The sequence below is a fragment of the Lolium rigidum genome, chromosome 4 (genome assembly GCF_022539505.1).
Source record: "Lolium rigidum isolate FL_2022 chromosome 4, APGP_CSIRO_Lrig_0.1, whole genome shotgun sequence".
Lineage (NCBI taxonomy): Eukaryota > Viridiplantae > Streptophyta > Magnoliopsida > Poales > Poaceae > Lolium > Lolium rigidum.
In genome coordinates this window covers 268,279,892-268,419,746 of record NC_061511.1, presented here as the reverse complement: position 1 = coordinate 268,419,746, position 139,855 = coordinate 268,279,892, and the positions used below count along the sequence as shown (strand labels likewise).

General features: G+C 45.8%; 13 protein-coding genes across 19 annotated transcripts; all 13 read left to right on the top strand.

Moving 5' to 3' along the window:
• Positions 1-1,245: 1,245 nt before the first annotated feature.
• LOC124707712 (SNF1-related protein kinase regulatory subunit beta-1-like) lies at positions 1,246-4,776 on the top strand. The gene is made up of 4 exons (XM_047239387.1): positions 1,246-1,701; positions 3,610-3,794; positions 3,880-4,042; positions 4,190-4,776. Exons 1-4 carry the CDS (start codon positions 1,543-1,545, stop codon positions 4,514-4,516), a joined length of 834 nt encoding a protein of 277 aa, XP_047095343.1. The 5' UTR covers positions 1,246-1,542; the 3' UTR covers positions 4,517-4,776.
• Positions 4,777-17,631: 12,855 nt separating this feature from the next.
• Positions 17,632-20,233, top strand: LOC124707714 (calmodulin-2). The gene is made up of 2 exons (XM_047239389.1): positions 17,632-17,811; positions 19,598-20,233. The coding sequence occupies exons 1-2, from the start codon at positions 17,736-17,738 to the stop codon at positions 19,969-19,971; spliced, it is 450 nt and encodes a 149-aa protein (XP_047095345.1). The 5' UTR covers positions 17,632-17,735; the 3' UTR covers positions 19,972-20,233.
• Positions 20,234-20,977: 744 nt separating this feature from the next.
• Positions 20,978-21,765, top strand: LOC124707713 (probable calcium-binding protein CML9). Its single transcript, XM_047239388.1, has one exon. It carries the CDS (start codon positions 21,035-21,037, stop codon positions 21,488-21,490), a length of 456 nt encoding a protein of 151 aa, XP_047095344.1. The 5' UTR covers positions 20,978-21,034; the 3' UTR covers positions 21,491-21,765.
• Positions 21,766-24,581: 2,816 nt separating this feature from the next.
• On the top strand, positions 24,582-25,809 carry LOC124707711. The gene is made up of 3 exons (XM_047239386.1): positions 24,582-25,006; positions 25,085-25,201; positions 25,276-25,809. The coding sequence occupies exons 1-3, from the start codon at positions 24,683-24,685 to the stop codon at positions 25,351-25,353; spliced, it is 519 nt and encodes a 172-aa protein (XP_047095342.1). The 5' UTR covers positions 24,582-24,682; the 3' UTR covers positions 25,354-25,809.
• A 1,766-nt stretch (positions 25,810-27,575) lies between these two features.
• LOC124707710 (proteasome subunit alpha type-3) lies at positions 27,576-31,696 on the top strand. Its single transcript, XM_047239385.1, has 11 exons — positions 27,576-27,671; positions 28,418-28,563; positions 28,648-28,687; positions 28,780-28,863; positions 29,072-29,145; positions 29,220-29,306; positions 29,402-29,486; positions 29,719-29,765; positions 30,630-30,695; positions 31,148-31,238; positions 31,350-31,696. Exons 2-11 carry the CDS (start codon positions 28,460-28,462, stop codon positions 31,419-31,421), a joined length of 750 nt encoding a protein of 249 aa, XP_047095341.1. The 5' UTR covers positions 27,576-27,671; positions 28,418-28,459; the 3' UTR covers positions 31,422-31,696.
• A 567-nt stretch (positions 31,697-32,263) lies between these two features.
• On the top strand, positions 32,264-40,026 carry LOC124707709 (histone-lysine N-methyltransferase, H3 lysine-9 specific SUVH1-like). Of its 2 annotated transcripts, none has more exons than XM_047239383.1 (3): positions 32,264-32,368; positions 36,981-38,996; positions 39,513-40,026. In XM_047239383.1, exon 2 carries the CDS (start codon positions 37,001-37,003, stop codon positions 38,951-38,953), a length of 1,953 nt encoding a protein of 650 aa, XP_047095339.1. In that variant the 5' UTR covers positions 32,264-32,368; positions 36,981-37,000; the 3' UTR covers positions 38,954-38,996; positions 39,513-40,026. The 2 variants fall into 2 exon arrangements, with proteins under 2 accessions (XP_047095339.1, XP_047095340.1); XM_047239384.1 differs by lacking the exon at positions 32,264-32,368 and adding an exon at positions 33,693-33,708.
• A 38,651-nt stretch (positions 40,027-78,677) lies between these two features.
• On the top strand, positions 78,678-84,795 carry LOC124707708 (RNA-binding protein 48-like). Of its 2 annotated transcripts, none has more exons than XM_047239381.1 (8): positions 78,678-78,740; positions 78,821-78,904; positions 78,989-79,069; positions 79,656-79,795; positions 82,282-82,378; positions 82,909-82,978; positions 83,593-83,655; positions 84,615-84,795. In XM_047239381.1, the coding sequence occupies exons 1-8, from the start codon at positions 78,679-78,681 to the stop codon at positions 84,690-84,692; spliced, it is 675 nt and encodes a 224-aa protein (XP_047095337.1). In that variant the 5' UTR covers position 78,678; the 3' UTR covers positions 84,693-84,795. The 2 variants fall into 2 exon arrangements, with proteins under 2 accessions (XP_047095337.1, XP_047095336.1); XM_047239380.1 differs by lacking the exon at positions 84,615-84,795 and adding an exon at positions 83,736-84,048.
• Positions 84,796-88,221: 3,426 nt separating this feature from the next.
• Positions 88,222-94,448, top strand: LOC124707707 (histone-lysine N-methyltransferase, H3 lysine-9 specific SUVH1-like). Of its 2 annotated transcripts, none has more exons than XM_047239379.1 (3): positions 88,222-88,340; positions 91,501-93,570; positions 94,084-94,448. In XM_047239379.1, exon 2 carries the CDS (start codon positions 91,521-91,523, stop codon positions 93,531-93,533), a length of 2,013 nt encoding a protein of 670 aa, XP_047095335.1. In that variant the 5' UTR covers positions 88,222-88,340; positions 91,501-91,520; the 3' UTR covers positions 93,534-93,570; positions 94,084-94,448. The 2 variants fall into 2 exon arrangements, with proteins under 2 accessions (XP_047095335.1, XP_047095334.1); XM_047239378.1 differs by having other exon boundaries at positions 91,501-93,580.
• Positions 94,449-96,515: 2,067 nt separating this feature from the next.
• On the top strand, positions 96,516-100,711 carry LOC124707705 (transcription factor GAMYB-like). Its single transcript, XM_047239377.1, has 5 exons — positions 96,516-96,610; positions 97,600-97,975; positions 99,187-100,159; positions 100,244-100,394; positions 100,485-100,711. The coding sequence occupies exons 2-4, from the start codon at positions 97,616-97,618 to the stop codon at positions 100,375-100,377; spliced, it is 1,467 nt and encodes a 488-aa protein (XP_047095333.1). The 5' UTR covers positions 96,516-96,610; positions 97,600-97,615; the 3' UTR covers positions 100,378-100,394; positions 100,485-100,711.
• Positions 100,712-102,795: 2,084 nt separating this feature from the next.
• Positions 102,796-106,643, top strand: LOC124648752. The gene is made up of 8 exons (XM_047188461.1): positions 102,796-102,939; positions 103,024-103,230; positions 103,317-103,464; positions 103,638-103,843; positions 104,208-104,441; positions 104,542-105,392; positions 105,764-106,005; positions 106,106-106,643. The coding sequence occupies exons 1-6, from the start codon at positions 102,796-102,798 to the stop codon at positions 104,653-104,655; spliced, it is 1,053 nt and encodes a 350-aa protein (XP_047044417.1). The 3' UTR covers positions 104,656-105,392; positions 105,764-106,005; positions 106,106-106,643.
• Positions 106,644-111,090: 4,447 nt separating this feature from the next.
• On the top strand, positions 111,091-114,421 carry LOC124707704. Its single transcript, XM_047239376.1, has 2 exons — positions 111,091-111,350; positions 111,660-114,421. The coding sequence occupies exon 2, from the start codon at positions 111,689-111,691 to the stop codon at positions 114,230-114,232; it is 2,544 nt and encodes an 847-aa protein (XP_047095332.1). The 5' UTR covers positions 111,091-111,350; positions 111,660-111,688; the 3' UTR covers positions 114,233-114,421.
• Positions 114,422-119,784: 5,363 nt separating this feature from the next.
• Positions 119,785-122,417, top strand: LOC124707702 (probable splicing factor 3A subunit 1). The gene is made up of 3 exons (XM_047239371.1): positions 119,785-121,842; positions 121,935-122,279; positions 122,358-122,417. The coding sequence occupies exons 1-2, from the start codon at positions 119,785-119,787 to the stop codon at positions 122,202-122,204; spliced, it is 2,328 nt and encodes a 775-aa protein (XP_047095327.1). The 3' UTR covers positions 122,205-122,279; positions 122,358-122,417.
• Positions 122,286-126,739, top strand: LOC124707703 (pre-mRNA-splicing factor SPF27 homolog). 4 transcript variants are annotated; one of them, XM_047239374.1, is made up of 9 exons: positions 122,286-122,455; positions 122,574-122,597; positions 122,710-122,746; positions 124,299-124,474; positions 125,344-125,427; positions 125,738-125,807; positions 125,893-126,026; positions 126,100-126,158; positions 126,264-126,739. In XM_047239374.1, the coding sequence occupies exons 4-8, from the start codon at positions 124,308-124,310 to the stop codon at positions 126,155-126,157; spliced, it is 513 nt and encodes a 170-aa protein (XP_047095330.1). In that variant the 5' UTR covers positions 122,286-122,455; positions 122,574-122,597; positions 122,710-122,746; positions 124,299-124,307; the 3' UTR covers position 126,158; positions 126,264-126,739. The 4 variants fall into 4 exon arrangements, with proteins under 4 accessions (XP_047095330.1, XP_047095328.1, XP_047095329.1 ...); XM_047239372.1 differs by having other exon boundaries at positions 122,574-122,627; XM_047239373.1 differs by having other exon boundaries at positions 122,574-122,627; positions 122,710-122,787.
• Positions 126,740-139,855: the final 13,116 nt, after the last annotated feature.

The following is a 139,855-nucleotide window of genomic DNA, read 5'->3' as shown; positions in this document are numbered from 1 at the left end:
AACATTTGTCTATGCTTCAACAAGTTTCTGGGTTGATCTGTCACTAAATTACACTATACATAGCAGCTTGTTGAATTACTTGATTGTGTTATAGTAGTGTTATTTTTTGTATTATTCAACCCAACTAAGGTTATCTTTAGGCATGCTTGGTTGTGGTTGATGCGGGGAATCAATGGAAGCGTGGTTGATGGAGCAAGTATTTCAAGCCTTGTGTTGGATTTCTTTGTGTATACTAGCTTGGGCACATTCGTTAGGCCACTACATGATAATTTGTTTTATTAATAGTTCGATAGGTTGAGGAAATTCTAGATTTTAAGTTGAGCAATGGACTTTGTGGAATCATCTTGTTCGGGAGACCACGGGGACAATAACTTCTTGTATTGCAATAATGTTTGTTTGTACCAATAAACAATGTAAGAAAGGTTTCCAAATTCTAGATACCACTGTGTGATCCTTTGATTCTATTGCTATTGATAGATCTCTAAGGTAACATACGGTTGTGACAATTACAATACTATGATTCGTGATCTTACTATGGTGTTTCAATCTGATTTAGGGATTATGACAAGCTTAGATGTAAAGTTAAGAACAACACAACGGTTAGGAACAACATAACATACACTAAAATCAATTAATATATCTAGAAACTTAATTTTATGCATAAGTAGGGGTAACTTCCACGTGTCCATTCCCTTTCGGTTGTACCACTCTTACGTAACTCATTTTATCAATGCACACTAAAGGCTACCCACACATTACATCTAAACTTCTTTAACTCTTAGGATATGTACAATGTTGATGCCTTATGTGTGACACGTAGGATAAAAGCTAAGGTGGAAGAAAGAGAAATATAAAAGATGAAAAGACAACATGTTAGCAACTATCTCTCTGACCACACATCTAGAAATATATGTACAATAAGCTAAGAAATTTTATTGTCATCATATTACTTACTTTGCTAAACTAAGATAAAACGATCTTATCAACCATTATGCACACCCTTATCCATTTAGCACATTCCTAATCGTCGTCGCTATCCAAACACAGAACCCCACAAAGCATTACCAAAGCCAAAGACATTGACTTCTCAGACCGCCCTTTATCCAAACCCATTGCAAATGCGCCGTCAGAGTCGTAGTTATCCAGGCACCATCCTACGGTCGTTGTTTACCCTGCGTCATCCAACGGCGGAGATAATTCGAGGAACAATTGCCAGGACAAGCGGGGAGACGGCGTGCGGTCATGTGCCTCTCCCCCATCCTATATGTCCTCCCCTGCCGCCGGCGAAGCGGCCGGTGGCTGCCTGAGATGAACGCGCGCGCGCGATTTTCTAGCAGCAGCTTCTTGCCACGCCGGCGTAGATAAGCTCGAGCTGCCGTGGCATTCTCGTAGTCATAGAGGCCCTACCCTTCCGCCGCTTTTCCTGCTTCCACAGCTGGATTTCGCTTTCGACTCTTGCTTACAGCGGCGTTTAAGCGGCGGCGGCGGTGGTGCTTTTCTAGTTGGTAGTGGCGCCTAGCTGCCGGCGGTGGTGATCTGGGAATGGGGAACGCGAGCGCCAGGGAAGTGGGGAACGGCTATGCGGCGTCGTCGCTGGAGCAGGTGCCCCCCGGCCGCGGGAGCTCGGCGGAGGCCGCCGCCCCGCCGGACGCCGTGATGCGGGAGCTTCCTCCTCCGGTTCCCTACGTCTTCGCGCCTCAGGTGACGATTTCTTGCCTGAAATGGCAAAAAAGGAAACCCTCATCTCGTGTTCTTGATGTACTTTCTTTTTGTTGACAAAAAGAAGAAATTGCTCTTCTGTCTTTGGTTAGTGTGATTCTCCTAGGCGTGCAGTTCTTGTTAACAGTTTGTGCTTGATTGTTTCTTTCTCCTTGGTGATCAAAAGGTGTTGCTCGCAACGGAGTTGCTTGTTCATGTTGGGTTCTCTTCTTGATTGGTTTAGCAATTGTTGGTTGCGATGTGAGTTCAGGTGAAACCTGCAAATTCTCCTGTGAAGTCTCATCTGTTGCATCAGTCGTTATAGATTAGTTCCATCCGGTGTTAAAAACTTGAAATAGCAACTTCTTTTGCCTTCAACTTTAGGAGTTAGGCCATAGCAGATAACTCGATCTGCAGCTGAACTACAGCTACAGCTTGTAGATATTTCTAATATGATCAAAGGATGGGTTCTTGTTTAGGACATAGCTACAGCTTGCCTATATGAAAGGAAAAAAGCTTTGGTAAAGACGAGTTGGTAGATTTGGTTGACCAGCTGGTTTCTGCCAACGGGTTTAGCAGTTCCGTGTCTGGGATCTGGTTCGGTTCTGTGGGCAAGTTGCTGCTGCTTTATCAAATGGAGCATAAAATTTAATTTCTAGATAAATATCTTTAATTTCCCCTCGGTGATTACGCGGCATCTTGACAAAACGTGAGTACCTGATCTTATTTTGTGGGCAGTTGGTCTTGCTGTGTAAAATATACCATGTGCTAAGCGGTTGGCACAACATCCTAGAACAAATTCTTTACTCCCACTACTAGGGTAGTCCCCATCCAAGATAAGTATGTGGGGCATCATGATCAAATGTGGTACACAATTGCAACTTTATTCATTACTATCCTCCATTCCAAAATAATTGAAGTTCTAGGTTATAGTATATTTTATGGTAAATCTAATGGAACTAAATTGATGTTTAAGATGTAGATATTTTTTATAAACTAGTTTAAGCTTAAATTAGTTTGACTTAGGACAATCCTAGAACTTCAATCATTTTGGAACGGAGTGAGTAGTATTCAAATGTAATGAGTCGTGCAGCAGTACATAGTATTTTGAACTGAAATCTGCAGCATGTGCTAGGGGCACATAACTCACATGGCTTGTATGTCATTGTTGTGTTATGATGATTTACGGTGATACTTCTGTTTTTCATTCACTTCAAGATCTACTAAATGTTCTTTGATCTAGCAATGGTACATACTCCTGAAAAACTTAGCATCTGGCTATAGCAAGCTGTTGTATAGTACTGTAATCCTTTTGCTTATGATCGCCTTGCTTTTGGCTTGATCAGACTTTTATCTGTATATGATAGTAAGTACAGGTAAAATTTCGATTACCCTGTAGTTCATTGCCGAGATTGATGGTGAGCAACGGATTTCCTACTGGTGCGTTAAACTTGGTTATCTGCTTTCAGCTCCCTTTCTCTCTGTAATACAATGTTATTTTCATTCAAGTAATTGAAACAGAAGACCCCGGTTCGAAGGAAAAAAGCCTCAAGTTAATGTGTATATAAGTGGCAGCTAGTGTTGTTTCTTTTCCTTTTAGAATGCACATACCAAAGCATCTGGTCTCGACATGTTTAAGTTTATTCTTGCTGAATTCATTTTGACCTATGAAAAACCATGTGTGTTATTGACCTTTTAGTTCCTGTAAATCTGTAATACTGCAAGGTATCTGCATGGGGCTTGTGCTTCAGGTTACTCTATAGTCCGTGTGCCGTGACATGTTGGAATTACCTTTGGACATCTTTTATAATAGGATGTTGTTAACTCATATTTGCTTGGTTCAAGAAACATGTAAACATTATTGTTAGTCATGCAGTCCTGCTTGCACTGAAAGTTAAGTGCACCTTGCAGGTCCCAGTAGCTCCACTTCAGATACCAACTGAATTTTCTCCTGTTTTTAGCCATTCATGGGTTAATGGCTCAGATCAATCCACCAACAGTAACCCCCCAGAGAAGGGAATTCCAACTTTGATTACATGGAGTCAAGGAGGAAATGAGGTGTTTGTGGAAGGATCATGGGATAACTGGACTTCAAGGTTTACTTTTTACCCAATCTATTTTTCCAATGTCTTATCTGTAAATGATATGTTAAAATACCAAAATCCATATGACCACTTTCAGGAGGGTGTTAGAGAGGTCTGGGAAAGATCACGCTGTATTGTTGGTTCTGCCATCTGGAATATATCATTACAGGATCATTGTTGACGGGGAGCCAAGATATGTCTCTGAACAACCTCATGTGACTGACGAGAGAGGGCAGGTGGCCAACCTCCTCGATGTCCATGTCAGTAAGGATTACATATGTCTACTTCGGCAATTAAACCCGTGAACACCCTCTGAAGCTAATGTGTCATTTTGCTCTGACCTTCTCTAAACGAAATTCCAGAATTCAGGATCCTGATATTATCTGCAAAATTTCTATTTTCAATAGGAGTATGTTCCAGAGAGCCTTGATAGTGTGGCGGAGTTCGACGCGCCTCCATCGCCTGAACATAGCTACGACCTGCAGTTCCCAGCTGACGAGGAGTTTGCCAAGGAGCCACCGACCCTTCCGCCTCAGCTTCTCATGTCAGTCCTTGGCGGCACCGACAGCTCTGACGAACACGCTCTGAAGCTGAAGCCTCAGCATGTGGTCCTCAACCACCTGTTCATCGAGAAAGGATGGGGGTCGCAGTCCCTGCTCGCCCTCGGGGTCACCCACCGGTTCCAATCGAAGTACGTGAACTTCGTGCTCTACAAGCCGCTGCCGAGGAGGTGACAACGCGGCCGATGGAGCATGAGTAAAGCAGTGGCGGCTGACGGGCTGAGTAGGACTGATGGGAGTGAATAAGTGAGTGTTAGCTGGCAGTGTACATAAGGGGAATGCAGGAGCCCTTGTTCTTTGATGCTGCTCCTGCACCTCTATCTAGGTTGTGCCTCTTATTTCATTTCTTTCTTTCTTCAATAAAATGTTCTTGTAGGATGAGGTTTGAACAGACTGAACTCTTAAAAAAATGAAACAAGGGAGTGTTTGGAAAATGTCTTGTCTTGTTTTGTGATCTGTGATCTGAGTAAACGGAACCGGCAATTGCCAGAATGTAATTGTTGCATGTGTTGGGATACACCGCTTGTTTTCCCTTTTAATCTCTAATAACTTCTGAATGAACTGGTAGATGCAAGTAGGGAAATTTTGTCAAAAAGGACCACCTGCCTCAATTTAATGTCAAAAAGGACCACCTGTGAACGGAAATGCCAAAAATGCCGTGGCGGCAGCACGGCCAGGCGACGCGTGGCGCCTGCCGCCGGAGCCGGTGGCGGCAGGACCTGCCGCCGTCAGCCGTGGCGGCATGTCCGCCTCCGTGAGCCGGCCGTCGACGGACGGACGCCGACGTCGCCCTGCCGCCGTAGCTGCCGGCGGCACGCTGAGCTGGCAGCCTGCCGCCGCGACCGGTGGCGGCATGTGCTGCTCCCGACAGCTCTGCACAGCGCGTTGACGGCGCGGATTCCGACGTTGATGGCTCTGATTCCCACGCAAACTTTGTCACATTCGAGTTGTCTCTGATTCTGAGGCTGTTTGCTCCGGTTTGAGTCTATTTGGCACTAGTTTTTGCACTTTCAGCTCTATTAGGGTGTGTTCAGTTTGGGAATTAGGTGGAATGGAATGGAACCATTCCATTCCACTGTCACGGAACCGTTCCATCCCTGTGTTCGGTTTGGACAAAAAAATTGTCACGGAACGGTTCCATCCTCGTGTTCGGTTTTGGAATGGGATGAGAATGGAATGGAATGGGTGAGATTAGTCACCCGATTAATTATTCTAAACTCGATTAATTATTTACTAAACTTGATTAGTACTTGCTAAACTTGATTAATTATTGCTAAACTTGGTTAATTAGCACGCAGATCGAGACATTCCACCTCGTCCGGCCGATTTGCCCGGACGGGTGCGTTCCGCATCTGGACAGAATATTCCCTTTCGAGGAACGGTTCCATTCCATCTTATCCCTGAACCGAACGCGAGAATGGCTCCGAGGAATGGAACATTCAACGTAATTCCCAAACCGAACACACCCTTAGAGACTGTAGTTGTACAGAAAATTGATTGCTGATACAGAAACGTGACCACCGAAAGTATGCAGCGCCGCATGCTTTATAACCAGCCGCTGCTTGCATTGTCGCGAACACGCGCAGCTGCTCTCCTCTGTCTTCCCGTATGAGCTGAAAGAACACACTTAGTTAGTCTCCTCTCTTGCTGAGAACACAACCATAGTTCGTTGATTAAGTGCAATGATTAAGTGCATGATGCAATAGAAGGGAAAACAACAAGGTTAGTTCATTTGGATATTTGATTTTATTCGTACATGCATAATTTTTATGTTTCCATTTCTAGTAAGTAGACACGCATCATTATATTAGCATAGCATGTAAGGCACTGTAATATTTTTAGAAGCACGTAATTATAGTTAGAAATGCAACATGATGGTGTGTGATGTAGACATATTGTATATGTATGAGTGAAATTGAAATGCAGCATGACTATATGTAGTGTAGTATTATTATAGTGTAGTATTATTGGACGTAACTACACGATGTATATGAGAAAATGGTCTAATTTTTCGAAGTAATGTGTGCGTATGTTAGATTGATTTTATTCGTTGATGACCCTGTGTATTCTTCTTGGATTATCGCAAAACAAAAGAAACATGCACATGTTATAACTATATACCTTGTATTAGCATATTATGTACAGCGAGTGAGATTTTATGAAGGATGTAATTTAATTTGAAATAGAACAACACATACTGCAGCGTACTATTATTGCATGTATGACTGAAAATTAAAGAGATGGATAATTTGTTGAACTAATAACCGTATGTTAGGAACATGCTTTAACTCGCAAATTTGAATGTGTATTTTAGGTGGATTGAAGTATGCACATACTCTCTCACAGTTATTACTTGGATTATTGTGGCGCGTAAATTATTATTTGGAAGAATATCTATCTGCAAATTAAGGTATATATATGATGTCTTTTAATATTTTGTCTTGTGTATTTTTTTGCCGTATTATTTAGAAAAGGAAGGATTAATTATTTTCGTAAAGTCTTACCGCCATGTTAGAATAAGTGTTGTAATGAAATTATTAAACCAGTAATATGATTTAAGGTAGGATGTTACTAATATTATTTTAAAAATCTGGTTGTGCGGTAGGTACGATGGAAAATTTGGTAGTGTACTATGGGGACGTCGTACGTGACGAATTCGGTGGGGTGGATTTCTCGAACTGCGATACGATGGAAGTTGCAGTGATAGATATGGTCAATAGAGCATTTGCGGATGTAAGAAAATTCATCCGAGCCCCATTTGGTCAGGGGATGCGTGGACAGAGGATGACGGTTGAGGCTCTTATCGTCGTAGAAGGGAATGGACCTCCCCGTTGGGGTTTGCGGGATGTAAAAAATGATACAAATTGGCGTACGTACATGAGGTTTGCAAGCACACCTGGTGCTGCTATGTACGGACGGCCGATGGTGTATGTGAAGTTTATTTCAGCTACCGATGATGCTCGGAAGCGATGAGGAGCGCTGCAGAAGAGCGAGATGTCCATCACCGCGAGGCCCTAGCACCGGCCCGTCGGATCAGCTTGCCATGACCGATGCTCGTAGCATCGACCCATCGGAGCGGATGCCTAGCCACCATAATGTTGACCCGAGGATATTGGTCCGCGGTCGTCGACATCGACGAACATGTGGAGGGATTGCCCGAGGCGTTGGATGATGATGCTCGTTCATCTTCGTCCGAATCCTCGTCGGATGAAGAAGGAGTAGGTCCTCCCCGGAGGGCGGTCCCAGGTCCAATGGACCCCGACTTCCTGCAGACCATGACCATAAGCAATGAATTTCGGTCCTGTTCCGGGCCTAGGAGAGGATAGTCTACTAGTTGGGCAAAGTTTCCACGACAAGGACTCCGCCGACCGGGCAATAAAGAGGTATGCATTGAGCATATCTCGGGAGCACGGAGTGAAGCGGTCTGATCGAAGTCGGCTAAAAGTGATATGTGTCAAATTGAATGAGGGGTGCATGGGGAGAGTGATCGCTCGAAAGAGCTCGGGGTATGTCAGCCCCGGCATATCTCAAAAATAGAACCACATAGTTGCGAGCAGGTGGGGGCTATGGCTAAGCACCGCAATGTCACCGCAAAATATTTGTCACATATCTTGCAAGTGGCGGTGGAAAAAGACATCAATGTTAGTGTGAAGACGCTGCAAGAGACCGCGGAAGATCGGATTGGCTTCTCTGTCGGCTTCGGAAAGGCAAGGCGTGCCAAGGAGGACATTTTCCGGAGGCTATATGGCACATATGAGCAAGCATATGACCTAGCCCCCGGACTGCTCCATCGGATATCATCAAGTAACCCGGGGACTCATGTATTCGGAGAGAACGTCCACACCCCGGGGAGCAAAATGAAGAAATACTTGACCGTTTATTCGGGAATTCCCGCGAGGCTATACGAGCATTTCAACACCGTCGTCCAGTGTTGTCAATAGATGGTACCTTCCTCACTCGGAAAGTACAAGGGCACACTCCTGTTGGCGATCGCAGCGGATGCAAACAATCAGCTCCTTCCTATTGCATATGCATTGGTGGAGAGCGAGAACAAAGATAGCCGGTTCCGGTTCTTATGCTGCTTGAAGATTTCAGTTGTCGGAAATCGCCCCAATGTTTGCATCATCTCTGATCGCAACACGGGGCTATTGAGTGTGCTCGAATTTATGAAGGTGGCACAAGATCCAGATTGGGGGTGGCCCGATCTAGAGACAAGGTGGTGCATGCGGCATTTGGCAGCCAATTTTTACTCAAAGTTCAAGAACAAGGATTGGTTCAAGTCTGTTCAAGAGAATGTGCATGCAGAAGACGAAGAGAAGATGAATGCAATTTGGAGTGGAATCAATGCCGAAATTGAGAAAGCTGCGTTGCCACGGAGAACGGATCGGAGGGGCAATACCGGGACGGTTAATTTGTCTACGTGGATTTCCGAGAGTTGCCCCGATTTAAGCAAGTGGGCGCTTTCTCACGACTACGGGGCACGGTACGGCATAATGACCACCAACATGTCGAGGTGTACAATGGTGTGCTGAAAGATGTGCGCGCCCTCCCTATCACGGCGTTGATTACTGAAACTTGGAACCGGACTTTGTCGTACTTTGCGTGACGAGTCCAGGTAGCCAACGCTCGGGACGCACCGAACAAGCCATGGTCCGAAAAGATGCAGCGACATCTCGACGAGAAAGCAAAAAAATCACAAAGCCATGGTTTCCGTCAAATTGACGCACTTAGGAATAAGTGGGAAATACATGTACGCGCCAAGTTTGTGAGAGGCCACCACGGAGGCTCAAGAAAGCATGCTTGTCACCCTCGGAACTAGCTCGTGTGAGTGCAGTTGTAACAAGCCAAAACTTTTGGGATACCCTTGTAGTCATGTCCTCAAGGCTGCTTCAGCACAGAACATCAGCGTGCAGTCCTACATATCTCCGTACTTCAACACATACAACCAACTGCACACATGTAATGGTGGGTTCTGGACATGGGGCATTGGGCAGCACTATAGTGATGTATGGCCGGATAAATCCACCATATGGGTTCCGGACCCGACGTTGAAGAGGACCGCGAAGGGTCGACGTCAATCTCGCCGTCATAGAAATGACATGGACCATAGTCAGTCGGGAGAACCACGCCGTTGTCGCGTTTGCAGATGTCCCGGTCATGCGCGAAGGGAATGCCCGTACCGTAGCAACAACAACCCAGCTTGATGTTAATTATAATAAGTTGTAGTCATGATTTGTTGTAATAAATTTATGATTATTTCTATTCATAATGTGATGTAATATATTTATAATAATTTGTGCGCATGATTTGTTGTAATAAAATTATGATTATTTCTATTCATAGTGTGATGTAATATATTTATAATAATTTGGGCGCATGATTTGCTGTAATAAATTTATAATTATTTCTATTCATAATGTGTTGCAATATATTTATAATAATTTCTATTCATATTTCTAACATATTTATAATTGTTATGTGTACAGGTGATGACGTCGCACTTACCAGACCTTTTAGAGGCGTCGTTTGATGCCGATCACCGTTGTCACCAATGGTTGGACCCGAACGCCCACTTCGACCCCCCTCAGCCCTTCAGGCTACGCGGCATCAAAAATAGGCTCATGTTCACGATCGTTATATGGATCACTTGCGCGCTCACGGACTTCTTTCATATTCCAAGCTTACATCAAGCAACGAGAGGTTTCTGTTGGACCCATCTCTTATGTCAGCCCTAGTTGATCGTTGGAGACCTGAGACCCACACTTTTCAGTTACGTTGTGGAGAGTTGACACCGACCCTAAAAGATGTGTCCATGATTACTGCTCTTCCTATCATTGGTAATCCAGTGGTCCCCCAAGCATATTCTAGTAATTGGCCGCTACGAGGTTGAAGCACGGCTTGGTGTTCCATTTCCTGTTAACACCCGCGAGTGGGAACCGTCCTAGAGGTGTGCCTCGAACTGGATAGTTACACATTTTGCTAACTTACCTGCCAATGCGGATAATGTCACGCCGGCACGACATCTATTTGCATATGTGTTGTATCTCTTAGGTATAATGTTCCCTTCGTCACACGGTGACGTTGTTCTCCCAGTTTGATTAAAATTGCCGAAGAGATAGTAGATGGCCCCTTACCTCCCAGTGCCCATATACAGCTTTGGTTCAGCCATGCTTGCTCATACATACAGGGGGTTATGTCATGCCACCCAGAAAAAATCTAAAGGCCACATACTTGCCGCCAGCTATGAGTTTCTTCAGCTATGGTCATGGGAGTACCTGCCTGTTGGACGTCCCCACCTATCCAACATAATCCACCCATATGATTTTGGGCAGGCTATACATGGCCCTCTGACATTTGGATCTCGTTGGGTACATGCTAAAAAAATGGTCAACAACCGTGGTGCACGGTTGTTACCCGGAATACCACCAGGAGTTTGAGGGGCTAGAGGATCACATGATCAGATGGAACCCATGGACGGATGATGTCGCTGTGTGGGGTGCTCAGCCACCTACAGCTGATATGTATACAGGCTCCGACTTATGGTTAACACGCTGCCACCTCCTCTTTCTTTGGATGGTTGAGACATATTACCCAGAGCGTGTTATGCGGCAGTTTGGGCTCTATCAGGTTGTTCCACCACCATTACCGAGGCGACTTGACGATCTAGTTCACACGTTAGTGCGCTCATTTCAATATAAAATGTATTGCATTTTATTTATGACTTACATCTTCCTAATTAAATATATCATTTGATTTCAGGCAAGATAATAAAGGTTTGAATTGTGTCGATCTGGAGCAGATCGTAATAGACAGTGGATAGAGCTGTGGATTAATAATGCGGCATCCGATGTAGTGCAAGAGCATAGGTACGTTTTGTATTAAATTATTTCGATTATTTTTATACATGTGCTAACGACAATTATTTCTTATATTGGTAGACCATATAGTGACACCACATACGACCACTACAATCATTGGTATCGCAATAGCACAAGGATTTTGCTCACCGGTCCTCCACCAGAGAGGACGAGAGATTCACTGGTTGTAGGGACTGAACGAACAGCAGCATACCATCGCGATACCTCGGTACTTGCAATTCTTTAAAAATATGAGTTTATTGCAATTGAAATAAATATCCACACCATTTTCTCATACTTTGAATTTTCTATTTTCAGATACAAGAATATAGGGAGATCGCTCGGTCTGCGTCGGATGCTTTGCGGCTGCGAAACGTGAATACTCCTAAAGGAAAGTCCCTGATTAGGCGTATTTTTAATACGGCCATGAACGGGCTTAAAAGATTTGGTTATGCTCGAGATGACGATGTTGTTACGCGAGAGTACGACATGCCAGATGCACCGTCGTCTAGACCCAGTATGGCGCGTACGAGCACTATGACGCGTACGAGCAGTATGGCACGTACGAGCCAACCTCCTACGCGGAATCCATCATATGCACGCGTCGACTCATCTCTACTTGACCGCTCACAATCAGCTCGCATGTCTCCGCCCCATGCCGCCACACAGGTATTATCAGATACATCTAAAATTATAAATGCGCGTACGTTCTTCTACAAGATTTTACAAAAAATATTATCTTATGCGCATTAAAAATAGGAGGAGAATATTTTCTCTACTAATCCGTTCGGGGAACGATTTTCATACACCCAAGGGGAGCCTTCAAACATCGACAACACCACTCGCGTATGTTCATATTTTATAAATAATCACTCATACAACATAAAATTATGCCTATTATTTACGAATATTTTCCATCCGCAGCAATCTTTTGAACTCGACTGGTCAGAGACGGAAGCTGGACTCGGCTACAATATGCCTCCTCCACAGGTTCCTTCAATTTTAATATATAATTTCTCCTATAAAAATATTCATGTCTATTACTTACAACTAATTTTTTTACGCAGCAATCTTTTGATCCTGCTTGGCCCAACATGATAGCTGGTTTCGGCCACAATATGGCCCCGCCACTGAGTACTGAGCATATGCAGGAAGAATACTATCCCGGAACTTCTAGTCAACCTGAGAATCAAGGGATATTTAATGAATTCTTTGGAGCTGACATTATAAGCACACAAGGCAGTTTAATTCCTCCGGCGACACAATCTCAACATGTATTACAAACTCCACCACAGAACTATGAGGAACACACGGATGAGGAGAACGAACAAGTACGGTCGAGGTTTGCGCCAACATCGTATACGAGATCCTTGGTCGCCTTACGGTGCTAGCAGAGACCACCACGCCGTCGTCGACAAGGGTGATATGTTGACGACTCTGCCATATTACTATTATTTCTATCTATGTATGACCTATGTATGAGACATATTTCTATAATTTGGAATAATAATTCAACAGGTACTTCAAAATAAGATACATCAACATGCAAAAAATTCAACATAAAATTAAGTTACTACCAAAATGAAGATACATCGGCAATGCCAACACCACAACTTAAAATAAACGCTACGAGTAACATTATAAGCTTCACTTTTTTCCCTTCTTCTTGCTCTTCGATGATGAACTAGCATTTCCCTTCTTACTCGGTGGCATAAAATCATCGTCCGAGTCAACGCAAGCGGATGCAGCGCTTTTTCCCTTGAAATATTCATTGCTCTTAGCCAGACTCCTCGGCGTGAAGACTTCTTCGTCATCCTCCGTCGAGGAAGCCCATGTATATGGATACCTTGGAAATTCTTCTTGTTCCTTCTCATCCTTCGGTTTCTTCTTCTCAAACCTTGCTTGCAACCTAAGAATCTCTTGTCGTAATTCCACCGGAGTTCGGCCAGGCATACCTGCGTGCTTAGAAAAAAGCTTGTCTACCTCAACGAGAAGATTCACATTCGTGACCAGATCTTCGACATTTTCTATGTTATTGGCACTCATAACTGAAGTAGCGAGAGGAGATAAGAGGAGCAGCCATACGTGCGGTAAAACTACGATCTCCCCGAGGAGCCATCTTCGGCGACTTCGATTGTGTACAACAAATGAATGCCCGGGGAGGGGTTTTATAGCACGCGGCTCAGAGAAAAGGCGGGAAATCTTGGCGGGAATTCATGGCGCGAAATTTTGGCGGGAAAAAATAAGGCGGGAACTTTAGGCGGGAAAATTTACGCGCGAACTTTTTCCGGGAAACCAACATTTATTATTAATACATCTTCCGAAATAAAGTTGGAAATATAACTTAAATTAAAATACGGCTAATCACTACAACGGAATTTAAGATACAACGCGAAAGTAAAACAGAATTTAAAATACGTAGTTACTACAACAGATCACTCTATTTGCCCTGCGTCCAGCGTGGCCATTTTCCAGTCTTGTCGCCGCGTTCTTCTGCTGCCTGCGCCTCAGCAGCCCTTTCTCTTAATCTCTTTCTTTCCGCTTCACGGGCCTCCCTGCGCACCTCTTCCTCTCGCATACCTACGTGCAGCCTCATCATCCATCCGCTTCGATTTACCTCGCGATTTCGAGCTTGCTCTGCCCTTAATTTTTGTATCTGTCTCTCTCTTTCTGCTTTATCATTAGCAATAGCCTTTTCGAAACGCTCCTCCTCATGGAACCTTTCCCACGCACGCCTCTGTTTTTCCTCCACCTCACGGCGAGCCCAATCCGGCTGCTCCTGGTCTATCCAGTGAAACCAGTTGCAAAGGGGCGGCGGAGGCGCAACAAAAACAAGACGATTAATAAATAAAAATTAATGACATACAAATATGATTTTTAATCATGTTGTTACAACATACCGCAGGTCTCGAGGACGATGAACTTGTATGTGCGGGTGGATCATGATCGTAGTATGCGCACATGAAATATTTCATGCCGAACTTATCCGAAAAATCCACCACTTCCTTCACCTTCGCAAGGCGGCCGCACCAACACCTCTCTGCTCTAACCCCCGGCGGCAAAGTTGCATTCTTTCCCTTCATCGGTCTAAAATCCTGGTCTGAGCAAGGCACACTCATGCTGGCTAAGGTATGAGCACTTGTGTACCAAATAATATCAGCGAACTGAGCGAGAGAATTAGGCACACTCGACGCTGGCTTTTATAGCGAACTGAGCGAGAGAATTAGGCGGGAAAATTTAGCAGAACATGCCTCAATCAGTGCAATCAGCCAAAAAGCTGTACAATAATTCGAAAAAGTACATGGAAATCAGCGCCGTCAGCGCGCTGTGCAGGCCTGTCGGGGCAGCAGCACTTGCCTCCACCGGTGGTGGCGGCAGGGCATGCCACGTCGGCGTGCCGCCACCGGCAAGGGCGGCAGGCTGCGAGACGTCGACGGCCGGCTCACGGAGGCGGACATGCCGCCACGGCTGACGGCGGCAGGCCCTGCCGCCACCGGCTCCGGCGGCAGGCGCCACGCGTCGCCTGGCCGTGCTGCCGCCACGACATTTTTGGCATTTTCGTTTATAGGTGGTCCTTTTTGACATTAAACTGGGGCAGGTGGTCCTTTTTAACAAAGTTTCGCAAGTAGGATGGATAAGATTGAGACGCTAATACATGTGAGACTTAGGTAACTAAGACATTGGAAGAAAAGAATCCATTCGTACACGTGATGTGGATGTTGACCATACAAAAAGAGACCGCCATGGAAGGCAAACACAACCTTAGCCGCATTTGTCAAAAGGCTAACAGCGACTATGATGGAACTTTAATTCTAGATGATCTTCTGAGACCTAGACAAGAGGGCCGCCTAGAAAGAGATGTAAGTTTGCGTGATGCACCCAGCCAAATGAAATCAACCACCGCTTTGCTGTATCCTGTAGTTTGCTTATATACTTGTTGTGAGGATGGGAGCACTTTGGCCGAAAGAGAAAATTTATGTCTCTTTTTCGAAATTGAGTATGGAGAATTTGAAGTTCAGTAGCGCACTAAATTGTGAAAAAAACCCGACATTTTTCTTAGACAGAGAGAAGGAAAGGCAAAAAAGAAATACTAGTAGATCGGATGTTACAGCTTAAGAAGATACTTTGCTGTTCTAACAAGAAACCAGCTGCTTTGAATAAAAGCTCTGATTCACTGAGCAAAAAAAAGCTTTGGTTCACTGAGCAAAAAAAAGCTTTGGTTGGGTGGTTAGGAGGGTGGTTGTACCCCCAGCCCACCAGAGTTCAAACCCCAGGTTTGACATCTGTGTGTCTCATAAAGGCGGAATATTCATTCAGTGGGAGGCGACGTTCCTGTCGACAGCGAGGCGCCTGTGGTGACTTCGTCAATTTCAAGATCCAATCCGCCAGCTCAGTCTTCCGGAGATGCTCATAGGGGTAGGGTGTGCGTGTATGCGTTCATAGGGGTGAGTGTATGCGCGTGTATGTGAGCGTCCGCGTTTGTACTGTGTTTCTCAAAAAAAAAAAAAAAAAAAAAAAACTCTGATTTCTACAGTAATGGAGAACCTTTCCACTGCCTATGGGCCTTTTCTTCAGAAGACGCGAAAGCCCATATACTGGCCCAAGAATGAACTAGTGCAGGGACGAGGCCCAGCCCAGCGATGCATCGCTTTCAGCTGGGAGCTCAACAAGGCGAACAATGCATTAATTGGCACGTCGTGAAGGAAAAAGAGCGGACTAGTCGACGACTTCTCGAGGTCCTTGACCGGGACCTCTTGTCTGTCTGACTCGTGCCTGGTATGACGGTGACGGAGCGGTGACCTGGACCTGGTCCCGTTCCTGCTCCATCGTTTTGACTCGTCAGATCTCTCCTTAATAATCGCAAGGCTGGAGACATCAGATCGGTATAGGCGTCACATCATCGATGCTTGATGGACGATGTGCAACCACATTTGCGCGTGGATTTAATTTCTTTCTCATATATCCCCGTCACGCCATTTTTGTTACTCGTAATACATTACAACTCCCTCTGTTTACTAATATAAGCCATTTTAGATATTTTAAAGTGCACTAGATCCAAACTAAAATAAGTGGATTCATACACTAAAAATAGACTAGATAAAAACTAAAGTGAGTGAATTCACAAAAGAACATCAACATATTTATAAAAGAGAACAGGGGGAGCATGTTATAGTGACAATGACATAAAGTGGAAAAAGGAGTAGCATATTGTGTAGGTTTCAATTCTACAACTTTGTATTCTGCACCAGAACACAATTATTCAGAATAAAATTAAGCCATGACATGACACAATATTATCTTTTTACGATACACTTAACGCCCCAAAATCAAATAAACGATGGATACTAGGTGCTGTGCGACTCGACCCATTCACCAACATGAAAGAAATATGCATACATCAAAGTACTCCCTCCATCTCTATATGTACAAGACCATTTACTACTGTTTTAAGTCAAACATTTTTCAACCAATGTATCTAAATCCACCTTGAAATGTTTCTGCATAATATATTCATTAGATATTATAAGTGCATACATTTTTTTTTTGTAAACCTAGTCAAATTAGAAAGAATAACCTAAGAGAAAAGTAAGTGACCATTTTATATATACCAATTAAGTAATGTTTAATCAGATAAAAATGGGGTGGGGGCAAATTCAAAAATATAGACCGGGGGATCCATTTTATGCAATATTTCGTTTAAAGAGAAGAAAGCGTAATATTATTATTTTGGTGGTGTTTTGTTTCTTAGTACTCCCTCCGGTTCAAAATATGTATCTAGACATTTGAACCCAAGGGGGTGGTTGGTTTTCAATAATAAATGACACCAACAAAAAGAAAAGAAAATTAGCATATTACTATATTTTTTCTATAATTGTCACTAATACAATGTGTAAGTTAACTAGTTTCAAAATCATGAAGGTGCACCCTATCTTCCCACCACTTTCCCTTAACCCGCATCACATACGTACTGACCATATTTTGTCGGATTTGCTCTATTGTCATTCTCGTATTCCCTCCTTTTCGACCGCGCCATGCAACGTAGCGCTTCTACTAGAACACAGTAGATACTTTCCAAAATATTTGCAGTTGCGCTCATCACAGCCAAACTCCCTCCGCGCGGTTCAAGCTATCACACTAAACATACATTGCCATGCCATAAAAAACATCTACCTCAAAATTTAATGCTGCACAAAGTAGAATAAACCTCTCTAATAAACAATACAAGAACAACCTCAACAAAAAGTCACAAAAGCAAAGTATGAAACCCTAGATTTCCTTTTCCTTTTTCGATATATCGAACCTTGGATTGCCAAGGACCAAAGGAAAGCACAAAAATAAAAACGGAAAGGCCAGAGTAAAAGAAGAAGGTGAACAAAAGAAAAGAGAAGAGGTCGGAGCAAAGCTACCCCTAATCATCATCATCGCCGCCTATAAAAATCCCAGCACAGGAGGCACGGACAGGCCATCTGCTACCCGTTTGTTATTCCCCTCCGTGCAGCCGCCCTCGTGTTCTCGCCTTCTCGAAGCACCCACCCATGGCGGACCAGCTCACCGACGAGCAGATCGCCGAGTTCAAGGAGGCCTTCAGCCTCTTCGACAAGGATGGCGACGGTAACCCCTCTTCCCCGCCCCCCTCCCCGCGGCCGGATCGAGCTTGCGCGCCGCCCGATCCGGCCGAATTGGCTTCTGGTTGCGGTTACGGCTCTAGATCCGGTCTACCCTGTGTAGGTGATGGCTTAGTTGTACGAATTTCTAGGCAATTAGTACTGCTTTCGGCTTGCGCGGGTTGCTTGCATCTGCTATTCTGGTGGGATCGTGTGCTTGGACGCTACTTGTTTGTTCTGTGGCCGGCTGCGGGGTGTTTGTCTTGGCAAGGTGGGTTCATGACCCTGTAGGAGAACAATTTGGGGGCAGCGAATGGTTGTATTTGTGGACTAGGGTTTATTATACAGCCGTAAGCTAATGGTAACTGACAAGAGACGCGAATCGGGTTGTTCTCATGCCCTGTGAACAAATGGTTAAGTGATGTAGCACCAGTAACTTGTAGGTTTTCTCACTTGCTGGAGTTAGGTCAAACGATTGGGCCAGATGTAGAGTTTTAGGCGTTGATCTGATTGTGACATCGTAGCAAGCTGTAGATAGCCTCATTATTTACAACGTCTTCACTAAAGGAACGAACTTTTTGGTATGATCCAACTTCTGATAGCCTAGAAGTTGGAGATCAAGTGTTAACTGTGTGTTTGTGTAGTCTGAGACCAATATTTGATTTATGGATTGTTCTTTTCTAGTGTAATAGTTCATTTCTGGAAGTCTCCTGCCGTGTTCTCTAATAGTCATTTCCTTGTTTGGTATTTGGTACTACCTCCGTTCCACAATTTGCTAAAACGGCTTATATTATGAAACACAGTGATACATTATATGAGCATGTTTCAGCACGTCTATAGACGTTTTGGTCTAGTCTTGTGATCTTGTGTCATATCTAGTATGCAATAGTTTCATTGAATTATAAGTGGTCTTTGGATTTCATATGTATATATAGAGAGAGAACAAGGATTGCATTTTATTTAGTTGGCGGGAAACCACCCAATTGACGCTGAACCCAAAGCATTGTCTTCTTAAGGCTTCTGCTTGTAGGCGGTTGATCATGTCTTCACGATAATCATAATTATTCTGTGAAATAGATTGAAAATTGCTTTTTAGTATTCAGTGTGTTGGGTTGAACATCATTGACATTTCAGGAAAGTGTCTGCCAGTTGACCAATCTCATTGTTCTCTTCACGCTACCTAGTTGTCTTCACGCTACCTAGTTGGCCCATATAATATTTATCTAAGTGTTTATGCTGAAATACTGTGGTTCAAGCTGTGTTTGTTTATGGTTTCCTGCTGTTGCAGCTTGCCAACAACTATAGGTGCATGAAACTATGTACAATTCAACATGTTAATTGGTGCTATTATTGTCTATCCTGTGTTGTTAGGGCAATAATAATGATGTAGTTCCAAATTGGATATTTTATGAGCGTGAACCAACCAATTTTAAACCCATATAGTTGTCTGCGTAGGTTCATGAAACTATCAGCAACTCAACATGTTAATTTGTGGTATTATTATGTATCCTGTGTTTTAGGGCAATAATGATGACGTAGTCCCAAATTGGATATTTTGTGAGCGAGAACCAGCCAATCTTTAACCCATAGTTGTCTGCGTAGGTTCAGCAACTCAACATGTTAATTTGTGGTATTATTATGTATCCTGTGTTTTTAGGGCATTAATGGTGACGTAGTCCCAAATTGGATATTTTGTGAGCGAGAACCAACTCTTATTTTGTTTTATAGCGCTGTATAAAGAATGCTTACGAGGAAGTATTATCTTGTGATGACAAGCTTTGAATTTTCTGCAGGTTGCATCACCACCAAGGAGCTCGGAACCGTGATGCGGTCCCTTGGGCAGAACCCCACTGAGGCAGAGCTGCAGGACATGATCAACGAGGTGGACGCTGATGGCAACGGCACCATCGACTTCCCAGAGTTTCTGAACCTGATGGCGAGGAAGATGAAGGACACCGACTCGGAGGAGGAGCTCAAGGAGGCCTTCCGCGTCTTCGACAAGGACCAGAACGGTTTCATCTCGGCCGCCGAGCTGCGCCACGTCATGACCAACCTCGGGGAGAAGCTGACCGACGAGGAGGTCGATGAGATGATCCGCGAGGCTGATGTGGACGGCGACGGCCAGATCAACTATGAGGAGTTTGTCAAGGTCATGATGGCCAAGTGAGGAGCGGGTCCCCTGAAATAAGCTTTTGCTCTCAAGTGGATTGGAAGTTTGGAACACCAGACGTTGCAAGTTGTATTTTGCTATGCGCGCTTTAAAGTACTGTCGAGTCTCGCAAGGCTGTAATGTTCGGTAGTGATCTTGGGTTAGGCGGTCTAGTCGTGTGGAGCAACATTCTGGACACCTGGTTATTATCTTTTGATTGTGGAACTTATCTTGCACCTGTCAGGTTGGTCTCATCATGGATTTTAGAGCTTTGTGCAAATCTTGTCTTTCATCTATGAGCTTGGCAATTGTGGTGTGCATGTGGGAGTAGCATGGTTGGTGTGTTTTGCTCTCGGAAGTGTTTGCTGCAACTGGATGGATGTTTGGTAGAAGTTTCGACAACTTTGGTATGGACTGTGCTTTTCGCCAAGCAAAGAAGTGCTGGTTAACTGCATCGTTCGAGTCTTTGCCCTGGTGAAAAAGGTGTAAGCCAACAGGTATGGTGCCAGGTTGCTGAACCATAAGCAGGATCAGGCCTAGTTGCATCTGTGCTGACTCGATCCTGCTCCTTGGGCAGCGATTCCCCGCTGTTTTTTCCTTTCAATTGCTGATTGGAGTTCCAGCTGGTCAATTATTTTACGGCTAGCTGTTGGATCTCGCACTCTCTGGCGATTTATCATTTATGTATTTGCAACTTGTAGTGCTTAGGCAAGAACAAAATCAAAGGTGGATGGAACGTCGCTTTATCATCAGTTATCATGGCATGCAATTATGGACGTCGTATGATTTGATCGACTGGGTTGGGTTATTCGTTTCCTTTTTTTTTTCCCATTGCTTAGCCTGTCTGTTTTTTTTTTTTTTTTGGAGAAGCTTAGCCTGTCTGTTGTTTCGATCATGGTGCTTGATGTGACAGTGAGAATCGATAAAGATTTCTCTATGATATAAAAAAGGAAAATTTGGACCTGTCAAAACTCAGAAAGAGAATTCTTCGCTTGATAAAGAAGCAACAATGCATTATTACAAGACCCATTAAGCATTCTCTACAAATTCCCTTTCCCTTTAGCTCCCTCTGCTCTCTGCCATGGCGGCCAAGCTGACCCAGGAGCAGGCGGACGAGTGCAAGGAGATCTTCGACCTGTTCGACGGCGACGAGGACGGCCGCATCGCCGCCGGCGAGCTGGTCACCGCGCTCCGCTCCCTGGGCCAGAACATCGACGAGGCGGAGGCGCGGGGCTTCCTCGAGGACGCGGGCGCCGGCGAAGGCGCCACCAGCATCGACCTCGCCACGTTCCTGGCCGTGGCGGCGCGCAAGGCGAACGCGGGCGTGTCGGCGAAGGGCCTGGCCGACTGCCTGGGCGCGTTCGACGACGACGGCAGCGGGGTGATCCCCACGGAGCAGCTGCGGCAGGTGATGGTCTCCCACGGCGACCGGCTGACGGAGGAGGAGGCCGACGAGCTGGTCCGCAAGGCGGACCCCCGCGGCGAGGGCCGCGTCCAGTGCAAGGAGTTCGTCAAGGTGCTCATGAACAAGCCTTGAGCTCTTCTTTTTCGCACTGAATCTGGAGGCCGATGAGGAAATAATTCCTTGTTTTCTGAATTATGTGATGTACTGTAATGAGTTGTGGATGCCTTGTATTAGTTGTATACTTGTATACGAAGAGTTCTAGCTGCAATACATGTAACTCCGGTTGTATACATGAGATTCTAAGTGATCCTGAACACTTTAGCACTACAATGTAATTGGGTAAATTTGCTGCCATGTTTCGTAATGAAGTTCCTTTGGTGGTATGGCATCAATGTCACCTACCAGTATACAACAGCACCTTCAAATGTTCCTTAAACATCCTAAGCAAGACACATGCTTGATTCTAGAAATGTTTCGACCAAGATAAAAGAGAGAGGCCATCGTGGAGGTTCCCTAAAACTCATCTAGTGTTCCATTCACTTCGACGGCGACACCGTTGGTCCACCCCGTCTCTATTGGCCTTAGGGTATCTCCAACCGGGCGACCCATCCATGCCCGCTGCGTCCGGATGCGTCCAGTCGAAAACTCCGGCCAGCGCGCGGACCCATCCCTAAAACGAATGCCCGCGGCGTCCGGATCGACGCAAACCCGGCCCAAATCTTGGCCGGGTTTGCGTGGCCGCGGACGCGAAAGGCTGGTCGCTCGCGTCCGCCCCTTGTCCGCCCTGGCCCGCGTGTCATAGGCACAAACAATATTTTTCATTAAAGAGATTCATTACATTTTTTTGTAGCTACTACTTCTATCCTAAATACGTACGGGGCCGGCGGCTCGCCGGCGACACCTCGCCGGCTCGCCGTCGGGGCCGTGGATTTCACTCGACGCGGGCGGCCTGTACGCGTGAGGATTCCACTCCAGCTTACGGGCCGGGTGGCGCGTCGGCGGCGGCGCGGGCGGCGGCGGCTTGGGCGGAGGCCATCATCCTCCTCCTTCCGTCCGCGCACCTCGGGCGCGCTCGCGCTCCGCCTCCTCGCGGCGGAATCATCCGCTTCCCGCATAGCTCCACCTCCTGCGCGAGCGGCGCGTTCCACGGCGGTGCGCGCCTCCGGGCGGACGCGGGCGGGGGTCCGGGCCTCGTGGTTCTCCTCGCCGCCGGCGCATGCGCTCTTGCCGGTCGCGCTCCGCCGACTCGACGATCCTCCCGGGCGCGCCGCTCGGGCGACGGCATCCGGATGAGGTGACGGGCTGCTCGCATAGCGAGCGGCTCGTTCTTCCGGCCGAGGAGGTCGCCTAGCGGCGGCGGCCGGCCCGCCAGATGCCCTCGTGCTCCTTCGTCACGCGCGTGAGGTCGGCGAGACGCTCCTCGATGGCGGCGTTGATGTTCTCCAGCGCGAGGTCCTCCTCGGCGACGGGCTCCTCCGCGGCGGCCGCCTCCTCCTCCGCGGCCTCGTACCAACCGTCCGCGGTCTCGTGCCAGCCCTCCGCGGCCGCCTCCACCATCTCGGTGTCACCGGCCTTCTTTGCCGCCGCCTCGGCAGCGACGCGGAGCGCCTCGTCATCGGCGACCCACCGCGAGTCCGCGCGCTCCTGCTCCTCCGTCCGCGGGAACCTGGCCCGGCGGCGAGGAGAGCTTGGCCCATGTGGCCTGCGGGGTGCGCGGCATGGCGCCGGAGAAGGTGGAGGGGAGAGAACGGTGATGCGGTATGTGTGAGACCGCCGCCGTCTTTTATAGCCGGCGGTCCGGCGGGAAACTTGGGCGCGAGCGCGCGCCAATGGCGTTTTGCGCGCGGGAACCTTGGTGCGCGCGGGATCTTTCCCGCGCGTTCCACCGCCCACCATGGCTGTCCCGTCGAGGCCTGCCATGGCGCAGCGCCGCGCAACGAAGACGAACCACGTGGCGTCTCTTTGGGTCGCCGCGTTGGGCGCCGCGTGCGACCCAAACGGACACGCGGGGCGCTGTCCGCGTGTCCGGGCGGCCACGCAAACGGCCCAAAACGGACGGCCCAGCGCGTCCGTTTGGGTCGGCCGGTTGGAGATGCCCTTACGGCATTGGAGGTGTGGCGGACCACGACCCTCGTTGATAGAAGGTTTTCCGTTCTTTGTTTAGGTTGTTCAATGGTAGAAGCGGCGGCTACATCTAGAAGCTAGAATAAGGTTATTCTTGTCCTATCCTCGCTCCGGTGGTGGGTCTAGCGCTAGTAGATCTAGCCATGGGCAGCCTGGCCCGGCCCGGCTCGGAATTACCAGGCCTAGGCCCAAAAATGTTGGCCCGACACCCAGTCCGAAAACAACAATTAACAAAGAAGCCCGGCCTGCAGCTGGTAGCTCGACGGGCTTTCCTGGCTTTTGGCCGGCCCGAGCCTAGCCTTAGTTTCTACAGTCGGGCTTTTCCCGGCCCGACTCGGGGTATGGCTAGGTATGAACGCCAACGAGGGACGTGTGGCGTGGTGTGTCCGGCTGATCTCCTGGGATCCGGTCTGTTGTATTGTTCGTTGGTGTGATTTCGGGTCAGTCTCTTCGGATCAACGACTCTCATCATTGGCAATGGTTGCAGCTCTCGTGCGAGTGTCCTTTAGGTTGAAGGACGTCGATTTTCCATCTGTCTACTACAACGGGATCTATTACGCCAAGCTGTGCCTGGCTCCGGTGATGGAGGGCGGGGACATCGACGCTTTTTGTATTGTTGCTGATGATTATTAATAGATTGGCGAACTTTTTGTTAAAAAAACACATGCTTGATTTTTTTATTGAGGAAAAAAACACATGCTTGATGCTTTCTCTCTTGCTCGTTCCTTTTTAAGAATTCCAACTTTCTGCAGAGAATCTTGCTTAACTTTTTTAAGAAGAATGTTGCTGGCTTCTCCAGCCCAGAAAAACGCCCAACGTGCCTTATCACACAAGTAGGCTTAAGATCCAGTTGTTTTGGCGGCTTCTCCGAGAAGCTACCCTCCCTCCAGCTTCCTGGAGAAGCCGGTGACCAAATTTTGTGAGGCTTCCAAATTAGTTTAGCCTTAGCTATTCTAAAAGTCTCGGAAAATTTTAGAACCAGCTTCCCCAGGAAGCTGGGGGAGGGCAGCTTCTCCGAGAAACCGCCAAAAGAACTGGGCCTTAGCCTAGCCCAGCCCAGCCCAAACCACATGACGAATGCAGGTGGGAGACCAGGAACCGTGCACGCCGCCCACGTCCTATCCACACTCCCCGATCGACTTCACAGCTCACACCGCGCTCGAAGCTCCACCACCGCGAGACCTCGCGCTCCGACTACCCATGGCCGCTGCAACCATCTCCCTCTGCGGCTCGCGCTGCCTGAGCACGAGCTCGAAACCCGAACCGCGCCTCACCACTCGAGCAGCCGCCCCGCTGCACTCGCGGCCGTCGTCGGCGCACCGGAGGCTGGTGGTCGTGGCCGCGACGGAGTCGTCCGGCGAGAAGACGGACGAGAAGGTCCCCTCCTGGGCCCGGAAGGGCTCCGACGAGGCGCCTCCGTGGGCGCGCAACGAAGGCGGGGCCTCCGGCCAGGACGCCGGCGGCGCCGTCGAGGTCCCGTTCTACGCGTACCTGCTCGCGTCCGCCGTGACGGCCATCGCCGCAGTACGTTCCCCTCACCCTTCTCCTCCTCCTGCGTTCCGCTGAGCAGAGCCCGGATACGAACCTTCTTTTTCTCTGCAGATCGGGTCGATCTTCGAGTACACGAACGGGCGGCCGGTGTTCGGCGTCGTGGGCACCGACAGCCCCCTCTACGCGCCGATCCTGGGATTCTTCGCCGTCACCGGCATCCCGACATCAGTACGTACACTTAACCCTGTCCATCTGCAAGATTGTAAGTTCATAGTCTGATCGAGTTGTCCTCTGAATTCCAGGGGTATCTGTGGTACAAGGCCGTGCAGACGGCGAACAAGGACGCCGAGGAGCAAGACCGCAGAGACGGCTTCCTCTGATTCGCTTCCGCGGCAGAGCAATGAAAATACTACTGAACCCTGAACATGTGTTATATTCTTGTTTGTAATTGTGGTGCGGTAAACTGCTGATCGAGAAGACGGTTTTTCATGCATTGTAGAGGAGGTCAGGTGAACGATTGCATGTGTTCCATCAGTTTTCCTCCTCTGCCTGACTGCCTCTGCGAATTCTTAGCACTTCGACGTGGATTTGGGTACTCTGGAGGCTTGTTAGAGCATCTCCAACAGCTTACCTATATTTTGGGTAAGCAAAGTGGTTTTGGGTGATGGAGAGAGAAGGTTTTGAGTGTAGCCGGATGATATCTCGCATGTTGCTGCGGGAATTTATGCCAAGGAAATTACCATGACAATGATACAAATGTAAGATAGTAAGTATATAGCTAAGTGCGTGGGAAACATGCATCAACACATTCGTATAGAAGGCATCTTGCCAACTGATCACTTGTGTTCTGTGTGTGCAACTATCTCCTTGTCCTGCCTCTTGCTTTTCAGGTTTCGTACAGTCTTGACACTTGAGCAGCCTTCTTCTGTCTCAGCTTGTTACCTTGACACACATGGACGCGTCTTCCTCTTTTCCTCTCCTCTCAATGTTGTAAGACCGATCAACAAGAAGGAGGTACTAGTTAGTTGCGTATGGATTGAGCATGGCAGTTAATTGGTGATAACATGGGCAAAAATATCCTCCAATTTAAGGAAATATCTATGAGGAAGATGACAATGATGGGGAAACATATTGTCCACCTGTGAGTGACGATTGAATTAATGATGTGTACCACTACCATTGGCCTTGGAAGCCAACTCAACTATTATCAGACCGCCTTGTGCATAGTTGATAGTTCAAGAGCTCGGAGCTGAACAATATTTGGACTCTTGCCTCAAAACAAAATTAGGACAAACATGACTGCATGAATACTGAAAGAGGCTTCACGGGGAAAGAAAAAAAACTAGCACTCCTGCTTTGAAGGTTGAATATAGCGCATCAGAGAAGAGACCAATAAAAGTGCCAAACAAAGAGCGGGTGACAGTAGTACAATCTAATGAAACTTGAAAGAGCAATCTCAATGGTTGTCGCCTGCTTGAGCAACATCTGAACTCCTCATTTGAATGGACGAGGAGGTGCACACTTTCCTTCAGTTCTCCGTGATGGTTATGTAACGTTTTATTCCTCTGCCTCCATGAATTATTCACACTCTTAGGATTTGACTGTCATATCATAGATATCTCGTCCATCACACCACAATTGTCAAGATAATTCAGTGAGTGAATGTTTTTAGGTAGGAAGTACTAAGGAAAAGCCGAGTGGTGCATTTTGACCTAAATATATTACTCAAAATAGGGTCAATATAGACTTAACGAATCAATCACGTAAATAAGAGAGGAAAACCAGTAATAGGTGACTGACTCGACGGGTGAATATTGCACCATGAACACACTTTGTTTCACTTTGTTGCTGACTCTTTAAGGGCCACATTTTGTTCCACATTCTATAGGTTGAATAAACTAGCACAACATTGCATATCCACATGTCACTTGTCCGCCATTCCACGACCTTAGATGCTACCATGCTATCAGCATAGTTTAGCCACAGAAAAGTGAAGAATGATTATGTAAAAAATCTGTACAATGTATCCTTTTGTTAGGAAACACAACGCGCATAAGAATCATCAAAATGAACTTAAATCTTGAAATTATGCTGAGTTGTCATTATTTGAAGACACCCTGATGACTTTTTAGAAGGGAAACTGACATAATGTATTTGCAAAAGGACCCATAATAATTATATAAAACACCTTTTGAGTTCTAAAACAAACAAACACCATTGTGACCTCGTGTGTTTTATTTGGCAGGTTAGACCTTGTAGTTCGACCATAAACACCCTTTTTTCTTTGACCGAGCGTCAATTGATTATACTATTAGTTTGATGCGACATCTGAGTCAGCAAAAACTACATTTGTAAAATAACTAATATTTTTCAAAGATAATTTGAAAAGGAACCATCATAATTGGCAACACAAAACAAAAAAAAACACTGCATCATTTTTAAGATAGAAAAGAACTTGGTAGATTCGGGCCTTACTTGTCTGTGCCAACGGGCCCAACCCAGCCCGGGAGCCCAGCAGTCCGACCCGAGCGAGTCGCCTGTCCTGGTTCGGGTCAGACACGCGAGCCTCCCTGCAAATACAACTCGTCCCCCAGGCTGCCTCCGCCCTCCACAGACCCTCACTCCCCACCTTCTTGCGCCACAAGCCGGAGCCGACGATCCGCCCGCCCGCCCGCGCCGCCGTCGACCGCCGGGATCGGTAAGCGCCCCGTCTCCCCGCCTCCTCGCGCCCCCACAAAGCAGGCCGGACGCGTCGCCGCCACCGCTGCCGTGCTGCTAAACCTAAGCTACCTGATTTAGACGAGATCCCAAATCAGATCGAACGCTTCCGCTGCAACGGCGTCGCCGGATAGTGGGAATCGCCCCTGGCCCTCCTCCTACCGTAGCAGGGTCACCTTGTACTTGGAAGGAATTCTTCTTTTCGTAGTCGTCGGCTCAACTGGACCGGTACTGAGTAGAGATCCCTCATGGCCTGAATCGGTTTTCCGTTGTTGGTTGCCAACCCTAACCTTGCTGGGGTTTTCTGGTATTTTCTATGCCATGAACAATCTAACCTAACAATTGTTTTCACTGGTCGCGGAATTGTTTGCTGTGCGGTGGAGTACTAGTAGACGTGTATTTTCCAGAAACTTTTGGTGTCCAACTGAACCCCTCATGGCCCCCCCTTTGTGGTCAGTGATAATTGTATCGCATCTTGGTGCAATTACCAAGTGTAACAAACCAAGGAAATTCCAGGTTTTCCATGTGGGCAGGTAGCTCTGTTCGCAAATACATGCATGTACCTTCGCACGCCATGCTCCAAGTACTACGATAGAAGTTTCACTAGGATACTTACTGCCCTGCCAAATGCCTAGTACACATGTCTGAATAGTCCTTGCAGTTGCCTGTTCCATGAAGCTTGGTCCTGCTTATTCTCAATGTGATTGCTTCTATTTCTCTTTCCAGGAGACAACTCTACATTGGTTTAGAGGTTGAAGCAACTTAACAATGAGCAGCATCGGAACTGGGTATGATCTGTCCGTCACCACCTTCTCCCCGGACGGCCGCGTCTTCCAGGTCGAGTATGCTGGCAAGGCCGTCGACAACAGCGGGTAGGACTGAGCTCCCTTCACTATTTGCTTGTACTTTTTTTTGTCTATGTGACTTCATGCTGCAATTTGGATGTTTTTCTGTAGGACGATCGTTGGCATCAAATGCAAAGATGGAATCGTCCTTGTAAGTGGTTATTGCTGTATTTATTTCGCCCAGATTTGGTGTTCTTTTCTGCATGTTTTGTGTGATAACTTTCTTATGATGTTGTTCTGTAGGGTGTGGAGAAGCTGATAACATCTAAGATGATACTTGCTGGCTCGAATCGGAGACTTCACTCCGTGCACCACAACTCTGGCTTGGTAATTTGTCTTCCATTGTGTTTTTGACATATAGGGTGGCGACGCTCTAAAATTGACCAGCAATAATTTAGAATATATATTGCATTGCATTATCCTTTGTAGATATGTGATTAGGTCTTGTATTCTCCAGCTGTTCTCTTTGATGTTATTTTTGATCTGGTAATGAATTTTCATTTGTATCTAAGATAATTACTGTTCTCTTTTTCAGGCTGTGGCTGGGCTAGCAGCAGATGGTAGGCAGATAGTCTCAAGAGCAAAGTCAGAGGCAGCTAACTATGAGAAGTGAGAATTAGTGTGACTTTTGATTCCATATGATGTACATTTCTAGAATTGTAACCTAAATCTGTTTCCACCAGGGTTTACGGAGAACCCATGCCTGTGAAGGAGTTAGCTGATCGTGTAGCTAGCTATGTTCATCTGTGTACACTCTACTGGTGGCTCAGGTAAGATAGTTAACACTTTCTTGTTCGAGAAGGCAGTTGCCTTGTTGAACATGTTACTTTATAATTTGATACAATTTAAATTCCCTCTGTCTCAGGCCTTTTGGCTGTGGAGTTATTCTTGGAGGTTATGATAGGGATGGGCCACAGCTCTACATGATCGAACCTTCAGGTCTCTCCTATGTAAGTCCTCACTCCAACACTTGGTAGTTCTTCGTTTTTGCCATTCTTGTTAGGGCTGAGCAAGGGATAAGTTGGGTAGCTAACACATTTATATTTCATAACAGCGGGCAAGTTTAACATTACAGAGTATATAATTTTATTTACAACTTTACATCTATTAAGATATGCAATGTTGCTTTCAAACGAAGTAGATGCATATGGAATTTTTGACTTACCAATTGAATTATGACAGAAATATTTTGGTGCTGCTCTGGGTAAAGGAAGACAAGCTGCAAAAACGTAAGCCAACTTCAATACTTCGTTTATTTGTATGATTTCTGCAGTGTGCCCAATTTCTGTATCCTTGTAAACTACTAGGACTTCTAGCCTACAGCATGGCACATTCACCAAGCATTAGTATAATGTTTCTATACAATACCATCTTAATTGTTCGAAGTAGACCTTGAGGAATAGTGGGATTAAGGCTACTGTTCTTGTTCTCAATGATTTTGATACATCAAATGAACTGTCTACAATTAGCATATATGCAGGTAGTAGTTTTAATGCTGTTCTGTATTTAATGGGTGCAATATGCTCTTATTGCCTATATTCAGATTGCCACTACAATAACACAGCTTAGGTGTTGTTTATTTTTGTGCCACACTTTGCTGCATACTTAGGCAAGTTTCACTTTGCCAAGATTTTCTTTTATTTTTTTGCTAAATTTTGGTTCCACATTTTCTCAAAACTGTACTCCACACACCATATACATTTTTTGAGAAAATTTTCCAACACATGTGATGAACAACTTGCTAGCCACACAAGTTGTGGCTTTCCACACACGTGACACAAAGTTTAATAAAATATCGCAATTAACAGGCCCTCACTTTGGCAGTTTGATAATAATAGCTTCTTTACAGCCATCACAGAAATATTTTACCAGAATTGGCAAGTAGTTGACTCTCTGAATTTACTAGCTTCTACAGTGCAGAACCACAACACAAAAACTGGCTGTTAATGATTATAGATGAGCATAGTTTACATAGTGGAAATGCATCGGCGTTAATATCTTTCTTCTGGTATTTGTCTTTTTGGGGATTTGGTTTTCAGGGAAATAGTTGTTAATTAGCACACTTACTTTCTCCCCTTACTTTCTTCCTACAGGGAGATTGAGAAATTGAAGCTTTCTGAGCTGACCTGCAGGGAAGGCATCGTTGAGGTTGCCAAGATGTATGCTCTAAATCTTTTCCCATAGTACATTATTATTTCAAGCTTCCGCTTAAGATCCATCGCCTAAAATTTTCTGCCATGCTTGTCATAAAAGCTTGTTAGTTATGTGCTATGTGCTGAAGCTTGGCGATGATAGTTAGTACTAGTTAATAACTAAGGATTTTTCTCTCATAGACAGAAAAATACTATAGTTAGTCTAGGAGGCATTCCTGTTCATACACCCCTTTTAATGGTTACGATGATCCTTGGCATCATTATTTTACTTATACAAGCAGTAGTTGTGGTTACCAGTTGGTTTTGCGATAGGCTTGCATAATGCTTATATGTTTTTCTTAGTACAAATACCTTCTTGTCAGTGTGACTGGGAGTTTGACACTGAATGCTAATCAACTACCCTGGTTCTCACAAACCTCCTAAAATAGCCTGACATATCTTTTTTTCTCTATATCCAGAATTTATGGTGTACATGATGAAGCGAAAGACAAATCTTTTGAGCTGGAACTGAGCTGGGTATGCGATGAATCAAACCGTCAGCACGAGAAGGTAATATAATGATCATTTGTGGAGAATATCGTCTCCCTTCCGAATTACACAGCCACCTGGGTCGTCCCCTTTTCCTGAAGTGCCTACTAACTTGCCACACCACACATACAGGTTCCAAGCGATCTTCTGGAGCAGGCCAAGGCAGCTGCTCAGGCAGCGCTTGAGGAGATGGACGCTGACTAAAGACGAGACCACTAATCAATCATGCTCCGAGGGCTTCCCATTTCCTTTCACGCGTGGTGTAATAGATACAGGACCGGTTCATGAATTTCTGTTTCGGAGCTAAAACTACCTCCTCAGGATACTGTCGCTTTGGGTTCCATCTCGGTCGAGGTAGCAAGCAGGGCTCTCGTTGTTTGGGGTTCTAGAGGATTGTACTCTGCTTGCAGTTTGGTCGCACATTGATTCTGAATCTATTGAACTCTGAATGACCTTGAAATCCAATGAGTTCTATCGACAATATCTATATCCATTGCCGTTGCTGTGACTGAAAATATTTGTTGCCGTTTCACGGTTGCATACTTTGGTCGGTCAATGAGACTGACGAATGCACATCACGTATGGAAATACACTGAAATCTGTTACTCCCTCCGGCTCTTTTCATAAAACATATTGGAGATTTGTGTAAATTTAAATGTATCTAGACATTGAATAGTAGTTAGATGCATTTAAATTTTAATAAATTTGAAGACATGATTGAAGGGACGGATGGGTTAACATCGTTGACTCGTGGGCACAAAAGAACCCTTTGAAGAAAAACTCTGACCTTTTGCGGTGGCGGTGGGTCCAGGAGCCTAGCCGCCCCGTGGCTGTCCAAGCCCGTCGGATCAGCAGCCGACGGTCCGGATGCAGCCGACTACATGCCCCACCAACCCCAATAAAGTCGGCCACACCTCACCTGGAGAAGTCCGCTCCACCTCCACATCACGGCCTCCTTCTCCGCGTGGTCGCTTCAGTTTCATTTTGTTTCCACCCAAGGGATAGCTGAGCTGTCTGTCGTAGAGGACAAGGAGAACGCGGCGGCGGCGGCGGAGGCGGAGGCGGAGGCGTTGCGACGCCGTTCTAGCCCGCTCTGCCCACCTCTCTTCGTCCCCACGACCGCATCCCCGGGCGGCAGGCTTCCTGCTCAGGTAGGGTTCCCTTCCCTCGGCTTGGTTGGTCTGTAACTGTCCTTAATCTGCTTCCATTTCGATGGCACTGGACCAGGGATCGTGCTGTTTTTTTTTGGCTTAGATTTGTTTTCTCCGCTACCGTTTAGATGGCCTTGGACCAGCCGGATCGTGCTGTTTCGGATTAGATTTGTTTTCCCCGCTACCGTTTCCGACGGCCTTGGACCAGCCGGATCGTGCTGTTTTTTGCTTAGATTTGTTCGGAATTGTGTTTTGTTACGGCCAGGATATGGAGGCCGGCTTTAATTTGCCCTTTCAGGGTGGGCAGTGTTAGCGCATTAGGCCTTGTTTGGGAGTACTGGACTGTTTTAGTGGAGATTAGTGGGGATAATACTCGGGTGAACCCCTATCGCCACCCAATCCCCGCAAGACCCCATACCCAATCCACACACTAGCTAAGGGTCGAGTATTGGGGATTGAAAAAATTCAACACACTAAGATTTAGGAAGAAGTGGGGATTAAACTCGCTCAATACTCTAAGCACCAAACATGCATTTAGAACAAGTGGGGATTTAGAGTTTGCTGCGATTTATCCCCACTAATTCTCCAGTGCCAAACAAGGCCTAGCAGGGAACTATGGTTCTGACCACTCAGTAGCTAGTACCTGACCAATTCCTGGCACGGCAGGCTGGGCATGACCAGCAGGAATTCGACATGCCAAATCAGTACTCTTTTCTCTATCGATACGTTTGACCAAGGTTTTAGGTCTGCACCGCTACCTGTTTACGCAATGTACCATCAAAAGAATTTCGTTTAGTTTAAATAGCGTCGAAAGCTTACCATCTTACCCTCTTGCCGTTACCGTCGACTTGTACATATCCGCGGTTGAATCGGGCAACTTTGCGGTCTTCTCAATCTCCCGCGCCAAAGTTGGTGTCCTAAAACGTCATGGTTCCTGCCTTGTCACTTTCAGATCTCAGCGTAGTATCCTTATTGTATATTTTTTTTATTGAAACTGCAATATCATTCTATGAATTTGATGGACCGAATGAAATTAATTCTCAGCAAGATTTGGGTATGTGCCATTTAAAAAACACAAAGCAATACACCAACTGTTGTCTGTTATGGTTTATGGTTAACTTATCCGTATCCGCTGTTGAATCGGACAACTTCGCATTCTTCTCAATCTCCTGCAGGCACAATTGATGTCCTAAAATGCCCTAATTCCTGCCTTGTTACTTTCAGATCTTACCATAGTATCCTTGTTATATTTTTGTTGATTTAAACTGCAATATCTTTCTAGGAATTTGATGGAAGGAATGAAGTTTTTATAAACAATTTTTGTTTTCAGCAAGATTTGGGTCTGTACCATTTAAAGAATACCATTTTAGCAATATACCATCAAAAGAATTTCGTTTAGTTTAAATAGCAACAAAAGGTTAGCATCTTACTCCTGTTGTCGTTACCATTACCGTTATGGTTAACTTCTCCGAATCCGATGTTGAATCGGACAACTTCGCCTTCTTCTCCATCTCCCGTGCCACTGGGGCACCTACCTCAATGGCCATAGTTGATGCCCTAACGCCCTAATATCTGCCTTGTTACTTTCAGATCTCAGCTTAGTATCCTTGTTATATTTTTGTTGATTTAAACTGCAATTTCTTTCTAGGAATTTGATGGAATGAAGTTTTTATTAAACAATTTCTATTTTCGTGAACACCATTTTAGCAATATATCATCAAAAAATATTCGTTTAGTTCAAATAGCAACAAAAGGTTAGCATCTTACTCCTGTGGTTGTTAGCGTGACCGTCATGGTGTCATGGTTAACTTTCTCTGTATCCGTTGTTGAATCAGACAACTTCACCTTCTTCTCCATCTCCCGTGCCACTGCGGCACCCACCTCAATGGCCATAGTTGATGCCCTAACGCCCTAATTCCTGCCTTGCTACTTTCAGATCTCAGCGTAGTATCCTTGTTATATTTTTGTTGATCTAAACTGCAATGTCTTTCTAGGAATTTGGCAGACCGAATGAAGATTTTTCATGAATTATCATTTCTAGAAAGATTTGGGTCTGTACCATTAAAATAATACCCTTTTAGCAACATACCATTAAAAGAATTTCATTTAGTTTAATAGCATTAAAAGGTTAGCATCTTACTCCCGTATCGTTACCGTTAAGGTTTATGGTTAATTTCTCCATACCCGCCGATGAATCGGACAACTTCGCGTTCTTCTCCATCTCCCGTCCCACTGCGGCACCCACCTCAATGGCCATAGTTGATGCCCTAACACCCTAATTCCTGCCTTGTTACTTTCAGATCTCAGCGAGTCAGAGTAGTATTCTTGTTATATTTTTGCTGATTTAAACTGCAGTGTCTTCTAGGAATTTGACAGACCAAATGAAGATTTTTTTTTATCAATTTTTATTTCTAGGAACATTTGGGTTTGTACCATTAAAAGAACACCATTTTAGTAATGCACCATCAAAATAATTTCGTTTAGTTTGAATACCATCAAAAGGTTAGCAGGTTACTCATGTTGTTGTTGTTTACATTTAACTTCTCCGTATCTTCTGTTAAATCGGACAACTTTGCATTCTTCTCCATATCCCAGCTGGCCACCTCATCAATTGCCATAGTTGATGCTGCTTTGCCACCGCAGCATTTAACAGTAACAGTGCGCTTTTTTAGCGGCATTACTAAACGGAATCTTTTGACTGCGTTTTGATAAATGCTGATCTTCTAATGATATAGATCCAAACTTTCTTTCTTTCTAACAGTGTTAGTTCTGGACCAAATTGCTCTCTCTTCTAATTATCTTTTGCTGCCAATTGGTAGCGCTCACTCTTGTGATTAGCTGTACCTGCCACAGCTCAATTCTTTGCTGCTGCAACTTCTTGTTCTGGACCACATGCAATCACCTGCTACTGTGCAAGTCAAAACCAAGCTCTTGTCGATGCATACATGATACATTGATACATATCAGAATGCGCATATGCACGCTTATTTAACCAATAAGAGCGCGTGCATACAAATCAATCTCAAGTGATCAAACAAATCGTGCATGCTTGTTGACTACCATAAGCATGTAGGGCTCTAGCAATTGCGTAACTTGTGATACAGAGGGCAAGTGAGTAGATACATTGCTTGCTTTAGTCAAATAGAAGGGTCTGGTGTACTGAGTTAGTCATACATTCCCACTTTTCGTGAATTTTTTTTTTGAACATTTAACCAATAAAAGCGCCTGCACTCAGATCAATCAAAACATGCATGCGTGTTGACCACCGTAGCATGTACTGATCATTAAAATTGTAGGGCTCTAGCAACTGTGTAACTTGTGATACAGAGAGCAAGTGAGTGGAGAATGACTTGCTTTAGTCGACTAGAAGTGTGTTGTGTACTGAGTCAGTCATACATTCCCACTTTATTGAAAAAATGAAACAAAATGAATATTGCCAATGTGACTCTATAAAGTTTTATGGATTGAAACTCTGGGCTCTGTTTGTACTGTAGATAGAAAGTGGGAAGTTTCGCGCTATTTATTTGTAACAAACTGAAATTTTTGCTGTAGATGGAATGATCTCAATGAAATTTTGGTCCTTCTTGAAATGTACTTTGCCAATACTACATGTCCACTTTATATTCTTTTTCATAATGCCTCTCCATAGTCCCTAGTTGGCAGAGCTTCATCCAAACTTCCACAGCATTTGTGCCAGTCTACTACTAATGGCAGAGCACAATCCGTAGCCATTTAATTCCTGTGTAATCCCGTCTTCCAAACTTTTCGTGGTTCATCCTCCATGTCTCGCCTCAGTCGGTAAGTGTAATCAGTAGTGCCGGTGGGCGGTGGCAGAGAAAAGATATAGGTGGGGCAAGAAAATTATGTTATATAAGGAAAACATATTTTTATTGAAAATAAGAAAATTACTGTAAATGTGAATATAACAGTTATATTGTCGAAGCGGTAAAACTCAAAGTGGCTGAATTGAGGTCTGTGTTCGAAAACCATCAAGTCATGGTTTCTTTCTCATTTTCTTCATGTACATCTCCAATAGCTGCAAAACAAGGAAATGCTTAACAGACAAAATGAACAGTGCACTGATCTACATATGCATACATATGTCCAATACATTTCTATCTTGGGAAGACTCAGCTCCTCCTGACCCCGTACCTCCGCCACTGGCAATTGGTGGAGACTATGATGACGTCATATTCAGTTTTGATGGTAGCGTTATTAATCAGCAAGTATTGAGATTTGTTTGTATGTATCTTGGTTTACCTGTGTTTTGATATTGACTTCAGAAAACTAATAATAATAATAATAATAGTATGATTATGGTTCTGTTACATATATTAGTTATTGTTGTTTGGGTTTCCTAGTAATTGTTCCATTATTGATGCTAGTTAGTAGATTTACTCAAGGTGATTTCTGATTTAGTTTTGAAAAAAATCAAAGCGTCGAAACTCGAAAGTAGGTGAGACTGTAACTTGATGTTTTACGTTCATGCTGGTTGTAGTTGCATGCAGTAATGTTTGTTGGGTGCAAACCATGCTTATGGATTCACTAAGTTATGCTTACTCCATTTGATATTTTGGCTAATTTACAGTACATAAAGGTTTTACTTGTGCAGGAATTTTTGGTTGATTTGAGATGGACAGGGCTAGAAATTTCATACCTGACCCTAATGAGGAGCTCCTGGATATCAAGCCATTAAGGTCTTTAGCTCCAATGTTCCCTGCACCAATGGGAGTCAACATTATTCAGTCAAGCACACCGCCGTTGGTCTGCGTGACTCCGGTTGGCCAGTTTCCTACAGGATTTGGTGCAGGGAACCTTCCTGCCTTTGGATCATTTGCCACCTTCAGTGCTACTGCAAATGGTTTCTCGCATGCAGGCACCAGTGCTAATGGGCCCACTGATGCTACCCCTATCTCAGCCTACAAAACGAGATCATCTGGGGGTACATCTGAGCACAAGGCTAAGAGGTCTTCCGGTTTGGCTGCAGATGGCTCAAATGGAGTTAAGGCCAAGCGTCTTAGGCCCAACTACAAGAATCTTGTCGCTGGCAAGGAGATTGCTTTTTTGCCAGCTTCAAATAGTAATCCTAGGGATACTGTGGAAGCAGTTCATATGATCTTCGAGGCACTCAGACGTAGACATGTGCAGATGGATGAAACACAGGATGGTAGAAAATGTGCAAACATGAAAGCTGGCACCATCATGATCGCCAATAATATCAGGGCCAATGCAGGAAAGAAGGTTGGTCCTGTTCCTGGAGTTGAAATAGGGGATATTTTCTATTTCAGGATGGAGCTATGCATCATTGGTTTGCATGCTCAAAGCATGTGTGGCATTGATTACATTGGAAATGTCGAGGATTCTGTAGCAATATGTATTGTTGCAGCAGGTGGTTATGAGAATCAGGATGATGACACAGAGACGCTGGTGTACAGTGGTTCAGGGGGTAATAGTAAGAATACTGAGGAGAGGCATGACCAGAAGCTTGAGAGGGGCAACCTTGCTCTTGAGAGGAGTGTGCACAGGAAGAATGAGATAAGAGTTGTGCGGGGATTCAAAGATCCAGCTTGTGTTTCTGGAAAAATATACATATATGATGGCCTCTATAAGATCCAAGAGTCCTGGAAGGAGAGAACAAAGTTTGGCATCAATTGCTTCAAGTACCGGTTGCAGCGTGAACCTGGACAGCCTGATGGAGCTGCAATATGGAAGATGACTCAACGATGGATACAAGATCCATCAACAAGAGGCACTGTTATACTACCTGACCTATCATCTGGGGCTGAAATAATCCCAGTTTGTCTTGTCAATGAGGTAGATCATGAGAAAGGACTTGGACATTTCACCTATACTAATGAGGTCAAATACTTGAGATCCCTCACTTCTGTGAGGCCATTGCTGGGTTGTCAGTGCGAGAGTGTTTGCCTACCTGGTGATACCAGCTGTGCTTGTGGGCAACATAATGGAGGGGATCTACCCTACAATTCATCAGGAGTGTTGGTGTTCCGCAAGCCAGTAATATATGAATGTGGTGAAGCTTGCCATTGTACCCTGAATTGTCGCAACAGAGTGACCCAAAAGGAGAACAGATACCACTTTGAGGTCTTTAGGACCACAAATCGAGGCTGGGGTCTTCGCTGCTGGGACCCTATCCGTGCTGGTGCATTTATCTGTGAGTACACTGGGGATGTCGTTGATGGGCTCAATAATCTGGATGATTACATTTTTCAGACTGCGTGTCCTGGTGACAAGACGCTAAAATGGAATTGTGGGAGTGAATTGTTAGGTGAGGAAAGCACATATGTATCAGCTGATGAATTTGAGCCACTGCCCATCAAGATAAGTGCAAAACGTAGGGGAAATGTCTCACGTTTCATGAACCACAGTTGCTCCCCGAATGTCTTCTGGCAACCAGTGCAATATGACCATGGCGATGACAAGCACCCACATATCATGTTCTTTGCACTTAATCACATCCCACCCATGACAGAACTAACTTATGACTATGGTGTGGTTGGAGCTGAGCCCACTCGTAGGACCAGGAACTGCCTGTGTGGATCATCAAGCTGTCGCGGGGTATTTTGATCCATTTGGGAGCATGTACATAGTGGTGGATCAACATGTAAAGGTAAGGTTCTTTGCAAGATTGGTTTCTGTATTAGTCTGTTCTTATTATTACTCGAGTATTCATCTGTTTCATTGGATGCCGTGGTGCCAAATTGCTATATGGTTTTGAGTGCCTTGTTATGCTATTCACATTTCTCTTATATGTTTATATCGCTATATTTTTTTGAGCGCCTTGTCATGCGATTCACATTTCTCTTGTATGTTTATATCATAGAAGTTGGCATTTTGTCTTCCCCCTAGCGCCAATATTCCTTCTGTAACAAACTTTGATAATTACTTCCGACTACATATGTTTCATTATGGTAGCAGGTTAAGCACAGTTCTTTTAATCGTGAAATGCAGCACAACACATGTTGTTTACCCACAGGCAAACTGCATTTGTGTACATACTTCACGCAGATTACTTAGCGTTAGATGTTAGCATCTTGAATCTTTATTACTTCTGGATTACTTGCTGATAAATAATACCGGTTTTTGAGTGTGTCCTTTACACATTACTTGTTTGCTCACCTTGCAGATGTGCTGCTGTTATACTGTCGCATTGGCTTCTATCTATGTTAACTGCGAAGATGGTTAATTATCACCAGTTTGAACTATGAAGACAGTAAATTATGTCCGGGCCTTAGAATACCATGTCGCTGCACTCGGGTTCTATTGGATGGTGGCTTTGTGCCCTCCATTTCTTCAGATATGATGCCTTTGTTGATGTATTGCTGCCTATCTGTCTATTTTTTGCAATCCATTTGCAACATCCTGTGTAGGGTTAGCGTCAGTTTTAACTGGTCCCTGGCTGTTAGTTGTGACTTGTTAGACTCGGAGATGTAAAACATGCGTCTTAGTCTAGTCTTGCAATGGGATCAGTCTTGTTAGTTAATTACATTTGCTCTGTCGTTGGATGTCGACCATCGTGCAGGCAAATTCTGTGGCATACTTTGTCTATTGTATAGCACTCGTCCCACTGACGTGTGGAATGAACCCAACTTGTAGTGAATCTATGGGGAATTTGGCAAATATCATAGGAACTTCTTATATCCCGAGGTTGTTTTTTAGAAGCTGTGTTACTAATACTAGCTATCACTCATGAGTCCCTCTTTCTTCCTAAAGAGATGTGCTTCACACACAACTCTCTTTTAATGTGCTTCGGATATTTTAATGTGCTCACACACAACTCTCTTTTAATGTGCTTCGGATATTTTAATGTGCTTCGGACAGATGTACACACATCAGAAATTCAATTCAGCACGTGGGAGCGAAATTCAATTCAATTCCGCACAGATGTACACACATCAGAAATTCAATTCAGCACGTGGGAGCGAAATTCAATTCAATTCCGCACATGGAAGCATGTGCTCTTGCCATCAGAAGGAACATTTTGAAATGTTAAAAAAAATCGAACAAAATATTTCTCGCTTACGTATCGATATTTTACATGCGCACATCAAGTTTTTTGAAAAACCGACATTTTTTATGACTTGTGAAAAGACAAACAAAACGTCTGATACACAAACTTTGTTTACATCAAAATTTGTCTTTTTTACGAATGATACTCTAAATGTCGATTTTCTTTGTGAACCTGTAGAATTTCGAGGTATACCTACTAAATTTTGTGTTTGAATTTTTTGATATTTGAAAGTGTATTTAAAATGAAGTTTACAAACCAGGAGCATATGCTTTCGGCTGACAAAACACCACTCCCGTACACACATGGCTTATACTACTAGAAAGCTTGTGCTTCACACACACGTAGATATCACGGGTATCAAGCTTCTCTGCATGGTTACATGAGGCGGCACCCTATTTATACTTGTACATGATCCTTTAGGTTGTTGCCACGTGGCACAATCCAAAATCTACACCATTGTTTCCATGCGGCACAATCTAAATCCTACACCATACTTTTAGAATACTCTACAAACTCTAGATTTTTCATACTACTAAATATCTTACTCTAGAATATTTCTAATTCTAGAGTTCTCTCTACATACATTCGATACTTCATGACTAAGCTAGCTCCTTCTACTAGCCAACTACATCGACAAGATTACTCCTAACAATCTCCCACATAATCTTGTCCTATCAACTATATCCCCTAATCTAGATCACATGGACCATGCACTTCATCATGTGACGGCCTCGCACCGTCTCACGTCGAGCAAAGACGTCACACCCTGCTTGTCAGGCTCACACTAACTCCATATAAGATGGCATCATACCATTGGTTTGGTTTCACACTAACCTTCCATGTGTCAGCGATATCACACCACTGTCATTGGCTTCACACCAACCTAGCTTTCTAGTGACAACATGACACCATATGGGTCGGCCTCACACCGACGTCCTCTACGACAATGGTATCACACCACTGCATGTGCACACTCCCCGACAGTATTGCACCGGTGGGCGTGCACTTTCACCATGCCTCTCATAGGAGTGATGCCCCCCATCCAGCTTGTTGCAGCTTCACGCTGCAACTTTTGTTGGCTTCACACCAACTTTTTGCCTTGCAAAGAGCATAGATTCAACTTAAATATATGTAGACCGCGCCTTGACCTATTTACTTACTCGGGCTATATAGTTCTGTCTATAGCTAGTGCTTACTTTTCATAAGGTATAGTTAGCTCTCCTTGAGATGACGATATCACACTGCCATCACTGCGCAACGACATCGCATCACAATCTTCTTGTGACGGCATCACGCCACCGTCTCCTCCTAGCGGCATCACACCGCAACCAGCTGCTCGCGATATCACACCGCCAGCAACCTCCGCCTCGCGACCTCCACCTCGCATGGAGTCCGTCGCCACCTCCTCGGATCTTGAGGCTCTAATACCAATTATAGGAGGTATGCTACTAGCTCTCACCCATGACTCCCTCTCTTCCTAAAGATATGTGCTTCACACACAACACTGTTTTGATGTGCTTCACACACACATACATTATTTTGATGTGCTTCACACACACGTATACACTGTTTTGATGTGCTTCACACACACGTACACACGCATGGCTTATACTACTAGGAAGTTTGTGCTTCACACACACGTACACATAGGGCTTCTACCAGTAGGAAGCTTTGTTAGATATGAAGTGTACCATGCTTTGTTTTTTTAGATGGTACCAACTTTCGTTACATCGGAGGGGTAGTTCCCTATTTATACTTGTACATGATCCTTTAGATTGTTTCCATGTGACACAATCCAAATCCTACACCATACTTCTAGAATACTCTACAAATTCTAGATATTTCATACTACTAAACATCTCACTCTAGAACATTCCTAATTCTAGAGTTCTCCTACGTACTAGATACTTCATGACTAAGCTAGCTCCTTCTACTAGCCAACTACATTAACAAGATTACTCCTAATAGTTTTGATATGTGAATTTTTTCTTATGATCGTTGAGTCATAGATCTGATGGCCATGATAGATCATAAGTTTTGGAGCTAGTACAAGCCATGTGTCCTAGAGATGGTCTTCTTGACTTGGTTGCTATTGGAAATCCTTTGTGAATCCTGACAAGATCGTAGTCCCATTGCAATGCTGACTCAACTAGCCTCTACCCTCTCTTCTACTAGCGTGCACCACGGTTGGAGCCGAGGATCAGACCAAAATCAATGCTAAGGGCATCTCCACTGGCGTCCCCATTAGGGGGCTGAAAGGATCGTATGCCGCACCTAGAGGGGGGAGGGTGATCAAGTGCTACCAATTTTTAGTTCTTTTCCTATTAAGACTTGACACAAAGATAAATTCTCTAGATATGCAACTATGTAAATTTACCTAGATGACAAGACACACAACTAAGCAAGATATCACTAAGCAATAAAAGATAGAGGTAACCGAGAGTGCAACACGTGGAGACACAAGGGATGATTCCCGTAGTTCCTTCCTTTTGAAGGGAAGTACGTCTACGTTGGAGGGGTGTGGTTGCCATGAAGGTCTAACCAACGCCACAAAGGCCTCACCCTATTCTCCGGTGAGCAACGCCATAAAGGCCTAGCTCACTTGTCCACTAAGGGATTTCCTCGAGGTGGAAACCGGTCCTTTACAAGATTCTTGGGGCACACATCCACAACTAAATTGGAGGCTCCCAAAAGTTGTTACAACACAACAAACAACAAGATCAAATCAAGTAACAACAACTAGGGTTTACAAAGGAAACACTAGCAATGGTGCCCTCAAGTAAATGAGGGGGAAATGTAAAATGCTTTGGTGAAGATGTAGATCGAGGTCTTCTCCTTCGATTCTCCAAAGATCAAGAACTTTCGGCGTCAGAGCCCAGGGTCACCTTCTTGGTGGTCGTCCTTTCGGCGGTGAACTCGGCCTTTCTTTCCCCGGGGGCGAGACCAGCAACTCCTCGGCGATGGCGGCCACAAAAGCCGGGGGGTTGACCTCGCGGAGGGTCGAGTCCGGAGCCGACTCTTCCTCGCCTTGCGAGCCATCGAGCATTTGCATGTCTTCGTCGCCGTCAGGATGCACGAAGGCCGCGGTCTTGAACACGCACTCGAGAGTGCGTGCAGCGTCCTTCTCATCACAATGGATGGTGATGATGTCACCGCCAGCCTCGACATTTTGAGGATGTTGTAGGCGTGGTGAGTTGCTGCCATGAACCGTGACAACGCGGGGTAGCCGAGGATGGCGTTGTACGGCAGGTTGATGCGGGCGACGTCGAAGTCAATGTGCTCGGTGCGGTAGCTCCCTAGGACGCCGAACGTGACGGGGAGCTGCACCTGCCCCAATGTAGCTTCAGTTCCAAACTGGCATTGATTTTGTCCCTTTCCATGTAGTACAGATCCCTAGCAAACTCATACAACTCTTTGTAGCATAGGCTCTTCATGTCGATCTTCACTTCATACTCTATCCCACCAACATAAGATAGCCCATCATTATCCCTAATGAACTCACCCAGAATGTGATATCTCACACAAAAATCAATAGCTGGTTCTGGTTTTTTGCTTAATCTCTTGGCTACCACATCCTGCCTCAATGCCTTCAGAAAGTTTGAGTGATCAACCATTATGGATAGACAGACTCCACCCTAGCAGCTTGAAGCATGTCAACAATGACACTGTCTGATTCAATGCACTGCAATCCTCCATCCAAAATATCAATCCCAGGCTTTGACCAGTACACATGGAGCTTCTCATCCATAGAATGTCCTAGCCGAGCAAATCCACATAATGGAAATAGTATCACAGTTGCAATCATCAAAGAAGTCCACTGACCCAAAGAAGTCCACTCACCCCCACATGTAACACAGATATTCTGCCAGTCCACAAAATAGTCCATTATAGTCAATCTCTAGCGTAAACAATTCAGAATTCTCACCTGCAATACAAACATCGCACAAATCTAAATTATCTAACATTTAACTGAAACTACACTAGTAACAGTTAACTTGCACTTGCACGGTCGAAAATACAGAGAAATATGAAACTTTCAAATTGGTTCCAATTGTGTCGAAAACTTATTTTCGAACTACAATGTGCATATTAGTGAATCTATACGGAAAATGCTAACTTTTTTCACCCCAATTCATCATACGAGCGAAAATAAAGCCACAGTCTTCCGGAATCAACGAGGGGTGGAAATGGATAGGGAAAAGAGTTACCGTATTACGGCGGCTCTTCGAACAAGGCGCGACACCTCGGCTCCGACAACATCTCGTCAGAATCGATGACAAGGACGGCGTCGACGTCAATAGTGGGCTCTTCTTAGATAGGCGCTTTCCGTGGGGGAGGAGAAGAAGACCACGAGGAAGAAGGAGACGACGGGGAAGCTTGGTGGCCCGATCATCGTGTACACGGCAACGGGGAAGGCTGGTCCATGGCGAGCGCGGCGAGGACGGAGCGGCGATGACGACACGGCGAGGACGGAGCGGCGAGGACGTGCCACTCTCGGGGGGCAGGTGAAAGAACATTTCATGATCTCTAAGTTTTGTGTGTTTGTGTTATCACCAGAATTTGACCAAGTCAGAGGTGGGCCGCGATCAAGATGGGCTTGAAGATTACATACAGAAGAAGTACGTGAATCGGCCTTATATGCAACGTTTGGGCTAGTTTGCCCGTGTATCTGTACCATAGTAGGATTACGTGTCGGTTATTTAGAGTTTGCTTCGTGCACGGTCGGGATTATTCCCACATTAGAAAGTCCCCTGGACTATAAATATGTATCTAGGGTTTATGAAATAAACAACAACCAACGTTCAACACAATCAATCTCGGCGCATCGCCAACTCCTTCGTCTCGAGGGTTTCTTCCGGTAAGCACCATGCTGCCTAGATCGCATCTTGCGATGTAGGCAGCATAAGCTTATTACGTTGTTCATGCGTTGCTCGTGCTGAAGCCTTTTTGATGGCGAGCAACGTAGTTATCTTAGATGTGTTAGGGTTAGCATTGTTCTTCGTATCATATGCCGTCGTAGTGCAACCCTTATACATCTAGCCGCCCTTACACCTATCTTAGGTGTAGGGGCGGCACCCCGCTTGATCATTGTTTAGTAGATCCGATCCGTTACGGTTGCTCCTTGTTCTTCAAGGATTAGTTTAATATCCGCAATAGTTAGGCCTTACAAAGGGTTGGAGGATCCAGTGGCGTGTAGGGTGTAGTTTGCTAGCCCTAGACAGGATGTTCCGGGATCAACCTCGTGTTGGTTTTTAGGCCCTGTCTAGGATCGGCTTACGATCACCGTACGCGAGCGCGAGGCCCAATCGTGAGTAGGATGATCCGATTATGCGGTGAAAACCCTATATCGTCGTAGATCGCTTTAGCTTTATCTTGATCAAGCAGGACCACCATATATTCATACACCTCGTACGAATCATGGGTGGATCGGCTCTTTTAGTGAGTGAACTATTGCTATGGTCTTCGGTATTCTATATGGTTGAGAGTATTGTTATGAATTGGTATGACCATCTTATATCTCATATTGTCTATGGATTCATCTACTTGATATGGTCATGGGATTCTTGTTCATGAATTTGAGACTATTGTCTTGTATTGTTGAGGATGTCAGTATGCAAGGGTATGATCTTAACATCTCAACTTTTATCTTTGTCCATACATTATCTATCATATACATATTATGAGCATTGTGCTTTCTACCTTGAAAGTTGGAGTTGCTCCATACCTAATGTGTGCATCATTTTTTCTTGCATAAATTTCTCGCATGCACACATCTAGGGGGAGTTTCTTTCTTATATCAAGCACAATGATATTCTTGCCCTATTCTTTGCAAAATCCCGGTATTGTCATCAAACGCCAAAAAGGGGGAGATTGAAAGAACATTTCATGATCTCTAAGTTTTGTGTGTTTGTTAACAACACCGGTGACAATTTAACCGTGTGCTAAGTGGTTTACAGTTATGGAAAAGATACCACGGAAAATCTCGACCCACTCAAAAAGGAAGAAAAGAAAAGAAGGAAGAAGCTGGAACCTGGCAGTGGCCGGCACCGCCGGCAACTCCGGGCCGAGCATCGCCGGCAGTGTACACTCCAAGCATCGCCGTGCGTTTTTGTCCCGGCACTGCCGGCCTGACTGTCGAGCTTCAGTTTCAGAAAAATGGCCGGCACTGCCGGCGTCTCAAGGTCGGCACTACCGGCGTTTCACCTCCAACGGGCAGAAAAGTAGGTGGGGTATAAAAACCCCCCTTCACCTACCTTGGAAGCTTGCTCAAACCCTAAGATCTTCATCCTCCATTGCTGAGCCACCAAGAACACCAAAATAGCCAGATCTCCTCCCTCAACCACCCAAATCACTTGTGCTTTGGAGAATCGAAGGAGAAGACCCCGATCTACATCCTCACCAAAGCGTTTCTCATTTCCCCCTCTTATGCTTGAGGGCCCCCTTGCTAGTGTTCCTCTTTGGATCCCTAGTTGTTGTTGTTGATGTATGCTTGTTGATTTGTTGTGTTGTTACAGATTTGGGAGCCTCCAATTTGGTTGTGGATGTGTGCCCCAAGAACTTTGTAAAGGCCCGGTTTCCGCCTCGAGGAAATCCCTTAGTGGAAGTGGGCTAGGCCTTCGTGGCGTTGCTCACGGGAGATCCGAGTGAAGCCTTCGTGGCTGTTGGTTTGGCTTGCGTAGCAACCACACTCCTCCAAACGTAGACGTACCTTCTTGCAAAGGAAGGGAACTACGGGAATCATCTCCGTGTCATCGCGTGCTCCACTCTCGGCTACCTCTATCCCCTATTGCGTAGCTATAACTTGCTTAGTTGATATCCTTGTCATATAGGTAAATTCACTTAGTTGCATATCTAGAGAATTTACCTTTTGTGTCAAGCCTAAATTGGAAAAGAACTAAAAATTTGGTTAGCACCTATTCACCCCCCCCCCTCTAGGTGCGGCATACGATCCTTTTCAGCAGGGTCAAAACAGGTCTGGTCGAACCAAACCATAACGCCCTGTAACGGTGCGCCACGTCAACGCCACATAAGCTCGCCCGAAACCACTCAAATTTGTCCAAAATCACTGAAAATCACAAATAAACCAGCTTAGGGGAGTATTTAACTAGTTTTGCAGAGATCACGGTTAAAATCATACCAAAAAAGGTTAGGAGAATTTCTATCCAATCCCTACTGTGTTTGGATGCACAGAATTGGAGCTCGGGAATGGAATTGAAATTTGCTAGACCCAATTCATATGTTTGGATAGCCATAGAATTAAGGCTTGGAAACTGGAACTAATTCCCGAGCCCACCCTCCCGCGTGTGTTGCTCTGCCTGGAAAAATTTCGAGGGTGCGTTGATCAGATCTATGGATACCTTGGGAACTTGTTGCTTCTTTCTCACCAGCACCGTGACACGGGTATGCAGCTTGATGTGATGGACTTTCTGTGGAATGAGTTTTGGGCTTGCATAATAGCTCGCAAGGCCCCTGTTTTTGCTCCCTACTTCATGTTCTTCATATGCTCTCGTTGGGACAATGCTCGGATATGGCAAACTCACTCGATGAGGTTAACCTTCTACCTCACAAGGCCAAGGATCTCAAGGTCAAGACTCATGCTAATCCTCCTCGTCTTCCCAATGATGAGGAGTCCGCCCAAGAAGACTCTGATATGGAGTATGCTCCCCCTGCTGACAATGGTTGGGTTGCTCGTATAGAGGCCAAGTTGGCCAAGATGTTCTGTCTCAAGACCGACATCAACGAGCGTCGATATCAAGCTCACGGGGAGCGGAAAATGGACAGGAGGAACACAAAGCTCATCATGCGCAAGTTGGATATTCCCGTTGAGAGTGGATCCGAGGAGGTCATAACTCCCGAAGAAGAATGGCTCTCTAAGCATGGCAATGTGGCTGAATTTGAACAGCCTTGGTCTTCCCGGTCCTTCTCGCCGTCGGCGCCCCCCTAGTAATGATGTTGAGCCCGCCGAGTCTGATGATGATGAAGATACGGAGGAATCCTCCGAGGATGATTGAGTTTTCATGGGACGATGTAGCATCGCTTCTTTTCTCCTTTTTGGTGTCTTGATGCCAAAGGGGGAGAAGAAGGTCTAGTAGGACTTGCACGGGATTTGCTAGGGTTTGAGGGCACAAGCATTTGCTCTTTATCATTCCGTTAAAGCTTGTGTCCTTCATTTACCGTCTATGTTTATGTTGAACCTTATCTTGTGTTCTATGTGTGGTGAGCAAGACCTTTTAGTGAGTGAACTATTGCTATGGTCTTCGGTATTCTATATGGTTGAGAGTATTGTTATGAATTGGTATGACCATCTTATATCTCATATTGTCTATGGATTCATCTACTTGATATGGTCATGGGATTCTTGTTCATGAGTTTGATACTATTGTCTTGTATTGTTGAGGATGTCAGTATGCAAGGGTATGATCTTAACATCTCAACTTTTATCTTTGTCCATACATTATCTATCATATACATATTATGAGCATTGTGCTTTCTACCTTGAAAGTTGGAGTTGCTCCATACCTAATGTGTGCATCATTTTTTCTTGCATAAATTTCTCGCATGCACACATCTAGGGGGAGTTTCTTTCTTATATCAAGCACAATGATATTCTTGCCCTATTCTTTGCAAAATCCCGGTATTGTCATCAAACGCCAAAAAGGGGAGATTGAAAGAACATTTCATGATCTCTAAGTTTTGTGTGTTTGTTAACAACACCGGTGACAATTTAACCGTGTGCTAAGTGGTTTACGGTTATGGAAAAGATACCACGGAAAATCTCGACCCACTCAAAAAGGAAAAAAAGAAAAGAAGGAAGAAGTCGGAACTCGGCAGTGGCCGGCACTGCCGGCAACTCCGGGCCGGCACTGCCGGTGTGTACACCCCGGCACTACCGGCGTTTTTGGCCCGGCACTGCCGGCCTGACTGTCGAGCTTCAGTTTCAGAAAAATGGCCGGCACTGCCGGCGTCTCAAGGTCGGCACTACCGGCGTTTCACCTCCAACGGGCAGAAAAGTAGGTGGGGTATAAAAACCCCCTTCAACTACCTTGGAAGCTTGCTCAAACCCTAAGATCTTCATCCTCCATTGCTGAGCCACCAAGAACACCAAAATAGCCAGATCTCCTCCCTCAACCACCCAAATCACTTGTGCTTTGGAGAATCGAAGGAGAAGACCCCGATCTACATCCTCACCAAAGCGTTTCTCATTTCCCCCTCTTATGCTTGAGGGCCCCCTTGCTAGTGTTCCTCTTTGGATCCCTAGTTGTTGTTGTTGATGTATGCTTGTTGATTTGTTGTGTTGTTACGGATTTGGGAGCCTCCAATTTGGTTGTGGATGTGTGCCCCAAGAACTTTGTAAAGGCCCGGTTTCCGCCTCGAGGAAATCCCTTAGTGGAAGTGGGCTAGGCCTTCGTGGCGTTGCTCACAGGAGATCTCGAGTGAAGCCTTCGTGGCTGTTGGTTTGGCTTGCGTAGCAACCACACTCCTCCAAACGTAGACGTACCTTCTTGCAAAGGAAGGGAACTACGGGAATCATCTCCGTGTCATCGTGTGCTCCACTCTCGGTTACCTCTATTCCACTCTATCCCCTATTGCGTAGCTATAACTTGCTTAGTTGATATCCTTGTCATATAGGTAAATTCACTTAGTTGCATATCTAGAGAATTTACCTTTTGTGTCAAGCCTAAATTGGAAAAGAACTAAAAATTTGGTTAGCACCTATTCACCCCCCCCCCCCCTCTAGGTGCGGCATACGATCCTTTTCAATTGGTATCAGAGCCTCGGCTCTTATTTCGGGCTTAACCGCCTAAGAGTATGCCGGACGAGGAGCCCTCGGAAGGGGCCGCCAAGACGGTCTCCGTGGAAGACTTCAATTCATTGAAGTCCTCCATGGAAGCCCAAATGGAAAGCATGAAAAAGATGATTGCCGAGCTTTTGGCTCCGGCCCGTCCCAAGGCTCCTAGTGTAGAGGTTAAAGACACGGGTGCGTTAGATGAGGGAGAGGCTTCGGACTTACCCTCATCTACCAAACCCGTGGAAGGTGATAACTTAAACACCATCACATCTCCTAGGGGAACTAGTGGAGGTGAAAGCTACAATCGAGTAGCTCCACCTTTCCTATCTCCCGATATACCGGTTCCCCATCCCCATTTGAACATTCGGGGCGACCCACCTAAGTTTTCTATTGATAATTTCGATACTTGGCAATTTGAGTTCCGCTCTCATGTTTGTAGTGCCTCCAATGAATTATGGAGAATCATCTTGGAGGGCTTCAAGCCATACAACCCCGACAAGTTGACTAGAAGAGAAGCGGTTGATAGTCAACTCAACAACACCGCCTTGTACATGATTCAAACTAGTGTGGGGACAAAGGAATTGCATCGTGTCCGGAACTACACCACCGCCAAGGAAGCTTGGGATGGTTTGACCGCTAGTTGCATTGGAAGTGAGAGCACAAGGAGGAACAAGTATAATGCTCTTAAGAATAAAGCCGAAGGGTTCATGAGGCTACCGGATGAAGATCATGAAGACATGTATGGAAGACTTCTCACCGTTGCCGATGCCTTCCGGCTTATTGGTGCCACCCACATCAATGACTCTTGGATCAAGGAGAAGTACATTGAATGCATGATGCCATTTGTACCCATTGATGTCAAGACTCTTGTGGGGAGGGAATGTTATTCCTCTCTCACCTCTCAACAAGTCGTGCACGAGATGCAAGCTCTCAAGGTGCTTGAGGAAACCTCTCATGATTCTCGCAATCGTGCTCTTGGGATGGCAAAAGGTTCCAACCTTGCCTTGGTGGTCAACTCCGTTGAAGAAGTGATTCCTCAAGAATCTTATAGGGCATCTTGGAGTATGTCCTATCCGGAAGATTTGCAATGCCATTACCATGATCACATGGCCTTCCATGCAAAATCCTTTTGGGTTGATCCCTCCAAGGCCAAGGAAGACAACATCAAGAGGAACAACAAAAGTGGGTTCACTAGCTTTGGTCCAAAGACAAGATCTTGCTACAATTGTGATGACAAGCGCCACTTCATTGCCGAATGCCCCTATGAAAATAGAGAGCTTCATAATGGGAGGCTCATTCCCAAGGACAAGAGCAAGGACACAAAGGGCAAGTATTAAAAAGCCCCCAACAAGAAGTTCTACAACAACAAGACCAAGAAGGGCAAGAGGCCCTCAAGAGTTGTGCTAGTAACAAGGGAAGAATATTCATCCGATGAAGTTGAAAGTTCTAGTGGTGATGAAGATGAAGAAAGCTCAAAGGAATTGGCCGCCATCGTCACCACCAACATACCCTCTTCATCTCTCTTTGAATCTCCCAATGAGAACCCTCCTATCAAGAATGCACATTGCTTCATGGCAAGGTCCTCCTTGGACACACCTATTGTGCTATCAACTCAAGAAGAGTATACCTCCGGAGATGATGATGTTGATGATGAAGAAGATGCAACCTCTAATGGATTGGTCGCTCTTGCCTCCCTCTCCACTAACTCTTCATCACCAAGTGAATCCCCCAATGAGGTCATTCTTGTGGAGGAAGAAAGTTGCCTCATGGCTAAATCCTCTGAAGTATCATCTCCTAGCCCCTCTATGCCTAACATATCTAGTGATCTAGGGGTTGATGATGCTAGTCTAAAAGTGAAACAAGAAATGCTAGATTTTGATGATTTCATTCTCAACCTACAAGGTAACACTAAAAAGCATGTTTCAAACCTCATGATTCGTTTATCTCAACAAAGTGATATCCTTGAGAAAAAGGGTCAAATAGAGAGAGAAGACTCTCTCGAAATTCATGCTCTTAAAAATGCTCTTGAGGAATGTCAAGAAACTATAACTTCTCTTGAGGAGAGGCTAGAAACTCTTGAAGAGCCTCAAGATAAAATTAACAAGCTCACTAAAGCTAGAGATCTTGCTAGGGCTAAATCTAAAGTGCTTAAAAAGGATAAGGCCCAATTTGAGGTTGATCATGAGAAACTTGTGAAGGATCTAGATGAACTAGACAAAGCTCACAAAGCTTTGAAGAGTGAATTCACTCTCCTATCCAAATCCTATGAGCAACTTCAAATTATGCTTGCTTCATATGATGTGCCTAGTTCCTCTACTCCTCTATGTGATCATGCAAATATTGTTGAGGAAAATGCTAGGTTGAAGGATGAACTTGCTAAGGCCTCCTCTCCCCAAAGTAAACTTTCTTTGGATGATCTTTTGAGTAAGCAAAGATCAAACAATGGGAAGGAGGGCCTTGGTTTTAATGCCAAGTCAAAGAAGGCAAACAAGCAAAAGGCCAAGCCCGCACAAGAGAAGAAGAAAGACGTCACTAATGGTGAAGCCTCCAAGGGCAAAACCATGAATGATGATGATGCGGGAATTGCTAACCCTCACTATGTTTTATTTAAAGATTATTATGGTGATGTTTATGCTAAATATGTTGGCCCATATGATGGTTATGTTGCTTGGTCTATTTGGGTCCCAAAGACCCTTGTTGCTAACAAAAGAGGACCCATTGCGAAATGGGTACCTAAATCCAAGAATTGATCTCATGTAGGACTATGCCACGGGAGGTTCAAAATGGGTACTTGATAGTGGATGTACAAGTCATATGACCGGCGGCAAGAACCTCGTCAAGGAATTGAGGCCTAACATTAATGATATCACCGTCTCCTTTGGCGATAATTCTACATCCGAGGTATTGGGTTTTGGCAAGGTTGTGGTTGCACACAACATTACTCTTGTGGATGTCATGCTTGTCAAAACCCTTGGTTACAATTTGCTTTCCGTTTCCGCCCTTGGCAAGATGGGTTTCGCCGTCTTTATTGATAATGATATTGTGGTCCTCTTGTGGAGCAAGACTCTAAAAGTCGCTTTCGTTGGGTATCGCGAACACAACTTGTATGTGGTGGACTTTTCGGGGACCACCACGACAAGTGCGATGTGCCTATTCGGAAAGGCGGACGTGGGTTGGTTGTGGCATCGCCGCCTAGCCCATGTCAACATGAGAACTTTGCAAAGTCTTCACAAGGGGAACCATATTGTGGGACTAATGGAAAATGTGTCTTTTGCCAAAGATAATGTTTGTAGGGCTTGTGTTGAAGGCAAAATGCATGACTCTCCGCATCCAAGCAAGACCATTATCTCTTCCAAGAGGATCTTGGAGCTCCTTCATGTGGATCTCTTTGGTCCCGTTACTCATGCAAGTCTTGGTGCGAAGAAACATTGCTTGGTGATTGTCGATGACTACTCAAGATACACTTGGGTCTACTTTCTCAAGACGAAAGATGAGACTCAACAAATATTCATTGACTTTGCTACCGAGGTGCAACGCCAACACAACCTCCTCATTATGGCAATAAGAAGTGACAACGGCTCCGAGTTCAAGAACTACACACTCAATGATTTTCTTAGTGATGAGGGGATTCGTCATCAATATTCCGTTGCTTACACCCCTCAACAAAATGGTGTTGCGGAGAGGAAGAACCGGACTCTTATGGATATGGCAAGGTCTATGATGGCGGAGTATAAATCCCGCTATAACTTTTGGGCCGACGCCATCTCCACCGCTTGTCACTCCTCCAACCGGCTCTATCTCCGCAAGGGCTTGAACAAGACTCCATATGAAATACTCACCGGGAACAAGCCTAACTCATACTTCAAGGTGTTCGGGTGTAAGTGTTTCTACAAAATCAAAGGAGTTCGTTTATCTAAATTCGCTCCTAAAGCTTTGGAGGGCATATTTGTTGGTTACGGTGCCGAGTCTCACACTTATAGAATCTTTGATATAGCCTCCGGGATTATCACTGAATCTTGTAGTGTGAGGTTCGAAGAAAATGATGGCTCCCAAGTGGGGCAAGTTGATGTTTGTGCAGGTGATGAAATACCTCAAGATGCCATAGTAAGAATGGGTGTGGGATTTTTTCGCCCCATTGAGGGACACGGTGTGGCGTCTCGGGAAGAACTATGCTCTACCACGGTGGAGCCCTCATCTTCTCAACATCAACAAACCCTACCTAGTGAAGCAAATGATGCACCAACCCAAGAACAAGAACAAGACCCTTCCTCTTATGTGCAAGATCAAGGACAAGATCAAGGTCAAGATCAACCAATCATTCATAATGGCTCCAATGAGGATCCAACCAACTCTTACCCTTCTCCGAACATTGTTCAAGATCAAGCACATGAGATTGAGCAACCCCTAGCAATTGAGGAAGCTCATGTTCAAGGTCAAGACGGGGACCCAAATGATCAAGTTGATCAAGTGACACCTCCAAGGCCTAGAAAGACCAAGGAGGAGATCGAGGCCCGTCGTCTAGCAAGAAGAGAAAGGAACCTCGAACTTCGTGGACACTCTCATGACAAGGTTCTTGGTGATGTAAGGGCAAAGGTCTCCACAAGAAGGCAATTGGCGAACTTTAGCCATCATCATGCTTATATCTCCTTAGTGGAACCCAAGAAAGTATTTGAAGCCCTTGAAGATTCGGATTGGTTGGAAGCTATGCATGAAGAACTCAATAACTTCAAGCGCAACAAAGTATGGACTTTAGTAAAGAAGCCAAAGGAGTGCCGCAATGTTATAGGCACTAAATGGATTTTCAAGAACAAGCAAGATGAGTTTGGAAATGTTGTGAGGAACAAGGCAAGATTAGTGGCTCAAGGGTTCTCTCAAGTTGAGGGAATTGACTTTGGGGAAACCTATGCTCCCGTGGCTCGCCTTGAGTCCATCCGTATCCTTCTTGCTTATGCATCGCATCATAACTTTAAGTTACAACAAATGGATGTGAAAAGTGCTTTTCTTAATGGTCCTTTGCATGAAGAGGTTTATGTTAAGCAACCCCGGGGTTCGAGGATCTCAACTTTCCTAACCATGTCTACAAGCTTGATAAAGCACTTTATGGTCTCAAACAAGCTCCTAGAGCTTGGTACGAGCACCTTAAGGAATTGTTGGTAGACCGTGGGTTTGATGTTGGGCTAATCGACCCCACTCTTTTTACTAAGAGGGTCAATGGGGAGCTTTTCGTTTGCCAATTATATGTTGATGATATTATATTTGGGTCTACTAACAAAGCTTTCAATGATGAATTCTCAAAGCTTATGACCGATAGGTTTGAGATGTCTATGATGGGAGAGATGAAGTTCTTCCTTGGTTTTGAGATCAAGCAATTGAGGGAAGGAACCTTCATCAACCAAGCAAAATATCTCCAAGACATGCTCAAGAGGTTCAAGATGACCGAGATGAAGGGTGTGGCCACTCCTATGGTTACCAAATGTCATCTTGCTCTAGATCCCAATGGTAAAGAGGTGGATCAAAAGGTATATCGCTCCATGATTGGATCCTTGCTTTAGCTTTGTGCATCTAGACCTGGACATAGTGTTGAGTGTTGGTGTGTGTGCAAGGTATCAAGCTTCTCCTAAAGAGAGCCACATGATGGCTCTTAAAAGAATCTTTCGATATTTGGTTGATACCCCAAGATATGGTATTTGGTACCCCAAAGGCTCAAGCTTTATTCTCAATGGTTATACCGATGCGGATTGGGCGGGTGACAAGGATGATAGGGAATCAACTTCCGGGGCTTGCCAATTCCTTGGTAGGTCCTTGGTGTGTTGGTCTTCTAAGAAGCAAAATTGTATATCTCTCTCCACCGCCGAAGCCGAATATGTTGCCGCCGCAAGTGGATGCACTCAATTGTTATGGATGAGGCAAACTTTAAAGGAATACGGTGTCATTTGTGACAAAGTGCCTCTATTATGTGACAATGAAAGTGCCATCAAGATTGCCTATAATCCGGTGCAACATTCAAGAACGAAGCATATTGAGATCCGGAGTCATTTCATTAGGGATCATGTTGCCCGGGGTGATATTGAGCTTATCTATGTTCCTACCAAAGATCAACTTGCCGATATATTCACGAAGCCTCTTGATGAAGCAAGGTTCTCTTATTTGAGGAATGAGCTAAATATCATTGATTCAAGGAGTATAGCTTGACCATCTTGCAAACACACCTTCGTCTCAAAACTTTATTTGGTTTAGATGTGGGCATGGAAATAGGGGAGTGCGGTTTAAATTATTGAGCTATCCCTCCCCCCATAATGCCAACATTAAGAAATCATTCTCTTAATATCATGTGTTGATATGTGAGCTTCAATGATGAGTAGTGACTTGGACCCAAGATATATCTTCGCGGTGCCATGTCACGTCACTCATATATGGTGGCCTAGGCCACCACACTCTTCTTTGTGAAGAGTTGGAGTTATTTGGATCTTCATTGGTTTTTATTGACATCTCCTTGTTTATGGGAAATCACTCATGTTTGGTCTTCATTTGCAATATTTTGCAAATATGGGTGATATCGTACCATCAACTGTGTTATCTCTCTATCCTAAGCCCCACCTTTCCTAAAGAAACCTTATCTATCTCCATACTCTAAAACTCCGCAAAATTTCGAGGGTTTTTGGGCCGTAGGCGATGTCGGCGGCACTGCCGGCGCATTCACACCGGCACTGCCGGCGGCGCCGGCACTGCCGGCCTCGGCTGGGCGGCACTGCCGCTGTGGGCGTGGGATAAGTTGAGGGCCCGCAGGGGGAGTTAGGGCAACTGCCCCTTTTCTTCCCCAGCGTGAGTGCCCTCCTCCCACCCGACCCCAGCCGTCGCCACCGTCGCCCCTGCCCTCCGGCCGCCGTCCCGGGACCTCCCTCCTCCTCTGGTCGGCTGGATCCGGGCTGTGCCCTCTCTCCTCCATGGCTTCCTCCTCCGGTTAGCTTCCTCCCCTCCCTCTCCCTCTCTAGAATGGGTAGACCTCTCTAGAAGAAAGAAGGGTGGTTGAATCTCTCCGAAAGTTTTGCCATAGAGGTAGATGATCTTGTGCATTGTGGTGTGAAAGTTTGAGGAGCAATGGTTGAGTCTAGAGCAGATCTGGTAGTTCTTCATGTTTGCCGGCACTGCCGCCCCCTCCAAACCGGCACTGCCGGTCGGGCCGGCACTGCCGCCTATGTCGACCCGGCACTGCCGGTTGGGCCGGCACTGCCGCCCTTACCACCCCGGCACTGCCGGTGTAGCTGTGCCAGATCTCTTTCAGCCTCCTCTCTTGTATCTTGAACACTTCTTTCACCATGCTTTGATTATCATGTTTTGCTTTGTTTTAGTGTACCTTATCATATGCTCTTCCTATCCATTGCTCTCACAGGTGCAGGTGGTTCTCATCGCTCTAGCTCGGGCAAACGGGCGATACCTAGTGACTTTGAAGCCGAAATTCTACCTATGAAGAAGTCATCTCGTCGGGAGAGGAATTCCGCTCCGGCTGAACCTCGAGCTAACCTCATCCGGAGATTGAGAGGAATGCCCATTGGGAAGTGGCCAGATAATGAGTATGCTCGGCTGCGTCAGACCAACATCTACACCTCTCCCAAGGCCACCAATTGCTCTGCGCTGTTCTGGACTAAGTATCAAGAGAAGACTTTTGATGATCTCTATGCAAATGCCACCTATAAAGTTGCTCCTATGCATCACATCAACTTTGCTCACATGGATAGACACGCCAACTACTTTGCTGAAGCTCGAGATATTTGTGAGCAGTTTGGTCTTTTCCTCTGATGAAGTTTCAACATCCTTACTGTGTGGAGGTGATTGGGCAATTCTTTGCCACGGTTTATGTTGACAATGATGATGCCAAGACTATGACTTGGATGACGAGAAGGTCGCATGTTGCATGGCACTTGGGACCAATTTGCGGCCTTGTCTTGGTTATCCGGTGCTCACCGGCAATGAAGATGGATACTTTAGAGCCCACAACACTCCCAAGCCCGTTGAGAAGGCTCTCCTTGCTGATCTTTATCTTGAAGGAGAAGTGGTATATGGTTCTAGAAATTCCTCCGTCCGGTGTATGACATCCTTCTCCGCATTTACCGAGAGGTCCTTAATCCCAAGGTTGGCTGCGTTGATCAGATCTATGGATACCTTGGGAACTTGTTGCTTCTTTCTCACCAGCACCGTGACACGGGTATGCAGCTTGATGTGATGGACTTTCTGTGGAATGAGTTTTGGGCTTGCATAATAGCTCGCAAGGCCCCTGTTTTTGCTCCCTACTTCATGTTCTTCATATGCTCTCGTTGGGACAATGCTGGATATGGCAAACTCACTGATGAGGTTAACCTTCTACCTCACAAGGCCAAGGATCTCAAGGTCAAGACTCATGCTAATCCTCCTCGTCTTCCCAATGATGAGGAGTCTGCCCAAGAAGACTCTGATATGGAGTATGCTCCCCCTGCTGACAATGGTTGGGTTGCTCGTATAGAGGCCAAGTTGGCCAAGATGTTCTGTCTCAAGACTGACATCAACAGGCGTCAGTATCAAGCTCACAGGGAGCGGAAAATGGACAGGAGGAACACAAAGCTCATCATGCGCAAGTTGGATATTCCTGTTGAGAGTGGATCTGAGGAGGTCATAACTCCTGAAGAAGAATGGCTCTCTAAGCATGGCAATGTGGCTGAATTTGAACAGCTTGGTCTTCCCGGTCCTTCTCGCCGCCGGCGCCCCCCTAGTAATGATGTTGAGCCCGCCGAGTCTGATGATGATGATGATACGGAGGAATCCTCCGAGGATGATTGAGTTTTCATGGGACGATGTAGCATCGCTTCTTTTCTCCTTTTTGGTGTCTTGATGCCAAAGGGGGAGAAGAAGGTCTAGTAGGACTTGCACGGGATTTGCTAGGGTTTGAGGGCACAAGCATTTGCTCTTTATCATTCCGTTAAAGCTTGTGTCCTTCATTTACCGTCTATGTTTATGTTGAACCTTATCTTGTGTTCTATGTGTGGTGAGCAAGACCTTTTAGTGAGTGAACTATTGCTATGGTCTTCGGTATTCTATATGGTTGAGAGTATTGTTATGAATTGGTATGACCATCTTATATCTCATATTGTCTATGGATTCATCTACTTGATATGGTCATGGGATTCTTGTTCATGAATTTGATACTATTGTCTTGTATTGTTGAGGATGTCAGTATGCAAGGGTATGATCTTAACATCTCAACTTTTATCTTTGTCCATACATTATCTATCATATACATATTATGAGCATTGTGCTTTCTACCTTGAAAGTTGGAGTTGCTCCATACCTAATGTGTGCATCATTTTTTCTTGCATAAATTTCTCGCATGCACACATCTAGGGGAGTTTCTTTCTTATATCAAGCACAATGATATTCTTGCCCTATTCTTTGCAAAATCCCGGTATTGTCATCAAACGCCAAAAAGGGGGAGATTGAAAGAACATTTCATGATCTCTAAGTTTTGTGTGTTTGTTAACAACACCGGTGACAATTTAACCGTGTGCTAAGTGGTTTACGAGCTATGGAAAAGATACCACGGAAAATCTCGACCCACTCAAAAAGGAAGAAAAGAAAAGAAGGAAGAAGATGGAACCTGGCAGTGGCCGGCACTGCCGGCAACTCCGGGCCGGCACTGCCGGTGTGTACACCCCGGCACTGCCGGCGTTTTTGGCCCGGCACTACCGGCCTGACTGTCGAGCTTCAGTTTCAGAAAAATGGCCGGCACTGCCGGCGTCTCAAGGCCGGCACTACCGGCGTTTCACCTCCAACGGGCAGAAAAGTAGGTGGGGTATAAAAACCCCCCTTTACCTACCTTGGAAGCTTGCTCAAACCCTAAGATCTTCATCCTCCATTGCTGAGCCACCAAGAACACCAAAATAGCCAGATCTCCTCCCTCAACCACCCAAATCACTTGTGCTTTGGAGAATCGAAGGAGAAGACCCCGATCTACATCCTCACCAAAGCGTTTCTCATTTCCCCCTCTTATGCTTGAGGGCCCCCTTGCTAGTGTTCCTCTTTGGATCCCTAGTTGTTGTTGTTGATGTATGCTTGTTGCTTTGTTGTGTTGTTACAGATTTGGGAGCCTCCAATTTGGTTGTGGATGTGTGCCCCAAGAACTTTGTAAAGGCCCGGTTTCCGCCTCGAGGAAATCCCTTAGTGGAAGTGGGCTAGGCCTTCGTGGCGTTGCTCACGGGAGATCCGAGTGAAGCCTTCGTGGCTGTTGGTTTGGCTTGCGTAGCAACCACACTCCTCCAAACGTAGACGTACCTTCTTGCAAAGGAAGGGAACTACGGGAATCATCTCCGTGTCATCGCGTGCTCCACTCTCGGTTACCTCTATCCCCTATTGCGTAGCTATAACTTGCTTAGTTGATATCCTTGTCATATAGGTAAATTCACTTAGTTGCATATCTAGAGAATTTACCTTTTGTGTCAAGCCTAAATTGGAAAAGAACTAAAAATTTGGTTAGCACCTATTCACCCCCCCCTCTAGGTGCGGCATACGATCCTTTTCAGCAGGGTCAAAACAGGTCTGGTCGAACCAAACCATAACGCCCTGTAACGGTGCGCCACGTCAACGCCACATAAGCTCGCCCGAAACCACTCAAATTTGTCCAAAACCACTGAAAATCACAAATAAACCAGCTTAGGGGAGTATTTAACTAGTTTTGCAGAGATCACGGTTAAAATCATACCAAAAAAGGTTAGGAGAATTTCTATCCAATCCCTACTGTGTTTGGATGCACAGAATTGGAGCTCGGAAATGGAATTGAAATTTGCTAGACCCAATTCATATGTTTGGATAGCCATAGAATTAAGGCTTGGAAACTGGAACTAATTCCCGAGCCCACCCTCCCGCGTGTGTTGCTCGCGCTCGGAAAAATTTCGAGGGTGCGAGCTCGGAAACGCACGGAAACGAGTCCCGCGTACGGTTTCCTCACTCCCGTCGCGAGAGCCAGCGAATCTCTGCAGCCGTCGCCCGACGCGGCCTGGAGGTTTGAAAGTATAGAGATGGTAAACCTAGAGGGGGTGAATAGGTTTCTACAAGTTTTAATTCTTTCTTTGCAATATTAGGCTTTGCGGAATATAAAGGTGAGCCTAATGCAAATAAGGTGAAGCAACCTATATGAGGATACAACTAACTCGAGCACGAAGGCTCTCACATGCAGTTAAATCACAAGTCAGGAGTTCGGTTAGAGATAACTGATAGCACGCGGAGACGAGGATGTATTCCCGTGTTCCCTTGCTTTGCAACAAGGTATGTCACGTTTGGAGGGGTGGAGGTCCCACGAAGGATTCCCCACGCCACGAAGGCTCACCCTATTCTCCCGAGCCTATCCCACGAAGGAATAGCTCACTCACTTGTGGTAGACTTTGAGGTAGCCTCCAAACCTTCACAATCTTGCCCGAAGCAAATCCACAGCCCGGATGCTTCCGGACTCCTCTTGCCCACCTAGGGTTTCCAAGGAACCCTAGGAAGCAAGCTTCTCGATGAATACAAGAGGGAATGATATTTGGCTTGGTAGAACGGTAGATCGGGTCCTCCTCTAACGATTCCCCAGAGGGATTTGAGTTTGAGTGGAGGAAGAGGGAGATCTGAGGCTTTTGGTGTTTCTAGCAATGGAGTAAGAGAGAGAGAGCTCAAGAACAACTTGTAGTGTAGTGCCTAACTGTTCAGAGGTAGGAGAAGGCCTATTTATACTATTCTTCGAAATATGGCCGTTGGTCACTTGCCACCTCAGCTTTTCTCTCGACAAACCCGGTCGACCGGACCACAGACCGGATTGCCCGGTGCAGAGTCCGGTCGGACCGGACCAGGGACCAGATTCACTTCGCGTCGTTCAGGAGCTCCTCCGGTTGGCGGCCGGTTGACGCCCAGTTGGTGACCGGTCGACCGGGCCGCACGCCGGACTCTCCGGTTGGTAGGCCGGCTGACCGGTCGGCAACCGGATCTGTTGGCTCCTCGTTTGGAGCCCGGTTGGCAACCGGTCGACCGGGCCACGCGCCGGACTCGCCCCGGTTGGCGACCGGTTGACCGGGCAGCACGCCGGACTGGCCGGTTGCTGGCCCGGTTGGACCGGGCTGCAGACCGGATTTCTGCTGTAGACCCCTTTTCGATTGTTGTTGAAGTGGGGGGTCTCCTTTAGCCTTCTTGTTCCTTTGATACACCATTTATGCCTCTTTGCCTAATACCTGAGATTATCCTTATAAACATATTAGGCCAAGTACTTTAGCACGGTGTCATTGTTACCAAAATAATGCATAAGGGTAAAATACCCTTACAATCTCCCCCTTTTTGGTATACGATGACAAACCGAGCTAGAGTCACAAATAGATATTATGATAAGCTCTAAACCTTGATTCCATATAAGATATTACGACATCTCCCCCATAATGTGTGCACTTGGAGAATTTGCGTTTGAATGCAAAGTGCACCATTTGTGGAACATGAGAAGCTCCCCCAATATCTTTAGGAAACAAGCATGGTATGGAGATGTGCATATCAAGATATATAAGCATAGCACACATAATCATCCTAACATAGAGTAGCACACATAATAGTCGTCCATACACGAATTATTCGAAGTAGCAAATGGTTCTTGAGAAATCAAAGAAAATAAGCACAAGCCATATAAGATCCAAATAAAGCAACACCCATGGCTTGTGACGACGATAAAAGAACCCCGTGGTCCTAGACTCTACTCTCTTCTCCCCCTTTGGCATCGGAACACCAAAAAGGCGAAGAAAAGAGGAGAGATGCTATCGCACCCATCAATAGAACTGATGCCCGGAGGAGTAGGAGCTCTCGCCATCACCGCGTGCAGCCGCATCACCTTCATCCTCATCACCATCATCATCAACAGGGGTAGGAGCACGAGCAGTCCTAGGAGGAAGGCCACCATGAGCATACATGGAGAAGTCGAAATTCTGGATCATCTCGTCGGTAAGGAGAGGCATCTCCCACTGAGGTGCAACCACAAGCTCCATCTCCGGTCCAGAAGGAGGAACAGGGTGGTTCCGTGAGGCCATGAACTCATTCTGTCGCCTCCGTGTCTCCTGGTTCACAGTAAGACTCTGATGTGCAACATCATTGGTGTTCTTGCACATTTGCCACATGTTGGAGAAGAAGCGAGCGGCACCATGCTTGGAGCGCCGAGAGTAGCTGGAGCTAGCATCATGATCATGGTGTTCCTTGGAACGACGCTCAGTAGAGGGCATCATGGAGGGGACTTCCGGGCGACCGTCCTGAGTAGGGAACCTGAATGGGTCCATGATGACTCTTTCATCAAGAGTGTTGAGAGGAGCAGGAACAATGTAGTTGATGAGCCGCCGAACATACCGAGCATAGTTGGGAGTCATGCGGTCCATAACCGCACGCTTCGGCTCACGAGTGAATAAGATCACAACCATCAATCTTCCTTACCCCGTCAGGATGACAATAGTACATCAGATTTAGGTGATAGTTCCTGACTTCACTGGTGTCGCCGGACTTGCTGATGAGACTCTCACGGAACATCTTGGCAAGGACAAGATATGAGTAGTACATCCCAGAGATAGTGGGAGGTCCAGCTTTAGGGTTCGCAGGATAGCACAAGGAGATGTCACCCTTAGTAAGCTTAGACCGAGAATGAATCTTGTACCCTGGAGCACTGTCACCACCACAACCCAAGGCTGCACGGAACTGAGTGTAGGTGCATGAGTACTTCTCCTTGCCAGTCATCCAAGTGATAGTGCGGTCCGCATCATCATGGAAGAAGACGGTGCAGTGGAACTGACGGACTAGGAGGGGACAAAAGGTGGGATCCTCTTGTTCATCATCGGGCTTTAGGCACACAAGGTCATATAGTCCCATACCCTTCAAGGTTTCAACCACAAAGCGGTACTTTGTGTCTTCATGCAAGGCAAGCTCGTCAGGATTAATGGCCTTGGGCACCACAACAGCACCATTCTTCATAGACTCGTGAGTATCATAGAAACCATCCCATAGGGATGCTTGTGTCTTGGTCCAGAAGAACTTGTCCCAACGAGTGTAAGTCTGTTGCTCAAAGCGATAACGGATTCACCGTCCTCATTTCCTGCCACTCAACACGGTTTGCATCCGCAACATTGAAATTTGGCACTATTTCATCATCCTCTTGGGCGGCATGCTTATCCTTTTTCTTGCCACCAACTGACTTGGTTCTACCCCCAGCCGAGCTGCCAATGTCAGTACCCTGATGAGCTTTAGTGGGTACGCGACCACTAGAGCGGCGGGGAGGATTATCACCAGTCCGTCCTCTCTTGGCAACAGTGCCACGTGCCTCACCACTCCAACTACCTGTGAATGAAAAAATAGAGCGAGGATAGCATTGGGGTAAGTGTACATGTCATCAATAAGAGGGAAGCCAAAAAGCATAGCATATATCCAAGTGTATTGATGAGATTGTGCGAAAACTGGGCGATCCGGCGCACAGGTCGGTCCAACCGGGCGGCAGACCGGAAGAGCCGGTTGCCAATCCGGTTGACCGGGCTGCACGCCGGGCCGGCCGGTTGAGCGGCCGGTTGACCGGGCTGGTGACCGGATCTGTCGACTTGTGAAGTTTTGCCCAGATTTTCTACCACAAAATCATGCAAAAACTCATAAACTTGAATATAGACTATATCAATAGAGTGGAGTAAGTGCATTGTGTTGTGAGACACTCTAAAGGCATGAGGACTTACAAACCCTAACCCTAACCCTAAAATTTCCCAAAATCTTGTCAAGAAATTGCAATGTGTGATGAGGACTAGAGAATAGGGAGAAAGGGAGAGCACATTACCCGAAGACATGGTCCTCCTTGATCAAGAGAGCAAGAAGAACACTAGGTAGGGCTTGAAACCCAAGAACTCCAAGATTTCCCAAAATAGCTTGAGAGGGACCAAATCCTTTGGTGGAGTTGCTCCAAGGGGCCCGATCTATGGTTTGGTGGAGTTTGGGAGGTTTCTTGTGGTGGGAAGGTCCTAGAACGTGGTGGAGGTGGTGGAGGCGGTGGCCATGGATGTTTGGGAGTTGGGGTAATGAGGAAGAAGACCCCCAAGGGGTATCCTCTCCCACACATATCAGCCGCACGGCCGGTCGGGCGCCCGGTCGGCCGGACCGGCGCCGGCTGATCCGGCCCGGAGGCCGGTCCAACCGAGCCAGAGACCGGCCACCCAGTTTTGTCTCGTTTTTGCCTCGTTTTGCCCCTATGCTTTGTGTAAATGTGTGTGAATGCTCAGATGATGACATGTACATATAGATAGATAGATGATGATGAGATGAGCATAGACATGGGGTTGGAAACACAAAGTTCTCTAGGCATACCCATTGGAGAGAAAATCCAATCAAGATGTAAATAGCAACAATGGGCATGATTCGAAATATATATCAAGAATCATAAGTCATTTTTGAAATGAGTTTTGCAATAAGATCATTTGGCCTTATATAGTCAAATCAAGTTGTAATGATGGCTCAATGAGGGGCGGAGGATTACTCCCCCTATGTGAAAGCGCAAATGTCATGAGACCGCGAAGAGACATGCTTGGGTCCATAAAATGACATTAGGTCTATTTATGTTGCACACATAGGTATGCATCATACCAAGACATGGTAGGATGACTATCCCCATATGTGTTATGCATCTAAGCTAGATAGCAAGATAAATGCAAGAATATAGTGCAAGAAGTTAATCAATCCAAGTTTTTAGGATCAAGAATACCAAGTTCTCCTCTCAAGTTAACAAAGCGGGCTTCATCCAAAGGCTTAGTGAAAATATCCGCCAATTGGTAGGTTGTTCCCACATGAGTGAGATCAATATCCTTATTGGCAACATGATCACGTAGGAAGTGATGGCGAATGTCAATATGTTTGGTGCGACAATGTTGAACCGGGTTATTGGCGATCTTAATTGCACTTTCATTGTCACAAAGAAGAGGCACCGTACCAAGAGACACACCATAGTCTTTCAAGGTTTGCTTCATCCATAACAATTGAGTGCAACAAGATGCCGCGGATATGTATTCGGCTTCGGCGGTGGATAAAGCGGTGGAGTTTTGTTTCTTGGATGACCAACTCACCAATGACCGGCCAATAAATTGGCAAGCCCCGGAGGTAGACTTCCGGTCAACCTTATCACCGGCCCAATCGAAATCCGAATAGCCAATGAGTTCAAAGGTTGACCCCTTTGGATACCATAGCCCGAGAGTAGGAGTGAGAACAAGGTATCTTAGAATCCGTTTGACCGCCATTAAATGGCTCTCCTTGGGAGCGGATTGAAAATGAGCACACATCCCTACACTTAGCATGATATCCGGCCTAGAGGCACAAAGGTAGAGCAAGGATCCTATCATGGAGCGGTATACCTTTATTTCCACATCCTTCTCACCGTCACATGAGCCAAGTTGCCCCTTTACGGGCATGGGTGTCTTCATTGGGCTTGCATTGGTCATGTTGAATTTCTTGAGCATGTCCTTCACATACTTTTATTGAGAGATGAAGGTGCCTTTTGCAAGTTTCCTCACTTGGAAGCCTAGGAAGAACTTCAACTCTCCCATCATGGATATCTCAAATTTCCTAGTCATCAATAGCTCAAAAGCTTTGTTATGATTGGGGTTAGTTCCACCAAAGATAATATCATCAACATATATTTGACATATAAATAGGCCACCCCCTTTAACCCGCTTGGTGAAAAGGGTGGAATCGACCGTACCCATGCAAAACCCATCATGTAGTAAGAAATCCCTAAGGAACTCATACCAAGCATGTGGAGCTTGCTTGAGACCGTAGAGTGCCTTATGGAGTAAATACACGTGGTTGGGTCGGCATGGGTCTTCGAAACCCGGGGTTGAGCCACATATGCGGTTTCTTTTAGGGGACCATTCAAAAATGCACTTTTCACATCCATTTGATATAGTTTGAAATTGTGGAAAGATGCAAATGCAAGCAAAAGACGAATAGCTTCAAGACGGGCTACCGGCGCAAAGGTATCCTCAAAATCCATACCTTCTATTTGGGCAAACCCTTGCGCCACTAACCTTGCTTTGTTTCTTATGACAATGCCATTCTCATCTTGCTTGTTCTTTAATACCCATTTGGTCCCAATAACATTGATGCGATGATCCTTGGGTCTCTCAACTAGAGACCACACTTCATTACGAGTGAAACACTTCAATTCTTCTTGCATGGCAATTACCCAATCCGGATCAACCAAGGCTTCATGTACCTTGAGTGGTTCAAAACTAGACACAAAAGCATGGTGTTGGCAATAAGTGATAAGTAATGCATGGTGTCTACGAGTTACCACTCCTCTTGAAATGCTACCAAGGACTTGATCCACTTTCATGTCACTTGCCCTTGCAGCGGCCTTGATCTTCCGAATGGTTCCTTCATGATCAATGAATTCATCCCTTGCTAGTGCTTGATCATGAGGGATCACTTGAGCTTGATCATGAGTTGTGGATGTCTCTTGATCATCATCATGGTCTTGCTCAGTGGAATGAGGACTTTCTTCTTGTTCTTCGGAATGTGACTCATCTTGAGTGGAGGATGGTTCTTGAGTCGCACTTGATGGTTCGGCTTGAGTTGAGCTAGGCTCCACTTGAGCCGTGCTTGATACTTCTACTCCATCATCTTGGTCATCATTATGAACTTCTATGGGCCGGATGTGTCCAATGCCCATATGCTTGATGGCACTAGATGGATCATCATTATTATCTGCAACACATGGAACAAATTGCTCCACTTGGGAGCCATTATCCTCCAAGAACTCCACGTCACAAGATATTTAAATAGTCCCGGTGGACCGGTTGTAGTATCTATAGGCGTGAGAGTTCTCCGCATAACCAACAAATATGCCCTATATGGTTCTAGTTTCAAATTTACCGAGCTTTCCTTTGTTGGTCTTAACAAGACATTTGCATCCAAAGACACGAATGTACATGGCATTAGGCTTGTTACCAGTAAGAAGCTCGTATGGATTTTTGTTGTGGAGGGGACGGAGGAAGAGCCGGTTGGAGTAGTGGACGGCCGTAGAGATGGCTTCTCCCCAAAAGTTGTGGGGTGAGTTGAATTCACTCAACATGGTTCTTGCCATCTCAATGATAGTCCGGTTCTTCCTTTCAACAACACCATTTTGTTGAGGGGTGTATGGCGCCGAAAACTCATGCTTGATGCCCTCATCATCGACAAACTCTCGCATGGTGTAATTCTTGAACTAGGTGCCATTGTCGGTTCTTATCGCCTTGATCTCGGATTCATACATACGTTGAGTTTTGTTGGCGAAGATGATGAACTCCCTATGGGTCTCGTCCTTAGACTTAAGGAGAAAGACCCAAGAGTATCTTGAGTAATCATCAACAATGACGAGTCCATATTTGCTCCCACCAAGAGTATCATAATGTGATGGCCCAAAGAGATCCAAATGAAGGAGCTCCAAAGGCCTAGATGTGGTGACGATACTCTTGATAGGATGTCTCTTCTTGAGTTGCTTTCCGGCTACACATGCACTCGCAAACACGATCTTTCTCAAAAGAAATGCCGGTTAGTCCCACAATGTGTTCACCCTTTAGGAGTTGTTTGAGATTCCTCATGTTGACATGACCAAGGCGGCGATGCCACAACCAACCTTCGTCATGCTTGGTCGCCATTAGACATGTGGAGTGAGAGGAGCTCTCTTTCGAGAGGTCAACCACGTAAAGGTTGTTCTCCACATATCCAACGAGGACCAATTTGAGATTGTCACTCCTAAAGACTTTCTGTAAGGGTATATTGCCCCTATGTGTGGTTTTGGTAATCAATGACAACCCCTATGGACTAATGTTTTCATTGAGTTTTTATGAAGGAATATTCCATAGGTACTACTTGTATTCCATGTGTTGGATTCAAGTATGGATGCCATGAAGATAAAGATACACCTTGTGTATTGGCATCAAGATCATCGATTTAAAGACATATATGTGATATGATCAAGAAGAAGAAACGTAGATGGAGTTCTTATGTGGAACTCAATATTAGACATGCTCTATCTTATGTGAGTATGAGAAGATACAAGGTTGAGTTGGGCAAGTTCAAGATGAGCATCTTGAGTGGATCACATGCTTGAAGCTTGTCGTCCATTTGGTGATAATGGACATGTGAATATGTGCATCAATGGAGCTTTCCCATCATAGTGTATGGGGGAGTATTTGTGAGTCTTCACGAAGCAACATTGATCAAGTGAGGCATTCCGGCTTGTGTAGAGCTTGAAGAGTTATCATCAAGATCAAGCGGGATGCGCAAGGCAAAGGTATGGCCTTGCTAGGTTTTACTTTTACCGGTCTCAAGGTGGTTGTTGGGAGACCGGATTATAGGATAGATAGCCGCACTATCAAGAGGGGCTTTCGTTTGGGTAACTTGATCACATCGTCTTAGGGAGCTCAATCCTTTGCATACTTTGCATATCCTTATTGCTTCTTGGTGTTTCTATGTGTAAGGTTCTTGAGCTTGTTTTTAGCTTTACAACAAGCCCAAGTTCATCGAAAACGGAGTTCGCATGCATCTTCTATTGCGTTTTCGAGGTTGGGTGATTTTATCGGTTATTCATGATATAAGGTTCTACCTTTTATATTTATGATTAAATCCCCTTCTACAGATTCTTGTGTTTTCACTTTCCATATGATAGCATTTGTTCTTATCTCTCAAACAAAATTGGTTTCATTCGAATCGGAGTTCGGGAGCATTTGTTATTAAAGAAAAAGTAAAAGAAGAAAAAGAAAAGAAAAGGGGAGGGGCCAGCCGGCCGACCGGGCCAGCCACCGGCCCACCCGGTCTGCAACCGGGCGCCAACCGGACCGGCCTTTGGCCCGTGACTGGCCGCAGGCCCAGCCCGCGACCGGCCTGCCCGGCGCTGCCCCCAGCCCGACCGGTTTCCCAACCGGGCCGCCTCACCGCCGCTCGGCCCACGCGGCCTGCTTCCCCCCCTGATGGCGTGTATTTCACACGTTCGTTGGGGAACCCCAAGAGGAAGGTATGATGCGCACAGCAGCAAGTTTTCCCTCAGAAAGAAACCAAGGTTTATCGAACCAGGAGGAGCCAAGAAGCACGTTGAAGGTTGATGGCGGCGGGATGTAGTGCGGCGCAACACCGGGGATTCCGGCGCCAACGTGGAACCTGCACAACACAACCAAAGTACTTTGCCCCAACGAAACAGTGAGGTTGTCAATCTCACCGGCTTGCTGTAACAAAGGATTAACCGTATTGTGTGGAAGATGATTGTTTGCAAAGAAAACAGGTAAAAACAAGTATTGCGAGCAGATTTGTATTTCGAGTATTAAAAGAATGGACCGGGGTCCACAGTTCACTAGAGGTGTCTCTCCCATAAGATAAAAGCATGTTGGGTGAACAAATTACAGTCGGGCAATTGACAAATAGAGAGGGCATAACAATGCACATACATGTCATGATAAGTATAGTGAGATTTAATTGGGCATTACGACAAAGTACATAGACCGCCATCCAACTGCATCTATGCCTAAAAAGTCCACCTTCGGGTTATCGTCCGAACCCCTTCCAAGTATTAAGTTGCAAAGCAACGGACAATTGCATTAAGTATGGTGCGTAATGTAATCAATAACTACATCCTCGGACATAGCATCAATGTTTTATCCCTAGTGGCAACAGCACAACACAACCTTAGAACTTTACGTCATCGTCCCGGTGTCAATGCGGGCATGAACCCACTATCGAGCATAAATACTCCCTCTTGGAGTTAAGAGTAAAAACTTGGCCGAGCCTCTACTAATAACGGAGAGCATGCAAGATCATAAACAACACATATGTAATAACTTGATAATTAACATAACATGGTATTCTCTATCCATCGGATCCCGACAAACACAACATAGAGTATTACGGATAGATGATCTTGATCATGTTAGGCAGCTCACAAGATCCAACAATGAAGCACAATGAGGAGAAGACAACCATCTAGCTACTGCTATGGACCCATAGTCCGGGGGTGAACTACTCACTCATCACTCCGGAGGCGACCATGGCGGTGTAGAGTCCTCCGGGAGATGAATCCCCTCTCCGGCGAGGTGCCGGAGGAGATCTCCAGAATCCCCCGAGATGGGATTGGCGGCGGCGGCGTCTCCGGAAGGTTTTCCGTATCGTGGTTTTTCGCCTCAGGGGTTTCGCAACGGAGGCTTTAAGTAGGCGGAAGGGCAGAGTCGGAGGGCTGACGAGGGGCCCACACCACAGGGCGGCGCGGGCCCCTCCTTGGCCGCGCCGCCTTGTGGTCTGGCCACCTCGTGGCCCCACTTCGTATGCTCTTCGGTCTTCTGGAAGGTTCGTGGCAAAATAGGACCCTGGGTCTTGATTTCGTCCAATTCCGAGAATATTTCGTTACTAGGATTTCTGAAACCAAAAACAGCAGAAAACAAAGAATCGGCACTTCGGCATCTTGTTAATAGGTTAGTTCCTGAAAATGCACGAATATGACATAAAGTGTGCATAAAACATGTAGGTATCATCAATAATATGGCATGGAACATAAGAAATTATCGATACATCGGAGACGTATCACCCCCCGCGCGGCCCTCAACCTTATCCGCCGCACAGCGCGGCGCGCGCCCCGCCCGGCTGCAGGTCCGCTGGGCCGGACCCCAGACCGGCCTGTCCGGCCTCAGCTTCGGTCAACCGACTGGGCCGCCGGCTGGGGCATTTTCTCAGCCGTTTTTCTTGCTATTTGCTCTGTTTTTCCCCCAACGGTTCTATTTCCCCCTTAGCTATAAATACCCTTCTTCCACCTTGAGCTAGAGTAGTTCTTCCCATTCTCTCTCCTCCATTGTTGCATTTGAAGAACTTGCTCTCCCCTTTGATTCCTCCAACCATTCTTGCTCATTCTTGAGGATTTGAGAGAGGAGATCTAGATCTACACTTCCACCAATCCATTTCTTCTCTAAGTGAGGGAATCTCTTGGGATCTAGATCTTGGAGTCTTTGGTTGACTTTCCCCTTTGTTCTTCCTCTCCAATCTCATCCTAGCATTCGTTGCTTTGGTGGGATTTGAGTGTGAAGGACTTGAACACCTCTAGTGTTCTTGCTTTGCATCATTGCATAGTGTTGAGCTCTCTACCACGATTAGTTCGAGTGAGAGACCGTGAGCTTGTTACTCTTGGAGGGAGACCTCCTAGTTGGCTTGGTGATTGGTGCTCCGGTGATCTCTTCAAGAAGATTGTGAAGAGGCCCGGGCTTCTCCTTCGTGGAGCTTGTGAAGTGGTTGTGGAGCTTGCCATCTCCGGAGCGGAGGAAAAGCTAACCATAAGGAAAGGGCCATTATCCTTCGTGGGTGTGGTTCGGGGAATAGGGTGAGCCTTCGTGGTGCGGGGAATCCTTCGTGGGACCTCCACTCCTCCAAACGTGACGTACCTTCTTGCAAAGGAAGGGAACACGGGAATACATCCTCGTCTCCGTGTGCCTCGGTTATTTCTATACCCGAGCTCTCTTTCCTTGTGATAGCCATCATGCTTGAAGTACATATATCTTGCTATCACTTGTGCTACATATATCTTGTGCCTATATTGCTTATCTCTAGTTGCTATTGGTACACTTAGTTGAGCTTAGCATATTTAGGGTTTGTGCTTGTAGACTAAACGTTAGTTTAATTCCGCATTCTTACAAGACAAATCCGCAAGAGTTTTTAATTGCCTATTCACCCCCCCTGTAGGCGACATCTCGATCTTTCACTTTCACACAATAACTAGTAAAATATGAATTGTAACCGGCATCGGCAAGATGATATATAGAAAGTAAGTTATAGCCAAGGGATTCAACAAGCATAACCGTCTCAAGGCACAAGTCCTTAGAATATTGCTACCTTGCCATACGCAAGTACCTTTCCCTTTGAGTTATCACCGAAGGTAATGCTTGACTTCTTGTTGATATCTTCAATGAATTGATCAAGCACACCTCTTCCTCCGGTCATATGATTGGTGCATCCACTATCAAACACCCATTTTGGACCACCGGAGGAATACCCCTACAAAATCAAGTAGAGGATTTAGGAACCCATCGATTAATGGGTTCCTTTGCAATGGCAACAATGTCTTTTGGTACCCAAATTGAGTACCCTATATAAGCATAGCCATTAGGAGGGCCAACATAGTTAGCGTAGACATCACCATAATAATCAACAAATAATGCATAGTGATCGTTTGGCCCCGTGCGGTCACCACTAGTGGCTTTGCCCTTTGAGGCTTTGCCATTATTAGTGACCTTCTTGTTCTTATCTTGAGCGGGTTTCTCCTTGTTGTAGTTCTTCTTCTTGTGAGACTTGGGAACATATCCAAGTCCAAACTTTTTATTGTTTGACCTTTGCTTACTCAAGAGGTCATCCAATCCCATCTTGTTCTTGGCGGTGGTGAACTTTGCAAGTTCCTTTGTTAACCTAACATTTTCCTCAAGAATAGATGCATGCTCACAAGAGGATTCATTAGGATGATAGTCGAGACCATATTTAGTCACCAAGGATTCAAGATATGCATTGGTCTCAACATGCAAAGAGAGTTCCTCTTGTAAACGAACATGTTCCTCAACAAGCTTAGCATGCTCACTAGTAAAAGAGGTAGGGGAACTAGCATGCTTTTCAACAACAATGGGATCCTTCATTGATTCAAGTGCTTTTGTGTAGGTTTCTTGGAGTAGGTCATGGTTCTCTCCAAGTTTCTTGAGCTCATCCTTAACAAGCTTGTTAGCTCTTTCAAGGTGGTCAAGATCCCTAGTGAGAGAAGCATGAGCAACTTCAAGTTCCTCCTTTGAGGTATGGAGCACTTGAGTCAAAGATTGAGCCCTATCAATAGTTTCTAGGTCCTTAACTTTATCAAGTTCATAAGTTTCAATTTGTTGCTTAAGACCTTGAGATATGCACCTTTCGGTTTTTAGCTCTTGTCTTAGGAGATTGAATCTCCGTTCCTTCTCATTCAAATGATATTCTAATTCCTCAATGGACTCATCCTTTTCATTGAGTGAGTCCATCAAGAAATCAAACTTGACAAGAGCTTCACCATGAAGGGTGCATCTAACATCATAGAGTTCCTTAAGCACAATTAATTCTTCTTGATTTTCGTTTTCATCATCAAGAACACTAGATAGGGAAGGTGGAGGTTCCATTACCTTGGTTTCCCTTGCCATAAGACAAGAGCCAACGATTGTAGAGGAGGGAGAGTCATCGGAGTCATCATCTTGAGTTGTTCTAGCCATGAAGGAAGATCCAACATCATTCTCCGTGGAGTAGTCCTTGGAGTAGTCATATGTGAAGAGTGACCCGGGCTTAGAGAAAGCCAAGCCGGCCACCCCGGCCTCCTTCTCCTCATCTTCCTCTTCCTCATCGGACAAGTACTCGGCCCCAACAAAGGCTCTTCCCTTGTTCTTCTTGTATCGATCGTTGATTGGGTTTGGCTTCAATCTTGGATTGACCCCTTTGATGAATCTTGGCTTGTCTACCATTTTCTCATAAGGGCACTCATTTGCAAAGTGGCTATCTTCATCACAATTGTAGCAAGTTCTCTTCTTCTTCTTGTCATTGAGGAGCATTGGGAACTTTGCCTTGTATTTCTTGGTAAAGAAAGCAAAGTCGGTAGCAATGTCACTAGTTGAAGTCATCTCTTCTTCTTCTTCAATTTCATAGTCTTCTTTGCTTCCATGATCGGCCCTAGCTTTGAGAGCAAGGTTGTGTGACGCTTCATGGTTGTGTGAGGCTTCATCAACACGGTTCATTGCCATGAGCCTCTTTCCCGCTTTGGCCATGTTTTCATTGGCGGCCACATAGGAGACTAGATCATCGGAGTTGAGATCGACACTCTTGGTCATGATTTGCAAGTTGAGTGCAAGGTTGGTGTCTTCTTGCTTGACGGCAATCATAGCAATGACCTTGGACTTTATGAATGCTTCATTCATCTCGAAGCCATCATTGTACTTCTCAACAACAAGTCCCTTGACTCTTACTCTAAGAGCACCAAGCCTAGCATAGGCATCGGCCACGGATTCTCCATCTCGAATCATGAACTGGTGAGACTCTTGCTTTGCGGTCTCATAAAGAGCTGATTGGATCAAATCGGTTCCCTCTTGGAGTACTACGATCCGATCCCACAACTCTTTAGCGGAGTCGATGTCATTGACTTGATCAAGAAGCTTGCGGTTGATGCCACTTCTAATCTTGTCACGTGCGGAGGCATTGAGTTGACGGTTGTAGAATTCGGTGGAGGTCAACCGAATGGGATCTTGTGGCTCCCGATATCCATGAACAATGATCTCCCATAACTCCACACTGCGAATCGCGAATATGAGATTCCATAGAAGATTTCCAAAAAGGAAAGTGAGTTCCATCAATATGGCGAACATTTCCACTATGGTTTATATGAGGCATGGATGAAGTGTTTTTGGGATAGTCATGATTAACTTCATGGAAATTCCCTAGAGAGGCCGAAGCCGCACTAGGAGGAGGTCCACTAGTCAAGTTCTTAAGCATGGCGGAACATTTCGTCATTTGGTTTTGTAGCTCATCCTCCTTTTTCTTCTTCTCGGCATCATATGCCAAGAGTCTAGATTTCATCTCTTTAACCGAAAGGTTAGAGTCGTCATCTAGACCCCGGAAGAGTTTATCCATCTCACTCTTAAGGCGGTGAAGCCCTTAATAAGAGTCCAGGCTCGATACCAATTGAAAGTATAGAGATGGTAAACCTAGAGGGGGGTGAATAGGTTTCTACAAGTTTTAATTCTTTCTTAGCAATATTAGGCTTTGCGGAATATAAAGGTGAGCCTAATGCAAACAAGGTGAAGCAACCTATATGAGGATACAACTAACTCGAGCACGAAGGCTCTCACAGAGCGCTTAAATCACAAGTAAGGAGTTCGGTTAGAGATAACCGATAGCACGCGGAGACGAGGATGTATTCCCGTGTTCCCTTGCTTTGCAACAAGGTACGTCACGTTTGGAGGGGTGGAGGTCCCACAAAGGATTCCCCACGCCACGAAGGCTCACCCTATTCTCCGGAGCCTATCCCACGAAGGAAATAGTTCACTCACTTGTGGTAGACTTTGAGGTAGCCTCCAAACCTTCACAATCTTGCCCGGAGCAAATCCACAGCCCGGATGCTTCCGAAGTCCTCTTGCCCACCTAGGGTTTCCAAGGAACCCTAGGAAGCAAGCTTCTCGATGAATACAAGAGGGAATGAGATTTGGCTTGGTAGAACGGTAGATCGGGTCCTCCTCTAACGATTCCCCGGAGGGATTTGAGTTTGAGTGGAGGAAGAGGGAGATCTGAGGCTTTTGGTGTTTCTAGCAATGGAGTAAGAGAGAGAGAGCTCAAGAACAGCTTGTAGTGCAGTGCCTAACTGTTCAGAGGTAGGAGAAGGCCTATTTATAGTGTTATTCGAAATATGGCCGTTGGTCACTTGCCACCTCAGCTTTTCTCTCGACAAACCCGGTCGACCGGACCACAGACTGGATTGCCCGGTGCAGAGCCCGGTCGGACCGGACCAGGGACCGGATTCACTTCGCGTCGTTCAGGAGCTCCTTCGGTTGGCGGCCGGTTGACGCCCGGTTGGCGACCGGTCGACCGGGCGCACGCCGGACTCTCCGGTTGGTAGGCCGGCTGACCGGTCGGCAACCGAATCTGTTGGCTCCTCGTTTGGAGCCCGGTTGGCGACCGGTCGACCGGGCCGCGCGCCGGACTTGCCCCGGTTGGCGACCGGTTGACCGGGCAGCACGCCGGACTGGCCGGTTGCTGGCCCGGTTGGACCGGGCTGCAGACCGGATTTCTGCTGTAGACCCCTTTTCGATTGTTGTTGAAGTGGGGGGGGTCTCCTTTAACCTTCTTGTTCCTTTGATACACCATTTATGCCTCTTTGCCTAATACCTAAGATTATCCTTATAAACATATTAGGCCAAGTACTTTAGCACGATGTCATTGTTACCAAAATAATGGATAAGGGTAAAATACCCTTACAAGGTTACCCGGCGGCGGCAGCTCCGGTAAGCCCCTCCCTGCCTCATCTTCCTCACTCCTTCCCCGCCCTCCTCTCACCATCCCCGCTCTCCTCTGAGGCTCACAACCGAAGTCCACCATCCCCTCCGTGAGCCCGCCCCTAAACTTAGATGCAACCGTGTTGGAAGGGCAACGGCAGTGGTAGGGGTAACGGCGGCAGGAGCTTGTCTCCATGAACCCCCTGGCAAGCTAATCTTGGATTTTGTCCATGGGATCGATCTTCCACCTACTCTGGGAAGCTCGATGGAGAGGCTTGGTGTTTTTTTATTTTTCTACAGACAAGATCAGATTCGATGGACTCGTCTAGCTATGTATATATGTATTCAATCAGATTGCTTCTTTGGAATAAATTTTTAGTCGAGTTTTCGATCTAGCTGTTGTTCCTCTGGTAGGTTTTTAGACCTACAGAAGCAATGAACCGAAGAGAAGATGATTTTAAGAAACTGCATACAGAAATTGCACGACTTTATGTAGTTGTGTACATAAATATGTGCGGAAAATAATAATATATATACATCCTATTTTTTTTACATGTACACAAGTTTATATTGACTAAACTTAACAAATCATTCAATTCCATGAATTCTACATCCAAACAGGAAATGGAATTGGGTACCACCCGTTGACTCCAATATCAAATTCCAAGCACACCCAAACAACATAATTCAAATTAAAGCCATTTCTTTTCCATCTTAGATTTGGAATTTCCAGCCAAATTCAATTCTAAACTCAATTCTGTGCATCCAAACACAGCCACCTGAGTCACACAGTCCCGTTTCCTTGAATTCTTTGCTATCTTGCCATACCATACAGGTTCAAGCGATCTTCTGGAGCATGCGGGTGTGGTGTAATAGATACAGGACCAGCTCATGATTTTTCGTTTCAGTGCTAAAACTACCTCAGGATGCTGTTGCTTTTGTCCAGTTGGGGTAGCAGCAAGCATGCTCTCGTGTTGTTCGGGGGTTCTAGCCAATCGTACTCTCCTTGCTATTTGGTCGCACATTGATTCCTCTGAATAACATTGGAATTCGATGATTACTTATCATAACTAGGCTACAATCTGTCATTTGTTTTTTTAGAGGTAAACAACTGTACTCTACTGTGGATGCTAACTTGCTTTTTTTTTTTTTTGAAGTAGTGGATGCTACTTGCTAATAAGGACTAAGACTAAATAAAGCCTCACTTTATCAAACAAAAAAAAAAACTGTCGTCCTCATCTTCCATTCCTCGTTATCAAACAAAAGAAGCCTATTAAAGCGTCGAAAAAACTGGGCCTTTATGTTCATCAGGGCCCGTGCAGCTCTGGACTTTTGCGGTGCTGTGCGCTCCGGCCCGTCGTGGGTCCAGGAGCCTAGCAGCCACGCGGCCGTCCACACCTGGCGGAGAGGAGAACAACGGCGGCGGACGTCCGGTTCGCTTCCTCCTCGGCGGTCGTCCGGCGAGATGCCGCGCGACCGTGACGAGCCGGCGGCTGTGCGCGTCTACACCGTCTGCGACGAGTCCAAGTAACCACCGTTCCCGCAAGCCCTAACCCTAGCCTCTCCTCCTCCATCACCGCCGCTAATCCAGTCGATTCGACCCGCAGGTACCTCGTCGTCCGGAACGTGCCGGCCCTCGGATGCGGCGACGAGCTGGGCTCCCTGTTCTCGACGTACGGCCCACTGGAAGAGTGAGCCGGCAGCGACCTCTGAATCCACTTCTTCTTCCTGCTAATGTCTCGTGCGTGCTCACCATATCTTCGTTTTGGGTTCAGGTGCAAGCCCATGGATGCCGAGGACTGCGAGGAGTACACCGACGTCTTCTTCATCAAGTTCTCGCAGGTCAGCAACGCGAGGTGACTAATGTTTGTCACATATCTATCTCATTCAACTGTAGGATTTTTGCCCCTCTGGTGATCAATTGGTGGTGATGGTGATTGCCGTGCTAGTCTTGGGTTTGTCATACACGGTTTACATGATTAGGTGTGGTGGATATCTTTTTTGTGTTTCCTGCTATTAGTTATCTGATTCGTTAAGTTACATTTCTGAATATGTGATTGCAGGATGCGTGTAGCATGTAGATCCATTGGACAGTCAGTGCTTCGTACTTATGTAATTGATTGAAAAAAAAATAGTTGAGGCTTATTATTCAGCACAATTTAGCAGAAGTGACCGAGGAAGGGTGAATTGGGTAGCCTTTCCGGAAGCAAAATTTAGTAATGTAGTACATACATGATCTCAGTATATGGATAATAAACTTAAATAAAGGATTGGATCTTCTTTGAGGGCACGAGCTAGTTGTTCAGGTCTTGCCGCCCACATTTTGGCACCTGATCGACCAGCAAATCTGGAGCCACCAATTGCCCCAACTACTTGTTGCCCCCCCCCCCCCCCCTATTTTTTCTTTTACTTAAGTTTTGTATTGGCTCTGTTATGTTCCAGGTTTGCAAAGAGAAAGTTGGATGAGTCTGCATTTCTTGGCAACCGGCTGCAAGTGTCATATGCACCTCAGTTTGAGACTGTTGAGGATACTAAAGAGAAACTGGAAGTCAGGAGAAAGGAAGTCCTTGGCCGGATACGATGTACGGTTATATTTGTTTTGCAAATATGGCTGCATCTTATATTTATTTTGCAATGACAGGTAACTGTGGGGACCCCGGACTAGCTGTCTGAAATACCCGTTATGCATTCAACTCATGATCCCATGATCAGTGTACCATGAGCACATAACCGAACTGATAAGCAGAGTTACATTATCCATTACATAATACCGAAATAATAAGTCTTACAAATGGTCACATGACCAAGTCAAGGTCACAGCTGGACCAACATCGTACACATCGATACATAGGGGACATCATAACATAGTATCACTAACGAAGGTGCTCAAGCTAGTCGTCGACAAGGATGATGGTGTCATCCTTAAACGGTGGCTCCTCAGGGTCCTCCTCCTCCTCGACTGACTCCTAGGGTGTAGGGGGTGCTGGTTCCTCCGGCTCGTCATTGATGAAGGCGATGTCATCCTCATCTTCCTCCTCGCTCTTGTTGTACCAGTTTTACCCCTCGTTCTCCATGTAATCATCGTCATCACTAAGGAGGGCAGCATTCTCCTGCAGATCCTCGCCCTCGTCCTCCCAGAGTCTCGATCTAGCTCGCCTCACGGAGCGCAGCCTTAGGTGCGCCACCTTCACCTTCAAGATGTAGTTGGACTCTTCACCCGAGCTTCAGCTCTCTCCGCGGTGAGCTCTTCCTCACCAACTTAAGCTCCTCCTTGACATCGTCGAGCTCAGACTTCAGCACCTCATTCTCCATTCTGTTGGAGTCGAGGCTGACCTGAGTCTTGAAGAGCAGGTACTCCATCTGGGCGACGTGGCGACCGAGGGGGCAAACATAGGGCACTACAGTGGGAATGCCCTCCTCGTCGCGGCGTCCCAAGTGAGCGTGGGGGAGTCCCTTCTACTCAAGCTCCGCATGGTGGTGGAACACGAGGCGAGCAAGGGCTGCCTGTACTCCCGGGTGCGATCGAAGAGCTGAATCTCGATCTCCTCGAGGTCCTTAACGTGGGAGACCCGGATAGTGCACACCACCATCCAGTACAGCTCTCCATCCTCCATACTCTCCATCTGCCCGCCCTTCACCTCGGGGCACAAGCGACCAATGGCGTGGGGCGGGCAGATGGAGAGTATGGAGGACGAAGAGTTGTCCTGGATGGTGGTGTGCACTATCTGGGGCTCCCACGTTAAGGACCTCGAGGAGATCGAGATTCAGCTCTTCCCGGGTGCTGCAGGCAGCCCTTGCTCGCCTCGTGTTCCACCACCGTGTGGAGCTTGAGGAGAAGGGACTCCCCCACGCTCACTTGGGACGCCGCGACGAGGAGGGCATTCCCACCGTGGTGCCCTATGTTTGCCCCCTCGGTCGCCATGCCGCCCAGATGGAGTACCTGCTCTTCAAGACTCAGGCCAACCACGACTCCAACAGAATGGAGAATGAGGTGCTGAAGTCTGAGCTCGACGATGTCAAGGAGGAGCTTAAGTTGGTGAAGCTGAAGGCTCGCCGCCAGAGGAGGCTGAAGCTCCGGGTGAGAGAGTCCAACTACATGCTGAAGGTGAAGGTGCCGCACCTTAAGACTGCACTCCGTGAGGCCGAGAGCAAGATCGAGACTCTGGAGGACGAGGGCGAGGATCTCCGCAAGGAGAATGCTACCCTCCTTAGTGATGACGATGATTACATGGAGGACGAGGGGTACAACTGGTACAACAAGAGCGAGGAGGAAGATGAGGATGACATCGCCTTCATCAATGACGAGCCGGAGGAACCAGCACCCCCTACACCCAGGAGTCAGTCGAGGAGGAGGAGGACCCTGAGGAGCCACCGTTTAAGGATGACACCATCATCCTTGATGACGACTAGCTTGAGCACCTTCGTTAGTTATGATGTCCCCTATGTATCGCTGTGTACGATGTTGGTCCAGCTGTGACCTTGACTTGGTTATGTGACCATTTGTAAGACTTATTATTTCGGTATTATGTAATGGATGATGTAACTCTGCTTATCAGTTCGGTTATGTGCTCATGGTACACTGATCATGGGATCATGAGTTGAATGCATAACGGGTATTTCGGACAGCTAGTCTGGGGTCCCCACAGAGGTGGTACCAGAGCCATCCTGCTGTAGAAAAACCTTAGTTAGCATGGACGTCAATACTAGGGCAAAACTATTTTTCGATATCAAAAACGAGATGACTATATGCTGAAAGAATGCTTTGTCTCTCCTAAAGTTCTATTTAGATTAAGTTACTTGCATTAATTCTTAAATTTTTACCTTATGTACTTAAAATTTTGCACACTTTGATCATATTACTAATTACAACCCTAAAATTTTGTGACGTCATGTACACCAAGAGCCGTCAGGTTGGAGCTGAGCAGCCTCTGTACCTCTTCGAGTCTGCCCTTGTTGAGGGGTCCCCACAGTAACCAAGAAATATAACTATGATTATCAGCATTTCTAGTATATTTATATTCTTTTGTACTTGACTAATTGGATTCAGGCATTTCCTTGCATTTTTCAGCACCTACTGGAAGCAGATCTGAAGGGCTATCTCAGTATTCACTGGGTCAGGGATCGTCTAGTGGGAACTCACACCGTCAAATGAGCTCCAGTAAGAGGTTAGTAAATACAACCTTTTATTCGGTTTTGTGGTGTAATACTGATAGTTAAAAGTTGGTCATAATTTACTCATCACAGGAAATTATTGCCACTTCAGAGCTGATATTGTTATCATGACCAGATGAATTTAGTTACATTGGGATGGCCAGATGAGGTTGCAATTATATAGGCATTTACTTCTTACATGAAGTTCTTGTGTTTGGACTTCGTAAGTCGTTTGCTTGCTGGTGATTTTGCCAGATCAACGATCTAATTGGATAGGTCGATGTTTGTCTTTGGCCATACCCTGAGCTTCTGTGTGTCACTTTGGATATTCTGACTTGGCAGTACCATTCCAAGATTCATGTCTTTCTATTTGGAATATCTATGATCATGATACAATCATATAGTATTATTCTTTTGGATGATTTTTGTATGCATAAGTACACTACTTACCTAAACAACTCAAACAATGCAACCTGACTGTTTCTAAGAAAAAGGTTAACACCATTGTGATTTCTCCTCTAATGTTTCATCCTATTATCTTCAGGGACTACATGAAGACAATTCACGCTTCTCATACAGAAGATGCTCGTTTCAGTCATGTGTCCTCTAATAAGGTGTGTAATTATATAGTACCCCCTCTGTCTCATAATATAAGATGTTATTACAACCAATATACTCCCTTCCTCCGTCCATAAAAGGATGTCGAAGATCTGTCTAAATTCGGATGTATCTATACACTATAATGTGTCTAGATGCATCTAAATTTAGACAAACTTGTGACATTCTTTTATGGACAAAGGTAGTACTGTATTATATTGGTTGTAATGACATTATTACAATCTTATATTATGGGACGGAGGGAGTAGTAGAAAAGCAATGTTTGTGCTCAAAGTTTTGTAATTATGTAGTAGTAAAACGACATTTAGACTGAAAACTAATAAGTTGTCATTGAGAAAAATTGAGGCATTTAGTAAGCAGATCAGATCGTGCTATGCGGCAACTTTCTTTGCAAAAAATCTTTGAAGAAACTTAGATCAGTTAAGATGCATTAGTACCAGAAAGCCATCAGTGCACTTGCTCATGCCCAGTAACCAGCAAGGGCAAAATATTTAACTTGTTATCGTCAGTGCAGATATTGACACCCTTCTTTTGGAGTTTCTCTGAAATCCCTTTATCCATTAAAAATCTTATATGTGTAACTTGTGGACACTATGCTTTTTAACTGTAGGAATATTTTCCATCTGAGTCAATGAATGCAACGGTAAATCTAGTGAGACAGAAGCTTGATAAGGTAAGAGTTATTTTGTTATCTACCATTTTTCATGTAGCAGCCACATAAGTAAACTAAAGTTTCCATTTTCAAAATACCAGATACAGTCCGGCAGTGATACCTCCGATGCTGCTGCTACATCCAAGAAACCAAGGGTTGATAACCGTAGACGAATTTGAACCATTGGATCATGCAGAACATGCTTTAGGGAACCACGGCGTGCTTTTTGGTCTTCGTTTTCGCATCTACTTGATATCATTTGAAGTAGGTTGTTTAGTGAACTATATTCGAGAGAAATGATGTAATGTAAGTATGTAACTTAATGTGATAATGCCAGACTCATCAGCTGTTCATATGGCCACTCCTTTGTGTATATGATCCGTCGGTCTTGCGAGCAACTATATTTTGGATTTCTCCAATGTCTACGGGGTGACCTGATTGACCTTTACAACCTCTTGATGTCTGAATAACGCTAGTTTGGAGTAAAGTTGCTGCCCTTTTCAGCCCACCACTTGGTTGACAAATGTGGAGTAACTGTGATCCAAGCATTTGCTTTTTTTTTACTTGCGCTAAGCTCAACTCGGGCATCGTGTGATGCAAATTTGTCTTCCATTTTTTTACTTGCGTCAAGCTCAACTTGGCCCTTGTGCTGCAAACTTGTCTTTCATTTTTTTTTTTTTTACGTTAAGCTGAACTTGGCATTGTGTGATCAAAGCGTTTGCTTTTTTTACTTCCATTAAGCTCAACTCGGCATTGTGTGATGCAAATTCCGCTAAGCTCAACTTGGTAATTCGTCAGGCTCAAAAATTGACCAGTAGAAATTTCAACTATATATATTGCATTGCATTATCCTTGAAGGTAAATATGTGATTGGATCTTGTATTCGACAGCTGTTCTCGTTCATGTTATTTTGAAATTACCATTTTTGATCTCGTAATGAGTCTCATTTATATCTAAGATAATTACTGTCTCATTTTCAGGCTGTGGCTGGGCTAGCAGCAGATGTTAGGCAGATAGTCTCAAGAGCAAAGTCAGAGTCAGCTAATTATGAGAAGTGATAATTACTGAGACTTTTGATTCCATACGTTGTACTCCCTCCTATAAAAGGATGTCTTAGATTTGTCTAAAGTTGGATGTATGTGGACACTAAATAGAACTGTAAATTAAAGCTGTTTCCACCAGGGTTTACGGAGAATCCATGCCTGTGAAAGAATTAGCTGATCCTGTTTGTGTAGCTATGTTCGTCTCTGTACACTCTACTGGTGGCTCAGGTAAGATAGGTAACACTTTCTTGTTCAAGAAGGAAGATGCCTTCTTCAACATGTTACTTGATAGTTTGATAACGGTATTTACAACTTTACATGTATTAAGATGTGCAATGTTGCTTTCAAACATAGTAGATGCATATGGAAATTTTGACTTACCAATTGAGTTTCGGCAGAAATATTTTGGTGCTGCTCTGGGCAAAGGAAGACAAGCAGCAAAAACGTAAGCCAATCAAGTTTTCATTACTTAGGTTATTGTATGATTTCTGAAGTGCCCAATTTCTGTTTCGTTGCAAACTAGTAGGATTTTAGCCAATGGCAAGGCACATTCACCAAGCGTTAGTTTAATGCTCCTATACATAACATCCTAATTGTTCCAAGTAGACCTTATTAAGGAATAATGGGATTGAGGGTGCTGTTCATGTTCTCAATGATTTTTTATACATCAAATGAACTCTTTACAATTAGCATATATGCATAACGTTGTTCTGTATTCAATAGCTAAGGTGATGCTTTTTTATGCCACACTTTGCTAGATACTTAGGCCAGTTTGACTTTGTCAAGATTTTATCCATTTATTTGAAAAAAATTGGCGTGCCACATTTTGACAAAAATGTACCCCACACAGCATCTACATTTCTTGAGAAATCTTTCCAGCACATGTGCTGAAGAATTTGCTAGCCACACAAATTGTGGCTTTCCACACACCTGGCACAAAGTTAAGTAAAACATCGCAACTAACAGGCCCTCACTTTAGCACTTTGATAATAACCACTTCTTTGCAGCCATAATAGAAATATTTTACCAGAACTGGTAAATATTTTATTATTTCAGTTGACTATCTTCTGCAGTGAAGAACCACAATACCAAACTGGCTGTTAATGATTATAGAAGAGCATAGTTTACATAGTGTAAATGCATCGACCATAATATTTTTGTCCTAGTATTGGTCTTTTCAGGGAAATAGTTGTTAATTAGGAAAACTGATCCATGTGCTTTCTCCCCTTATAACTGCATCAGTGTATGATTTCTGATGTGATATCACATATAGAGCTTTGTTTTACAAAAATCTTGCATTTCTCAAAATGTCAAAGAATGCCTCTTTTAATCGTTCGCAGCTTTTGTATTATGCATCTGCACAAAATATCTATGATGGGGTTTACTATGTATTTCTGTTGGCTGTAAACAACGGTTCTGCATTCTGATTCATCTATCTTTTTAATTTTGGCCTACAGGGAGATTGAGAAGTTGAAGCTTTCTGAGCTGACCTGCAGGGAAGGCATCGTTGAGGTTGCCAAGATGTATGCCCAATTTTATCCCCATAGTACATTAGTATTGCAAGTTCCCACTTCAGATCTATCACCTAAATATTTCTGCTACGACTATCCTAAGAGCTTGTTAGTTATTATGTTTAGCTATGTTGTACTATGGAATGAGTAATACTTAATGACTATGGAATTTTCCTTCTGACGGAACCATGCTGTAGTTAGTCTATTAGTCATTCCTGTGCATACCCCTTTTGATGTTTACAATCCTCAGCATCATTATTTTACTTTTACAAGCAGTAGTGGTTGCAATACTCTATTACAAGTTGGTGTTGCGATAGGCTTGCATAGTGCTTACATGTTTTCTTAGCACAGATTCTTGTGCTTTGCGAGTGGGAAGGTGTCCTGTCAAGTAATACCTTTTCTGCGTGCGCGGTGAACTGATTGATTTTGACAATAGAAACTAATTAACTAGTCTGGCTCTTTATTTTTTTGACAACTAACTAGCCTGGTTCTCAGTCACGCTGGTTCTCACAACACTTCTTTTTTCCTCTATATGCATTATGGTGTGCATGATGAAACGAAGACAAATCTATTGAGCTGGAACTGAGCTGGGTATGCCATGAATCTAACCCGTGAGCACGTGGAAGGTATTAAATAACCATTAACTGAAAATATACCCCTTCCCTTAGAATTCCACGGCCACCTGAGTCACCCAGTTCCCCTTTCCTGAATTCCTTCTATTTTGCCATACCATACAGGTTCGAAGCGATCTTCTGCTCAGGCAGCGCTTGAGGAGATGGACGCTGACTTAAGAAGAGACAGCCGATTATTCTCGGAAGGCTTCACATTTCCTTTCACGTGTGGTGTAATAGATACATGACCTGCTCATGAATTTTCGTTTCGGCACTAAAAACTAGCGCCTCAGGATGTTGTTGCCTTTGCCCAGTCGCGGTAACAAGCAGGGTTGACGCGTGTCTGCTTGTTTGGAGTAGCAAGCAGGGCTCGATGGCTCGTGTCTGTTTGTTTGGGGGCAACAAGCCGATTATTCTGCTTGCTGTTTTGGTCGCGCGCATTGATCTGAATCTATTGAACTGTGAATGACCTTGAAATCCAACGAATAGTATTATCCTACTATATCCATTTACCATTGCTGCGACTTGAAACATTTGCTGCCGCGCACGATTATAGACTTGTGGTCGTTCGCAAGATGCTGCACATCGCATTTGGAAATACACAGAAATCTGTTATGTCCTTTTCTCTGTAGAACAAACTTGTACTTTCTTGCCATTTGCCGTGTCACCTGTGTGACCTTAATGGAGGCTACAATCTCTACTTTACTGTGGATGGTAATGATTAAGGAAAATTTTGTTTTTGCTGCAGTAGAATTTGTCCATTTTGCTTTCGCCACTATAAATTTTAACATCTTGCTTTTGCCCTATTATTTCTCATTGAGAAGCAAATGCAAAACCAAAACAACAACAAAATAGGCGAAACAAAATACTGTAATAAGAACTTATCATTTTCATTTTGGTTTTGTTCCATGTGGGGCAAACTGGTACATTACCATGAACTGGCAAGGTAAAAGTAAAATGCCACGAGTGGCAAAAGTAAAATGGGGCAAAAGCTAGAGTGACAAAATTTCCACTTTATAAAACAAAGTCGTCCTGATTTTTTTTGTTTTGAGCAAGGTTCGTCCTGATCTCCGTTCCTCGTTATCATCGCTGCCTCGCGGCCACAAAAGAAGCCCATACATACATAAAACGCCGGAAAAAAATGCGCCTTTATGTTCATCAGGCTCCGTGCAACTTCTGGACTTTTGCGGTGCTGGGCTTCCGGCCCGAGGTGGTGGAGGTGGGCCCAGGAGCCCAGCATTCACACGGCCATCCACAGCCATCGGATCAGCGGCCGACGGTCCAGATGCAGCCTAACACACGGCCCCACCAATCCCAGTAAAGTGGGCCCACCACCTGGTCCGGTCCACGGAGACTCTTCTCCCCTTCTCCCGTCGCTCGCTTCAGTTTCAGTTCCATTTCTACCGCAGGGATCGCTCGCTCGCTCGCTGCCTGTCGGAGAGGAGAGCGCGGCGGCGGACGGAGGCGTTCTAGCCTGCCCCGACGACCCTCTCCCCGCTCGTCCCCGGGCCGCGTCCCCGCGCCACAGGCTTCTTGCTCAGGTACGCCTCCCTTCCTCCGCTTGCCTGGCCTGGCCTCCTAGGGTTTGTGCAACAGTGCTTTCCCTGCTTCCAAATCGATGGCCTGTGACTGGGAGGGGTCGTGCTGTTCTGGTTTAGGCTTGTTTGGAATCGTGGTTCTTTACGGCCGGGGAGATCCTTGCCCCCCTTCCCGCTGCCTCGATTTGCTGTTGCTATGTCGGGCCGTTTCTCCCCCATTTCTCATCGAGCTCCGTCAGCGGAGCGATGCAAACATTAGGAGCCCCGCTGGTGCTTTAAGAACGTAGCGGCTGCGCTGCGGGATGTTTGCTGCCAGATTGTGCCGTCCTGGGTGCATGCTAGAACCCTCGTGTCCGTCCTGGGTGCATGCTAGAACCATCACTTTAGGGGTGGGGTGTGTTAGCGCTTAGCGGATCTGCACCAATATGCCTCTAATACAGGCATAACAGGGGACCTGTATACCACTCTGCACCAATATGCCTCTAATACAGGCATAACAGGCTGGTTGGACATCATCGGAACGAACTTGACAGGCCAAATCGAGATTCTTTTTTCTTTATAAGTTCATTTGGGGAAAGTTTGGGTCTTTTCCAACTGGGCTAGCCCCCTTTCCATTACATGCATAACGGAAATAACATGTCTTTTTACAAGCAAGCAGTAGACAGAAAGAAAGAAAGGGACAGGAAGGTTTGGGTCTGTACCACTAAAAGACCACCTATTTTTAGCAATATACCATCAAGATAATTTCGTTTAGTTTAAATAGCATCAAAAGGCTAGCATTTAACTCCCCTTACCATTTACATTTAATTTCTCCATATCTGCTGTTAAATCGGATGACTCTGCATTCTTCTCCGGCTATGCGCTGTTAAATCGGAATGCTTCGCAGTCTTCTTCATCTTCCACGTTTCTCTGGCCACCTCATCAGCGGCCATACCTGATGTCCTAACGCCCTAATTCATGACTTTTACTTTCAGATCTAAGCGTTGTATCCTTGTTATACGTTTGCTGGTTTGAACTGAAATATCTTTCTAGGAATTTGACAGACAAAATGAAGATCTTCTTTTATCAATTATTTGTAGGAATATTTGGTTCTGAAACAAAAAGAACACCATTTTAGCAAATATGCCATCAAAATAGTTTTGTGTAAATCAACACCATCGAAATATTTGCAGCTTACTCACGTTAGCGTTTGCATTTTAACTTCTCCATATCTGCTATTAAATCGGAAAACTTTGCATTCTTCTGCATCTCCCAGCTGGCCACCTCCTCAGTTGCCATGGTTGATGCCCTACTCTGCCTTGCCACCGCTTGCTGCTCCCATCCCCTCTCCACCACTCTAGTATTCGCTGCCTTTCGGCGTAGACAATTACGTCAAGCGATGTGCTTCTCTGAGGCCGTTTCGGGAGAGGTGGCTGCTGCCATCGCTTGGAGAAGTAGGTGGCCACTGCCGTCCCATGAAGATGTGGGTGTGGGCCTCCTGCTCGATGGGGAGCAGTGCCATGATTCTGCTTGTCTGGTACTCGGTTCCACTCTCCAGATCTATTTTTTTTTTATGAAAATGAGTTTTATTGGGAAGAAGTGTTTTTCATCACCTCTGATTCTTGCCTTGTTACTTTCAGATCCTTGCATTATATCCTTGTTATATTTTTTGCCGATTCCTGCCGCGTTAGTACCAAATGTGAGCGTATTACTGCTTGCATGGTAGGGAATGGGTGTAGGGTTTAGGGTTAGGGATGGCCAGGAGGTCGCGTTGCAGGTGATGATGATTGCCGGGGCCATTGTCGACTTCTAATCTCTACTTATTCTTTTCATAATGCCTCTGGCTACTTCTTGGCTGATCTCCATCCAAACTAAAACACCGTTTCTGCCACTCTAATACTGGCGGCAGAGCACAGTCCATAGCCATTTGATTCCCAAGTAATCCTATCTTGCAAAAAAAAAATCCCGGTTCATTCTCAGCGTCATAAGTGCAATCAGAGTGCTGGTGGCAGAGAAAAGATAAACAAGAAAAATATCTTAAATGTGAACATAACAGTTATATTGTCCTAGATGTAAAGCTTCAAGTGGGTGCTCTGAGATCTTGTGTTTGAAACCCATCAACTCATGTTTTCCTTCTCATTTTCTTATCCTGCACATCTCCAATAGCTGCAAAAACAAGGAAATATTGAACGTTCGAATAAACAGTGTGCCAGCCTACATATGCATACGAAATATTCAATTCATTTTCATCTTGGGGCAACTCGGGCTCCTAGTGGTTCCTCTCCCTCCGCCACTGGCAGTTGACGGAGAGTATGGTGACTTACTATTCAGTTTGGACGGTAGCATGATTAATCAGCAAAGTTTGAGATTTGCTTGTATGTATCTGGGTTTTGGTATACCTGTGTCCTATTGATGCTGGAAAACTAATATTGTACTCTATATAGTTTCTCATGGACGTAACCAACTTATAGTACATCTCATATGGTTATTCCCTTTAATGTCTACTCTACCATGGTACTTAATAACAATAATACTCCCTCTTTCCCTTTTACTCTGCGTCTAAGCCAAAATGTAGATACCAAGGAGAGTAATAACAGGTCTCTTTTCACGGTTCCTGGGCAATTTTGTCCCTAAGCTAAACCAGCAGAGCATGCATGCACAGCTCCCGCATGCAGAACTAGAGGGTATCTTCAGAAACAATCGCTGGTAGAGGATGTGGCGCAGACTAATATGGAAAAACGAAAAAAAGTGACATATATTAGTTATTGTTGTGTGTGCCTCCTTATAATTGTTCCATTATTAATGCTAGTTAGTAAGATGGTACTGATACTCTCGTACCAATGGTCAAAGGCTACTTCCTTTTAGTACATGAGAAGGAAATGTTTCATCTAGTTGATAAGTGCACTGCAATGATCCTCATCCAATGTAGTTCTCAAAGGGCAATGATGGCCCAATCAGTTCTTGTAGATTTACTCTAATTGATTTCTGATTTGGTTTGGAAAAGATTAAAGACTAGCAAAAGCAGGTGAGACCCTGATTTGGTATTTTACGTTCATGCTGGTTGTAGTTGCATGCAATAATTTTTCTGGGGTGCAACCATGCTTAAGGATTCACTAAGCTTTGCTTACTCCCTTTGATATTTTTGTTACTGTATAGTCTACTAAGGTTTTCCTTCTTTGTGCAGGAGTTATTGGTTGATTTGAGATGGACAGGGCTACACATTTCATACCTGGCCCTAATCAGGAGCTCTTGGATATCAAGCCTTTAAGATCTTTAGCTCCGATGTTCCCTGCGCCCATGGGAGTCAACATTAATCAGTCAAGCACCCCACCGTTGGTCTGCGTGACACCGGTTGGCCAGTTTCCTACAGGATTTGGTGCAGGGAACCTTCCTGCCTTTGGATCATTTGCCACCTTCAGTGCTACTGCAAATGGTTTCTCGCATGGAGGCACCAGTGCTAATGGGCCCATTGATGCTACCCCTATCTCAGCATACAAGACGAGATCATCTGGGGTTACATATAATGGTGATGATGAACCTCATTCGGGTAATCAGACGAGATCATCTGAACGCAAGGCTAAGAGGTCTGCCACTTTGGCCGCTGACGGCACAAAGATCAAGCGTCCTAAGCCTGTGTACAAGAATCTTGTCGCTGGCAAAGAGCTTGCTTTTTTGCCACCTTCAAATAGTAATCCTAGGGAGACTGTTGAAGTAGTTCATATGATCTTCGAGGCGCTCAGACGTAGACATCTGCAGATGGATGAAACACAGGACGCTAGCAGACGTGCAGACCTGAAAGCTGGCGCCATCATGATGGCTAGTAATATCAGGGCCAATGTGGGAAAGAAGGTTGGGACTGCTCCTGGAGTTGAAATAGGGGATATTTTCTATTTCAGGATGGAGCTATGCATCATTGGTTTGCACGCTCCTAGCATGGGTGGCATTGATTACATGAGTGCTAAGTTTGGAAATGACGAGGATTCTGTAGCAATATGTATTGTCGCAGCAGGCGGGTATGAGAATGAGGATGATGACACAGATACACTGGTGTACAGTGGTTCAGGTGGTAATAGTAGGAATACTGAGGAGAGGCATGACCAGAAGCTTGAGAGGGGCAACCTTGCTCTTGAGAGGAGTTTGCACAGGAAGAATGAGATAAGGGTTGTGCGGGGATTCAAAGATCCAGCTTGCGTGGCTGGCAAAATCTACATATATGATGGCCTGTATAAGATCCAAGAGTCCTGGAAGGAGAGAACAAAGTTTGGCATCAATTGCTTCAAGTACCGGTTGCAGCGTGAACCTGGACAGCGTGATGGAGCTGCAATATGGAAGATGACTCAACAATGGATACAAAATGCATCAACACGAGGCAGGGTTCTACTAGCTGACCTATCATCTGGGGCTGAAACAATGCAAGTTTGTCTCGTCAATGAGGTAGACCATGAGAAAGGACCTGGACATTTCACCTATACTAATGAGGTCAAATACTTGAGACCCCTCAGTTCTATGAGACCGTTGCAGGGTTGCCATTGCCAGAGTGTTTGCCTACCTGGTGATTCCAACTGCGATTGTGGGCAGCATAATGGAGGGGATCTACCCTACAATTCATCAGGAGTGTTGGTGTGCCGCAGGCCAGTAATATATGAATGTGGGGAAGCTTGCCATTGTTCCCTGAACTGTCGCAACAGAGTGACGCAAAAAGGGAACAGATACCACTTTGAGGTGTTCAGGACCACAAATCGAGGCTGGGGTCTTCGCTGCTGGGACCCTATTCGTGCTGGTGCATTTATTTGTGAGTATGTTGGGGAGGTCATTGATGAGCTCAAAGTTAATTTGGATGATAGTGAAGATGACTACATTTTTCAGACTGTGTGTCCTGGTGAGAAGACGTTAAAATGGAATTTTGGGCCTGAATTGTTAGGCGAGGAAAGCACATATGTATCAGCTGATGAATTTGAGCCACTGGCCATCAAGATAAGTGCAAAAACTAGGGGAAATGTCTCACGTTTCATGAACCACAGTTGCTCCCCAAATGTCTTCTGGCAGCCAGTGCAGTACAACCATGGCGATGACAAGCACCCACATATCATGTTCTTTGCACTTAATCACATCCCACCCATGACAGAACTAACTTTCGACTATGGTGTGGTTGGAGAGCCCAGCATTAGGACCAGGAACTGCCTGTGTGGATCATCAGCCTGTCGCAGGGTATTTTGATCCATTTGGGAGCACGCACATTGTGGTGGATCAACATGTAAGCCTTGGTAAGGTTCTTTACTAGATTGTTTTCATATTAATCTGTTCTCTGTATTACTCATCTATCATCTATTTCCTGTGATGCCAACTTGCTATGTTTTTTGAGTTGACTTGTTATGTGATTCAAATTTCTTTTGTTTGTAGAATTTGGCATTTTGTTTTCCCCCTAGCGCCAACATTCAACAAACTGTGATCATTGCTTCTGACTACATATGTATCATCGTTCTTTTGATAGTGAAATGCTGCAACGCATGTTCTTTACCCATAGCCAAACTGCAGTTGCGTCTTCATACAGTACAGGGAAAGGCTCAAAGTAGTTAAAGTTAGATGTTAGCATGTTATTTACACATAGCCAAACCGCAGTTGTGCCTTCACACATGTTATTTCTGCGTCTCAAAGTAATTCAATGTTAGGTGTTAGCATCACTTGTATGGGCTACTTTCTGCTGCATATATGTATATACCGTCACTTGAATATCTGCGTCACACGCTACTTTTTTCTCATCTTGCAGATGTTTCTGCTGCTACCTAGACCTACATTGGCTTTCTATCTATGTGAACTGCAAGATGGACCAGTCTGAACTGTGAAGACAGTAAATTATGTTCAAGTCGTAGAATTCCCTGTCGTGCTAAGGCCTTACTTGGCTTCTGTCGAATGGTGGCTTCGTGCACACCATTTCTTTCGCTACTTCTCGATGTGTGTATTGAAGTGTTTGCTGCCGATCTGTCCTTTTTGCCCATCCATTTGCAACATCATGTCTAGTCTTAGCATCAGTTTTAACTGGACCTGTGGTTGTTAGCTGTGACTTGTCAGACTCGGAGCTGTAAAAACATGTGGCGTAGTCTCATCTTGCAATGGGATCAGAATTGTTAGTTACCTTTCTGCGTCGTGCTATCAAATGACCTGTGCCATCTGTTATCCGTTTTACACCACTCGTTACGTGTGGGTATGGATCAAACCTGTAGTGAATCTATGGGAGTTTGGAAAATATAACAGGTATATGAGCACCTGCTTATATCTGCCAGATTGGTTTGGCCCATGAATTTCTTCGAGGGTATGCTACCAAAGTTTTATAGTAGAAGGATAGCAAGACAATTTACAATATACTTAAACCAATTGCGAACAAAAGGTTCACTTTACACCTCTAGGCTCACACCTAAGCCTAATTTCGTGGCTGGTCTATTATACCTCTTGCTGCTGCAAACTCCCATAGCTGCAGCACATAATATCCAAAACACAAACCTAATACATCAATGATAACTTTATCACATAATATCTAAAACACAACACAAGCATATGGAATAGATCATAATATGTATTCTAACCACTAGCACAAACACTAACCCTAATTGTAAGTGCAAATAACATGTGTATCAGTGGCATCACAAAAATCATACTAACCCACATTTCACATTTGAACAATGATTTTTGGAGAAATCCCCAAAATTACAGACTGGCCAAAAGTGAACCATCCCACCAAATAACACAATTTAGACCAACTAAGAGCATCTACAGTCGCGTCCCCCAATGACGTTTGGGGACCGCGGACAAGAAATAGAGAAAAAGTCGTCCGGTCGCGTCCCTTAAAGCTAAATAGCCTCATTCCGTGTCCGGCGTGGGGGACACCGGACACAAAAACAGCGTCCACATGCATGCATGCAGCCCCTAGTCCCCACAAGTTATTCTCTTTTCCTATATTTTCTCTCACCTACTTTCCCACATGGGGTGGTCCCCTCTATTAAAATGCATGCATCCGGACCGTTTGAGGGACACGGCTAGGAAGGGCTTTTTTTTATAGACTTTTTAATCTCTTTTTGTCCGGCACGGTCCCCAAATGCGTCTCAAATCATCGTGCCGCCGGACGTTTTTGAGGGACGCGACTGGAGATACTCTAAGTTGTGAGAGTTGAGAGAGCTTACGCAAAAGGTGTTCGATTACATGAAAATGCCTCCAATGTGCAGGAATTTTAGTGGAGGGAGAGGGCATCGTTTTGTGTTAAAGTTTTTTCTCATGATGAATTTTTTCCTTTATTCATAGTATATATTATACTAATATATATTTTTAAACTCCTCTCTTCTATGCGCAAGGGAATTCGGGTCAGCCCTAGTTTGGGCTTTGGGTTATTGGACCAGGGACTCTAGAAGCTGCACTCTGATTGCTTCTCCTGTTCCCCGAATTAGCACCGTAAGCCCTAAAAGGTTTGGAGGAGTCAAAAATTCGCTTTAAAGCTCGAGCTACGTGGGGCCAGATTATTATTTTTAAATAAGAAAAAAATATTTCAATTTTGCAAAAAAAATATGTAGAAAATAATGTACTCTACCAAGATACTTAATCTAATCCAAGATAGCTTAACTTTTAGACTTAACAAAAATGACAAAATTTGATACAGTTTGGACTTTGGAGGGTTGAAATTTTGCACTGTGCACTCACCACTCCCTTCGCCCCATAATTCTAGTCGTGGCTTTAGTTTAGATGTATGATTCTGTCATGTTTTCTGCACCCATGGTGTTTCGGGCTGAGATTTTTTCTACTTGGGACAGTACATTATTTCTACTATAACTATAATGTTTTTTCGGATTTTTATTCAAACTTTAAAATGCCTCTTGTAATTGCTCAAAAGCAGGACCTTGTGTTGCTTATGGCCAAGAGTCCAAGACGCTACACTGGCGAGAAACTGTCTAGAAGCACACACTTTTTTCTTTAATCTCCGCCGAAACCGAGAAGTAAGCCTAAAAATAGGGCCACGCTGGCTAGAGAGACTTGAAAGTGGGCCCATTGAGTATTGACTGACCAATCCTTGCTTACTTGCTTAGTCATCCAGTGTTGCTAGTCTCGTCCTGGCTCCGCAAGAGCTGGAGATCTCTCCGCTAAATCCCCTCCCCACTCCTCCATTCAGTCCTCCGCACTCCACTGTGTCAGCTGCGCGGCGGAGAAACTCAAATCCAGGGAGATTGCAGCGGCGCGATCCGATCAAGGCCCGCCCGGAGTCCAGCTCCGGTTACCCGCCCCTGCTCCAGCTCGGGGTTGCTTTTCGTCAGGTAACCTGCGGAATCCCAGGTCTCCTAGGGCTACTGGGCGGGCGATCCGAGGGGTGAAGGGATCGGTGGGCTGCGGGGATTGCCAGAGCTGGGTTTATGGGGACTTGGGAGCGGGAATTCCATTTCCGGGGGATGGATCGGTGCTCGTGGAGTAGAAGGGTTTCAGTTCCGTGGTTTGATCTCGTGAACTGCGATACCTGTCCCGCTCAATTCCAAGTATAGATGGGCTTTATAGTTTACTTCCTCTGGCCTGCCTAAAAATTCATGATTTTTCTTTGTTAGTTTTCGGAAAGATTTAGAACTCTAGAGGTTCCGTTGTTGAGTTTCATCTTAGTTAGGTTATGGTTGGTTTGGCCGTGGTCGATTTGGGGGGATAATAAAAGTAACTATGATCTACTGTATTTATTAGTTGGCTCCTTAGAGCAATTCCAATAGTATAGCCAACTGTTGGCTATAACAAGATGTCATATCATTTGTAGTCATCATATAGCTAACATGTACAATAGTTGGCTATAAGAATGTAGTACTTTACTAATATACGGCCCACATTTCACTCTCACAAGGTGCCTAGGAGCACGTGCAAGAGCTGGCTATTGCATAGTAGCCCACCTCCCTTCTCTCTCCTCTTCTCTCTCCTCCAACTCATCTAAAATATATTATTTAATGTCTTATAGTCAGCTGACTGGACTCTATTGTACTTGCTCTTACCAGTTGTAGACTTACGGATGCTTGAGCTATTAATGCGTGTTCAAATTCAAACGTGTCATAATCAACACTAATAAAGCATCCATCTGTTTTAGTTTCTTACAAGCATATGTGATCTTTTGAAAAAAATTGTATCCCTCCCTCAAAAAAAAAAAAAGAAAAAATGGTATCCCTCATTCATGTCCGGGTTAGATTCTACTGTCATGACAAATTAAATCTCTCCTTAGCAGTCAAGCTTCTGTGGCCATCTGTTTAAAATTTGCAATGTTTTTTGCTTGATTCAGCACTGTGTTTCGAGCGATGAATCGGGTCAAGAGCGAGAGCAGCTGGGAGATGCCTGAGACTGACTTGCCATCTCACGACGATGATAGCGTGAAGGCACCTCCGCGCAGGAAAGCTGACACGCAGCTGAAGAAAGGCCCTTGGACACCGTCGGAGGATGCCGTCTTGGAGGCGTATGTTAAGAAACATGGTGTGCGTAACTGGAATGTGGTGCAGAAGGAAACCGGACTCTTGAGGTGCGGCAAGAGCTGCCGTCTCCGCTGGTCAAACCACCTGAGGCCCGACTTAAAGAAGGGGACCTTCACCAAAGAGGAGAAGAACTTGATCATTAAGCTCCATTTTCGTATGGGTAATAAGTGGGCTCAAATCGCTGCTTATGTAAGTTCACTTTCTTCCAGTTCATACTCTTCGCTAATAAAATACATGCTTCTCTCATGAGAGTTAAGTTATTCTTTCATTAGTCAGTTGTATCCGTACTTTTATCCATATGCTATCTAATCTTGCATCTGATTCGGATATCAGAGTATCCTTAGGGTTAAGATCGTGATATTTTTAATTGGTTATGTACTTCTTTGATCTTCTCATGCGTAAAATTGATGTTGCGAGTATCTTCCTGTCTAGTTTATGTTGTTAGGAATTTCTTTTTTGATATGTGATAATTCTTATTAAGAACAGAACATATGACCTAGTTTGAGACACCATAATTTATTTTTCATTATGGTTGGCATGTTACTCCTAAAGGTATGCCTATTATATAAAACGAAGTCATTCTCTTCTTCCGATTCAGATCAAGTTATTTTGTTGATAATACAGATAATTCTTATTTGTTGCCGATCCCTTGCTTAGATCCTTTTGTCCCCAAATCTCTGCCAAATGATCAAGTATTTTCATTTGCTTGAATTTATGCTGGTCAAGTATGTCAGGCTTATTGACCGACATTCCACCTATTATTCGTCTCTGTTTTTCACTCACTTTATGCGATCACTTAGTTCGGTGACTTCACTTATGTTCAAAATTATATTTGTTTGCGAGATTGTGGTACTATCTTATGCCAAAGCTATTTGACTTTTTTCATTTAGTGACCTTGTTACGGGAACAAGTTAGACAACAATACTGTACTATATTGCACAAATAATTCATCATATAAAATTTCCTTGAATCCTTTTCTGTTTTAATGCTATGCTCTTTGTAATTTATTCTGCACTTTTATCAGCATTTCCATACTCGGACCATTCACATTCTTATGTGAATCTCTGCAATTCCTTACATCCCACTTATTTGTTGCATCATATCTTTTCGACATAATCTTCAGTAGAATAATGGTGAAGTGGGCATTTCAACTGCAACTAGAACTGTAAGACAACAAGCAGCCTTTTCGTTTGACTGCAAAAGTATGTACAAACGTAGAAGTTGAATTAAAACATGCCGAGCTAGAGATTGGTCAAATTTTAAGGACAAAGTGCGAATAGGTAATTATCTGGTTGCATGTACATACTAATTTCGGTAGTTTATCTATAAAGCAACTTCTCAATTGTTCATGCATTTATTCTCTCTAATTGTGATTGCTAACCTTGAGAACATGTTCTCAGTTGCCAGGGCGCACTGATAATGAAATAAAAAACTACTGGAACACTCGAGTAAAGAAATGCGTGCGCATGAATATACCAGCACATCCTCCTAATATTTGCATGGAGGCTTCAAATGAAGATCAGCATGAGTCTGCTGACTCCAATTTCAGCGAGAAGTTGGCCAATGATCTCCTACATGTTCCCGACTTCACGTGGGGCAGTTCCATTGGTGTCCAAGAATCTTTATCTAATGCACCCCAGCTTCCAGATATTTCTTTCAGCAGTTTACTTGCTCTGAACTTCACGTCAAAAAATTATGACTTCATAGGTCAAGCAAACCAAGAAAATGTTCTCAAGGAATCTGAGATTTTGTTTCCTGTGTTGAATCCAACAATCAATGGTATGTTTTCCTCAATTGATCAATCCCTTAGCGTGAAGCTCGCATTAGGTTTTGCTTGTCATTATGCGACTATCTTCATCGATCTAAGACCGGGTCGCCTTTCTGCAGGTACCTTCGATGGCAGCCATGCCTTTTCAAATGGCAACTTCTCTACTTCTAGGCCCATAACTGGTCCTTCGAAGATGGAGCTCCCTTCATTCCAATGTGTGGCATCTGATCCAAACAACTGGTGCACATACTTAAGTACTTCTGCCATGCAGCGTTCCAGCTATGCTGATCTCTGCGTGCAGTCATCAGCGGTAGCAGCATCAGCAAAGTTTGAGTCCATATGCATGGCACCGAGGGACAGTGGTCAGTTGGAAGAGCTGCTTCCAGAAGCGCAGGCACTAAGCTCTGTGGAGAACCAACAGCTGTCTGTGGGGAGTTTGAGTCCCCCCTCTGTTGGTACACCCTGTGATGCTATGGTGGAACCTACAGGGCTTGATCTCTTTGAACGAGATACCAACCTGTACGCTCTTATCGACAGCTGTCTTTCTGCCCCACCTCTTTGCCCGGCATCTCCAGATGAATTTCAGCCCGCCATAATTCTATCTGGTCAGTACATTTATTTTCTTCATCTTCCATGATAGTATGTCAAGTTCACCGGTTTCACTTGTTGATACTGTTTCTCATTTGCAGCACCGAACCCTGCGTTTGGTTCCACTGAACCAACTGTTCCCCAGTACGAGCAAGGGTATTTCTCACCCCACCCTGAAGATTCCAGGACAGATGCATTCTCCCCATGGTACACGATGCCCGCCGTTTTTCAGTGACACACAAAATGATGCAGGTACTGAGTCACCTGTGAGCTATGATGGTTGATCCACCATCTTACCTCAGTGTTGGACTTTCATCTGACACATTGTTCTTCCTGGTCCAGGAAACCTTGAGCGGCATGCCTCCAGAATGTCAGGCTTCAAGCGAAATCTCCAACTGGCCTACAATAAAGCTCACAGAGACAACTAGGCGAATCAGTTTTATCTTTGTTTCATCCTTCTGAGTGAAATTCGATCCTGGCCGCTCAACTTGATACACTCGCTCTGGTCATCTAGCTACAAAGAATGCTATGTCTATCCAACGGAACTATGTAAAAGAAGGTTCAATGCAGTCCAAGATGCGCACGTTTCTGCCCGCCTAGCATCCTTTTTTGGAAGAGAGGGAGATCGACGTGGCTTGTGTTTTAGACCATATTGATCCTCGGTGCCAAGTTGTATGGGCTGGATGAGCATTCTCAACGCCGGATGACCAAAGTGAGCGTACGAGCATGTCGAGCGACCGCGGGTGGATTTTACTCCGCCATTTTTACCCGGAAGAGGTTGCCACCCTCCGTCAGCAGTCTGGAACTTGGGTGTGTCGCTTGAGGTTTCCTTATTTTCTTCCACGTACATTGCCACACGGTGGCAGACAATATATGTTCCAATGTTTTCTTGACGTTTTACTGTCGGATTCAGAGGCTAGTGGGTTTATTTGTGCTGCCGTTGGGGGTCTGTGGGGGTTGTTTATGCTCTAATTATGTGGCGTTCGTTGCACATGGAAGAGTAGCAGGGCCGGAGATTCCGCGCATTTGGAACCCTAAAATTGTGGTAGTTGTGCACGCAAACTGGCCCCCATTGCTTCTAGGGTGTGTTTGGATTGCTGCCAAAGCATACCCTACCAATTTTTTGGTCATATCCAAAAGATTGGTTCTTGCTTTGATAGTTGCTGATGTTTTGGTTTGCCAATACTCTACTACCAACTCTAGTTCATTTGTTAGCTAACTTGTAGGCAAGAAGTAGCTCAACCAACGTATTAGCAAGCCAAAATTTTGGTAGTAGGAGCTGTCTTAGAGCATGTCCACCCGCATCCTCCTAAGTGTCCCCAAACGGCGCTGGATCGAGTGTTTGCGGGACGTCGCTCCTCATCCGCGGTCTTCAACATTAAAATAACTTTTTTTTTTGCATTTTTATTTTAATAGAGAGAAGAAATTTGTAGGTACAATCAAGATTTTCAAAGTAGTGCAACACATTGTAACAAATTACACATAAAAACTTCAAAAAATATGAAGAAATTTTTTAAACTACTTTGATGGCCCCGCCTCGTCGTTCTCACGGAGGCGCTTTCTGCTTGTCACCTATTCCGAAGAGTCGATGTCGTTCGACGCGTCGGAGGAACTTGTGTCCCCCTCCGACGAGTAGTCCTTGCTGTATTCGTCGTCGTCGGTGCTCATCGGCTGTGCCTCCACCTTCGCCTTCGCCCGGGCCCTTGCCTCCTTCTTTGCCGTCGCCGCCTCCTCATCCTTCTCATGGCCGTCGTCGGCTACGTCCTTCCCCTCCTCCTCATGGCCGTTGTCGGGCTCTCAATCCTTCTCCTGGATGTCCGTCGGTGGGGAACTAGAGCTGCTATGCGTTGCAACTCTGTCCCACCAATGGCACCATCCCGGCGGCTTCTCCTCACTATCGGTGTCCGATGGCAAAGAGAAGTTGCTCATGGTCAGAGAGGACGCGACAACCTCTTTTTTTTTTTTTTGACATGGACGCGACAGCCTCTTAGACACAAGGCAAACACCTCTAATCTGTGAAAATTGACGTTTTGGCTTTGAGTTGGTTCGAGACGGTGGATCATGAGGATGGCGATGGGTTCCCCGCGTTGGCTCCGTGTACCACACATATACCGTGAGAGGAAGACACTCGTTCATGCGCTCGAGGCGTCGTCGCTCCCGACGCCGACAGCTGCCTACGCAAGCGTCGCCCGCCCATCGCTTCACGGACAAAACCACAGCACCATCGGCTTGGCGCCATCACCGACTCGCCGTGACACCACGTCGGTGACCGCCAGCGCGGCACCTGTCGGCGACGAACAAGTCCACGCCCGCGCTGCACGTGGTGGTCGCCGGTGCGCGCCGCAGTTAATTCCGGTCGCCCGGCGCCCTTTCCGCCGACGGATCCTCCTCACGACGCACGCTTGTCGGCATCCTCCCTCCTCTCGCCGTCGACCTCGCGTCGCCGTGACAAACTCCGAATCTGAAATCCAAAAAAGATCGAAGCTTTACGCACGCATCGGACGCAACACGACGGCCTTGCGTTGCGTTGCGTGGGTTCCCTCCCTCCCTTGCTTCCTACGGCCGTTACTACGCACGCCTCGGTCCCGTCACGGCGGGCAGGACCCATGGGCGCCGCCGCGGCCCGCCGCCGCCATCCGTCCCGCGCGCCGCGATGAGCCCGAGGGCGGGCGCGGATCCGGCCGCCCACCCGGCGCCAGCCGCGTCGCCGGACATCTTGGCCCGCCTCGCCGCGGACCTCGACGCCGCGCAGGAGGCGCGGGCGGCTCTAGCGCGCCGCCTCGAGGCCGCGCTCGAGGTACGTACGATACGACCGCCTCTCCCTCGCTCTCCTCTCATCATCGCCCCCACTTCTCTGATCCTGCCGCCGCCGCTAATGCAGGCGAGGAAGGAGGCGGTGCGGCAGGGCGCGGCGCTGGACGAGGCGAGGCGGCGGCTGGACGTGCTCCGTGCGCGCGCGGACGAGCTCGCCGTGCGGAAGCGCAGGGCCGCCGAGGGCGTCGAGCGCCGCAAGGAGCAGCTCCAGGCGCAGATCGGCCGGGTGCTGCCGCTCTCCAGGGCCCTCGCCGCCGCGCACCGGCGGGTGCAGGTAATCCGAACGTCGCCAGATTTGGATTGGGTACTGCCTGCCTGCGTGTCCTTGGTTGACAGCGTCGATTTCCTGACTGATTGTAGGAGGCCAGAGAGGGGCTATCTGGGGAGAAGGCGCGGCTCGGGGATCTGCAGAGGCTGCTCAGGACGAAGCAGCGGTGTATGGTGAACCAGGTCGCCGCCCTGTACCCTGTCAGGGTCTTCCGTGAGCCGCCGGTTGCAGAAAACCATGGTGAGGATTCTGTGCTGATGTCTGTGCGTCTCGCCTGAGAAACCATGTTTCAATGCTAGTATGTACAAGATTTTACATTTCCTATGAGCAAAAAAATTGTCCCTGATTTTGCTCTGGTGTTTATACGAGAATTAACTGGAACTGTTTATGACGAACTGGCACAAAACTTTCAGGAGAACACGCAACACTTCCAGAACAGAATGGTGTGCTTCCACAGGAGAACGGAAACGGGACGCACTTGCTCGGTGTTGCCAAACCTCCACAACTTCGTCACTTCACGTTTCTTGGTTGGCAAATTGCAAGGCATAAAACGAAGCAGCAGAGTTACACTCACACAGACCTTCAGAGATCCGCGGCTGTCCTGGGATATGCAACACATGTAAGTTTGTCTGCTCAGAACTCATGTACCGCAAGATACCTCTTCGTAGCGTATATGTCCTAACCTAGCTAGGCCTCATTGTCATGCGGCCTCATTGTCATGCTCAAAGGAGAAAATACTGAAAATAAGATACATCCAATAGGAAAAGATCAAGATAAGAGCATTGAGTTTTGCGTATATTGCTTTGGAATACAATATACACCTTTGGCCCTTTTCAATTTAGTGGTTGTCAGAATATCAAGCATGAATTATGATAAGCGTGCAACCTCGTCTGCCAGCATTTACTTGACTACTTTGTTAATCTATTGTAGGCAATCAAAATAGTTAGAATCGCTACATGCTTACTTTGTCAAATTTCTTGTAGGCAGTATTGCTCATAGCCTCATATCTTGATGTTCCCCTCCGGTATCCTTTGCACTTTGGAGGATCACGATCTTATGTCAGCGATCGTTTGCCTTCAGCTGAAACATCGTCTGTTGCTTCAGCAGAACATCCGAGCATCAGCAGTGCCGATTCAAAACTAACAGATTATCCCCTTTTCTTGGAATTCCAAGATGACTCTACTAGAGCGTCCTACGCCATTTACTTGTTGCACAAGGTGTGTATTCTATGTCCTTGTTTACTGTTGCAATGTTTGTTTAACCCAGTTCCTCAAGCAAACTAAGGCCGCTATTGACATTTTCATGATGGGTGGTTAGGACACGGAGCAGCTTCTGAACTACATTGGAGCCGAGAGTTCTGGAAGGAATGTATTTGGTAACCTGCGGGAGCTTATTAGGATTATACAGTCAGATGAGTATTTGTACATATGACCATCGAATCCACGACAATTGCGGGTTTGGGTCACTTATGCTGTAGATATGGTAGTATATGCAGATTCAAGTAGGGTGTTCTTTTGTGTGATTCTTGCCTACTTTCGCTGTGCCGAGTTTTTTGTATGCATAGCAAAGAGGGGCATTACATATGGGGTTTTACATTAGCATAAGCCTCTCCATGTATATGTTTGAGGTTTCTGGGTACTACCTCTGAGGCTATTGTACACAAAACATTATGAGTTAATATCAAAATTGCATTTTTTTCTCTCTGTCCATTATGCTGCTCTCATTGTCACAGTGGACTTCGAAACTCAAAATCTACTTCACCTATTCAAACGCAAGAAGTTTACAAAACCATGATTGTTCTGAATGGTTCCCATATACATTTCAGCATACCAAATAGGCTCGCTCTACCAAACTCTTTGCCGATTTGGTGTTTTGAGCATGGTTATCACTACCTTCACGACTGATTTAAGCATAAGCTCTTTTTTTTTTTACTTTATAAAGAATCATGATGTTTTTATGTGAACAATTTATAAACACTTCTAGAGCAGAATGGTGTGCTTCCACACGAGAACGGAAACGGGACGCACTTGCTCGGTGTTGCCAAATCTCCACAAGTTCGTCACTTCACGTTTTTTGGTTGGCAAATTGCAAGGCATAAAACGAAGCAGCAGAGTTACACTCACAAGGAGCTTCAGAGGTCAGCAGCTGTCCTGGGATCTGCAGCACATGTAAGTTTGTCTGCTCAAAACTCATGTAGCAACATATTAAGTCAATACCTTTTGTTCGTAGCACATATGTCCTAACCTAAAGCTAGGATCATTGTCATTCTCAAATGAGAAAATACTGAAAATAAAATTTCATGCGGCTGACATTGTGAAAACTGTAATATGGCTGCAGATATATCCAATAGGAAAGATCAAGATAAAAGGCATTGAGTTTTGCGTGTATTACTTTGGAATACAATATGCACCTTTGGCCCTTTTTAATTTAGTGGTTGTCAGAATATCAAGCATAAATTATGATAAGAGTGCAAGCTTGTCTGCCAGCATTTACTTGATTACTCATGTACTACATGCTTAATTTGTCAATTTTCTTGTAGGCAGTATTGCTCATAGGCTCATAGCCTCATATCTTGATGTTCCCCTCCGGTATCCTTTGAGCTTCGGAGGATCACGATCTTATGTCAGCGATCGTTTGCCTTCAGCTGAAACATTGTCTGTTGCTTCAGCAGAACATCCGAGCATCAGCAGCGTCGACTCAAAACTAACAGATTATCCCCTTTTCTTGGAATTCCAAGATGACTCTACCAGAGCGTCCTACGCCATTTACTTGTTGCACAAGGTGTGTATTCTATATCCTTGTTTGCTGTTGCAATGTTTGTTTAACCCAGTTCCTCAAGCAAACTAAGGCCGCTATTGACATTTCCATGATGGGTGGTTAGGACACAGAGCAGCTTCTGAACTACATTGGAGCCGAGAGTTCTGGAAGGAATGTATGTGGTAATCTGCGGGAGCTTATTAGGATTATACAGTCAGATGAGTGTTTGTACATATGACCATCGAATCTGCGACAATTGCGGGTTTGGGTCACTTATGCTGTATATATGCTAGTATATACAGATACAAGTAGGGTGTTCTTTTGTGTGATTCTTGCCTACTTTCGCTGTGCCAAGTTTTTTGTATGCATAGCAAAGAGGGGGCATTGCATATAGGGTTTTACATCAACATAAGCCTCTCCATGTATATGATTGAGGTTTCTGGGTATTGCCTCTGAGGCTATTGTACACAAAGCATTATGAGTTAATATCAAAATTGCATTTTTTTCCCTCTGTCCATTATGCTGCTCTCACTGTCACAGTGGACTTCGAAACTCAAAATCTACTTCACCTGTTCAAACGCAAGAAGTTTACAAAACCATGATTGTTCTGAATGGTTCCCATATACATATCAGCATTCCAAATAGGCTCGCTCTACCAAACTCTTTGCCGATTCGGTGTTGCCAAATCTCCACAACTTCGTCACTTCACGTTTCTTGGTTGGCAAATTGCAAGGCATAAAGCAAACAGCAGAGTTACACTCACAAGGAGCTTCAGAGGTCAGCAGCTGCCCTGGGATATGCGGCACATGTAAGTTTTTTTGCTCAAAACTCATGTACCGCAACATATTAAGTCAATACTTTTTTTCGTAGCACATACTACTATGTCCTAGCCTAGCTAGGATCATTGTCATTCTCAAAGGAGAAAATACTGAAAATGAAATTTGTGTATGGCTGACATTGTGAAAACTGTGATATGGCTTCAGATACATCCAATAGGAAAGATCAAGATAAGGGCATGGAGTTTTGCGTGTATTACTTTGAAATACAATATACACCTTTGACCCCTTTTTAATAGTGGTTGTCAGAATATCAAGCATAAATTGTGATAAGAATGCAAAGCTCGTCTGCCAGCATTTACTTGACTGCTTTGTTAATTTATTGTCGGCAGTCAAAATAGTTAGAATCACTACATGCTTACTTTGTCAATTTCTTGTAGGCAGTATTGCTCATAGCTCTAGATGTTCCCCTCCAGTATCCTTTCGCTTTGGAGGATCACGATCTTATGTCAGTGATCGTTTGCCTTCAGCTGAAACATCATCTGTTGCTTCAGCAGAACATCCGAGCATCAGCAGCGCCGACTCAAAACTAACAGATTATCCCTTTTTCTTGGAATTCCAAGATGACTCTACTAGAGCATCCTACGCCATTTACTTGTTGCACAAGGTGTGTATTCTATATCCTTGTTTAACTCAGTCCCTCGAGCAAACTAAGAGCATCTCTAACAGAGCCCGCAAAAGACCCAAAACCGAAAAATAACCGCCGTTTTACGGGTTTGGGGCGAAAAACGGCGCCGATCAGTGACCGAAAACGGCCCAAAACCGAAAATATATTTTTGGGCTGCGTTCGGTTCGCTCCGTCGGCCTGTATTTGTAGGGGCCGACGGAGCGAACCGAACGCAGCCCGAACACAATCCCTAATTTGCGCGCGAGGGAACCTTCAGCTCGTCCCAACCGCCGCCGCCCCAGCCGATCTGTGCGCCCTCGCTTCCTCTGCGCCGCCAACCTCCGATTTGTCCCCGATGAGTCTCGAATCGACCCCGCCGGCCGCCGTTGCTACCCCGCCGGCGCCGGCACCGTCTCCCGTGGTCGCCGCCTCTTCCGCCGCTCCACCAACAATCCCGGCCACCGCTCCGACCCCTGTGACCCCCGCGGTCTCGTCGACGACTGCGGCGAAGAGGCGGCGCGCGGGAACGCATCTGCTCCCGCAAGCCGGTGCAGGGGCGGTCCCCGGTGGTGGGTCGGCGGTGAAGCCGAAGGCCGTCCGTGCGAGACCGAAGAGTTCGGGTCCGAAAAGGACCAAAGTGAAGGCGGCGACTGGCCGTGGCCCCGCGCCTCCCTGCCCATCTCCGCCGCCGCCGCCTCCGGAAGCCACCGCGGCCGCCGCCCATCCCGTGCTCGACGATGGCGCAGCAAGGTACACATGAACTTTCCTCCGTTTTTTCCATTGCAAACCCGTACTGAGGCCTCGTCAAATTAGGAACGATTCCACCACGTACATGGAGATGTTGGGGGAGGTGAACATTAACCCACTCCCCCCATTCGGCAACGAGAACTACTACGCGGAAGAAGGGGAAGAAGGGGAAGAAGGGGACGAGGGGGACAAGGAAGAGGACGACGGTGTGGTGGAGGTCACGGCCGATGGAAATCGGAAGAAGAGGCGGGCCAACAACTACACGGAGGTTGAAGACGCCACCTTGTGCCGAGCTTGGGCCTCCGTGGGGATGGATGTTGTCTCCGGCACGGATCAAACAGGCAAGCGCTACTGGCAGCGCATCGAGGACAAGTTCCACAAACTCATGCCGCGCGTTCTCCATCCTGTCGATCGCACCTACCGATCCCTCCAAGGTCGTTGGGACGCGATCAAACCGGCGTGTAGCCGGTGGGCAGCACCAATGGACCAAGTGGTGTCCAATCCTCCTAGCGGCGCAACTGTCGATGAATATGTGAGTGCATATTTCAGAAAGTTAATTCTAGTTTTAGCGTCGGCGAGATATTGACGATTTGTTGGTTCCTTTTGCATATGTAGGATCGCATTGCCGATGCTAGGTACAGAGACATGGCCGGCAGCAATGGCAAGAGCTTCACCATGCGTCATTGTTTTGATGTGCTCCAACACCTTCCCAAGTGGAAGTTGAGGGATGAAGAGGTCGCTCCGAAGAAGGCTGCGATGGTTGCGCTCGACGACACCGAGGACGAGAAGGATGGCAGGAACGCCGACAAGCCGGAGGGGAACAAGAAAGCGAAGGAAAGGATGAGGCTCGAGGGGGAGGCTGCATTGTTGAGGGACAAGTTTGATCAAATGATGAAGTCAAAGGAGGTGATAGCGACCAAGACTTTGGAGACCAAGCGTGTCATCATCGAGACGAAGAAGGAGGTGAGCCTTGCAAAGCTTGAAGCCAGCCGAGAGGAAGCAAAGACCAAAGCCAAGTTGGAGGAGATGAGGATCGATGTGAAGAAGGCCATAGCAACGAAGCTACTATTGGCCGAAGAGAGGGCAATCTTGATGATGAACACGAAGGAAATGAATGAGGTTCAGCTGTAGTGGTGGAAGGAGACCTCGGCGGAGATCATGGCGAGGCGAAGAGCTGCTCATCAAGAGGCAACTGCTGCTGCCGATGTGCCTCCAGGAGGTGGTGCCGATGTGACTCCAGGAGGTACTGCCGATGGTGCTGATGGCGATACTGCCTATGTTTGATGCCGGCGGTTAGATCTGATGGTGAACTATGAACTGTGTCATTTGGTTGTGTCATTTGATGTCTGCACTATGAACTATGCATGATTTGTTTGTGTTTTAAACGTTCAGCTTTGATCGATCATATGCAAATCAATTTCATAAACCTTGTTTTTACGAGTGAATATTCTGTTATTCGGTTTTCGTTACGGGCTCTGTTCTGCGCCTGCCATTTTCCGGCCCGTAAACATGAGTTCGGTGCACCGAACTCATGTTTTCCGGTTTCACTTTTTACGGGCTCTGTTAGAGATGCTCTAAGACAGCTATTGACATTTACATGATGGGTGGTTAGGACACAGAGCAGCTTCTGAACTACATTGGAGCCGAGAGTTCTGGAGGGAGTGTATTTGGTAATCTGAGGGAGCTTATTAGGATTATACAGTCAGATGAGTATTTGTACATATGACCATCGAATCCGCGACAATTGCGGGTTTGGGTCACTTATGCTGTAGATATGGTAGTATATGCAGATTCAAGTAGGGTGTTCTTTTGTGTGATTCTTGCCTACTTTAGCTGTGCCGAGTTTTTTTGTATGCATAGCAAAGAGGGGCATTACATATGTATTTGATTGAGGTTTCTGGGTATTACCTTTAAGGCTATTGTACACAAAACATTAGGGCATGTACAATGATTGATAAGACTGTCTTATTTATCATAGCGGTGCCACGTAATTTAAATATAACAACAAAACATGATGTACAATGGGTTATTTTTTAGTCTTTATCTCTAGTAATCAGATATCCTAAATTTGTGGTGAGAGAGATTGTGCTAAGAGATCATCTCTTAATTAAGAGGAGGCAAACCCTTTTTTCAACATTCTCTCTCCTCCACCTTAGCATTTATCCTACGTGGCACTGCTAAGATATCACCATTATACATGCCCTTATGAGTTAATATCAAAATTGCATTTTTTCCCCTCAGTCCATTATGTTGCTCTTTTCACAGTGTACTGAAACTCTAAACTACTTCACCTGTTCGAAAAGCAAGAAGTTTACAAAACCATTTTTTTTTCCTGAATGGCTCCTATATACATTTCAGCACTCCAAAATCCAAATAGAGTCGCTAAACTCTTCACCGATTTGGCGTTTTGAGCAATACTCATGGAAAGTCCAAAATTCTAAAATGGAACATCATTGCAGCCATCAACCTTCACGACTGATTTAAGCATAAGCTTTTTAATTCTTTATAAAGAATCATGATGTTTTTATGTGAACAATTTATAAACACACGGAAAAAGAAAGAATATCTTGTAAAAAGGCAGAGCCCTGATCGGTGCACCAATTCAAGAACTGACCTGTTCTCATCATGAACACCACTTGGATCAAAGAAAAGAATCCGGAAAGAAGCTTTTGGGCACCGTCCATGGGTCCATCCAGGCAAGGAAAAGACTAGATGAAAGAAGCAGCAGATGTAGATCCCGCACGACGGCAATTGGCAACCACCCACCGTCCCTCCCCCAGGACCAAACACGCGGGAAAACGCAACACCCACCACCCCACGCCACCGGCTCGCCGGCCCCACCGCCGGCGTGGACACACCGGTGGCCGCGGCGACGTGCCGGAAGTACCAGCAGAAGCTGTGAGGCCGGCCGGGCCCGCCCCCTCCCTTGCCACCTTCCCCCACTACCAGCGCCGCTGCTATTTTCCGTGGCTCACCTGCTTCACTTTCCTGACCTCGTGTCATGTTCTCCTCCCCTTTCTTGGATTCTTTCTTGTTGCCGGCCGCCATTGCCACTCCTGAATCTGCTGCTGCTGCTTCTTGCCACCGGCGGCGACGGCGCCCGTGGCGACTACGGTCCCTCTGTATCGTGCTGCCGACTGTCGGATCTCGATCTGGCTCCGATCGCCGCCTGATTGAAGGTACTGACCATCTGATCGCGCTTCTAACTAATATCGTAGGACGCCGTAGTTATGCTGCTGAGATCGATGAAGCCTCTCCGAGATTTAGCATTCTGCTAACACACAGGAATCGTGCGAATCGCTTTCTTGAATCCGTTTTCACATTCATGTGCCAGTGATTGGGGATACTCGAGCAACTGCCTCGCTGTTTAGTATTGTCTGAACTAACCTTTATTACAACCTGAAACGTTAATTTTACCGTTTCCTTTTTGGCGGGTATGTTTCATTCATTCAGCGAGCTTATGTTGCCACTGTGTATTTTTCTGCTAGGTTCGTGCTGGCAAGTGTGAGAGAGGGCCATGGCTGCTGAGGCAAATCATGACACACTATGCATCAAGAGAATTTTGAGATTTTCTATCAGGATCAGCTATAGATGTGCCTCTGAACACTGGGCTCTCTTCAGTCTATCCCTACTGCTTTACCTGCTGTACAGATCTTCACCGGGTTTCTTTGCTTTCGTTCTATCCTCATCCCCTGTAATTATATGCGCCACCCTTCTTCTTGGAATACTGCTGAGTTATGGGAGCACACATCTTCCTGAGACCGATGACGATCGGAAGCCTGTCACAGGTTTTTCAGCTCCCAACTCTGGATATTGTTCAAGAGACATTCATTTTGAAGCAGGTCGGGGATTTTCAGTGCCTGCATTTAAGGAGAACACGGTTAGTTTCAGTTGTTGGGAAATCGGAAACCCAAGTTTTGGCAAGGATGACAAGCTTGTTGAGCTGGATGAAGTTGTTCCTCTTCTGAAGGGATCAGTTGATCGAGGATATGAGAGAGTCGATGCAGATGATAGTCTTGCTCAAGTACTCGCCTTTAATCCTTCCGTGGTGACACTGCAGCAAGAGGTTGGTATGGAGGAATTCATGAAAGCTAATCATGACAGAGAGTCCAAAGATCCATTTTTTAGCAATGATAGGAGTACCGGGTGTGCTAACTCGCTTGAGGATGTTGATCAGGGTCGAGTTGATGAGAAGGACGCAACATTTGGCTTATGCTCTTCCAGTGAGAATGAAAGGGAAAATGGTGTAATGTTGGCAAAGGAAAATCAAGATAAAGTGTTAACAGATTCACAATGTGACAGCGTGAGAGAGGCTTCAGAAGATAAACCAGCTGAAAAGCCGGCAGGTGCTTGTAAGTGGGGCCGTGCTTTTTCTGTGCGTCAGAGAAAGAAGCTTGATGGTCTAGTGATCGAGGCTATCAATATTGATGTTGGCAGCCAGTTAAACACTTCTCCAGGTTCACCATGTGCAAGAGTTGGCAGTCATGATGGTTCATCAGGTTTTGATTCTGGTAAGCCAGAGAGTTCCTCTTCTGACATCACTGCGACTGATGTTGCTCCGGTGCTAGATGAGATTGGTCCTCTTTTAGGCGACGAATTATCTAGTCCCATTCCCACTGCCAATGGTGATTCAGGATGTGACTCCAGCCTCTTCCCTCAGGATTCTCAGATTGACAGAGATAATAATAACAATGTGGATACTAGCAAAGCTGAAAATGATGCTAACGATGGACAGGAGAAGAAGGATGATGGTGGGAATAAGACTGGTTTTGCTTGGACAGCTGATGAAGACAACAATGCCATGGATCTTGGGTACTCTGAGGTGGAAAGGAGTCGTAGGTTGGAGTTCTTGATGGCTAAGAGAAGATCAAGGAAGAACATAATGTTTGATCTCGACAGTAAAATGATAGATATCAATGGAAATGATGTTTGTCATGGTGCAGATAGATTTTCACGTTTTCGTATGCAAGTTCAGCCTATTTCAGTACCAAGGAGGAGCCCTTTTGACCTTGCATCTGATCCTGATGAGGCAGCCATTCCTGGCTCGGCTCCTTCTGTTATGCATCGTGGAACAAACCTGTTTGAACTCCCTTCTGAACAATCAAATGATAGCGGTGTATCTGCACGTCATAACTTGGACTCTCAAGGCGTTGTGACAAGTTCCCACCAAGACATGGTCTTCAGGAGGCGTGATACCTTCAACTTTGGCAGCCAAGATAGACAACGTTCTAGATTTAAGCCATGTTCCGTGCTCAAGGAAATGGACATCGAGGAAGAGAGCACAAACAGTTTCCAGAGGCAGTTCAGTAACAACAGCATCTCAAAACTGAGCGTTGTTTCTGAGTCTGACACCCTTTCTACAGTTGCCGATCAAGAGGAACTCAATGACCTCGTCAAAAAGGATTTCCAAAGGTGGTTCAGTGACAAGAGTATGTCGAAACTGAGCATTGTTTCTGAGTCTGATACCCTTTGTTTATTCGCCGGTCAAGAAGAACATGATGAAGTCGTCATAAAGGATATCCAGAGGTGGTTCAGTGACAAGAGCATGTCAAAACTGAGCACCGCTTCTGAGTCTGATACCCATTCTTTGCTCGCTGACCAGGTGGAACACAATGGCCAAATCAATAAGGAATTCCTTTGGTATTTCCAGAGGCAGTTCAGCGACAAGAGTGTGTCGAAAGTTAGCGTTGCATCCGAATCTGGCACACTTTCTCTGGTCGCTGATCAAGCGGAACACAGTGACTTCAATAAGGACTTCCTTTGGTATTTCCAGAGGCAGTTCAGTGACAAGAGCGTGTCTAAACAGAGCGTAGCTGCTGAATCTGATATTCTTTCTTCTGTCGCCGATTCTAATCAAGAGGATCACGATGACCCAACCCCAAAGGATTTCCTTTGTGGACATGCATCGCCAGAGCTGCTAAGACAGGAGAGTGATCTTGATACGTTGGAAGAACGCCCAGATGTGATCAATCTTGTCGATGTTGAAACTCTCAGTGCTGTCACCAGTGGAGTGGAGTCTGAGCAATTGGAGGATACTGCAGCATCCGAGCTGATCAAGTGATACCAAAACACAAAGTTTTCCCCTGTACATTTTGTGAATGTAAGAACATCGTACACTATTCTAGCTACCATTCTTTGAACATAGGCTTTGCGAAGTTTCAGAAGTGAAAAGAAAAGGAACATAAGCTTTGTGTGTGTACTACAAGTCTTCCATCCTACATAATGTTGATCGCATATTTCGAAACTTCAACCCTGATTCCTGCTTGCTTGTACCAGAAGTTTTCCACCTCCGAGGCAGCCTCGAGCCACTCTATGTAGAGTAGAACAGTGGCCAGCTACTCCCAAGGCTTGAAACTTGCGAAGTTCTTGTCCTGGTCGTCAGAAGATTCGTTTCCTCAGTTGGAAGCAAGCATACTTGGATGCCAACAAAAAGTCCCTGCTGCCATGTCAGCAATGCCACAGCTATCATGTCATCATGTGCTCACGCTTGCTTCAGTGACAAGAACACTTTGCCTTCCCTCTTTGGGTCACACAATTCAAAGGGCGGCAGAAGAGAGTCCCCAGAACAACCTAATTTTGCTTGCGTGCATGATTGATTGACTGCCCCGTTCCGTGATCAGAATCTTCTGAATTTTCTTCTGCCAGAAGCTGAGGATGGCTTGTAGCTTCTGCTTGCAGCCGTCCTGGCAATCTGGCCATAAAGTTGCATGCTTACTTGGTCAGTGATGGTGATGATTCTGTATTAGCTCACTCAGTTGAGTGTTTGTGCTGGTAATGATGTCTCGGCACTTGCAGTTCTTCATCTGCACCTCTCTAGTTATGCAGGGTAACGTGTGTGCATGCATTAGCCCTTACATGTGCATCAGTTCCGCAAACTTTCTAGGACTGTGATGTGGCCATGTTTGAATCTTGGGAGTCAGTTTCACGGAGAGCGAATACTGCAACGGGTTTATCGCCAATGCAGCCGACCATGTCAGCGGGGCCTATCTAGCAAGAAAATATATTTGGACAAATGGAGGCCAAGCTACATGTACCCCTTTATTTTTTTTAAATATCAATAATCATACTTTGGTGTTCCAAATATTCTGGAAAAAAAATCTTGGATGTAGCCAATAATATATTCTACAAGCGTGCAAAATCTTAATGTAAAATTCTTAAGACTACATAATAATAAAAAATCTAACAAATTTTAAGGTTTTGAAATCTGCGGTATTCACTTTTTTCAGATCCAAACATTTTTCATTTTTTGTGTAGCCTAGAATACAAAGAATTCCACATTAAGATTTTGCAGTTGTTAGCATCTATCATTGGCAACATCAGGGCTTTTCTTTTCAAATTTTTGTGAAACTTTAAAATATAATTTTAAGTTTTTTTTTAAATAAAGGGGTAGACTTAGCTCAACCTTCACCAATAGTTAGACGTTGAGATTTTGTAGTTCGTAGCATCTATCATTGCCAACATCAGGATTTCTCTAGATTTTTGTGAAACGTTCAAATATAATTTTCAATTTTTTAAAAATAAAATACTACATGTAGCTGGACCTTCACCTGTTGTTTCCATCTTGCACACACACCTTCCATAGAGCTTTGACGAAAGATATGCAACAATGAAGCATGATAATAGAGTAAAACGCAAGATGGACAATATGATCGGAGCCCTTCTTCCATCTTACTCTTCTCCTCAAGGATCGCTGTGGTATCTAGGGATTGATTACATGCTTTTTTGGAATTTAAAAGCGGACTTCCATTAAACTGGCACAGCTAAATTGCTGTCCAAAATAGTAGCAATACAAACGGGAGCAGAAGCATCCCGAAAGGAGTCAGCAGACTCAGAGGTTGCTCCCAGCTTTGCAAGCTCATGGACAGCATTGTTACAGTTCCGGCGACTAAAAGAGAAACTAAAATAGTCGAAGTTCAGGATACAGAGGCTTCTAGCTTCTACAACTAACACTCCGATACTTGATTTGTCATAGTCTTTGCTCTTCAGACCCTGGACCAGATTTGAGGCATCAGATTCGAAGACAACCCGGCTGGCACCAACTCTGCACGCACCGTTGATTGCGGCCAAACAGGCCACAGCCTCCGACTGCAAAGCACTCCCCAGGTTCTTCGTCTTGCCCGCACCAGCAGCAATGAAAAAGCCCTCTTGATCACGGATGACAAAGCCCCATCCCCCGTCTCCAGAAATAGCGTTAAAGGAGCCATCGAAGTTGATCTTGACATAATCATCAGGAGGCTTTGACCACTTGTGATTGTCAGGTGGTTTTGCTGGCTTCTCTGGCTTCCGAAGAGACATGAAGTCAATCAGAAGGCGCTCCACCCTAGAGCAGACAACAGCAGGATCCGGGCTGCCCTCGCCGGCATTGGACTTATTGCGTTGGTTCCACCACTCCCACATGAGGGTGACTGCACGGACCTGAGTAGCCTCATCGCAATTCCAGAGCTCCTGAAGAAGTTCGCGTGAGGAGGAGCAGGAGAGAAGCTTCGCACGGAGCTCAGCCAACCCAAGGATGCTCCAGCAAGTACTGACCTTCTTGCACTTCAGAAAAACGTGCCCAGCATCCTCATTTAACCTGTTGCACACCGGACATTTGGTGTCAAGATCGATACCCAGCTTGTGAATCTTCATGCGGTTGGCAAGGCTGTTATGAGCAAGGCGCCAAATAAACATCTTGATCTTCCCCGGAACATTGAGCTTCCAAATATGATTCCAATCAAAACAAGGCCCCGAAGTTGCAGAAGAGCCAGAGTGCACAGCCTCTCTGCCAGAAAGCCGATCCCTCACCATGACCGCCACTTTATAAGCAGATTTTACTGAGAAGACACCTCTCGGGTCGAAGTGCCAGGCAAGATGATCCTCCGTGCCATCCACAAGGTTGATGGAGAGAATAGCTTTAACATCTTCAGGCTGGAAAAGGCTTCGAATAATGTCCACATCCCAGTCTCCGGTGCAGGGATTGATCAGATCAGCCACGAGAGAGACAGGAGTACGACCTCTGAAGGAACGAGGTCTACGAGTGTCGCCGGTAGGAATCCAGGGATCACTCCACACCTTAATGTTGTTGCCATCGCCCACCCGCCAGATCAGGCCATCCTTGAGCAGGGAAACCCCTTTCAGTATACTGCGCCAAGTGTAAGAGATGCCAGGAGAGGCCACTGCATTGAGAATGGAGCCATCAGGGAAGTACTTTGCACGGAGAACCCTTGCACAGAGGGACTCGGGTTCCTGGAGCAGACGCCACCCTTGCTTCGCAAGCATTGCCATGTTGAAGAGATGCAAGTCACGCAGCCCCAAACCACCCTCACACTTGGCCTTTGAGAGACAAGTCCATCCGAGCCAATGGTGTCTCTCCTCCTCCTGGTTATTCTACCAGTATCGGCAGACCATCGAACTGATGTCATCGCAGAAAGTCTTGGTGATGTCAAAGCAAGACATAGCATAAGTGGGGATAGCCTGGGCCACGGCTTTGATAAGGATTTCTTTCCCCACTCTCGAAAGGAATTTCTCCTTCCAACCTTGGATTTTCTTCCAGATTCTTTCCTTGAGATAATCAAAATCCGAGTGATAGACCTGCCCAAATGGACCGGCAGGCCAAGATAACGATCCGAGAAAGCTTCATCCACAATGTGAAGAATCCCTTTGAACTTTCTTTTGCAGCAGCGGTGGTGCCCTTGCTGAACATAATGGCTGACTTCTCCTTGTTCACCATCTGGCCCGAGGCGTCCTCGTACAGATCCAGAATGTCCCTGAGCTTTTTTGCACTTGATTCATTTACCTTTAGGAAAATGAGGGAGTCATCCGCGAAGAACAGGTGGTTGATGCGTGGTGCAGCAGGGCAAACTTGCACTCCATGCAGCGAGCCATCCTCCTCGGCCTGTTTGAAAAGGGCAGAAAGTCCCTCGGCACACATGATGAAGAGGTAAGGGGAGAGGGGGCAGCCCTGGCGCAGACCACGTTGCGGGATGATGACATCAGTCAGATTCTTGTTCACCTTGACTCTGTAAGTGACAGAGGTGATACAGCTCATCACCAATTGCACCTATTGGGGATTGAAACCCAGCTTCAACATCATATTATTCAGGAAACCCCACTCAACGCGGTCAAAAGACTTGCTCATATCAAGTTGGGATTGATTACATGCTGACCTTGGGCTGGCGGGAGTACTAGCTGCTAGATCAGTCACTCCTTCTCAATCATGTAGGCGTTCCTTGCACCGTACGGTTTGCTTCATCAAGGCATCCTTGATTAACTTGAATGTTGGGGCACATCCTGTACTAATCTTAAGCAAAGCACACATGCTGCTGCTTAAATCATTTTAACACCTGGCTTCACATGCTATTTTACTGTCGCGTGTAAATTATATGAGTGAACAACACAATGATCTCATGGAGCACACGAGATGATTCTCGTTCGAGGTCCGCCCCTGCTTTTTGAAGCTTTCATTATTTATTTTGAAAAGGTGCAACCGGAAGCAAATTTGGTGCACATGAGCATCAGTGCTCTCAGTTTTTAAAATATTTAAAAATTGAATTTCTGCATTTTCAAAAAATCATCACATTTATTCCATGAATACATACACATATTCTGAATATTCATGCAAAGTTTCGGTAGAAATTGCATTGTATTTTGAGCTACAGAAAAAAAACAAATTTGTGGCTACGTATAGAGGTGTATATTCGTCAGAAATTTGTCTTTTTTGTATAGCTTAAAATATAACATATTTTTCTTCAAAATTTCTATCGTACCTTCAGAATGTTTATATGTATGTGGGTATTTAATTTCATATTTTTTCAAATCCAAAAAATACGATTTTTAAAAATCAGGAGCACTGATGCTCATGTGCCAAATACACTTTTCGGGTGCAACCCAATCCGAAACAAAACTTTATTATCTCTGTTAGGAAACAACGTAATACTTTGTTTTGTCTATTATGGCAAAGCTTTTTTATCTCTCTTATTCAAAAAGGTTAGAAAAATATCTTGCGAGAGTGCCACGAATAGCTATTTAATTTTGTATCATGCCTAATGTATGTTGTTACAGTAAGGATTTTAAAGGGAAGATGGCTTTGCTGATCCGCAAAGCTAAAAGGAAAGCAAGTGTGGGCATGAAGAACTAAGTGTCTTGCTTTTCTTAGTTTAAAACATTATTTAGTTCCTTTTTTTCAGAAGCTTACCTCTACCCTAGTTTCATTCCATGTGTATCGATGAATCGGCATTGTCTCTCATGTTGCTCATACTCTCGTCGTGCATCAATCCCACCTCGCACGTTGCTCTCCAAATAAAGGCGGGGTACTCTAGCGCCGGGTTCAAGCTCCCCTTTAAACGCACTTGGGAACGTAGTATTACCCGTTAAACCTCTAGTAGTGGTTTTATCACTGTTTAAACAATCACTTACATTCGTTCTGCCTTGTTACTCTTTGTTCCACTTTTTTCTCCTCTGAAGCCAGATTGCAGTGGAATGTTTGGTTTCGAAGAACATTTAGTATTTCGATGGCTAGATTTTTTTTCCTAATAATGGGTTGTCAGAAGACCATCGTTCTCGTTTCCGATCTAAAATCCCGTCCGGTCGCCGAAACCCTAGAGCGAGGCCGCCGCCGCCGCCGCCGCCGCCCACATGGGAGCCCCCACGGTGGCCCCCATGCCCCTCCTTCCCGCGCCGGACGGCGACGTCGACCGCCAGGAGCAGCTTCAGATTGTTCTCTCGTCCGCCGCCGTCGCCGCCGCGCCCGCGCCGACGGTGGCCACGCACACGCGCACCATCGGCATCATCCACCCTCCGCCCGACATCCGCGTCATCATCGAGAAGACGGCCACCTTCGTCGCCAAGAACGGCCCCGACTTCGAGCGCCGCATCGTCCAACTCAACCAGGGCAACGCCAAGTTCAACTTCCTGCAGCCCTCCGACCCCTACCACGCCTACTACCAGCACCGCATCGCCGAGATCGCCGCCCAGCCTCCCGACTCCCAGCAGCTCCCGTCCGACCCCGCCGCCGATGGCTCGGATGACAAGCCCGACCACTCCGCGCCCTTCCGCGTGGCGCCGCCAACCAAGGTGCTCGTGCCGCCCAAGGCGGAGCTCTACACCGTGCACCTGCCCGAGGGTATCACCGGGGAGGAGGAGCTGGACATCATCAAGCTCACCGCGCAGTTTGTGGCTCGCAACGGTAAGAACTTCATGACTGCTCTGGCCCAGCGCGAGGCCACCAACCCGCAGTTCAACTTCATCCGCCCCACCCACAGCTTCTTCACCTTCTTCACCATGCTCTCGGATGCCTACTCGAGGGTGATGAGGCCAGATGAGGGCGTGCCTGCGCTCATCAGGGACCTGCGGGAGGGGTCCAAGGACCTCACCACCGTGCTCGAGCGCTGCCTCAACCGGCTGGAGTGGGATCGGTCGCAGGAGCAGGCTAGGCAGCAGGCAGATAATGAGGTTGAGCTGGAGAGGATGCAGATGTCGATGATTGATTGGCATGACTTTGTCGTCGTCGAGACGATTGAGTTTGCAGATGATGAGTACGAGGGGCTTCCTGTACCGCTTACCCTAGAGGAATTGAAGCGCCGCAAGAGGATGGAGACCTTGAGAGAGGACGACGATGAACCCGCGGAGTTAGCTGAACCAGCTAAGGATGATGCGATGGAGATGGATGATGATGAGATGCAACTTGTTGAGGAGGGAATGAAGGCTGCAAGGCTCCAGGAGAATGAAGGAGGAGCACAAGTTATGGTCACTGGTGATGATGAGCCACCTATGAGGATTGTCAAGAACTATAAGAGGCCTGAGGAGAGGATGCCTGCGGAGGAGAGGGATCCCACCAAGGTTGTTGTCTCACCGATAACCGGGGAGCTCATTCCGATCAGCGAGATGGAAGAACACATGCGCATCTCGCTCATTGACCCCAAGTACAAGGAACAGAAAGAAAGAATGATGGCCAAGATTAAGGAGACCACACTTGCTCCTGACGATGAGATCTCTCGTAACATCATTGGTCTTGCGCGCACAAGGCCTGATATATTTGGAACGACCGAGGAAGAGGTTTCTAATGCTGTCAAGGCAGAAATTGAAAAGAAGAAGGACGAGCAGCCAAAGCAGGTTATTTGGGATGGTCATTCTGGTAGCATTGGTTGGACTGCCACTCAGGCAATGTCTATGGGTGGTGAGGAACAGCAATTTGATGCTTCCAATGTGCGAGGTCCAGCTCCACTTCCTCAGCCTGGCATGTCGTTGCCCCGGCCTCCTCAACCACTTCCTCTGATTAATGTTCCCCGATTTACACCAAATCCGATGCCTTATCATATCCACCCCCCGCCTCATCATATGCAAGGAGTTCCACATATGATGCCCAACATGCACCAACCTCCACCACCAGGTCAACAGCAGATGATTAGAATGACTGGTCCCATGGGTCATATGCCAAACAGTATCCCTCCTCCTCCAGGCCATACTACCCAGTTCATGCCTGGTCCACCACGGTTCCCTATGCCCCCGCCGCCACACATGCAGACCATGCCAACAATGGTCAACCCCATCGGAATCCCCCAGCCTCCACCACCTTTGCCTCCTCAACCACCTGCTGAGGAGCAGCCACCTCTACCTGATGAACCAGAACCTAAGAGGCCAAGAACAGATGATGCTTCTCTCATTCCAGCAGAGCAGTTCCTTGCTCAGCATCCGGTAATGTCTCTTCTCATCTATTTCTGCACTAATTACCTACTTCTCTTTCTTATTATCTGGCATGGTAATGCTAACATATCTGTTTCCTGCAGGGCCCTGCTCGCATCTCGGTTTCTGTACCCAGCCTTGATGAAAGAAACTTGCAAGGCCAAGTTTTGGAGATCCCTGTCCAATCTCTCTCAGACACCGTCGGCAGTCTCAAGGAGCAGATTGCTGGAGAGCTGCAGCTTCCTGCTAATAAGCAGAAGCTGAGTGTTAGGACTAGTTTCCTCAAAGACAATCTTTCTCTTGCTTATTACAATGTTGGCCCTGGGGTTGTGATCAATCTAGCTCTGAGGGAGCGTGGTGGGAGGAAAAAATGAGCTTTTCTTTCCCCAATTTACTCATAGGGCAACACTTACAACCAAGCTTCAGTGGCCATCATGGAGATCCTTTTGGTTGGTTCCTGCCTTGTGGATTCTTGTATTGTGCTTTTTATAAATTCAGCACTGTAATTTGCACTATTTATTTCGCAGACCTGCCTATGTTTTATGGATATGATTACATATTGTTGGAGGTGTGTGTGCATGATGTTACTTGATGGAGCTATACTTGATATTACACCAGGGTTCAGGTGCCCACCATAGCTTCTCCTGTTCAGTCTTCTAAGATCTTTATAGCATCAAAGTGCACAAAGCTTCTTCCCATGTTATGAGATGTTCTCTTGAATGAATACTTGTGTGTTACTGTAGATGCTGCTGCACTGCATCGTAAAGGTACTATCTTCGAAATGCTTATAAAGAAAGGTCTGTGTAAAGCTTATGATTGTAGGTCTAATTAAATTAGAATTGTGGGTGATGTCTCTGATGTTCAAAATTTTGTTGACAGAATAGCATGGCTTTCATCAGAGATCTCACTGCTGCTGGTATCTTATAACACATACCTTTTTGTTAAGGACTTAATTCTGTATGCACTGATGGCTATATTTTTATCTTCATTTTGCCTGGTTCATTAAGATTTGCATAAGCTCATGCAGAACCAATTTGCTGTATGCTAGTATGTTAGCCACCTTTGTTGGCTACTGTTGATATTATTAGTTTCTGCTGTTGCATACTTTCACTAGTAAACTTGTATAGAAAGAAGCCATTGAATATCCCGTGCCTTTAACCTTGCTGAAGCAACAGGAGTAATCTTACCACAGACGATGGATAGTAATGTCTGGAGGGAAAGGCTAACTGCTTAAAATTATTGTGGTATACTTTCACTACTAAGCTGGTATCGAAAGCAGCCATTGGATATCCTGTGCCTTTAATTCCGCTGAAGCAAACGATGTATTTTTTTACCACAAATGCAATGCAAGCACTATGTCATCCAGTAAAATATTGATGCCTTCTTAGGTTGTAATGTTTCTCTGAAGGCCAATATTGATTTGCTTAATGGAACATGCTGTTACAGAAATGCGTATATTGTGAAAACCATACCAAAAGCTGATACATTAGCTTAGTCCTTGTTCTGTATGTGTGAAGCTATACTTAGGTAATCCGCACCGATGTTGACCACACTAGCTTAGAGAAATATGCTAATATCAATAACATGGGGCATACTCTGATGGATTTATTTCAGAAAAACTTATACGTACTAGTTGAACTGCAGTTAGATTGGAAGGACATTCTCACCTTGAAATGAACAGTTTTATTTACTGTCGAAAATAGATGTTTTTTAGTTTCATTCACATACAACATAACATGTACATACTTCATACCATTTTTTTTTAATTTACTTTTTGCTATATCCCTCAAAATGAGCGATTTCACTATCATCAAGTTAAGATAACAGAGCAAAAAAATCAGGTTCAGCTGATCGCCTGCAAAGGGTAACTGCCATGGTGCCATTACTAAAGGACCCAAACTAAAAGTGTTCAAGCCTAGCTTGTCCTCTGTTAATTGTGTGTGTGACTCTGTAATGCCACTGCCAGCAAGCAATTAAAACACAGTTTGTTGGACATGTTGCCTAAAAACAGCAGGCAGTATTTGCAAACCAAAACCAGCTCTGAACTACATATATTTTGGACCAGTTCTGATTTTCCTTTGATGAACACAACTAACGATTAGTTTAGGTAGCTAGGCTGTTAGGCGTTGACACAACAATTTATTCATAATTTGCAGCACTTGGATCTCTGGTAGCAGTTGAATGCTAACTTGTTAAGTGTTTCATATGTGTCAATAAAGCCACATCCCGTGCATAAGTTGCATATATGATGGCACTTAACACCTACATGTGTTTATAAACTGTAAATCTGTTGCACATTTTCTATGTACATATGCGGATCTATTAAATGATCAGTACTTTTCTTGTGAAAGATTATGTCAATAATGTATAACTGGAGACTTAAGACTCACATGTTTTAATTATTTGGATTTTTTATTTGTCGATGTAAAATCTGTCAGGTTCTCATTTAGCAATTGTTTTTGTTTTAGGATCATCCTATGCTTGCGAAAGAGTATGAACGTGTTAGAGCAGGCAAGCCACCTGCTACCATAGAGATGTCCCGCTATGGTTTGGAGCCACCCCCAGCAAACAAGAGGAATGATGTTGCTGCTTGGAGGCAGGCTCTACGGAATGCTCAGAGCCAACTGCAGCATCAAATTATAAGGTAAGGTGGTGCATTTTGAATAATCACGTGTTGTGAATCAACATTTCTTTAGAGAAGATAGACAATTAGCTGATTGGCAACTCTAAGTGGCCTTCTAAGGCAGCTTGTTTATAACAGTTTCAGTTTATGAATATGAATGTTGTGTATTTGTGAAGTCATAAAGCAAATGAGCTCCTGTAGTGATTTTTTTAGTGCTGTGGTCAGGATATTCATGGAACCTTTCCCCATACAAAATGTCATTTACTAATAATAAGCTAAACACACTGGGCATTGAATTAGAATTGTACTGTGAAGTTCAAGCAGTATATTGCACTTAGCTGCATTAGAATATTACATTATTACGTTGATCAACATCTTGTTGTATCATGCCCTGCTGACCATTTTTTTAGTAATTAGTTATCACCAAAGTTTTCCATTACTATAATATCTTGTAAGCTATCTATGCTGTAAAAAATACAGGTTATAATATGTTCAAATAAGAATTTGATTCAAAAGGCAGAACTATTAACAGAGTGTTCTCCAGTTTGTTGAAATGACAAGCAAAATATTGTTGCGATGTAAGAGCTATTTCTTTCATATATATACTATTTATAGAATGGAAGGTAGCACAGTGCTCGTAGTTGTATAGAGTAATAGACATACTATAATAACCATATTGTTAACAATTCATGCTCCAGTTTTAGTTTAGTGGTTTTGAGTGTTATATAGAAGTCTTTGAATGATTTAGCTTCAGTTGTGCTATGCATTTTATTTAGGAATTGCTGTCTCTTTGTTTCACCATATGCATATGGTTCTTATCAAGTTATCATGTGCTATTGCTTTCAAACATACTTCTTTTATCCTTTTTTGAAATGAAGTTAGTATTACAGGATTGAGAATCTGGAGCTTATGCTGAAGCACGGTGTTGAGGTTTGGAAGCTCCAGAACAGGAAAATGGAATCGGTTTTGTCTAGGTAATTTGTTCTCACCAATGTCCTTGACAGTGTTGTATCACTTTGATTTCAGTGCTGTGCATATCGTCCTATTTTCCTTGAATTTCGTTTGACATGGTTCAGTTTAGTGTCTGCGTTATCACTTATCAGTACTGTTCTATGTCGAAGGTGACTAGAAACCAATATTTCTGTAGGCCGGTCTCACCTGTGTGATGCATCAGTGTTAGTGCAAGCACTTGCTTGTACATGCTTTATTATTGGGCATGCATGCCAGCTTTTCAAAAAGTTGATCACCAGCTATGACTCACTGTGGTAATCTGATACTCTGCAGGATGCAAAAGATGGCTTTGGAATACAACGAAAAAATAGAAACCGTCAACCGTGAGAGGAAATTTCATCAGGTAGCAAATTGTTGATCTCTTGTCCTAAATTTGTACCAATATGCGTGTACTTTGCAGTTAACTGATTATTATTATTTTGGATCAGCAAAACACTGGTGGGCAACTCCATGCATTGACAGTAGAATGGCAGGAACTGTGCCAGAAAAATATAGCTATTCAAGCTGCCTGTGTTGATCTGCAGAATCAGATTGATCAGCTTAAACTTGAAGCTAAAGAACAGTACGATCTCCCTCCCCTGCTCTCGCTCCCCCTCTCTCCCTCTCTTTACGAGCCCTGACAAACTCTTTCACAGGGGAATGCTAGTGGATGACAGCAATGGAACTAATCTGCAAACATCAGAAGGGATTTGAGGTACCGATCTCTATTTTGTTTTTTGAGAAAATTGCAGTATCATTCAATTTGTTTTCCAGTTAATTTAGGTGTCATGACGCAGAATTTCATTTCTGCTGTTGACAGGTTGAGATGTTTCTAGACACAGATGTAGGAAGGAAGAAGCTGTGATGACCCTGGTTCCATGAGATGTCTGCTAGAGGCTCCATTAGCCACCGTGCTTACTTGACCTGCAACTGTGAGTTCCGGATACAAATCCAGGTACCTTGACAAATCCCATCCGTTGACTGTACATGGTGGCATGTGCTGGTGAACACCTGGTAGAGAAACAGCTTAAACACATGTAGTGTTGTGTGGTGGATTGTTAGTGTTATGTGGCAAGAGGAACAGAATGCCCATCTTATTTGTTCATTGCAAATGGACGCTGACTTTTCTGGGTGTAATTGTACGTTTTGACATTGAATTATGAGCTGAATCTTTGGTGCTTCTGCCCTGAAATTGCCTGTTTCGACGGCAAATGTAATGGGAGTTGTTGCCGTTTGGGTTCCTGGCCTATGTTCGTGGAGACTTTATGAGTCAAACCAGTGCCCTTCTATCCAGTATCAGAACGTATTTTTTCTATAAAAAAGTGTGCTAGACTGAGTTGTGCTTAATAATAAAGAATTGAAAAGAGTATAAACTCTACATTCATCTAGTTCCCCATTGATTTATTTGGAAAAATAAAATCCCTTTGAAGATTAAAGGAGTCCTGATATGTGCACAAAAAGGTGATTCGGAACTCTGGATAATCTATTGACATAAAAAAGGAAACATATATTCCAGAAAAGTAAAGAATTGTACATGTGATTTCAGAAATGTAAACAAGAACCACATATTTATGCAAGGACGGAATCACACAGGCTGTATGTGCTTAGTGCAAAAGCAGGAATCGTACAGCAACTCATGATTCATGAATGAGATATGAGAAACCATTACAAGTGCATAGCAACAAGGCATGACCTAGTTCCCAACATATATAAAAGGATCTCGTGTTAGATATCTTAATAGTGTTCCCATACCAACTTATATTATATTGTGAGACATTGGAGATAGCCAAATTTGTGTACAGTATGTTTCCTGCCATATGGTGTTTTCTGACCGTAAAGGCCCATGGCAAGCTGTGTATCCATCATCTTCCCACTCCAACCAAACAAATGATGTAACTGGTGATGTAAATCCGGAGGAGGAGACCGAAAGGGTTTGGTAATCAGTGAGCCGTAGCCCCTTACTGTGAACGTGGGGATGTTCATATCGTTGTCGCAAAACCATAGTGTAGTGGAGTCGTCCCACCCGCGGACCACAATCTGGATTGATCCACCTTGTTGTTAGAATAGTACCTCCGTCCTAGTTCATAAAACTTGTGTGTATTTCTAGGTAGTCAATTTGGTTAACATAATAATAATTGTACAACACAAAAGTTACGTTATTAGAAAATCGTAATAGATTGTGTGAGTTTATAAAAATGGAGCGATCGCAGGTTATAGTTAGCCTCAAATTTTGCAAGGGGCAGAATGCCGTACAATTACGTGGTTAGGTTATAGGCCTGAAGATGTCCTTCAGGTGCTAGACCATGACCGTCTTGTAACCTTTCATGCTTAATAAAAAGTTCCTTTTCCCACAAAAAATAATGATATATATTTTATATATGTGCTATAAGAGCATCTCCACCGGCACGCCCCATAGCGATCTCGATAGCGTTTTGGGAACCGGGAGCGAAAATGGGCTCACACCGGCGCGCCCCAAATAGCGCCGGCGCTTTTTCGAGCCCAATGAAGCACCGACAACCCCGTGTTGGCCCCTTGGTGAAGAGCGCGAATCGGGCGCGCCAGCGCCTCGCGAGGCGAAATTTTTTGAGCGTGGGAGCCGCCTGTCAGCCACACATCTCAAAATTATACATCTTTTCCACCAAAACCCCATCCCTTCCACGTTCATGTCTCCGCTGGTAGCCTCCACGTTCATGTCTCCAGCGGCACCCTCCACGTTCATGTCTCCGCCGGCACTGTTGACGTTCGTGCCTCCCCGGCAACCGTGGATCCTGTTGCAGCGATGGAGCTGCGGCCAAGGCTCGTCGCCGATGAGGAAGCCATCGAGGTTGAGCCGCCCTTGACCCCGTTCATCCGATCGGTTGGCTTGGAAGCCGAAGTTGTTTTTTGCAGCCGGAGACAGCGATTCAGTGGCCGTATGTTGGCCCAAACTTCATATTCGAAAACCTATTCAAATTTGGTGGCCGTGTGTTGGCTCAAACTTTAAATTCGAAAACTTATTTGAATTTCTAAGCTTTTGTTTGAGTTTTCAATTCAAATTATCTATCGGGGTTGTCGTATGGGGCGCGCCGGTGTGGGAGCAGCTCCCCCAAATGGAGGATGTTGTGCCGGCGCGGCCCATACGACAGTGCGGGCGCCCCTGCCGGCGACTAAATGGGGCGCGCCGGTGGAGATGCTCTAAGTTGGCTATAGATGACATGACAAACCATTGTAGCCAGCTGGCTACACTATTATTTTTGCTTTTATATTCTCTCTTCTCTTCTCTCTACTCTAACTAGATAAGAATATAAGTATTTTAATTCTTATAGCCAGCTGACTAAAATTTATTGGTGATTTTGCCCTGACATTTCCTCTTTCGACGCAAATGTAATGGGAGTTGTTAGCATTTGGCCTCCTGGCTTATGTTCGTGGAGGCTTGACGAGTCAAGCCTGTTCCCTTCTATCCAGTATCATAACGTTTTTTTTAAAACGTGCTAGACTGAGTTGTGCTTAATAATGAAGAATTGAGAAGAGTCTACACTCTACATTCATCTAGTTCCCAATTGACGTATTTGGAAAAATAAAATCCCTTTGAAGATTAAAGGAGTCCTGATATGTGCACAAAATGGTGATTCTGAACTCCAGATAATCTATTGACATAATAAAAAAAGAAACATATATTTCAAAAAAGCAAAGAATTGCACATGTGATTTCAGAAATGTAAACAAGAGCCACATATTTATGCAAGGACAGAATTACACGGGCTGTATGTGCTTAGAGCAAAAGCATGAATCGTAGAACAACTCATGATTCGTGAATGAAGATATGAGAAACCATTACCAAGTGCATGACAACAAGGCAGGACCTAGATGACTTAACCCATCCCAAGTTCCCAACAGATATAAAAGCATCTCGTGTTGTCTCAGCGTGATATTTTAATAATGTTCTCATACCAACTTATATTATATTGTGAGACATTGGAGATAGCTAGCCAAATTTGTGTACATCATGTTTCCTGCGATATGGTGTTTTCTGACCGTAAATACCCATGTCAAGCTATTTATCCATCTTCTCCCCAATCAAACCATACAAATTCTGTAACTGGTGTTGTAAATCCGGAGGAAGAGACCGAAAGGGTTCGGTAAATAGTGAGTCGTAGCCTCCTACTGTGAGAAGATGGTTATCCTAATTAGCGAACGTGGAGATGTTCAGATCGTTGTCGTAAAACCATAGTCGAGTCATCCCTCTCGCCGACGAAAATTAGGTAGATCCACCTTGTTATTTTTTTTTGAAACGGGCAAAAAAACTTTTGTCTTATATTGATATAGGAGAAGCAAACAGGTACATGGCAAGAACCATAAAAAGAAAAAAAGGCGGACCAAAAAACCGCCCAAAAAACAACTCAGGTAATCAAGTCCGCAAGGCTCTTGGCACCTGCCAGGATCCAATCTTTTCCTTCTTCCCTGATCTTGTGCATAACGATCGAAGGCATCGAAGACTTGTTGAAAACGCGCTCGTTCCTCTCCTTCCAAACCTCCCACGTGACGAGAATAACTGCAGATCGCAGCCCTTTGGGAGAGGAGGTAGTGGTCGCTGTGATGTCCTGCCAATAATCAATGACCTTCGCTCTACCTTCTCCAAGACTGTTCATAAGATCCAGGCAAGAGAGCCAGGAGGCCGCCATGGTCCAGATGCGCTTGGAGAAACGGCATTCAAAGAGGATGTGCCGAGCCGTCTCGGGGGAGCACCTGCAGAGCTGGCAGGTGGCCGGGGTGATGGGGCCATTCCCGTTTTGCCAGGCGGTCGGCGGTCCAAAGGCGATTTTGGACGGCGAGCCACGCGAAAAAGCGGCACTTCGGAGGGGCCCAGGTCTTCCAAACAATTTTCCCGAACTGGCAAGGAAGAGCTGTGAGGAACTGGGCTTTGTAAGCGGAGCTGGCAGAGTAGCACCCATTAGGGATCAAAGACCAGGTGATGGAATCCTTCGAGTCTGGAACAAGTTGGACTTCGGCAAGAAGATCCCATAGGCGAACGTATTGTTCCAAGTGCTCTACGGTGAAGGCGTCGACCACGATATCCGAGATCCAATTATGATCGGCCATTGCCTCCTGGACCGTCCGATTCTTCCTTCTGGAGACCTTGAAAATCAGAAGAGCAAGGTCCTTTGGAGGGGTGCCACGAAGCCATGAAGAAGACCAGAAGGAGGCCTTGGCACCGTTACCAATGGTGACGCGAGTGGCTGCATTGAAGAGTTCTAAATCAGCGGCATCATTGGGGGTTTCAGTGCCCACCCATGGCTTGTCCGGAACCGTCCACTTATACCATAACCATCGAAGTCTGAGAGCCCTAGAGAATTTTTCCAGGTCCAAGATACCTAGACCACCGACCTCCTTTGGACGACAGACCTTCTGCCAGTTTACCTTGCATTTCCCCCCACTGACTGTTTCTTTGCACGCCCAGAGCATACCACGGCTGATTTTTGCGAAGGCCTTGAGTATGCCTTTGTCAGCTTTCAGTGCCGTCAGTAGGAAGATAGGCATGGAGGGTAAGACCGACTTAACCAGAGCGGTGCAGCCGGCACGATTCAGGAACTTGCCCTTCCACGGACTTAGGCGAGCCACGGCCTTGACGAACCTTTTCTCCACACATCATGTTCGGTGATCTTCATGCGCAAAATCCGCCGTCCCAATGAAAACAGTGATGCATTGTGAGTAAGTGTTTGTGTGCCTGGTTGGCCATGGAAAGTGCTTTTGTATGGGTCGTAACCATATTTTTCAAATCGTGACCCTGTTTACTACCTCGCCGGCAAATGTGATGGGAGCTATTATTGTTCGGTTCGTCACCTATGTTTGTGTAGATTTGTACTATAAGTCAATGCAGCACCCTTCTATCCAAGACATCCAGTATTGGGTGGGCGCCAATGGTGCTTCGGATTGCTGGGTGAGAACTGGAGGAAAAGAGAAGATATAAGAAAAGAGGAAAACATGGTAGAGAGATAGAAGCAACATGTTATGCTTGGCAGGTTTTGTTAGAATTTTTGGGCATTTGGCCTTTGGTTCATATCCCATTATCAAATTCTGAAACTCACATGATCCATTCCAAAAATCAGTGGCAGCACTAGTGAGGACTGAAGTTTAGTCCCACATTGCTAGTTGGGAGATAGTTGGAGTGGTATATAAGGTAAGTTGTTCTAGTGCTAGTAAGTGAGAGAGAAGAGAGAGAGAGAGAGAGAGCCCTCGCGCACTCCTCCTCCGCCGCCGCCCGCCTCGCCTTGTCACGACGCGACACGTCCCGACGCGGGTTGCGGGAATCTCGCCGAGCCGGCTGTTCGGGAAAAGCCCCACGACCTTCCCGAACCGCACTTTATAAGTGTGGACGTAAACCCTACAATGTACCAGACGCATACGCGACTACCTGTTTCCAGTTCATTGCGTCGCCGCCTTCGTCTTCCTCATCCGGCCGTTGGCGTGCACCAAACTAGGCCCTTAATACAATGATCATAATAATGTTAACATATATGTATATGTACAAGGTTACGACTCTAAAAGTGGATCTAAAGACACAACATGTATTAAACAATTTGTCAATCATCACATCCACTCTGCCTAGAACCATGATGCTGGAGTGGTTGGTGGATGTAGTAAGTTCTCCTTTCGGCACTAAGCCTATAGCATCTTGTCCTTACATTGTCATAGCACACTTCCCTCTGAACAACATAGATGAGAAATCTGAAGGATATTTATGACAGTCAAAAGTTCTGAACATTATGTGATCATAGAAAGATGTCAGAACTCTCCTTAATTTTATTGATTACCTGAGTTGTGTTTATACACACATTACAAGAGGTATATATGAGAGAGCTACTAGTGCTACAGCAGAATTGGCCAGTGCCATTTGTCAACCAAATAGCGAGTCCATAGTGAGACACTACAACCCAAATAAGAACTGCTCCCTCCAGCTCTATATACTTGCCGCTAGTTAGTCTAGATTTGCATGTATCTAACATTAAAACACGTCTGAATACATAAGAATCTAGACATGTGTGATAGGTATTTAGGGATGGAGGGAGTAACAATCTTGACACGAGTCGGTGAATTGTAGAAGTAGTAAAAGTTGAGTTCTAAACTGCACATATAGTCACTCAACTAATCGTTCTCTTCTGAAATTCAAGTATTGCAACTTATATCAGCAGTTTGGTCTATTTGGAGTTGATAGTTTTCCTATTTGGAGTTAATATTTAGACAAACCTACCCTTGTACCTTTCCAATAATTTCATCAACCATTACTAGGGAAACCTACGATTATTCTGAATCTGTATGCTCTTTTTATGGTCCTGGCTTTTCGTATGATATGTAGTGTTAGCTGTTTTTACTGTCAGCACTTGTTTGATTGTAGTGTTCTGTCATCTGGACAGTATTTTGTGTTTGGGTATCGATGGATACATGATGGTGTAGTCATGCAAGGAGGATGTTTCTGCGCTGATAAGAATTCGGTAATGATGCATTTCTGTCTACTACTTTATGTATCTTTGATGGTTGAATTATTTTGGCAACCTCCAAGTTGCTCACACTGTTTTGTTGTGTTTGTTCTTCGTGTGTCGTCCTATTGCCATGACTATTGATAAAACCACAACATATCATCTTGCTTTAGAGCTGACGGATTTGTTTAGTGATCCTGCTTGTTACTGTTTATTAGCACGAACATATATGGAGCAGTTTGATTTTGATGGTCTTTGCTTCAGTTTTAATAAAGCTTACTTCAGTTTTTGAACAGAGTAACAATTTCTTGTTGGTTTTCTTGTTATAGTATGTTACTGCAAGCCAGGATTACTGTATGAACTTTGTCAACCTCTCAGGATGAGGGACATGGTGGGTCTGAAGATCAACGCATTGTTGAATATTATGTACCTATACTGTACTTCAAATGTATTTTTTCCCATTATAGATTGCTCTGGTTTTTAGTAACTACCCAGCGGGGAGAGGTGTTTCTGGTCCCGAGCTCAACTGAACTCGTTTTGTGGACCGTCCAGATCGTTTGGATGTGTGCGGCAGGGACAATTCTTGTCAGGAACAGCAGGCAAGAACAGTGTTGTACGCATAGCGTACGTAGGTGTACTACACCTAGCGAGAGTTGCTGACGGACGTGATATCGTCGCGTGGCTGGCGGGTGAGGACAGTTGACGGACTGAGATCCGGTGCCTCGCTGAAAGCAAGGCACGCAGCGCCTTGAGGCATTCAATCCGCCGCTCATTTACATCCAACGGACAGCACGCAAGGCGCAGTGAGAAACGAGTCAACATGTCTGTCCTCACGCGCGGGCAAGGCAAACGAACGACGCGGACGACTCTTCCCGGGCAGAGCTCTGCCGCCGCCCGCCGGCGTCGTCTACCTCCGCTTCCGCCCTCCTTGCTCCGCCTTCGCGTACCTTCGTCCTCTTGCTCCGCCTCTCCTGCTGCCCCTGCGCTCCCACCCGACGGCCGCCGTCAGCCCATCAAGAACCCATCTGACGCCCTGTTCTGCTCCCTCCGAAGCTCCGACGGCCGTCCTTTGTCGGGTTTCTCAGAGCCATCAACCTCGTCGTATGATTGCAGCAGGTGCCAGATAGGAGACGGATGGAGCAGCCGGTGGTAGGCGGCTGTCGGCCGGTCGAGGCTGTCTCCTCATGTGAGGACGTCGGTCACGTCCCCGGAGCTCACCATGAAGGAGCAGTCGGACCGGATCCTCTCTCCTTTTCCCGCGGCGCCCTGATGCGAGTTCTCTTCCTTCCCCGCGGCGACGAAAGCTGCAGGGCCAGGTCGATTGTTTGCCTTGGGCTCGTGAGCAGAAGATGTTTTTTTGGCGTTAACTGCTGCTGCATCACGAGAGTTCTGGTCGTTGTGCCCTGTTAGCCGTTCGATGTAAACGAGCGGCGGATTGAATGCCTCAAGGCGCTGCGTGCCTTGCTTTCAGCGAGGCACCGGATCTCAGTCCCTATGTTTGCCCCCGTCCTCTTTGCATCGCATCGGCAGAAACAAGGCTGCATCAATTGTGTGCCTGCGTGCCTCTATGCTCCAAACTTGGAAATTTGCACACGATCCGGACACGACGAGAGATGCGGTCACTGTTTGTGTAGTGCAGCCTTAGGAAAGTGTGCCTACTATACAAGCCCCGCGCGTCTAATTTTTTTGTGTGGCTCGGGTTATTTTTTATAGAGAGAGATTCAGTCATCCAGATGCACACAACTAAGAAAAAAAACTTTATCCACCAAAGATATTAAGCACTCGCAACAACAGAAACAAGTACAAGGAACTTTGAAGAAGATCCTCGAACAACAACGCCTCCGGGATAGGAAGATTGCATGTCACTGCCACGCGACCAATGAAAATCAGACCATGGAATTTCACCTAGAGAAAGTTCAATCAATCTCCAAACAATACCTTTTACAAGGAAATGGCTGAAAGCCCACCATTGCCAGGTATAAAAAATGAAGGTTAGACCTACGGTTCTCACCCTCGAGATCGAAACTTCTCGAAGAGCACCACCAATACCAAAGTCATCTTCTGTTATCGCCCCCACTTGTTGAGAACATTGATGCAATGTAACAATTGTCCAGCTCACAGCTATCACGACCACGGTTCTGACTTGGACAACGCCACACAAACTGATGAGGAGAACGAGATGTTGCATAGCACGTTGGCGAACATGTTTTAGTATGCACTCAGTGTTCTTGAACTCACTGGACAGGTCGACATTGTTCGCCTCAGTCAGCACCTAGTGTTCTCGAACTCGCTAGTGCTTTCTCCTTAGAAGCCTTGTTGATTTCTTTGAACATACCACCTTAACATTTCATGCCTCTGTGAGAACCATGGTGATCGTGGCAGGGAAGTTTGTCGCAGTCGACATACTCGATGGTGCCCATGACAAAATAGGGTGGTGTGCGGGTGGTGGTCGCCATACACCTTCCCTAGCCATCATCCATTTGGCGACGGTGGTGTCACGCCCGAGGTCGCATATTTGGAGGGTTTAAGATCGGTGGTGCCTTGCCACGAGGCGATGCACCCGTGTGACATTTCGTGTATCCCCTACCCCTCCCCTTGTACGCTGGCAGATGAGCGCAGGTGGACGGCAACATGATTCATGAGGGACAACTAGATCATGGCTTGTTAGATGAGGAGGATTGTGTTGAAGAGGAACATGACACCGAAACAGGATGGTCGCCTCTGGTGACAGTGTGGTGATTGGATCCACAAGGGTTGGCCCTTATGTGGTGGCAGCTGGGCTCCGGGCTCCCTTTAGTACAAGGGACGAATCTAGGAAACAATGTCAATAGGGTCATGCACATGTTCCCTCTGATTTACTAGGGCCATCTTCTATAAATAATCATTAGGTAGTGCTATATAGTGAAGCCTTTTCTGTTTTCCATTGGGGTTAGCTGCCCTGGCGCCCATGAAGCATTTCCGTCCCTGGTGAGCACGACCTCTCTAAGTTTAGATTATCATTGTGCAAAGTTTTGAAGTTGCTAAAAACAATTTTGCAACATTTTGATACTGGGTTTTGTTTGAATATGCGGGCAGCAATAAATCTCTATTGATAATTAATTTTACACTCATAAATTGCAAGTCGACGTATAGATGATCTTATATTTTTGGACTGAATTCCACATTTTACCCTCGTGTGCGTTTGTGAAAATTATCATCTGTAAATGTGACCTCATTTTAAAAAGTTTGGACCTTTTTTCTCTAATCGTATGTCTTAGGAGAAAGTGTAATGTTGTGGGTATACTTTATGGGTATATCAACGACATGGCCTAGATCCGGCAAGCCCGGGTGGCCCATAGTTGGTGGTGAGGCATGTGGCCCATCGGGCGGCCCGATTGCTCGTAGATCCTGAAGGATGAAGTCCAGCCCAGGAACAGGAAGCCGGATCTCTACCGACCTACGAAGGAGGCCGGATCCGTGACGGCCCATGAAGTATCCGGATCCAGCACGTACTTGGAGGAAGGCGGATCCTTGACGTACACGGCAAGACATTGTATCGTAGTTAGGCAACTTGTATTCCGGCTAGGACTCTCCATGTAAACCCTAGATCCGTGCGCCTTTATAAGCCGGATCCCGGGAGCCCTAGAGGCACAGCCACAACTCATTGTAACAACGCGAAAGCGCCCGGATAATTCCGGACAAGCAACAGTAGGCCCCGTCATCGTGCGGGTGTTCCGAAGCTGGGTAAATCGCGTACCACCATCCCGTGTGCACTCCGCCCTATGGCCCCTACTTCTTCTCCCCTCGTGAGGATCCCTCCTCCGAGGTACCGTCGATTAGGCAACGACGGCTGGCGCCCACCGTGGGGCTCGCGGCGTCCGGAGGCCGGAACCGGGAGGGTTCCGCCATGGGAAGCTACGACGACACCATCGCCGTGGGGCGTGTCCTTTACGCCGGAAATCTGCCGATCGTCCCTCCGGATGAGTGCCGGATTCCGGCTAAAACCGACCCCGTCAAGCTCTCCATCGTCCCGCTTGGCGGCATACACATCTTCATCGGGGAAACCGTCGATTCCGACGGAAACCCACTGGTAAGTAGCGCTGACGCGACCGTCGCTGAGCAGGACGCAGTCGCGAAGATCCGATCTGAGACGCAGGAACTTCCTAGCGAAGATTCCGCCTTAGATCTGAAAAAAATGAAAACCCACCCAATCCGCCCCTGAGCAGGAAACAAAGGTGGAAGACCAATGCAGATCCGCCTGGGTCTCCCAGGTGTTAGAGAAGCAAAGGTGTCACTTCGTGCACTTCTTGGCCCATACCGCCGGAACCGCCCCTCAAGAAGACGGAGCAGGTCCCGAGCAGGTCGAGGCCCCGGAAAACAACGCTGCTCCGGATCAGCAAGAGGCTGTCGGAAAAAGCGGAACTCCGGTTGAAGAGTCAATTTTGGGCAACCTAAGCCCAATTTCCGGAGATACCCAATCCATGGACACGGAAGAGTTCGATCGCAAGGTGAAGGAATATGGATACGGTGGTCAGCCTGAAGTTGACTCCGCCCAGCCAAAGCAGGTACTTGCGACTGTAGCGGCTCTGGGAGAACATGGATCAGAAGAGGCAGGCACCCAATCCGACCCCCAGCCATCCCATCAAGGATCTCCAATGTCGCGGGAGCGACCCCGCTGGGATTCTTCCTCGGAGGACCTCTTGTCGCCTGAAGAGATGGTCACACAAGCAGGCATGGATGCGGTTTATCGCTCGGATATTCTTAACAAACCCATCACTCCCGAAGACGTAGAAGCATTAGAAGCTAAGAGAGTGGAGCTGCTGGCCACAGCCAAGAAGTTTAAGGACACCGCAGTTTTTGTGGAAGACTTCATCCAGCGTGAGCAGGAGGTGGACGAAGGACTGGCAAAGGTCAAGGAAATCCGAAAGCTTTGGGAGGACAAGATCGTTGAAGCTCATCAGGAGGTCGAAAAGGTCCGGCGTGAGTTGATAGCTCCCCGCAGGATCACCTTCGCAACTCCAACGGAGCAGCAGCCGTTCGCAACCCCAAAGGACAATATGACGAAAGTTGCAGAGATCTTGAAGAAAAATAACGAGGAGATTGACATCGACTACGTTCGCACGCTCGTCGCTTCAGCGGTGAAGCAGCAGAGCAAGGCAGACACTTCGCGCAAATTGGAGTCTAACCCAGAGCATTGCGTCTCCACCGCGCGAAGGACGCCCACGACAATCGCCATCGAGATGACGAATCGCGAACCGGATCCTCGGAACGAAGAAGGAAAGCCAGGGAACACCCAAATCCGATCCCCGTACCATCAAAGACGCCACCGTCACATCCAAGAAAGGGAAAGGATGCAATGTACTCTGGACGGGACAAGTACCACAACCCCTCTCCTCCGCCCAATGGTTACCCGCGTCCCTCTCGCCGCCGTAGTCCAGCCGGAAACACCAGGCCTCAGGGGCATGGTGGAATTGTTATCCGCGACAACGTGCTGCCTTCAAGAAACAGAAACAGGGAACGCACGCCGGAACCTCGCCGGAACCAGAACAACGATCGTGAGCCCGAGCCTAGGAGGAGTCGGGATGAGGAGCGCGATCCGGAACCTCGCCGGAGCCGGAACGACCAGGGCAGCCAGCGCCACGGCGAAGGCAGCCGCAGGAGCCGGAGCCAGCACCGGGAAGGCCGGGGAGAATCTGAAGGCGGAAGCAAGAGGTCGGACCGGCCCCCTCGCAGGTCTCCCTCACCACCACCTAGCGGTGGCGGCGGAGGTGGAGGCGGAGGTGGCGGCCGGAGATCTCGCTCTCGCTCACAGTCTCCCCGCCACGGCTCGCGCGACGCACGGGAACGCCTCAACGAATACAGAACCGACTACATCGGACCGAAGTGCTTTGGCAGGATGATTCGAGAGGAACCAAAGCCAAGGATGAACCTCAAGCTACCCGGAAACCTGACGCATTATGATGGCACCGAAAGGCCGGATACCTGGATTGAGGATTACTATAATGCGAGTAACCTTTGCCGGAGGAACCCCTAATATCGCCCGCCGCATGCTCCGGCTTGTACCTTGTAGGTCCAGCCCGGATCCGGCTCAGCGACCTCGATAAGAACTCCATCTTTTGCTGGTTTGACCCGAAGACCGCTTTCGAGAAACACTTCAGAGGCACCTACAAAAGACCTGCCACGGCAAGCGACTTACAAGCTTGTATCCAGAAGAAGGGAGAATCCTCAAGACACTTCCTCACACGATGGTTGGCATGCAGGAACGAGTGCGAAAATGTCGACCACACCACCGCCATGTACGCCTTCATTGGTGGACTGCAGAGAGGAGGATTGCTGAGGCATAAGCTCACTTGTTTGGCTAACGCACATAAACTGACTTTGGATGAAATGATCTCCATTGCCAGTGACCATACTGCCGCCGATGATGACGCAGGCGGTGATATCGCAGCTACAGCAATCCCCCTACACCAACAAAAGAAGAACCGTGATAACGGCAACAGCAGCAGCCATAAACGCAAAAACCCTGATGACCAGAAGAGTGGCGGATCCGAGATGGTCGCCATGGCGTTCCAACGCGGAGGTTCAGGAGGCGGAAGAGGACGCGGCCGTGGAGGCGGAGCCGGCAGGGGTCAGCAGCACAGCACTGAGGTGACAGCTGGCGGATCCCGCGCCCCGCAAACCTACGAGGAGTACAGAGACATGCCCTGCCTGGCCCACCTGGATCCGGTTACAGGGAAGTCCACTCACACCAACCGCAACTGCAAGTGGGTCAATGATCTAAAGAACGACCCGGAAGCAGGATACAAGCGAGCCCGGAAGCACCGCCCTCGTGGCAAAGGAGGCAAGGGCAAGAACAAAGACAAGGAGGAGGACAGTTCCGAGGCGATGGACGAGGATGATAACTCGCCGGATCCCAAAGCCGGATCCGCGGGTAAATCCAACCCCTTCGAGAAAAAGAGCGTGGGCGCGTACCACACCTT

What these genes read in the sequence shown, in the direction of transcription:
- LOC124707712 (XM_047239387.1), top strand. Translation starts at nt 1,543, where the DNA reads ATGGGGAACGCGAGCGCCAGGGAAGTGGGGAACGGCTATGCGGCGTCG. An exon ending in CCTACGTCTTCGCGCCTCAG is followed by an intron (nt 1,702 to 3,609) that starts GTGACGATTTCT and finishes TGCACCTTGCAG; the next exon opens with GTCCCAGTAGCTCCACTTCA. An exon ending in CCAACCTCCTCGATGTCCAT is followed by an intron (nt 4,043 to 4,189) that starts GTCAGTAAGGAT and finishes TATTTTCAATAG; the next exon opens with GAGTATGTTCCAGAGAGCCT.
- LOC124707714 (XM_047239389.1), top strand. Translation starts at nt 17,736, where the DNA reads ATGGCGGACCAGCTCACCGACGAGCAGATCGCCGAGTTCAAGGAGGCC. An exon ending in CTTCGACAAGGATGGCGACG is followed by an intron (nt 17,812 to 19,597) that starts GTAACCCCTCTT and finishes AATTTTCTGCAG; the next exon opens with GTTGCATCACCACCAAGGAG.
- LOC124707713 (XM_047239388.1), top strand. Translation starts at nt 21,035, where the DNA reads ATGGCGGCCAAGCTGACCCAGGAGCAGGCGGACGAGTGCAAGGAGATC.
- LOC124707711 (XM_047239386.1), top strand. Translation starts at nt 24,683, where the DNA reads ATGGCCGCTGCAACCATCTCCCTCTGCGGCTCGCGCTGCCTGAGCACG. An exon ending in CCGTGACGGCCATCGCCGCA is followed by an intron (nt 25,007 to 25,084) that starts GTACGTTCCCCT and finishes TTTTCTCTGCAG; the next exon opens with ATCGGGTCGATCTTCGAGTA. An exon ending in TCACCGGCATCCCGACATCA is followed by an intron (nt 25,202 to 25,275) that starts GTACGTACACTT and finishes TCTGAATTCCAG; the next exon opens with GGGTATCTGTGGTACAAGGC.
- LOC124707710 (XM_047239385.1), top strand. Translation starts at nt 28,460, where the DNA reads ATGAGCAGCATCGGAACTGGGTATGATCTGTCCGTCACCACCTTCTCC. An exon ending in TGCACCACAACTCTGGCTTG is followed by an intron (nt 28,864 to 29,071) that starts GTAATTTGTCTT and finishes TCTCTTTTTCAG; the next exon opens with GCTGTGGCTGGGCTAGCAGC. An exon ending in ATCGTTGAGGTTGCCAAGAT is followed by an intron (nt 30,696 to 31,147) that starts GTATGCTCTAAA and finishes CTCTATATCCAG; the next exon opens with AATTTATGGTGTACATGATG.
- LOC124707709 (XM_047239383.1), top strand. Translation starts at nt 37,001, where the DNA reads ATGGACAGGGCTAGAAATTTCATACCTGACCCTAATGAGGAGCTCCTG.
- LOC124707708 (XM_047239381.1), top strand. Translation starts at nt 78,679, where the DNA reads ATGCCGCGCGACCGTGACGAGCCGGCGGCTGTGCGCGTCTACACCGTC. An exon ending in CAAATGAGCTCCAGTAAGAG is followed by an intron (nt 82,379 to 82,908) that starts GTTAGTAAATAC and finishes TATTATCTTCAG; the next exon opens with GGACTACATGAAGACAATTC. An exon ending in GTCATGTGTCCTCTAATAAG is followed by an intron (nt 82,979 to 83,592) that starts GTGTGTAATTAT and finishes TTTTAACTGTAG; the next exon opens with GAATATTTTCCATCTGAGTC.
- LOC124707707 (XM_047239379.1), top strand. Translation starts at nt 91,521, where the DNA reads ATGGACAGGGCTACACATTTCATACCTGGCCCTAATCAGGAGCTCTTG.
- LOC124707705 (XM_047239377.1), top strand. Translation starts at nt 97,616, where the DNA reads ATGAATCGGGTCAAGAGCGAGAGCAGCTGGGAGATGCCTGAGACTGAC. An exon ending in GGGCTCAAATCGCTGCTTAT is followed by an intron (nt 97,976 to 99,186) that starts GTAAGTTCACTT and finishes ACATGTTCTCAG; the next exon opens with TTGCCAGGGCGCACTGATAA. An exon ending in GCCCGCCATAATTCTATCTG is followed by an intron (nt 100,160 to 100,243) that starts GTCAGTACATTT and finishes TCTCATTTGCAG; the next exon opens with CACCGAACCCTGCGTTTGGT.
- LOC124648752 (XM_047188461.1), top strand. Translation starts at nt 102,796, where the DNA reads ATGAGCCCGAGGGCGGGCGCGGATCCGGCCGCCCACCCGGCGCCAGCC. An exon ending in GCCTCGAGGCCGCGCTCGAG is followed by an intron (nt 102,940 to 103,023) that starts GTACGTACGATA and finishes CCGCTAATGCAG; the next exon opens with GCGAGGAAGGAGGCGGTGCG. An exon ending in GCCGGTTGCAGAAAACCATG is followed by an intron (nt 103,465 to 103,637) that starts GTGAGGATTCTG and finishes CAAAACTTTCAG; the next exon opens with GAGAACACGCAACACTTCCA.
- LOC124707704 (XM_047239376.1), top strand. Translation starts at nt 111,689, where the DNA reads ATGGCTGCTGAGGCAAATCATGACACACTATGCATCAAGAGAATTTTG.
- LOC124707702 (XM_047239371.1), top strand. Translation starts at nt 119,785, where the DNA reads ATGGGAGCCCCCACGGTGGCCCCCATGCCCCTCCTTCCCGCGCCGGAC. An exon ending in AGTTCCTTGCTCAGCATCCG is followed by an intron (nt 121,843 to 121,934) that starts GTAATGTCTCTT and finishes TGTTTCCTGCAG; the next exon opens with GGCCCTGCTCGCATCTCGGT.
- LOC124707703 (XM_047239374.1), top strand. Translation starts at nt 124,308, where the DNA reads ATGCTTGCGAAAGAGTATGAACGTGTTAGAGCAGGCAAGCCACCTGCT. An exon ending in CTGCAGCATCAAATTATAAG is followed by an intron (nt 124,475 to 125,343) that starts GTAAGGTGGTGC and finishes TTAGTATTACAG; the next exon opens with GATTGAGAATCTGGAGCTTA. An exon ending in ATGGAATCGGTTTTGTCTAG is followed by an intron (nt 125,428 to 125,737) that starts GTAATTTGTTCT and finishes GATACTCTGCAG; the next exon opens with GATGCAAAAGATGGCTTTGG.